This window comes from Nyctereutes procyonoides, unplaced genomic scaffold (genome assembly GCF_905146905.1).
Source record: "Nyctereutes procyonoides isolate TBG_1078 unplaced genomic scaffold, NYPRO_anot_genome, whole genome shotgun sequence".
Classification (NCBI taxonomy): Eukaryota; Metazoa; Chordata; class Mammalia; order Carnivora; family Canidae; genus Nyctereutes; species Nyctereutes procyonoides.
The window spans coordinates 45,299,594-45,443,772 of record NW_026575020.1 but is presented as its reverse complement, the minus strand read 5'-3'; the positions used below and the strand labels follow the sequence as shown (position 1 = coordinate 45,443,772).

At 44.9% G+C, this 144,179-nt stretch overlaps 1 protein-coding gene across 1 annotated transcript; it reads left to right on the top strand.

The window, feature by feature from the left end:
• Nucleotides 1-57,534: 57,534 nt before the first annotated feature.
• On the top strand, nucleotides 57,535-133,608 carry MARCHF10 (membrane associated ring-CH-type finger 10). Its single transcript, XM_055327514.1, is given in 10 exon segments — nucleotides 57,535-57,624; nucleotides 66,983-67,102; nucleotides 90,161-90,332; nucleotides 103,061-103,210; nucleotides 108,827-110,243; nucleotides 115,350-115,519; nucleotides 118,259-118,368; nucleotides 128,279-128,392; nucleotides 133,535-133,580; nucleotides 133,583-133,608. Coding segments are annotated over 10 exon segments (2,415 nt in total).
• The last annotated feature ends 10,571 nt before the right edge of the window (nucleotides 133,609-144,179 follow it).

The window sequence follows — 144,179 nt, the reverse complement described above, 5'->3', positions numbered from 1 at the left end:
GTTCTGGTGTCAGTTGGATGCTGGATAGGAATCCTGGCTTTGCTACTGAAAAACTTGTGATCTCAGGCAGGTTAATGTCCCTGAGTCTCAGAGATAAGGACACCTACCACATTAGGTTAATGTGCAGAGTAAATCACATGGTTTATATTTAGCTCCTACCACAGCAAGCGATAGATATTCAGTACACGCTATTTTGCCACAACATGTGTCCCTTAAACATGAATGACCTCACATACCATAGGTAAATAGGAAATTGGTATAACATGAAGTCATGTTGGTTCCTATATAACTTTTTCCTAACATCTTAACGTTTGAGGCAGCCAGAAGTCAGCCTTCTCACAGTAACTGGCCTCTTTAATAAGAAACTCAGCATTATAGAAGCCCTTTAAGAAAAGCTGAGAATACACAGAGCTGCCCTCTCTACCTGCAGAAAAAGACTGATTTTGTGACTTTAAGATCCCCATGTTATCCTCCTGGCACACTTTCTGAAGAAGTGAAGACACAAATGAAACTGTGAAGACATTTCCCTTAAATAAACACCACTCCTTAAATCCAATGTGATGCAACTGGTCCCCATGAGGAACTAACATCCTCCAGGACTTTTATTTCAGAAGTACCACCAGGAGCCCCCAGTTCAAGGCCAGGATACTATGTACAGATGTTTGTGCAAGTTGAGGTTTGGTGGAGCTCACATTTTGCTAGTTTTTTTGTTTTTTAAAGATTTGAGAAAGAGTACAAACTGGGGGAGCAGCAGAGCAGGAGAGGCAAGCTCCCGGAAGAGCAGGGAGCCCCAGGACCAGAGATCATGACCTGAGTTGAAGGCAGACACTTCACTGAGACACCCAGGTGCCCCCATTTTGTTAGTTTTGACAGTTTTTGATAGTGCTCTGGTTACAAAGTTGCATGGGCTTTGAGTGGTCTGCCCCAACCCAGGTTTGTCCCCATCAGCCCACACTGTAGACCACGGGAGCTTTTCAGGAACAAATAGATGATGTGAGAGCAGAGACATCTATATGCCTCTCCCTGCAGTATTTCTTGGACTGCACAGGTCTTTTTTACCTATAGGTAAAAACCATAGGTAAGTGCCTAAGTGTAATAGTGAAAACAAGGGCTCATATTTTACTCTGTGCTCTTTACAAATGAGTTAACTCACTTAATTCTCACAACAACCCTGTGACCTAAGGGCTCCCTAGGACCCATTCTCTAACTGCAGAAACTAAGTAACTTGCCCAGGTCACCTAGCTGGAAAGTGCTAGAGAGTGAAAGCCTGTGTTTTCTCTATGCATTTAAACACATCATATTGTTTTTATGTAGTCAGTTTTTTTAAAACATAAATGAGAATTATACTTACATTGTTCCTTTGATTTACAGGCATTGCCCTATTAGAAAGCTGAAGTAAAGGAAAGCTGTTGATAATTCACAGCTATTTACATTTCACAAGACTCGTGTTTCATTCCAAGAAATCAGGCTCATCAATTATTTGCTTTTGGTAACATGTTAATTATACAAATAATTAGCTGTGAGACTAGACATGAACATGAAAGTATAATGAATAGTTTTGCTAATTGCTCTTTTCTGTTATGGACAGTTCCTGATCTGAAGTATTAACAGCTCTCATGTTTGGCTTGCTAAATTCTCTTTTCACTTCATGGAAAAATCCAAATCAGGGATGACAATTAGATTTTCTCTGTCATGCCAGCCCTAACTCAGTGATTATGACTGTTGAAAGCACTGTGTTGAGAAGTATTCCGGGGGACTGTCTGGGCCCCAGGGGAAGTCACATGGTGATTGAGGAGTCTTTTCACCACAGGTGAGTGTGGGCTGGCTGCAGATAAGCCAGATTTTTTGCCATCTCTGGCCGAAGTGTTAAGAAAGTTATTTCAACCTTAGGGGTCATACTTTCTGCACCCCCTAAAAAAATCCTATTAATGTGCTGTATTCTGGGGTGGAGATTTGAACAAGAATCAGATATGGATTCTGTCTTCTAAAAAGAAAAGCATAAATGGCCCTACATAAACTTGAAAGTGCTAAGTGCTGTAAAAGTAATAGATAGTATGACATAAGGGATCAGGAGAGAGAACAGATTATTTATAGTAACGGGAAGGCTAGGGCAGAGATGGATCAAGTGTCCTTTCTGAGGTAGGCCTTAAAGAATATATAGAAATGGGGGGCAGGGGTGAAGTGAGGAAGGCTCAGGTTCCCCCCACCCCCCACCCCTACTTTTGGGCAGATGATGAATCACCAGCCATAATGAAGAAGGAAATGTGAAACAGTGGTGTATACAAGGGAAAAGTTCAATGTGGCTGGACTGTAGGAAAAAAAGGAAGGTCAAGTTGAGAAATAAGGGCAGGCCTAGGTTGTAAAGGGCCTGGGAACACCAGATTAGGAATGTTCAAGAACAATGTCTCTCAAGGTGTGTCCACAGGACATTCATACTTTTGACGTAACTAAAGGATCCTGCTGTGAATGATGCTGGAGCAACATTGAATTAAAAACAAATTTCTATGCAAGAGGTTTTAGAGCTTTTAACATGCTAATGTACACTATGAATTTCCAAAAGGAACTTCTACTTTGCAAAAATCCCAAATTTAGTGATAGTAGCTTGTCTTTCTTGGAGCACCTCATGAGATTAACATTCTGCAGAAGTTCTATGAAAGTAATGGCCATAGAGTGGTGTGATACGCAGAGTACACATTCAACGTTCCCTGCCAATTGACCAACTGACTGATCTTCTAGAAATCTATATTGTTGCAGGAATAGGGAGAAAATTTGCCCCCAAAGCAGCATCAACCCCCTCCCTCCCTGATTCCCCTGCTACTTTACAGTTAGAAGGTTCTGCCTTCAGCTGCTGACCCTTCGCCCCGCCCACTTTAGCCAGGCCCAGTTGCTCTCTTTCCTGGAGCTCTGTTCCTGCCTTGATAAAATTTTGCCTTGTTTCAGGGCTCTAATGGTGCCCTGTTCTGAATCTCCCATCTGTCATCCTGGATCCCAAACATGCTGCCTGCCCTTTCCTCAGCTGCCTGATGCCCCTTGACCCCTCGTCAGCTTGCCTGTATGCTTACTTTACTGCTGCCCTGACCTCTACATACTTTGAGTGCTTCTGGTCCTTCTGGTAAACCTTGAGATGCCCCAGCTCCAGCCACTCACTGTTCTGGGGTGCCTGTCTCCAGGTGCTCACAGTTCTGGGGTAACTGTGGCTCCAGCTCCTGTGGAGACAAGACACCTGTGTGCTACATTCTAGGGGGCTAGGCTCATACATGCCCAATAAATACCCTTCTGCCACTTTTCCCAGTTAAGGTGGCTTCCAGGTGAGATTCCCTAATTCTGCTTTGAAGGGATGAACAAGCAGCATCTAAATTTAACATCATTTAATTATCCCAGGTGGAGGGGAAAGAAGTCACAGCAGTGACAGGTTTAGAGCTACACTCCCAAGAAGCTACTGTTGATTGGACAAAATCAGGTGGGATCACAAAACAATCTAGAAGGGAGAGTGAAATCTCTTAAGTGTTTAGAGATTGCCGGGCTGTATCATTCAACAAGAAGCCAACGATGGTGAGATTAAATGAAGCTCGGTGAATGGCCAAAACTTTGCTGGGAATAAGAGCATGACAGGCAGGGCAAGTACAAACTGTAGAGGATGAAAGGCTACCACTATGAACCAACTGTTGTGACCTCAGAAAAGGCCTTGGGATTCATTGTAGGAGTGTGCAGCAAAGACTCTGGCCCCAAAGAGCCTACCAATTTTTGGAAACTATTAGGAAGAATAATCAACAAAAGTACAAAGAAGGTATTCCCTTACCTTTGTAAAGAATGTGCAGTTCTGGTTGATGCATTTCAAGAAAGAAAGAAATAATGGAGTTCACAAGCATTTTAAGTGATCAGGGGGCTGGAGGGGCTTCTGGAGCCTGACAGGGGATATGCTCCAGTCTAGAAAATTTAAAGGAATGAAGGTGAACATAAACCAAAACCCACCTATTAGAACTAGAAAGCATTCTCGGATCATCTCAAAGGAGTAAGAAAAGGTTACTAAATGTATGGAACTCATTACCCCCCAAGATGTAGCACAGGCTGAAAATAGAAACTGCTTCAAAGCTGCTTACATCACACTGTGGCTGCTGGAACTATCCCAGGTTACTGAGGGAAATCTGATTGTTATAAATAATAAGGAGGCCACTGTGTCTTCCTAAATACAGTCCTTATCCTCAGCCTCAGTGATTGGACCATACCTGCCAATCTTATTTTTAAAAGTATTATCCTCTTATCAGATGCCTACCCAATATTAGGCATCATGCTAGGCACTTGTATATACCTTATCTTTAATCCTTAGAATAATACTGCAAGAGATAATAATTATCCATTTCATAGATGAGAAGCCACTCAGATTAAGTAACTACTCAGGGTCACATACCTAGTACCTACTCAGGTTAAGTAACTACTCAATGTCACATGCCTAGTACCTAGGAGCTGGGACATGGAAGCCCAGGCTACTCTTAATGACAGTACTGCCTCTCCTCTCACACATGTATGTTTTCCTGTACTTGTGCTTGAATTTAGTCTAAGACTGCCACCCCAAATCCCAAAAGCAATGGTTTTTTGCTCTTTGCTAGAAAAAAATGACCTTTCATTATAGGGCTGGCACTTTTGTTCACATACGTCTACAGATCCAAGTACCCTGCTGGGGAAGAGGGACCAGTTAGGGTCCTAGAGCTGAGACAAAGGGAAGAGGAGAGCATAATAGGATTCTGACATGTAATTCTCATAACACCCATCTGAATCTCCATTCTGGAATGAAGGAGACTGGGTCTCAGACTATGTAACATGGCTAAGGGCCCATGGTGCATAGGCAGTAGATCCAGTAAGTGAAACTAAATCTGTCTAGTCCCAAAGTTGCCTCCCTGGAAGGAGAGATCATTCCATCTCAGCCCTCTTTCCTTATAACCTCAGAGCTTACCTCCATTACCACAAACCATGGAGGACTGTCTACACCTTTGCTAAGTCCACTGCTGGTAGGGGGTGGAGGAGTTCTGTGCTATACAGAAATTCAGGTTGGAATTGTTTCGAACAGATTGTGATCAGTCCCACCCTTTACCTTGTCAACATTTTTCCTAGTCAGCTATAGTGCTGGTTTTTAACAAGACAGATGGATATTCTGATTGCTCTAGCTCAGGGTTTTTCAACCTCAGCATATGGATATGTGAGCAGGATACTTCTTTTGTTGTTGGGGGCTGTCCTGTGCGTTGTAGGATGTTTAGCAACATCCCCGGTCTCTAGACTACCAGACTGCAGTATTATCCACTACATATCAGTAACACCCCCCTCCCTCACCAGTTGTGACAACCAAAAATGTCCACAGACCTTAACCAAATGGTGTCTGGGATCACCCCTTGTTGAAAACCACTACCAGAAGAAGGCAAAGGAGCTAGATATCCTTACCTTTCTACCAAAAACCCAACCCCAGTGTAAGCTGAGGTGAGGTCGTCCAATGACACCTGTGGATGGGGTTGGGCTTTTCTGGTTCAGAGGAGGGAACGCCGCACAGATTGCTGGCCCTGTACTTACTTGATGCCCCCACGAGACGTGAAAAATGTAGAGCTTTCACTGTGCAGATGGCTCGCGCTGCTTAATTACCAGCCGAAAGCATGCTAACATTTCCATCCCTCTCCCTGCCTGCAACAGCCCTCCAGGAGCAGTGGAGGCATTAACAACGGGGAGCGGCTGCCCTTTCCCGCATCCTTATCACACACTAATTATTTTATTCTAAAGACAAAGTAGAGAGAATGTAACATATGATTCTGATGACAAACAAACAAACAAAAAAAAAACCTGTCTGCTTTTCCTAGTGACTAGAGCATTGGAGCTGGTTGCTAAGCAACTGGGAAACTGCAGACTCCTGTACTGGCCATGCTGGTTTCGGAAATGAGCCATAAAAGGAATTCCCCAGTGAGAAAGGGATCCCATACCATTGCCTGGTTGCCATGGACACCATACATAAGTGATGGATCCTGGGTTACAGGCCCTGCTTCAGAAAAAATGCCCCTGCTTAAGGCTTGAATGGTATGAGAAAGGTATGGAAGCCTTCTTCCCCTGCGTTCTCCATGCAGGCACGTCCGAGGCCCTGCCTCTTCCCCACACATTCCCCTGAAAGAGAGGTCTGATTCTAAGTGGCTGAGACATTCCGTCCAATTTCAGCTCTGCTTTTATTTAATATGTTCCAGTCTTTGCTCGAGTTGGAAGGGAGTCTGCAATCTGGAAAGCAAATTTTTAAGCAAGAAAAGATGCCTCGGGTGGCAGACAGGCTGTCTGTCTGTCTATCATCCACCCCTGGTTGGGGGCCACACAGCGCCAAGATCAGGCACAAGGGCAACTCTCTATGTTCACACGTTCTATTGGAATTTTGCAAAACAAGAGAGATTAGCAGGGAAAAAGACAATAGCCGTGACTCCAAAATGAAATTGGCATGTCATGCAGAGCACGGCACACAATAGGCCACTGCAATTCTGTCAGAAATTAGAAACAGACTTCAGATAATAGGAGTGAAAAATGCGAGGCAAATATAAAGATGTGGAGCTTGAAATACAAAGAAGTGCAGGTTTAACTGGGCTTCCTACACTCAACCATAGAACATATAGGCCTGTTGTAACATCATGGGCCATATGACAAGAGACTTGGGACACTGAATACTAACCCCCAAGTCTCTTAGGAGATGGACCCAAAGAATAGCAGTGATTTGCTCAAGGTCATAGAAGACAAACATTGCTGAGGGGTGATCTACGAAGGACAACTCTGCATTTTTAATATTGCTGCATAATAAATTACCCTTTAGCAGCTTGAAACAGCAAATATTTATTGTCTTCCAGTTTCCGTGGGTTGGAATCCAGAACATCTTGGCTGGATGCCTCAGATTTCGGGGAACCTTCACAGAGTACATCAGGATGGCAGACAGGCTGCAGTTATCTTGAGGCTTAAGTGGCATGGATCACTCACACAGTTATTGGTAGACCTCACTGGTCTTCACTGGCTGGAGACCAGTTCCTTGGTATGTGTGACTCTCAGGGCAGTTTACAGCATGGCAGCCAGCTTCCTCTGAGCCAGAGAGTACCAAAGATGGAAGTAGGGGTCTTTTTTAACTTAAGCCTATCCCATCGTTTTTATCTTATTCATTAGAATCAAGTTACTAGATCCAACACATATGGAAAAGGAGGGGATCCCATGACAGCATGGATATAAGGAAGTAGGGACCATTGGTGGTCCTCTCTGAGGCTGCCTACCACAATAATCAAGTATGCTTCCTGGATCCAAACTGAATGGGAAAGACCAGGGGTTGGAGATCAGGCTCCTAATTAGGCCTGGAACACGGGAGAAGACAGAGGAGGGGTGTCCCGGAAGGGACAGCTAGGGGAAGCTGAAGGGAGTAGATAGGCAAATAAAATAGTAGCAGAGAAGGGCAAGAGAACCCGGTAGAATGGGAACAGAGAGGGGTGGGAGAAGCAAGCTGAAATGATGGACACAAATTATAAGAAAGTGGCATCGAGAATGAACTGGAAGAGTTAAGAAGGAATAAAGACCAGGGAAAGGGATGTAGAAAGAGAGGGAGGGAAAGAGAGCTAGGAAGCCAAGAGCTTAAGCAGATGGTGCCGGAGAGAAGGTGCGGGTGGGAGGGTGTACAGAAGAGGTGGAAAAATGCGGGAGGTATTATGGGGCTGGGGCAATGGTAGCAACTGGGCAAAATAACTTTAACAATAATCTTTATCGAGTGCTATTACCTCACTTAGTCTTCATGCCAGCCAACACTGTAAATGCATTTTTACAAATTTACAGCATTTCAGAAATGGGGAAATTGAATTTTAGGATCAAGTACCTGCCCAAGGTTGTACACTCAAGAAGTAGTGCAGGTGAGTGTTGACAGGGCATCTTCTTGCCAGTCATCTGGGTCAAGCACAGATTGGGAAGGCTGGATTCCTTGCCAGTAACAGTAGCCTCATCAAACATGAAGTACAAGGTGACTGCCTCATTTTATCATGTGGACCCACATATCAAAATAGAACTCTTCTGCTACACTGTATAGTTATTTCACTATACCTGCTTTACTAAGAGCCACGAAGACACCATGTCTCATTCTTCAAATCTCCCACCATGCCTTGTACTGTCTTGAGGAAAATTCAAGAAAATTTGTGGAACCAAACATTTCTTTCTCCTGAATCCAATGAGAAATTCTGTCTTATTAGCCTCACAGCGAAGAGGGAAAAGACTGGCCCTTCCCCCTTAGGGACACCTCTTCACTAGCTGTTTGATTTTGGACAAATTACTTAACCACACTGGAATGCAGCATCCTTATCAGTTAGGTTAGCTAAATGATTTGTAAAGTCTTTTCTAGCTCTGAAACCTCACAAATTACGTATCAGGGACTGGAATTAGTCGAAATGGTCAATGGATCTGATACAGATACTGGCTGCCACTTTGGGAGACTTGATAGTGAAGTGTTCTGAATTTCATTTGGCCAAGATGCCAGTCCATCAATATGTTTCTCAAGGGAAGCCCAGCTCCACTCATTTGTGGCATCTGTGTGCAATACAAACTCCATGAGCGCAATTCTATTTCTCACAAAGTTCTGTGATGCTATGGAAAGAACTTAGACTTATCAACTCTCAAAACAAGATACCAACTGGGGCACCTGCCAGAATGACATTAGGGATAAACAGAGCAGCAGGACCTGAGATTCCAGGGTCATCAAGAGAACGTCATCAGAGTTAGGATGCCTGGGTTTAATCATACTTTTCAGTCGTTGATATTTGGAGCTGGAACATGAATAAAGGACAGTGTCACATAGCTCTGTTTAGCCCCTGCCCACTTGGGCAAGTTATAGACAGTCTGCCCCCCATACCAGGTCCACAAGGTACCCAGGGATAGGTGAGCCCTTCTGAAAAACATCTAAGGAGTAAGCATATGCTACTCCTGGAAATCTAATGGTAGATCAAAGATCATCTTGAGAATAAAGGCTGCCTATATTTGCTTCTATATCTTTCACCCACTGAAAGTGATGGATGGGAACATTTTGAAAAGAGTTGACATTAATCTGTTGGTGGTGGCCGCTGGTTACATTTTCTGGTATGTCTGCACAGATATTTTAAGGGGTATATTTTACTTTCCTAATAATGAATCTCTAAAAACCTTTTAAGGGATCCCTGGGTGGCGCAGCGGTTTAGCGCCTGCTTTTGGCCCAGGGCGCGATCCTGGAGACCCGGGATCGAATCCCACATCGGGCTCCCGGTGCATGGAGCCTGCTTCTCCCTCTGCCTATGTCTCTGCCTCTCCCTTTCTCTCTCTCTGTGACTATCATAAATAAATATAAAAAAATAAAAAAAAAGATTTAAAAAATAAATAAATAAAAACCTTTTAAGAAAACACCTCTACACCCAACATGGGGCTTGAACTCAACAACTCCAAAATCAAGAGTCCCATGCTCTACCGACTAAACCAGCCGGCAGCCCCAAATTCTTTTTTGATTGGCAGATAACTCACGTAGAAGACACCAGGAGTGGGTAGTTAGTGGCTCTCAGGAGCTATGGAGAGCCCCATCTCCTCACACGTGCTCTGAGGAGCTAAGCGTAGCAGATGTGTTGGTGTCCTGCCCAGAGCTGGTTACATTTCAGCCATTTACATTTGGCTTGGCTTCCAGCTGCCAGCACTTACGATCCAAAAGCTTTCTTGGATGTGGTAGCCCCTGCCCACGTAGAAGGTAGAAGGGCTGGGAAATTAATGCCTCCTTCTCTGAATGCAGCCCTCACCTAATGACCATGAGAGCCCAGGTAGAAGCATCCTAGGCCCCCTCACCTCAGGTGGTACAAACTCGAGGTGTGCCTTCTACACTGCCTCCCAGAGGTTACCGGCACAACTGAGCATCTCTTGCCCACCCGTGCCCTTCATGTCCTATCCTAAATTGCCTTCCTCCCCTCCCCTGGATTACTTCCCAACCCGCTGCTGGTGTTTCTTGGCATTACCTCCCTAGTAAGCCATTTGCACAGAAACCCTTCTATCTCAAGGCCTGCTACTAGAGGAACCGCAACTTCTGCTAGGGCCATAGGAAGGAATGGAGAAAAAAATGATAGTATTTCAAAAGGAAGATGTCTGCAAGCATGTGCTCCCATGGTGCATTTAAGAGTTTCTTTATAGCTCATCACCTACCTTTACAGAAATGCTATGGTAAGAAGTGCTGCCAACTACAGACCAGTCAGAAATGGAGACAAGGCCTCTCTGAAATGGTCCTGGAGTTACTAGGAACATTGACTTGATTTGCAAAATTTGTTTGCTTATGCCTCTCCTCCAGAAAAATGCAGCATGCCTGTAGGGATAACCAAGTGCAGCACCCTTGAGACGCATGTCCGTGGAGTCACCCAGAAAAACAATGATGGGGGACAAGGGTCTTTTGAGAAGACACAGTGCTGGAGCTTGGCGGGGCTGCACTGGGTCATCCAGTTTGCCTCCAGCAGCATCTGGTCAGAGCAATGGGGGAGGGGAGAGCAGACACCACAACTCTGAAGGGCAACTGAATAGGAAGCAGCTTACGGCATGTGGGCTCAATTTCCCTCAAAAAGCTCATAATATAACTTGTCAAAAATGGCACTCTGAACCCAAATTATAAGATAATTGTATTCAGTCCCAAATTTAACACAATAAAGGTTATATGCTCTCATGCCCTAGCAACCATCTCATGGGGGGCGGGGGGAAAATACCACACAAAAACAAAATATAAACTTGCAAAGCTGTAATAAAACCAGCACACAACTATTCATTTCAAGTCTATTTTGAAAAGCCTTTGATAATACCAGTAATTCCCTTATAAAGCTTCTATTCTCTTCCCACAATTCCCTTCTGAAGATAGAAAAAGGTTTTGCTCTTCTACAGCCACTCTTTTTACAGAGATAAAGTCCACTTTATTTCCCAATTTTAAATGTTTGTCATTCTTAAAAAAAAAAAAATAGCCAAAATCCCTGACCACCTACATGCAGCTAAACGAACCATATACACAGGGCTTAGTGGCAATATCAACGGGAACCCTCCTTGTTTTGCCCAACAAGATTCATTTGATGGTCTTATCAAGGTGCTTAAATGTCGCCCAGGGGCCTTGTCCACGAGATACTAAAACATTTCAATGAAAAGAAAATTCAACGGTCTACACATCTCCAAATATTTTGAGCCTTCATAGCATCCAGGTTGGGTGGTATCCCTTTTATGCCCCAGATGACACTACAGAGGCTGAGCAGTCACACACCTCGGGGTGTGACTGGCAGGTCTACCTACGATAGAGGAAGGGGTTTGAAGCCCTGTTGGATTGAAGAACAGAAATCTACTTAGACAAGCTCACGTGAAAGAGGGCGATGGTTGTAAGCGCTCATGGACTCAAGGAAAGCTGAGTGATGAAACTTCAGGAAGAGTGGGAACAGGCAGTAGTTGTTGCAGGAGAGTAAGGTGGTAGACAAAGGGCAGGCAGATGCCCCTACAAGTGAGCGGGCATGCCGGCAATTAGTCTCTCAAAGGTAGGAAGGCAACAAGGGGAAGAAGGGGGGTCAAGCAGCCAAATACAGGAACTGAAGAGAAAAAGACTGCATAAACTGAGCAGTGAAGGAATGTCCTCAACAAATGTTTCAGCCAGCAGTCAGCCACCCACTGGCCCTGAAGATAGGCTATCCCCAATGGAGAACCAGCTTGCAGAATACATGAGGTTGCAAACACAAAGCCCTTCCAAGTAACCGAATTGGTCATTCTGATTTACATGGAATAGGGTCAAATTTATATTCTGATTTTATGGGCTATATTTAAAGAGTTAAAGTTACATTCATTGAAATGATATGCATGATCTTAATGAAGTCCATGTACTTTTTTAAAAAAATTTTTATTTAAGTCCTCTCTATACCCAACATAAGCTTTGAACTCATGACCCCTGAGATCAAGAGTCACATGCTCTTCCAACTGAACCAGCCAGGCATCCACCCCCATGTACTTTTTATACTTTAATGTTAAAGTTTTAATAACTTGGTTTACATATGTGATAGAAAGGATCCATACTTGTAGTTTGGGCTACTCTGATGTTTACTATAACTGACATGGACTTCACTCTGCTTCACAAGGTTTATTTCCACATATATAGTGGCCATTCTTTGTCCCAAAATATATGCCCTAAACTCCAATAAATCAGTGCTTAAATTTATTTTTTTTATATTACTACTTCTTCCCTTTATTATACAAAAGGTAGCATACCATGTATATTTTCAGTGCTTAAATTTCAAATCATTTTTTATTAGAATTGTTTCCTGGCTACCTACCTATGATGTTAAAGGCACCATGTTAAACATTTATATGGGTACAGAGACGATCACAGCATAGCCCTGTCTTTAGGGATCTTATAATTTGAAAGTGGAGAGGGCATGTGGAAGGAGAATTAGACACAATTAGAAGTATATACCAGTAATTATAAGGCAATAAAGATCGTTATTGGCTACATTGGAAGGCCTTCTTAAGCCTCCCCTTTCCCCCAGCTCTGTGACTAGAGCCTTTGACCACCCCCATCCCCCCCCTCAATCTCTAGTCTAAAACCTACCCCCCTCTTCATCCTCTCATTCTGTGCCCCGTCTTGGCAGATCTTCCATTGCACGTGGCCTCTCTGCAACCTCTACAGCGTTTGTTCATTCTACTATGTTGGGAGTTACGACTGGAGGCTAAGTGGGGCCTTTAAGATATCTTAAATTAACTGATATAGTGCAGATCTCTCAGGGAGATCCTGAACACTGAACATTTGTGTGAGCTGTGCAGTAACTGGATCCCTTTTGCTACTCACTTGCTGGGCTCTTGTTTCCGGCTTCATTCAGGACTTCACATTTCTGATTTCTCTCATAAGAGTTCTTCATGCTTTGATCAGACTGGAGTATATGTGTATGCACATCCGAGTGGAAAGGAGAACTCTGAAGGGTTCATTCTCTCTCTCTTACCTTTCTGTTCACACCAGCCTCTCAAAATCCAGGTGAGTGACTGCTCCATATCATGCGTGTGTTGACTCACATATTCATCAGCCCATCCTTGGAGAAAGCCTGAGTACCAAGGAAAAGTTTGGGTTACTGACTGTGAAGACACAGTGTCTTGCAAGGCCAACCACAAAGTGGTATCCTGGAAACCTCATCCCTGGAGGTTGAGTACAGGAGGTCCTGCCTTCATTCCCTCTGCCTTAATTCTAATGGTGGAAGGATCAGATGCCTAGGACTTTCTAGTCTGCTTGTTGCCACATCAGTGCTTGCCTATTACCCAAGGATCCTCACCAGATGCCTCTGGCCTGCAGCCTAAGCACCATGGAGGCAGTGGTAGACTCTTACTGCTGTGAAAGGGCAGCCTTCAGCATAGACCCTGGCCAAACGCAACTGATTCTTATCAGAGGCTGAAGGACAGGTTTTACCAGAGTTCCTATGCCTAAACTTGAAAAGCGAGTTCGCCTGCCCCTTTACTCCACACACTAGGGCTTCCTTTCTGTTCTTAAGAAAAAGTCAAATGCTCCACCTCCATAATGACTAGAGATTGCTGTGTGGTCTCGCCTCTACTGGCTTCTGGTCACTAGGGTTAGGCTGGCCAGTTGTACCAGTTTCCTGGGTTCAGTGCTAAAACCAGCAGAGTCCCAAGCAACCTGATAATAGGTGAATCAAGTTACCTAGAATCGATCCTCCCAGACCAGCTCTCCAGCATCCATGGGCCCTAGAGCTTTGCCAAAACCCATGGGCGACAAAGAGTTAGATCTGGAACTGCAGGCTGTAGCTGTCATTTGCCTTATTCAGAACCCTTGTGTGGACACAAGATAGGCTTCATCACCCTAGACTCCAATGGGGAAGGAGCAAGGAGGAACAGAGATTTTCACGATCACCACATACCTGGACTACATTCTAAGTCTTGTCAATGCAGGCTGTTGATAATTATTTGTAGTTTGAGAAACACGGGACTGTTAAAAAAGGGGCCAGGGACCTGCAACACCCAAACCTTTCTTCCTCCATCACCTATATTCCTCCCTGCGAGGTCACAAGGGAATTCAGACTCACTGAGGGCAAAGAGACACTTATTCTAGCTGGTGTTTTGTCAAACTCCAGTGAAAAGGATTCCTCTGGCTGAATCAGAACCAAAGCACAAAATCCAAATCTCAGCTCAAACCATTGAAATGTGAGGAAAAGCCAAGCCAGAAGAGTCACCGGTGAACAGAGCCAAAGAACAAGGTAGGGGTACAAAGCAAGAAAGTATTTGCTCCAATGGCTCAAGCCAGGCAGGTCTCCTAGCCAGTGTGTTAGGTGTATCATTTGGGCCTGACACTACTCCCTCACCCCGCCCCCCAATAATTCCTCTACCCTCTGGAAGCCCTGGCACCCAAAAAGAGGCAGTGGCTGGGTCTCCAGGCCATGCTTTATTTTTCAGGAATCCTTATAGGTACAGAGTCCCAACAGATGATGCTGTGCTCTGAACCTCTATTTTAAAAGCTCTCAATATCTGTGGCCCATTAAAATGCCCTAATTTGACCAACTCATTAAGCATGCCTCCTTTTGGGGGAGGTGAGTTTCCCCTGCCTTGAAAGCCACTCCACTGTGCAAGTATCTACAGGACTGGTGGTCAAGACACTTGGGCTTTAGTATTTTTCAAGATCTATGTGATTAGTTTGAGGTAAATTATTTCTCAGTTTCCTCACCTATAGATTGATGGACTAAACTTTTGGGATTAAGATTTCCTCCAGCTTTATGATTCATCTGTCTCTCATGCACGCATACACACACGCTTCTGCTTTATCTCTGGATATTAACTCAAATGCCATGCTGAGCCACCTTAGAGCCTGAGGCAACAGAAGAAAGAAAAATCATTAATATTAGTCTTCTCTTGATTTAAAATGTTGTTATCTTGTTCATCATGGATTTTTTTGCATTAATTTGGATTTTTAAAATATTAATCTTGATGGCTGAATTTTGGGAGTCCCCTTAAATTGTACACCCAAGGTACATGACTCACTTGCCTCTCACCCTGGTTCCAGCCCTGTCATTCTCTATATCTGGGTGAGCTGCTCGATGAGGAAAAAAAGAGACGACATGTGGCCCATTTTATAAAGCTCCCGCGAGACAGCCATAGGGTTATTATCAGTAACCCACCTATAATTTCTAGTTGTTTGTTGTTTTTGTTTCTTTCAGCCTAAAAATGTTTTGAGTGTAGGGACCCTCTGGTCTCATTTTGTTGTTGTTGTTTTTTAGCCCTCCCTCCACACACCAAATGCCAAGCACAGAGATAAACTCTGCATGACTTGGCAGGACACACACCAAATCCACATTTCATACCCACCTTTCTCTTGATCTTTCACAAGACAACTATTTGTCACTTAAAAAAATTACTAAGTCTAGACATAAAAACCCAAGCAGCTGGAAAACCAGAAAAGTACAATAGTCCTTCTAGCACGTGTTACCAGATAATGAAAAAGAAATGTGGGATTCATTCCTCGCTTTTTCCTTTCAGAGTCAAGAGGAGCAGAGGGAAGGAAGATTTAGACAAAAGGCCTCATGGGACCAAGAAGACCCAGACCTCAACCTGAGCAGCGTCACCATTCTTTGACCTAGGACACCAGAGGCTGCTACCTACCTACTAGCTTGTAGCTGCATCTGTAGGAAAACATCTTCATACCACATTTACCTGAGCTCAGGATGGAGAGCAGAGGACGCAGCTTTGAAATGTTATCTCTGCAAAGTCTGCATTCAAGGACATTTTGAAGGAATTTTATTTCTTTCCATTAGATGTATTAATAGACACATAGCTATAAAAATGTATTCGTGCTGAAATCCCGAAAGCCTTTATCAAGTAAACAAATGATCATGGAGCGACAGTGAGGAAGGCACAAGGCTGCATTCTCTTATTTGGCCACTCACTGGTTGCGTGCCCTGGAGCAAATCACCTACCCTCTCCCTGCTCTATGGTCTGTCTGTAAAAGGTCTCCACTAGAGGCTGCTAAAATCCCCTCTACCTCTGACCTGCTATAGGGGGCGCTATGAAAGGACTGGGCAAAGTTTGTGGAATTATTCCCTCCTGTCTCCCTGACCTATTAGCTTTATATATATATATATATATATATATATATATATATATATATATATATATATATAATGTCAAATTCTTAATTAGTAGGTTTCAAACATGAAGAATATAAAGTTTGCCTGTACATTTGGGAAGAATGAAGTTTTGTCTTTTAGAGCAGAGAGAGGGAGCTAGCTGAGGCTTCTAACTGAAGCAAGTCACACTCCCAGAAAAATGAAATGGAAGCCTGAATGATTGTGAAAATTGAGGACCCTGTAAGCAAGGAACAAGTACCCTGTTGGTATTTTTTTAGATGATTTTCATTCCATTTGCAACACCTTTGTGCTTCCTTTATGAATTTCTCCATCTCTTTCAACTCTACAGTGAGCTATTTTTAAGACTGTTTTCCTTTCATACAGGAATACTGTTCAGAGAAGCAACTTAATTGTCATCATACTTTTTCTTAGTCTTTCAAGACCTTTTGTTATGGTGAAATAATTTTAGGTACACCAAGCACAGATCCATTAAATACATTCTTTATTTCACTAATGAACTATTGTGGGTGGTAAAAATTAATTTCATTCCACCCATGATACTCACATATCTGTTCAATTTTTATAGTTGAGAAATGAAGGTTGCAAATAACTGCAGTCAGATGAGAATTCCTCTTAAAATGTTAAGTCTGTTGTTTCATTTATGCCAAGACATATCCAAAGAAAAATCTATAAAAATACTTCACAAAATGAAAATGGTTCAACAGGTCTAGTCTCAGGGTTGATGTTACAAATGTTTCTACAGACTGAATATGCTTAAGAACTGGAAGGGATTGTGTTGATGGATTGGAAGAGAATTCTCTGAGCAGATGTGTTTAAACTCATCTGGGTGGACATGTCGGCTATTGGCACACTTGCTTAGACATGGTACTGATGAGACTCAGGGCCTGGATTGAATGGCCATATGGCTCAGCCAATGTTGCTCAATTTAATAGGTCAGGCTGTAGCCCTAACACCTCTCCACCATTTTACATTTCACACACCTCCATGGGAGGTGACAAATGAGAAGGACAGAGGATGTGGATGAAGTCAGGTAAACCCTTCCCCACAGCATGGAAAGGAATGCCATGTACAGGTTGTACTGAGGGCCAGGGAAGCCACTTTAACACGCAAGGAACAACAGATTTTAACAATAACAGGCCAGACCCTATAACTCTGATTGGAAGGAATGAAGGAAAAAACAAACATCTCTAACACAATGATGAAAATAGTGATCCCAGCTGGGGTGCCTGGGTGGCTCAGTTGGTTAAGCATCCAGCTCTTAATCTCAGCTCAGACCATGATGTCAAGGTTGCAGGATTAGACCATCATTGGGCTCCTTGCTCAGCAGGGTTCTCTCCCTCTCTCTATATCCCTCCCCCCGACTCACTTTCTCAAATATTTTAAATAAATACAATAAATAAAAATAATGATCCCAGTTGGCAAGTGGAGAGGCATGGGAAGAGGGCTGTGCCTTCAGAGAAAAAGAGCAAAAGCCAGAGTTCTCTTTAGGGAGACCGGACAAGTGTCACAAAGCAAGAAAGGTCTGACTCCCGTACCCAAAGATAAATCTATCCAGAACTACCAAGGACCTTAACAAATGTAAAATTGGGATTGACTAGTAAGTGACCCACTTATTTACAACCAGCTCTTTCCAGAGCCAGCTCGGACTTCCTTAATGTCAGGGCCTTAGGATGAAGCAGCAACATACTGATTTTTCTTGAGTCAGATTTAATTCCAGTGTCTGGCTTAAATGTGTGCAGACTGCTTGCTCCAGAGGGCTCCACGGGCCTGGTACCTTAACCCCACTGCTTCACCTCTCATTCTTGACTCCTTGCTCATTTCTCCCCTTTCTTTCTAAACTCCAAACCATAGACTGATGAGAGGACACAATCAAAGAGAATAAAAAGAAGATAGTCTGAAAGAAAACAGATAAGAATCCCCAAATTCATCTGCTATGGCCCCCAAATAATGACTAAGGAAAGTCTGATGGAGTTCATACCCATGCGGAGATGAGGGCTTAACAACATAACCAGAAAGATTGGTGACAACTTTAAAGAAAAAAAGGACGAAAAAAAATGAAGATGCAGTTGTCCTATTTTTGAAGTCTATAAAAATAAATATTTCATTGTACTTCCATACACACACACAATACACACGACCTGATACTTAAAAAAAAAAAAAAATTAAATGGCAGTGAGCCAGGAAAGACTGCAGAGAGTAAGTTGAGCCCTGCCTCAAAGAAAAAAAAAGATTTTCCTCCTCAAGTGACAGCAAATTGGACAAATGCTATTTTTAGATGAAATATATCTAACTAGTGTCCAGATGTGAGTCTACCACATGAAGAGAAAAACAAATCTATCTAAAGCACTGAGTTGTACTTGAAAATTTTAAATTTCTGGTAATAAGGATTTCTAATGGAAAGACTTAGATACATGGTACTGACCGTGAGCCCCTGTAGCAGTTCACCTGGGAACATCTGCACACATGGCTCCAACATGTAGATGATCCCAAGGTTTACGCTCCTGATGTAATTGTTCCTAACTCTCTGGACTTGCAACTTGTCAGAAGTATTTCCACATGGCATAAAGGAGAGGAACCAGGCACATCAGGATTTCTGTGCTAAGCTGGTGGGGTCCTCTCATGGCTGTCACCTTGAGAGGTCATCTTCTTGTTCAAGTGATGCAGCTTCCATGCCAGACATTCTTGGAAGTCCTCCTCATTCACTCAACTTATTTATAAAGCACCTACAAGGGGCTCCTGGGTGGCTCAGTTGGTTAAGCATCTGCCTTCAGCTCAGGTCATGATCCCAGGGTCCTGGGATCGAGCCCTGTATTGGGCTCCAAGCTCCATGGGGAGCCTGCTTCTCCCTCTTCCCCAGCTTGTGCTCTCTCTCTTTGCCAAATCAGTAAAATCTTCAAAAAAGTAAATAAGAAAGCACCTACAGTTTTCCAAGCTGAGCATAGAGTGATGAGCAGAACAAACACAGCACCTGCCCTCACACTTACAGTGTATAGAATTTCTTTTGGAGCCCAGATTACAAATTGCAAAGGAAAATCAATTTTATTACTTTAGTGACACAAATAATGTGTTGGGTTTGATCACAGTCTTCGTTACGGTGCATGACCCTGAATAATGCCTGGCCATTTGAAAAAAGTCAATCCCTGAAGTAGAGTCACTAAAGATATTCAAAATAATGTGATACATGAAGAGATGTACAAATAAATTATTGGGCAAAGCCATCATTGCTAGAATAAAGGGTTGGCCTCTCCAAGTGACCCTGCAGTTTATGCTCCTACAAGGGGATGAGGACATCGACCTGGGGAGGCAGCAAAAGGGCAGGAAAAAGAGGCAGGGGAGAGGACGTGGCAGGAAAGTAGGCAGAGCAAGTCCAGGCAGGTGATAAAAATCCCTGGATAGAGGATGGAGTGGAGCATGAGGGAGAGAAGCATTACATAGGGCAGCTGCAGAGCTGAACCCTGATGGTTGGAGAACCTTGGTTAGGTATATAAGAGAATTCGGAAGCCTGGGTGGCTCAGTGGGTTGAGTCTACCTTTGGCTCAGATCATGATCCCAGGGTCCTGGGATTGAGCCCTTCATTGGGCTCCCTGCTCAGTGAGGAGTCTGCTTCTCCCTCTGCCCCTTTCCTCCCTCATGTTTGCTCGCTCTCTCCCAAAAATAAATAAAATATATGTAAGAGAATTCATCCAAAACTGGATGTAGAAGTATAGGAATTAGGCCATTTACCTGGGCAGCAAGCCCAGGGGAATAGAAAATATCCAGGTTCCCCAAGACAACCTGACTGCTACGAGCTGGACAGGTGATCTGGCCTCACCTAGGGCCAGACAAGAAAGTGGCCAGGCAACATGGCTTCACCATGCCCTGGAAGTGTGTCCAGCACTTCTATTGGTAGGGATCACCCATGACTACTTTAAAACCTTCCAGATCATCTGGTTGGCCCCTCCTTTGTCCCAAAATGACAACGAAGGAGCGTAAGGATAACTGTGTACTCATTTATAGGCAGTCAATAAAGGGTTAAGATGGAACAGGGACTCAGGACTTTGACATGAATTCCTAATGATTTCTTAAATATCTGGTAGCCATCAGAAGACACACGTATACAAAAGGATACTTTTTTTTTCCCATAATTGAGAAATCATATGCAGTGTTTTGCAGGGTCTGTGTTCTTCTTCCCCAGCATCACAGGTGGATTTGCATGTGGCTATCCTACTCTACAGCTCTCACACAAATAGCTCACTCTGGAGAGAAGTCCACCTGCAACCTGGAGCTGCTCGAAATGAAGAAATCAGGCCTGAAGCATCCATTTTGCTCACATCATACTCTACAACTCAACCGACCAGGAGAGCCCAGTTTGTGCCTCCTTTCCCTCCTCAAGGTAAAAGGAGAAAGAGGAGTGAAGTCAGAGACAGAAAAAAAATCACCTGAGGGGCACTTGGTGCCCCTTGGCTCAATCAGTTGAGCATCTGACTCGGTTTCAGCTCAGGTGGTGAGATCAAGCCCCACCTTGGGCTCTGTGCTCAGAAGGAGTCTGCTCAAGAGTCTTTCCTCCTCCCTCTGCCTTCTGCTTTGCCCCCTGCTCACATTCTCTCTAAAATAAATAAAATCAAGGGAGGGAGGAAGAAAGGAAGGATAGACGGATGGGCTACAGCAGTAGTTTGCTGGCGAGTTGGGGCAGGAGGTGGTTTTCTCCTGGGCAAATGCACATATCCATGTTCGCCCAATACTCTGCAAATCATTTCTTCTCTGTAACTGTGGAGTCCCTCTCCTACGGACCCAGGCTGAAAACCTCCATGGGAAGGCAGTAGCCCAGAGCAATGACCCTAGGTTTCCCAATCAGTTATATAGTGTTGGGTGTGGAAGCAAAACTCTGGATTCTTCTTTAATGCTGCTCTGATCATTTTTTGTACTCTCACACAGATGAGCCAATGAAGCACACCCAGAGTTTTGAGCATGGACTTTCAAGTATTTCACTCAGGATTCTTGTCTGATTTAATAGCCTTTATCAGAGACTCTCCAAACTAGATGTTTAAGTCTCTAATTGGAACAAACACTATAACAGTCAGTTTCAGGTGAAGTTTACCACTTGCCACATGTGTTTCAACAGTTGTCATATGTACTGGCTCCCCTTGGAAACACAAATAGTTGGAGTTTGTGCTGTAGACATCCAAAATTATTTGATTATTTCAACAGCAATGACTTCTTGGTGTCATCCTTAAACCTCTCCTACTCCTTTCAGTCTTGTTATTGATACGGAAACTTCTCATCAGCCTTTTCTTTAGAACTTTAAGACCAAGTAATCCACCAAGTCCATACCCCATCATGCTTGATCATCACCCAAAATGACCATTGTCTTTCTGGCCATTCATCCTCTCCTGCACCAAATGAAATAGTTTAACATGTGCACAGACATCCTTCTAAATTCCAGCCTCACATTTCCGGGGGGCTAGCTAAATCACTAGGATGCAGCTTAAACTCAGCAGGCCAAAACTGGGCTCTTCTTTCCTTCACATCTGCTCCTCTGTCAACCTGTGCTCACCACCAAACATAATGCTTAAGACAAAGATAATAGGATCTCTTCCTTCTTCTTGACTCTCAGAGCCAATAGGTGTTAAGGTCTTAATGATTCTGCCTCCCTCACAGTTAAGCACTTTAGTCCAGGCCTTCTTCATCTTCCTTCTGGGTTACTACAAAAATCGAACTGGCCTTCCTAATTCCACTTTCAACTCTCCCTTCAATCAGTTGCCAATGACCTTTCCAAATTACAAATCTGATTTTGTAACCATTTCTACTTAAAATTCTTCAGTAGATGCCACTTACCTTCAGAATGCAAACCAAACTCTTTAGCCTGGAATTCTGTGCTCTTCATAAGCTGTCTTTGGTGTGCCCTCTGCTCCCCCAAGCTGGCACCCAGAGCTCAGGCCCAGTAAACCACCTGCTATTCTTCTGAACAAGGCCTTCCCCTCTTGGCCACCCTCTTCCTTCTTCCCTTAATGCCCCCTCATTCTTCAAAAATATGTGGACTGTTTATGCTGGCACTATTTTGGCATTAGATACATATGTTATATGCTGAGTGAAGTAAGTCAATCGGAGAAAGACAAACAGTGTATGTTCTCATTCATTTAGGGAATATGAATAATAGTGAAAGGGAATATAAGGGAAGGGAGAAGAAATGTGTGGGAAATATCAGAAAGGGACACAGAACATAAAGACTCCTAACTCTGGGAAACGAACTAGGGGTGGTGGAGGGGGAGGAGGGCGGGGGGGTGGGGGTAAATGGGTGACGGGCACTGAGGGGGACACTTGACGGGATGAGCACTGGGTGTTATTCTGTATGTTGGTAAATTGAACACCAATAAAAATTAATTTATTAAAAAAAAGATTCTAACAATAAAAAAAAAAGATACATATGTTATAATTTCTAATCCTCGGGCAACCCGGGTGGCTCCACGGTTTAGCGCCGCCTTCAGCCCAGGGCCTGATTCTGGAGACTCCAGATCGAGTCCCACGTTGGGCTCCCTGCATGGAGCCTGCTTCTCCCTCTGCCTGTGTCTCTGCCTCTCTCTCTGTGTCTCTCAGGAATAAATAATTTTTTTTTTAAATTTCTAATTCTCCCAACAACCCTATAGGACTTGCAGACTTTCCTGAAGATCACACAGTGGATGAGTAGGTAAAAAGAGACTTCGATCCAAGCCTGCCTGATTTCCAGTGCCTACATTCTTTCCATGAAGTCAAGATGTCTCTCTTTAAAGCTATATTCAGATGTCTGCTCCGGTGGGGCCTCCCCTGAATTCTCATGTTGGTTGCTCTTGCATACCCTGCCCAGGCCTTTCCCCACTGGCCTCAGGTAATGTGAGGTGCAAGTGCTCATCAGTCCTGTGCTGTGAGCTTCTAGCAGGCAGACTTTGGGCCTTTTAATTATTAAAAAAAACAAAACCCCAAAACTGTTTACAGATGTTAGAATTTAAATATAAAACTGTGAGTAGACTCCACTCCAGCTCCTTAGAAGTAATCAAAGTTAACTTACTTCTTGTATAACCTTCCAGACTTTTAGGACTATAGAAATATATGTACATATACTCTTTCCTCCCACAGATGGGCTCATATTATGCACACTTACCTGTAATTTTTTTCCCTTAGATTACATCTTAGACATCTTTCTACACCACTTCATGTAGATATCTCTTTTTTTTTTGTAGAAATAAATCCATGATACTATTTTCACAATTTATATAAATAAATAAAACCTACAGTTCAAAGGTTAGAAAGTCAGAGGTAGGGGAAGAAAAGGCCCAGCTATATGCTGATTAGAAACACCTAAAACATGATGCTGAAAGATTAAAAGTCAAAAATTCATTGAATAAGAATACAGTCTCTGTGTGTGTATAAATAAACAAATGGAAGAGGGAAATTTCTGCCTTACAGAATAAAGCCAACTGATAAATATGGAAGGAATGATAGAAGTAGAAAATTGTCATTTAGCAACCATCATGGTAATAATAGACCCAAGCAAGAATCATTCATTTTTACTAGAACTAAAGGGAAAATTTTGAGGAGTAAGAGCATATTAACAATCATCTCAAAATCTATTTCCCCAAGAGAATGATCTTATAAGTTACAAAGGGAAAAGTAACTTTCCATCAAAAATACTTGACAGGCACCCCTTTAACCAAGTGAGTTAAATTAGCATCACAATGAAAGGGACCCATTGACATCATCTGATGTGAGGGACTAGGAGCACACACATTACTTCTGGAATATTTCTGTCAAAATGCATAACCTGAATATAATCATGAGGAAACATCAGACAAGCCCAAATCTCAAGACACATATTGCAAAATAACTGGACAGACCCTTCAAAAATGTCAAGTTCACAAAAGGCAATGAAAGCCATGAGGCTTTTCTAGTTAAAGGTAACTATAGAGATCTAACAACAGGATGCAACCTGTGATCTGGGACTTTCTTTCGTTATAAAACACATGACTGGAACAGATATCAATAACCTTTGAAAATTACAAAATCAGGATGCCTGAGTGGCTCAGCGGTTGAGCATCTGCCTTCAGCTCAGGGCGTGATCCAGTGGTCCAGGATCGAGTCCCGCATCAGGCTTCTTATGGGGAGCCTGCTTCTCCTTCTGCCTATGTCTCTGCCTCTCTCTGTCTCTCATGAATGAATAAATTAAAAGAACTTTAAAAACTACAAAAATCACTATCTTATAACCACTTCTCTTTAAAATACTTCAAAAGACACCTTTTACCTTCAAAATACCAACCAGGTGGGGATCCCTAGGTGGCTCAGCAGTTTAGTTCCTGCCTCCAGCCCGGGGCATTGTTCAGGAGTCCCGGGATCGAGTCCCACATCAGGCTCCCCGCATGGAGCCTGCTTCTCCCTCTGCCTGTGTCTCTGCCTCTGTGTGTGTCTCTCATGAATAAATAAATAAAATCTTTAAAAAAAAACAAAACAACCAGGGGCGCCTGGGTGGCTCAGTTGGTTAGGCATCTGACTCCTGGTTTTGGTTCAGATCATGATCTCATGTTGTGGAGTGGAGCCCGTGTTCGGCTCTGGGCTCAGTGGGGAGTCTGCTTGAGAGTCTGTCTCCCTCTCCCTTTGCCCTTGCCCTCCTTGTCAAAAATCAGTTGGGCACATTTGTGTGGGTCCATTTCTAGATTTTTTTTCTATTCCTTTGATGTGTCTAATGTGTATCTTTGCCAATACTATGCAATCTTACTACACCCTTATAGTAAGTCTTGAAATCAGGTAGACTGTTTACTCATTTTTCAAAATTGTTTTAGCTTTTTGATTTTCCACATGCATTTTAGAATAGCTTTGACTATATCTATTAAAAAATCTTGCTGGGATTTTAGTAAGAATTACATTAAACCTTTATATTCATTTGGGGAAAATAGACATTTTTACTATGCTGAGACTTCAATCCATGAACATCAACTATCTCTCCATTTATTTAGATCTTCTTTGATAGCTTTCATCATGCTGTATAGTTTACAACATACAAGTCCTATATTTGTTTTGTTAGATTTATACTAGGCTCTTAATAGTATTGTTTTTAGTATCCATGTGTTCATTGCTAGTATATAAGATCTACATGCAAAAATCTGTTATATCACACATCCTGTTGAACTCACTTATTTCACATGGCTTTTTGTTTCTTGGTTTTTCCTTTTGCAACTTGAGATTTTCTATGTGGACAATCTGTCATCTGCAAATAGAGATTTTTATTCTTTCCTTCCCAATTTCCATACCTTTTCTTTCCTTCCTGCACTGGCTAGACCTTCCACCCCTATGTTCATTAAGAATGGTAACAGTGGGGATCCCTGGGTGGCGCAGCGGTTTAGCGCCTGCCTTTGGCCCAGGGCGCGATCCTGGAGACCGGGGATCGAGTCCCACGTCGGGCTCCCGGTGCATGGAGCCTGCTTCTCCCTCTGCCTGTGTATCTGCCTCTCTCTCTCTCTCCCTGTGTGACTATCATAAATAAAAATTAAAAAAAAAAAAAAGAATGGTAACAGTGGACACCCATGGCTTGTTCCCTTTTTCAGTTTTATTTTTTAAGTAATCTCTAAGCCAAATAGGGTGCTTGAACTTATGATCCTGAGATCAAGAGTCACATGTTCCACCAACTGAGCCAGCCAGGTGCCCTGCCTTTTCCTAATCTTAAAGGGAAATTTCAGTCTTTTACCATTTAACTAGAGTATTACTGTTGTGGATTTTTTTGTGGGTGCTGAAAGGCACAGGATAGACATTCCCATTCCAAAAGGGAGAAAGAGGAAAGAAGGATGGGCTGACAGATCTCAAGCAAAACCCAAAGATACCAAAGCAAATTCCACTAGATCTAAGGCTTGAAAATGAATGATCCTCTTTGGTTTGATGCTCTGCCTTCTGAACCCACTGGGACAGCAGTCCCACCTGATGGAGCCAGGCAGGAATCATGCCCCCAAGGATTCAGGGGTCCAATCCCCCTAGCTGAATTTAGTCAGACCATGTGGCCTATTGAAACCCAGATGGTAGCCTGGATGGCTAAATTGCCTGGATGGCTAAATTGCCTTCAGGGTTCTTTTCCCCTCCATCCCCCCACCCCCTTTTTTTTAAAAAAGCACCTGTTTGCAGCTGAATAGCTCTCTGGTCCAGTCCTATAGGAACTAAGAAATCTGACAGCTTTCCTTCATTTCATCTCATTTTTAAATGTTCCCTTTGATTCACATTGGCAGTGTCATTGCTGACAATCCTATTTCTTTCCCTGCCTTCTGTTGAAATGGTGGATTCACACCCAAATCTCTTTATCAAATGGTTGTTCAGCCACATTCTTAGTGTTCTCTTTGGAATAACATTTCTCATGTTTTGCCATGTGGATAGGCTAAGAACTTTCCAAATCTTCAAGGTGTGGTTCCTTTTTGCTTAAGAATTCCTCCTTCGGGATCCCTGGGTGGCTTAACGGTTTGGCGCCTGCCTTTGGCCCAGGGCATGATCCTGGAGCCCCAGGATCGAGTCCCGCGTCGGGCTCCAGGCATGGAGCCTGCTTCTCCTTCCGCCTGTGTCTCTGCCTCTCTCTCTCTATGTCTATCATGAATAAATAAATAAAATCTTAAAAAAAAAAGAAAAAGAATTCCTCCTTCAGTTCATCTTTCCTCTTTCACATTTTACTTTGAGTATTCAGGAGGAACCAAGTTTCTCCATTGACACTTTTTGTACAAAATGTCCTCACAGCTAAGTATCTGTATCATTTACACATTCTGCCTTCCGCACGCATGACACTAGAACATAGTTCAGCCAAGTTCTCTGCTATGTTACAGCAAGGATCATCTTTCCTTCAGTGTCAAAATAGCTGCTCCTCATTTCTGAGATCTCACCAGAATCACTTACATCTTTATTTCTAGCATGCATCTCAAAACTCTTCCAGCTTCTACTCATTACCCAAAGTCACAACTTCCTACTTCTCAGTACCAAAATCTTAGTCTGCTTGGGCTGCTTTAACAAAATGCACAGCACAGATTGGGTGACTTAAGCAACATTTTTCTCACAGTTCTCAAGACTGAAAGTTCAAGGTCAATGTGCAACAGGGTCTATGCCTAGTGAGGGCTTTCTCTTTGGTTGCTGATGTCCACCTCTTGCTGTGTCCTCACAAGGCAGAGAGAGTCTCTCTCACATTTTTTGTTCTTATAAGCCACAACTCCCGTTATGAGAGCCTCACTTTCATGACCATATCTAACTCAAATTACCTCCCAAAGGCCTTATATTCAAAGATTATCACATTGGTGTTAGAGGTCCAGTATATGAATTTGAGGGGCACACAACTCAGTCCATAGCATTGTCTAGAAGTTTGGTCTTGCTGAGTGCACCTTTCCCAATCCTTTGGCTAGAGACAGTAGGCTTTTGTTAGGGTGTTTTTGTCTACTTCTGTTGGCATTTCAAGGTTGCTGGCTTCTTCAGCTTCAAGTATGGGATGTAAGAGGCAAAAAGAAAACTCAAGGAACTTGCTGCCTTATTGTTCCTCAAGTCCTAATGTCCTTAACCATTCTGCCTTTTCTCTACCTTTCCGAGTCTTCCTATGTTTTCTGTCATGTCTGGCACTCTCACTGTAAGTTACATGGCAAAAATGCTTGTGGCAAAGACACTAACTGTAAGGCAATTTTGTTGGAAAAGAAAAAAAAAGTTGATAGTTTGGTTTGGCAGTTCAGTTTCAGCAACTGCTGGAGAGTGTGCTTTCCTTTCTCCATTGATGCAGTACTCTCATCTTTCTATTATATAAATCTTAGCCCTTATAACAGTCTTACAGTGGGCACAGAGGTTTGAATCAACATTTGCCATAGAACTTTGAAATAGCTATCAACAGACATGTGAATATACACCAGGAACAAACAACCCTGTGGAAGGCTTTCAAAAATGCAACACAAAGCTCAGTTAAAAATGTGCATCCTAGTATTTGGAAATGGATGCCTCTCCTAAAAAAAGAAAACATGCAATGCCAAATGAGATAAATCAACAAGAGGGAAAAAAACAGTATTATACTGTTTTGTGGTTTGGGGTTTTTTTTTGAATGAAATACTTCTAAGACAGGAGTTTTGGTACAATCCACCAAATCAGTTATTTGCACAGTATTACCATGGATCTCTATACACTGTAAATGTATTCAAATATTCTGTATTTCACAATAAAGTCTTCTAATCTTGTTCTTCATTTCTCATGTTTAATTAGGTCCTTTTTTTTTTAATGGATGCCCTCTTATTTTTCATGATTTTATCTCTTATGGCAAAATTGCCTTATGGCAAATTAGTTAAGCAGTGAAAATTTTTGCAGTGAAACTACCTAGAACTTATTTCATACATAATGTCTACAATTTTTAGTTGTACTTAGTGTAAGGAATAGGAAAAGTTTACCCTCCTGCTACTTATTTTTTTTAAAGACTCTGTTGGAGGGCTAAGCCATAAATTACTGATGAACATTTAGATTGTTAATAGATATAATTTTTTTCCTACTAAAAACAATGCTGCAATAAACAAGAGAGTCAATTGTTTGGGTATTTGCTTGTTTTCCATTTCTGTATCACCAGGGCTCAGCAGTGCCAAGCTAATAAACGTTTACTGAATGAATAAATGCATCATGACTAACATGCTATTTCCTTCTTTACCTAGTGTGCACTTAATTGCTCCAAAGACTCTCACCACATCAAGAGCAGACTTAAAACCTCAACAGTAAGAACTGATATTGACTAAAAATTAGATTAATTGATATAGACCTGAGATATGCCTTCTCCATCAGTATTTGCATTTTATGGTGGGAAGAATTTAGCCTTCCAGGTATGGGTGCAAATAGGATTAGAAGAAATATCAAAATCCCAGGGTTAACTCAGATTATGGGTAGTTTAAAATTTCTTAGTGTCCTAAGTTTTTTACAAATATCCATGTTCTATCTGAAAAGAACAAAACAAAAATCATTCTAAGGGTAGACAAAGAGTTTTTAATACTCAGTGACCTAAAGCTGTGGTCATGGGGGTGGGGCAGAAAGGGGGAGTCTAGAGTCTCCATAAAAAAAATCATGCTGTCTGTCAATTAACTGGTATCCTCGCCCTGCATTAATTTGGAAATAAGTGAAAGCATAAGTGGGATGTGTCACTTCACAAAAACATTGTGACAGGCCTGCGGGTAAACTGCATAGAAGTTGCACAAAGCTGTACTCATCACTGGTCAGACGAGTAAGCTACATGGGTGGCAGGCTAATGATAACAGAAGCTGACATTTACTGAGCCCATACTTCACATAAGGTACTGTTCTGGATGCTTACCATGGAGCATTGTCCTCCTAATGCTTTTACAGATGAGAAGAGAGAGGCAGAACTGCCTCATGTGATTACCCTCAGTCACACAGTAGCAAGCAAAGGAGCCAGAACATAAAGCACAGGAAGTGTGCTCCAGAACCCAAACTTTTATTTATTTTTTTAAGATTTTATTTATTCATGTGAGATTGAGAGAGAGAGAGTCAGAGACACAGGCAGAGAGAGAAGCAGGCTCCATGCAGGGAGCCTGATGTGGGACTCGATCCTGGGACTCCAGGATCACACCCTGAGCCAAAGGCAGATGCTCAACCACTGAGCCACCCAGGTGTCCCCAGAACCCAAACTTTTAATTTTAAGGACGTCAAAAAGGCCTCCTCCTACTCTAAAAATCTTCCAGCTGTTTGATAGGTCATGCTTGTCAAAGCAGTCTTGAGGGGTTTCCGTATGGAGAGAAGATGCAACTAATCTTGCCCATGGGAATTCTGTGGGGGCAAGTACATCCCTGTGATATTTCCCTGGTGCCTTGCCACTGATTTTTCACTCCCCCTACCTCTGGGACACCCCATGATTTGCTCTCACTTTGAACTTTTTTAAGATTTTATTTTTTAAGTAATCTGTATACCCAACATGGGGCTTGAGCTCCCAAGCCCAAGATCATGAATCACATGCTCTACTAACTGAGCCAGCCAGGTGCCCCTCATCTTGAGCTTTTGACCATTACTAGACCTTTGCCTTTAGAATGGGTCCTGGCCACTTCACCAGTTGTGTGTCACACCTTTTATGGTCCTATCTTTCAATTCTGTTCTAGTTGCTTCTCATTTTCATTTATATTTTTAGTCCCTGTTCTAGGAACTGACAATACTAGAGATTTATCTGCTTTAGTCCCTGTCTAAACTTAGTATTCCTATTGAGGTACAGTAAGACTGATTAGTATTTTCTCCAGTAAATGCACATGAAGGCATACTTTCCTGGGCCAGAAAATAAGAATAGACTATGAAATTATTAAAAATGGAGGTGATGAGGGCAGCCCTGGTGGCTTAGCAGTTTAGCGCCACCTTCAGCCCAGGGTGTGATCTTGGAGACCGGGGATCAAGTCCCCCGTCAGGCTCCCTGGATGGAGCCTGCTTCTCCCTCTGCCTGTGTTTCTGCCTCTCTCTCTCTCTCTCTCTGTAGCTCTCATGAATAAATAATTAAAATCTTAAAAAAAAATGGAGGTGATGAGGCACCTGGGTGGCACAGTTGGCTAGGTATCTGACTCTTGGTTTTGGCTCAGGTCCTGATCTGAGGGTCATGAGATCAAGCCCCACATTAGGCTCCAAGCTCAGTGAAGTGTCTGCTTTGAGTTTGTCTCTCTCTCTCTCTCTTTCTCTCTCTCTCTCTCTCTTTCTCTCCCCCCCACTCTCTAATAATAAAACTTTTTTAAAAAAATGGAGGGGATGACTTTTGGTGATGATGGGTGACTTTTGGTTATGTGAGGGATATCCATGAGGTTCCAGACCCTTCACATATCATCTATAATCTTCACAGCTTTGGCTATGATATCAGTTCCCTTTTACAGATGGAGAACACAAGGCTTGGAGAAGTTATGTCAGATTACACAGCCAAGATTAAAATTCAAATCTGTCTGGTTTGCAAAGCTAGAGTTCTTTCCCAATTTCTATGCTGACTGGACATTGTTGGAGGAGTAAAAAAGTTGGGGGCTCCATATATTGTCTATATATACAAATATACTATAAGCCCATTACTGGGCATCACTACCAATTTTTGGCTATTAGGAGACATTGGTTCACAAACTTTAGTTGTTTTCGGTTTTTTGTTTGTTTTATACACACAGGTATGATGTATTTCTTAGAAAATATTGTGCCAAGAATCACTGGGGGGGGGGGGGGACGTCTACACAAAATTGGTTTTGACTCTGCCCAAGAACTAGAACAGTAACTTCAGTGCGTAATATTTCTTTGGTGCCTTCTAAATCCTTTTTGCAGAAAACTAAGTTAACATTTCACATTTGGAAAACTCCTAATTTCCAATTCCATTTGGTCTTTCTGAGGCTTGAACTAAATTGTAGGAGTTGTACTGGTTTGCTTTAGGGCAATGGTTCTCAAAGTGTGGTCTGTGGGCCCCAGGGATCTGAGGCCTTTCTGGGGGTGTCCACAATACTATCTTTACAATACTACTAAAATATTATTTGCCTTTTCTCTGTGTTGAAATTTGCACTGATATTACACAACAATGCTGGGCAAAACTGCTGCTGCTGTAGCATAAATCAGGGCAGTGGCAAGAAACCATACTAGTATGAAAGGCCCATTGATTTAAGAGAATGGAGAGACAGGCTACAGACTGGGAGAAAATATTTACATAACACATATCTGACAAAGGACTAGTATCTAAAATATACAAAGAACTTTAAAAACTCAACAATAATAAACAACACAATTTAAAAATGGGCAAAAGATCTCAATAGACACCTCACCAAAGAAGATACACAAAGAAGAAAATAAGCATTGGAAGGATCCCTGGCTGGCTCAGTCAGAAGAGCATGAGACTGTTGATCTCAGGGTCATGAGTTCAAAACCCCACGTTAGGTATAGAGATTACTTAAATAAAAGCTAAAAAAAAAAAAAAAAAGAACCACAGCATTGGAAAGATGCTCAACATCATAGGTCATTAGGGAACTGCAAATTACAAGAATCAGGTACTACTATATATTAAAATGGCTAATTTTTTTAAAAAACCTATTGTCAAATGCTGGTGAAGATGTACAACAGTAGGAATTCATTCATTACTGGTGGGACTGTAAAATGGTAAAGCCCCTTTGGAAGATAGTCTGGTAGTCTCTTACAAAGCTGAATATAGTCTTACTAGGGGATCCAGCAATCACACTCTTTGGTATTTATCCAAATGAGGTGAAAACGTATGTCCACACACAAACCTGCACACAAGTATTTATAGTGGCTTTATTCATAATTTCCAAAAACTGAAAGCAACCAAAATGTCCTCAAAAGGGAAGTAAATTGTTATATACTCAGTGGAATATTATTCAGCTATAAAGAGAAAAGAGCTATCAAGCCATGAAATGACATAAAGGAACATTAAAGGCATATTGCTTAAAGACTCCAGTCTGAAAAGGGTATATACTTGATGATTCTAACTATAGGATAGTCTGGAAAAGGCAAAACTATAGAAATAGTAAAAAGATCAATGGTTACCAGAGGTTCAGAGGAAATGGAGAAGGGGTGAATAGGTTGAGCACGATTTTTAGGGCAGTGAAACTCTTCTGGATGATACTGTAATGGTGGATGCAGGACATGCATTTGTCAAAATCCACAGAACTGTATATACATCATGAAGAGTGAATCCTATTTTATTTTTTTTTTTAAGATTTACTTATTCATGAGACACAGAGAGAAAGAGGCAGACACACAAGCAGAGGGAGAAGGAGGCTCTCATGGGGAGCTTGATGTGGGACTTGATCCCAGAACCCTGGGATCGCAACCTGAGCCAAAGACAGAGGCTCAACCACTGAGCCACACAACTGCCCTGGACCCTACTTTAAATGTCTGCTTTAGTTAATAAGATCTCCATATTGGCTCATGGGCTAACACAGGTTAGACGACACTAATGCAATATATTAATCGCAGAGGAAACTTTGGTGGGGGGTTGGGGTATAGATATAATATGGAAACCTGTACTATCTGCTCAATTTTCTATTAACCTAAAACCACCCTAAAAAATAAAGTCTGTTGGAGTGTGTGACTCTTGGCCTCAGAGTCATGGGTTCAAACCCCACGGTGGGTAGAGAGTTTAAAAATAAATAATAACATCTGGGACATCTGGGTGGCTCAGTGGTTGAGCATCTGCCTTCAGCTCAGGTCATGATCCTGGGGTCCTGGGATCGAGTCCCACCTCAGGCTCCCTGGAGGGAGCCTGCTTCTCCCTCTGCCTGTGTCTCTACCTCTCTGTATGTCTCTCATGAATAAACAAAATCGTAAAAAAAAATCTAATAAATAAACTCTGTCTAAAAAAAAAAGATCCACTGATAGGTTTTCAGATCCCTCATTGTAACTAACCTTTAGGAAACTACCACTTGTCAAATTTAGGTTTGCAATCCAAGAATAACATCCATAATTATTTGAAAAAGCTGTTAAAATTCTTCCTTTTCCAGCTACATTATCTGTGTGGGGCCAGATTTGCTTCATATACTTCCACTAAAGCAACAGATCATGACAGATTGACGGGAAAAGCAGATGAGAACCCACCTGTCCTCTGTTAAGTCACCCAATCTAAATCCCTTTCTCATATAACTTTTTTTTTTAAATAGTTGTTTTTCATTTGAAATGCTATTTATGTCAACATGTAATGGATTTTTAACATTATTTTTAAGTAAATGACGATTTTTTAAAGTGTCTCAGTTCTCATTTCGTATAGAGGAAATACAGATAAAATCCACATGCACAAAAGCTCTTTCGAGGGCATCAAGGGGTTCTGAAACCAAAATAAGTTTGAAAACCACTGCCCTGGGCCTAGGTGGTTTAGTTAAACTTTAATTTGTAGGCTATTTTCTGGCTCATTTGGCAAGTGATGTACTAATAGCAATTGCATCTAATAGTTAACACACAGAAGCTGCCAATATCCAGAAAATGGCCATCAGGCTGTCCGGGCGTATGCAGAAAGTATGTGTGCTAAGCGTATCTTTTTTCAAGCGTGAATCTGGAATATGTTCAATTTTCATTCTTCTGTTATCTTCCTTTAAAATGAAACATTTCAAAGAATATAATAAAACATGAAGGTAAATAAAAAAACAGTGCAAGTCAAATTTATGGTGTGGGAACATAAGGCTTGCTATTACAGCTTTTAATGGCAGCTAGTTTACAATAAACATCGGGCTTAGCCTGGTAGAAAACAGTCACAGACAGGAGGTAAATACTTGTCCATTTCCAAGCATCAGAAGCTCTGGAGTCCCTCCAGTTGAATAATGCAGATCTGCCAACTGTCACTCATTTGGACTAACGCTTTTTTGTTGTTGTTTTAATTAAATTGGAAAAAAAAAAAAGAGAGAGAACATAAGATAAACCTCCCTCTGAAAGTACTAAAATTCCATGGATGGATAAATCCATGACCCATCCTTTTACACGGTGTTTGTTAGCCTTGAGTAAATCACACAGACTCCCATCAACAGAGTCACACAGGGGAATGGACTATATACTGTGTTAGGAAGGGCCCATTGCCAGCAAATCTGAATATTACAGTGAGGTTTTATAAACAGTGAGAAAAAATAGCTAGATCCTCACACAGATAACAAGAATATAAATGGACCTTTTAATGAGCTTTGCATCATCACGTATGAAATAATAAATACACCCAAACAGAGATAAAAAGGGGAAAAGCAAAATTATGCAACATTTCTGTCGTTAAGATATGTGGGCAGCGTGGTTCAAAATAGAAACCAAGCAGCTTTCCAAAGACGTGAAGGTTTTAGATAAAGAAAATATAATCACTCTAATTCGTGTTTAATCCTGTTCCCTTCAGCTTTTGTCAGAAACTGTTACCCACCTCTGGTTATCTGAGGACAGTGGAACTGTTCACAGAAATATACCTGAAACAGATTCTTACAAGTCCATATTCTAAAGTTGTTACATTTAAAAAAAGAACTGCGACAAAATTCAACGTTAGGTGTAGGGAGAAGAACCAAGATAGAAACGACATATATTTTACGTTAATCTCTAATACACTTCATGAATAACTTACATTTATTTTTGCTGGATGAATACTTTGGATCAAAGGGTAATTTAGCATCAACTAAATTGTTAAAAGCCTTCACCTGTTATAAACACCTCAGAGTATTTGAAATCAAGGGCTTTCCATGTAAATGCTGGGTACTTATCCAGGGTGGTTTTTTTTTTTTCTTTCTTTCTTTTCTTGAAATGAAAAATGTGATTATGAGTAATCTTGATTTTTATTTGGATTATCATCTCATTGGCTAAGAGGTTTCCCTAGCACTACAATGGAACCTTCCATTTTGTTTTACAGTGAAGGAAAACATTTTCCTTCTACAGACGTGTACAGCAGAACCAGTCTACTCCATGGCAATGCTAGTAATTGCCTGACTCGTTCTATGTTCCAAAAGAATTTTAAAATAAATGATACTAGATCTTCGGAACTGTCATGATCTTTACTTTCAATTTCATTGTAAAGATTTATGACATGTCACAGGTGCCAAAACCAAAGGAAATAATGTGGTCAGTGAGAAAATGAATAAAATTTAAAAAGGAACCGAGGTACTATTTTTCCTTCTGATAATGATGCTCACATTCATCAGTTTCACAGGGTGTAGGGCAAATGTAAGCATGATGATATTAGACCAACATTTTGTAAATCAATACAACTCTGAGTATGAAGAAGTCTTAGATTCATCTAAAAGGTTCACTCAGAAGGCTTACAGGTGGAATAGAGCTTATGAAAGTGTGGTTCATTTGACCCTTAGAGTGCTTTTCTAAAAATGGAATTCATTGTTAACATCACAGGTTGGGATATCTCACAGAAACAAAGACATACCTGCATTTCTATCTCCTGGAACAAACGGAAGGTCTGGCAACAGAGTTCCTGTGTCGTTCTGTCAAGGCATCAGAGGGAGGCTAGGCAAGGGTGGCCACCCTACCAGAGCCTCCCTAGTCCATTGGACCCATGTGTATTTCCTGCTTGGTGCATGGATATATTTATGTGGAAGGTGGTTGTCAATCAGTTGCTCTGGCTTCAGCTGTGAGTAATGAAGGCAAGATCAAGTTCAGGTGTCTACTCCTTTGGGGTTCCTCCCTATCTCTTCCAACAAAACTCCATATTATCTGTACAGTTGCAGAACCCAAATGGACCATTTTAGGATGGTTTTCAGGGCCCTCATCCCAGATCAGAATCACCTTAGAGTTTTACCACTGAAATGGAGAGTTTTTGGGAAATAAGGGTTCAGAGTCTTTAATTGAAGGTTATGTCTAATCTAGGTTGAGCTGGGTAATGTATCTCAATTCAAGATGAGAATAATTCTGAAATCAAACAGAAAAAAAGACCCACGATGGAGGTATTACTGAAATGTCTCTTGGGGGGGCACCTGGCTGACTCAGTGGGTAGAGCATGACACTCTTGATCTTGGGGCTGTGAGTTTGAGCAAGGAGTATACTTTTAAAAAATGTCTCTCTGTGTATGAGATGAGGTAAAGAAGAATACCTGGATTCTGGGACCCACACTGTCTCTAACCAGCTGTGGGGCCTTTTTTTCTTTTTTTAAAGATTTATTTATTTATTTATTTATGATAGACAGAGAGAGAGGGAGAGAGACAGAGACACAGGAGGAGGGAGAAGCAGGCTCCATGCAGGGAACCCGACGCAGGACTCGATCCCGGGACTCCAGGATCGCACCCTGGGCCGAAGGCAGGCGCTAAACCGCTGAGCCACCCAGGGATCCCCCCAGCTGTGGGACCTTAAGTGACTCACTTAACTCAGCCTCTGTTTTTCACCTATAAAAGGAAGGGGATGGGGATCCCTGGGTGGCGCAGCGGTTTGGCGCCTGCCTTTGACCCAGGGCGCGATCCTGGAGACCCGGGATCGAATCCCACGTCGGGCTTCCAGTGCATGGAGCCTGCTTCTTCCTCTGCCTGTGTCTCTGCCTCTCTCTCTCTCTCTGTGACTATCATAAATAAATAAAAATTAAAAAAAAAAAAAAAAAAAAAGGAAGGGGATGTTTCTGCATTCAGAGCCCAGGCCATACGTTAGAATCACCTGGGTAACTTTTTAAAATACTGATGCCTAGGCCCTACCCAAGGTCAACTGAATCTGGTTCTCTGATATGGGGGCCCAGGAATCAGTATTTTCCTGAGGTTCTTCTCTATGATTCTGAGGCACAGAAAGGGAGACAATTCCACATGATTTCCAAGGAGAGACATGATCTGTTTGACATGATCTCCAAGGTTCCTTCCCATTCTCCAATTTCATGGTCTCAAGGCTTGATAGTGGTGCCAGGAAAATAGCTATTTGCTCTGTTAATTTCTCATTTATGTCAGATTGCCGGTCAAAACTATTCATTTCACACCAAAAAAAAAAAAAAAAGATGAAGAAGAAGATGTGGCCATAGCTTTTCATTTACATTAAACCATTAAATCCAAATTCAAACACCTACTCCCTTAAATTCACTCTCTACAACCACATTCAGGTATCACTGTCCAAGGCACGCTGATTTAAATATCTTTATCTGGAAAAGGTATCTATGCTGTTGCCATTTGAAAGATGGCATATTACCTTCCCAGTATATAATAAGGTAACCACTAACCACACATTGCACTGAACACCTGAAATGTCAGTAGTCCCCAATGAGATACACTGGAAGTGAAAAATATACACTCAGCTTTCCACAGTCAGTACAAAAAGAAGTAAAATATCTCATTAATAATTCTTACATCAATCACATGTTAAAATAATTTTTTAAGATTTATTTATTTATGATAGACATAGAGAGAGAGAGAGGCAGAGACACAGGCAGAGGGATAAGCAGGCTCCATGCCGGGAGCCCAAAGCGGAACTCGATCCCGGGACTCCAGGATTGTGCCCTCGGCCAAAGGTAGGCGCTAAACCGCTGAGCCACCCAGGGATCCCCAAAATAATAATGTTTTAATAGAATGTGTTTCACATAATATTAAAATTAATTTCGCCTGTTTTTTTTTTCTTTTCCAAGTATGATTACTAGAAATTTTCCATTACTTAGGTGGCTCCCGTTATATTTCTATTGGACAGTGCTAAGAGACATCCATTTTCTGAAACTTTAACTGAAGTTTATAGAGTTTTAAAAAAGACAGGCCCAGGGTCACCTGGGTGGCACTGTCAATTAAGCAAAGGACATTTGTCTTCAGCTCAGGTCATGATCTCAGGGTGGTGAGATTGAGTCCTGCCTTGGGCTCTGTGCGAGTCCGCTTGGGACTCTTTCTCCCTCCCCCCTGTACTGCTGCACACACACACACTTTCTCTCTGTGTCTCTAAAATAAAAAATAGGGGTCCTGGGTGGCTCAGTTGGTTAAGCATCTGCCTTCAACTCAGGTCATGATCCCAGGGTCCCAGGATGGAGCCCCACATGAGGCTCCCGGCTCAGCAGGGAATCTGCTTCTCTCTCCGGCCTTTTGCCCCTCCCCCTTGCTTATGCTCTCTGTCTCTCTCTCAAATAAATAAATAAAATCTTAAAAAAAGAAAAAAAGCTCCTCGGAATGAGCTCAGTTGGGGTTTGAAAAACATTTAATTACGAGTCTTTACCACACAGGTTCTTTACAAGGGGACTATTCTTAATAGAAATGACTGGAACTACCCAACCTCAGCTGGATGGCAATACACAAATCAAAGGCAGTACTTTACACCAACAGGACACTCTTGTGCACCCGAATCTGGCCCTTGGGAGAACCCTAGTGGAACACCGTGGGGAGAACGATGGGGTGGTCCCTGGTCTTTTCCCTTTCCTTCCAATTCACGTGAGAAATGTGACTTCAACATGGCTGCCTGTTCTCGAGGTTTCCCGCTCAGACCCACCCGCGCTCTGTGCATGAAACAGACACACGGTGAAGGGTGAACTCGGTGAACGAGAGCATTTAGGGGGGACAACATCTGAGCGTCCGCTCACCCGCCTTTCTTCTCCCTCGGCGGTGCCTCAAATGCTTCAGCCTGATGGTGTCCGCGGTCTCCTGGGATTTGGAGCCAAAAGGTCTCAGATTAGCGGCCCCGGCCGGGCCTTCTCGGCCGCTGCAATAGGGAGGGCGGGGAGGGGAACGGCGCAAGGCTGGGTGGGGAAACAGGGCCAGCTTGAAGCGCGGGAAGAGTAGGCCGCGGTGCGGAGTGTGGGGGCTCGGGGGCCAGCAGCACTCCAGCACGCTCCTCAGCTCCTCAGCTCCTCAGCTCCTCAGCTGCCGCTGCTTTGAGCCCAGGCCTCTGAGGCCCGGCGCGCCCGGGTCGCTGACGGCGTGCGTGCGTGTGAGGGCCGTTCAGGTCACCTGGGCTGCCTGTGTGCGGCGCCCTGAGCAGATCCGCAGGGGACGGCTGGGCGCCCCCTCCAGGCAGGGAGGGACAGCAAGGCGTGGGGGGCAGGAAGAGGGCAGCGCCCGGAAGGCTGGGAGTCCCCGGGGCGGCGGCGTCTGGCGCCAGGGAAAGGCCACCGCGGCCTGAGGGGACCTGGCGACTGCAGGGGAGGCGCCCGGACAGTGTGCTCGCGTCCCCCTGTCCCTCTCCCAGGCCCCCACCCACCGCTGCGGTAGCACTTACTCATGGTCTTGTTTGTTTTCCTTCCTCCCCCACAAGCACAAAGGCCCTGCTTACTCCTCCGTGAGGCCCCAGCACCTAGCACGACGCTTGGCGCTCAAGGGCTTCGCCAGCCTTTGCCGAGCGACTGCGGAGGGCGCCACCGGGAGCACCTGTCGTCCGCATCGAGCTCCGCCTGCGTTCTAGACCCTGGACCCAAGGTCCTGAAGCAAGGGTGACGGGGGTGGGGGGGGGACACGACAGGTCCGGGCGTGAGGAGACTGCCAGCCGTGGGCACACGCACCTGCTTACGGCTGCCAGTGCCGCTCTGCCCTTTCCCATGGACTGTGTTACTGTTCCTCCCACCCACCTCGGGGGGTTTCTATGAGAAAAACCATTCTGAGGACTGGTCTTGCTCTATTTTGTACCAAAATCCATAAAAAGCAGAGCATGTCCAAACCTTCCCCCCACAACAGTAGATTACTGTACTTTCTAACAGACTGAGCCACCGCCTTTGCCAGCGCTTAGGATATGCTGCAAATAAGTGGCCGCCACTCAGGAAGCTCAAGGTCCCAGCAACAGTTGTGTGGCCTTGGATAAGGAACACAGGGAGACTCTTTGTCTTCTGGTTTCTTCAGGGTATCAAAAGAGATAGTGGTATATTCAAGGGCTATGAAGAAAGCTTAACATTAGTCTGCATGGAGCTCTTTGAAATGCATGAAGGGCACTACAGTGGATCAATTCAACACTTGCCCTAGTGTTCCCAGAGAACCCTTGTCCGAACATTTATAAAATCTCTCCGCGGATGTGTGTACACACACACACACACGCACACACACACACACACACACGAATACATTTTAAATCGCCTAATTGCTTTTAAAAATGTTAAGTAATCACGCTGCAATGATTATAAGGCATCTGTACCATGTATCCAATGCGAGCCTGCCACGGTAAGAGCTATTTGAGAAACTAAATCACATCAATGAAAGAATAGCAATGAGTCAATTGATGGACTATTGCATTAGCAATGGCCTCTGACCCCGCATGATGCCAACTGAATGCTTTTTCCTCTTTGTAATTTAATCATTTTTCAGTTAAATTAATTTCTTAAAATCCACTCAGATAAGCCGCCTATGTTAAACACACACACACACACACACACACACACACACACCCCTCCAGGTGTAGGTGAAATGAAAGACAAATGACACTCGTGTTGGGACTTTTTACCTCCACTTTACTCTGGAAATGGGCAATATCCTGTTTCTTTTTTAAAAAAATATTTTATTTATTTATTCATTCATGAGAGAAAGAGAGGCAGAGATACAGGCAGAGGGAGAAGCAGTCTCCATGCAAGGAGCTCAACGCAGGACTTGATCCTGGGTCTCTAGGATCACACCCTGGGCTGAAGGCAGGTGCTAAACCGCTGAGCCACCCAGGCTGCCCCAACATCCTGTTTCTTTTTTCCATATCTGACCAGGATTTTCCATATAACTTCTTCCTGCTAAAGAGTGATGTTGTCAAGGGGCCACAAATACCCCAAGCAGAGACCCAGTCAACACCACAGAGACCATGTAAATGCAACCATGAGTGGCCCTAGAGTGTGTCTGCTGTACAGACTAACCGGCTGGTCTTTTATTTATTTTTTTAATACAAACTAACTGGCTCAGAAGGTGGCTTTGTACAGGTAGCAACTCTGAAGAGTGCTAACAAGCCCGCCCGCACATTTGTGCTCAGGCTTGCTGGAAGAGCGTCTTCCACACACATCCAGGAATTTGTTTGAGAACTGAGCGTGGTTAAGTCATGTTTTAAGAATGTTCTCTCATTATCCTGACTCAGAGGGCACAGTGAGCCACAGAAAGGAGGGTGCACAGTGATACCTTCTGTTTTGTCTGGTTTTCAGGAAATGCCTTCAGCTGTATTGATGGCTGTAGACTGATGTCACTGGGGTCTGTTCCTTCACATCTTTTTACAGGGCTAGAGCAAGAGCGTTTTTTCCTGATAACATTCATTAAACTTCATGACCTGGGAGTGAGGCCCATTGAGGGAGGGGAGCATGGATGGAGACAAGCCCCTCTAGGAGAAGTGAGTGGAACAGAGGAGGGCCTAGCATGGTGTGAGAGGAGAAAAACAAAACAGAAATGATGAGTCACAAAATTTGGGAAAATAGAAATCTAGGAGCTGTGGTTTGGCAAGTAGCTCCGACCCTTAATGGAAAAGGCAGAGAGAGAAGGAAAACAGAGGTGAAGAACATGGAGGAAAGGAGAGAAGAAGAGGCAGAGGGGAGCGAGAAAGGAGGAAGGCAGGGGAGTAAAAGCAGCAAGACTCAGTGTGTGACACAAAGGCATCAGTAAGGGACATTATGAGGAAATGCACTGTGATGAGAACCTAGAAGTGAAAAATCAGGAAAGGCCACCCAAAATGGCACCTCTGGTCATGTCAGGGTCCCGGAACTAGGAGAAATATCTATGGCAATTCATCTTCAATCTTGTGCCAATGGATAAATCTTGTGCCAATGGATAAACTTGTGCTCGAATGACATGTTCAAGTTTCTTCAAAGATTGGGATAGGGATCAGGAGGTCATCATTACCAATTCTGGTGAAGAATCTCTTCACAGGTCCCCACACAATATGTCACACACACGTACATGCACACTTAAAAATCACTCCAAAACCACTCCACTGAACATAAAATAAAAACTCAACCTCAACCCCTACAGCTTTACCAGCCTTCCCTCACAACAGCCTTGTGGCCATACCAGCTGCCTTGCAATTCCTTGAATCCCCTGAGCTCTCACCTCAAAATGTTCCCATTGTTGGGGTGTCTGCAGGGGGGAAAATTGGTTAAACCCTCAACTCTTGGTTTTGGCTCACAATCTCCAGGTAATGAGATAGAGCCCCATGTAAGGCTCCGGGCTCAGGAGAGAGTCTGCTTGAGAGTCTCTCTCCTCCTTCCTTTGCTCCTCCCCCTGCTATAAATAAATAAATAAATAAATAAATAAATAAATAAATAAATAAATAAAACTTACTTACTTACTTTCCCAATGCAGTTTCCTCTGCCTGTGCTCCTTCACCCTCAAAGAGCTGGCTCCTTTTCATCTCTACACCTCACCCAGGGAGGCCATCTTCAACCACTTTGTCTCAATAGGTTCCCATGCTCCCCCTCATCACCTTCAATATTCTCTCTCTACACACTATTAGTGCCCTGGCAGTATCATTTGTCAGGGTATATTTATTGATTTGTGTACCTGTAAATTGTCCTTGACACCTACCAGTCAAATATTCTTTTTTTTTTTAAGATTTTATTTATTTATTTGAGAGAGAAATAGCACGAGCAGGCATAAGCACAGTGCGGAGGGGCAGAGGGAGAGGGAGAAGCAGATTCCTCACTGAGCAGGGAACTGAAGTGGGACTCGACCCCAGGACCCTGAGATCATGACCTGAGTGGAAGGCAGACACTTAACCAACTGAGCCACCCAGGGTCCCCAAATATTTGTTGATTAAGTGAATGGAATGTTCCAGATTCACTGATATGGGATACCCAGATTTGGGGACTGGTAGCAGCCCCCAGGAACCCTTCTTTACTGAATGTCTCGTCCTCCTCCCTGCTGCCCCACACCTCATTCCCACCTTGGCCTTGAAGCTCTTCCTGGCCACCCTCTAGTTAAAGGGAAGGCAAGCAGCTGTCCTTGGGCGGGGCAGATGCAATCAAAAGCCTCAAAGAATTAAAGAAGGAAATTAGAGTTAGCAACTAATCTGATGCTCCTTCTGTATAATTAGAAAAGCAGAAAGAGCATCACAAAAGAAAGAGAGCACAGAGGTTAGAAATGTTCTTAGTCAGGGATGAATGTTCCTCTGTGTGGTCCGGTCCTCTGAGGGTCCTCTGGATCCCCGCTCCATCCCTGTGCATGCAGAGTGCATTCCTCAGAGCAAAAGCTCCCCGACAGCCACCGACAGGAACCGGGCAATGAGAAAGGAGCCCGCCTGCCTTCCAAACCAGCGCTGCCTCTGCTCCTCTATTAAGCTGCCTTTGGGGTGTCATTCTGCTTTTATCCAAACAAAATATCCTGGGGTAACATCCATTTCATGAATGTCCAGGAGTTCATGCTTAGCATTCATGCTCCTCTGCCTTCTTGATAAGAAGGAATTTCTTTCTTTCCTTTTTTCTTCTTTCTTTCTTTTTTTTTTTTTTTTTTTGGCCTGAGTATTTATCTGTCCAGAAACATGTTTAAAGATCACATGAGATCCCGATGCTGTCATAGCTTTCTGAGGCCTGGGTCTTGCTCAGAGCTTGGTGATCAGTCCACAAATTAAACTCTTGGCCAAACATGTATGGCTTGAGTTTATCCAAAGTCCAAACAAATCAGATACTCCTTCTGGACAGAAGTCAAATTCTTTCCTTTGGTAACAACTGCTCAGAAATTTAGAAAAGCAGTATGTTTTATATCCTCAGAGTTCTTATAATCACATCCAATCTTGTCTAAGATACATCAATTGCCATAATGAAGGGCTCTGAAAAGTCTGAGGCTTCCAAAATGAATAAAGAAATGAAAGCCTGTTTGAACTTTTGAGAAATATCTCAACATTGTAGGATCCAAAAACATTAATGAGTTTGCCCTCTCTTTGTAAAACAGCACAATAGGCCAGCTACAACTCCAAATGAGGAAAATTCTAAGGAATCCGCTAAAGGACATGCTTTTTAAAAATTAATTGTAGGGAGTTTGCCAATCTTTACTAGAGCCTACTTTGTTCCACAAGAGAATCAGATCTCAGCTGTTTGACCTATGAAAGCCCAACAGGCATTACTAAATTTCAGATAGTTCATGGATGGCTGCAAGCCCCAAATTGGATACACCCTCACCATTAGGAATGAGGTCATAAAATGTCAGTCTCTGAAATTCAGGACAAAAAATATCAATATAAAATTAACCACCATGATATCAGTAACATGAGATTAGCATTTTAAAGAAATAACAGGCCTTTGGAGCGGTTTTTGTCAATTTGTAGGGTGACGTGCCCTGCTGTGTTTCAGCAAGGAGAAATAAATCTACATAATGTAAATAATCATGAGAGCTACCATTTCACTGAGCAGCTATGATGGGGCAGACGAATGCCAGAAACTTTATTTCGTTAATCCTCACAACAAGCTGGCAAGGAGGCTCTGACTATTCCCATTTTAACTGTGAGGATTTTTCTTTTTTAAGGATTTATTTATTCATGAGAGACACACAGAGAGAGAGACAGAGATATAGCAGAGGGAAAAGGAGGATCCCTGAGGGGAGCCCGATGCAGGACTCGATCCCAGGACCGTGGGATCACGACCTGAGCCAAAGGCAGACGCTCAACCACTGAGCCACCCAGGTGCCCCAACTGTGAGGATTTTGAGGTGTGGGGGCCTGAGAGTTGTTCACTGTCGCACAGCAAGTGTCACTGCTGGGATTCTAACCCTGCTCTTCTCAACTCCAAACTATGAAGCTAATGGCATAAGTGGAACAGAAGCAGTCCCATGAAGTTAAGCAGAAAGTCAGTTAACTGAAACAAAGATGTAGTAAAATCTCTGAAGGCTTTGAGATGAATAATCCAAATCAGTTATCCAGACTGAAACAACTCTGGAGGGAAGGGATGTTCTTCCTTAAGGCCTCCTCGGCTTGCTAGAGAAATCCCTTAAGAATACTCAAGTCCCTTTGATCTAATTCAATATTCACCAAGCCTTCTGATCTTTAATTTGATCTCCTAGGGATGCCTTCTCCCCTGGTGGGGAAAGTACTTTATGCATGTGACCAGAGTTGGTCAGCCAGCACTTATATTCTCTGAGGTAAAATAATAACTTGGTCCAGTGAAGAGCATTTAGTCTCCATTGTGTGGAATTACTGGGAATCGGTTCCTAAAAAGATCAGCTCTGAATGAACTCAAATGGCATTTCTGATCATACAAAATCAAGGACCTAAATCTTGAATCTTGGATGACCTGCCCTAAAATGCCCAGAGGGCTCACCTTGAAAGAGCCTACCAAACTCTCTAGCCACCTTAATGAGATCTATACAGGCCACTTTTAATAAGTGACATTAACAGACTGTCACACTGCATGCTTTGGCCAAATATAGCTACAGCATGAATGCAGAGGGTCAAAAAGCCATGCATATTAAATAAGCCATTAGCCAGTTTTAAAAATTAAACAGGGCAGCCCGGGTGGCTCAGAGGTTTAGCGCCGCCTTCGGCCCAGGGCGTGACCCTGGAGACCCAGGATCCAGTCCCAAATCAGGCTCCCTGCAGGGAGCCTGCTTCTCCCTCTGCCTGTGTCTCTGCCTCTCTTTCTGTGTCTCTCATGAATAAATAAATTAAATAAATAAATAAACAAATAAATAAATAAATAAATAAAATTAAACAGATAATCCCCCCCACACACACACACATAAAGAGGTTCTGGAGGAGAACCTATGAAACTTTCGAGGACTATCATGCCCACAGTCCCTTCTCAAGAAAGCCACTTCTAGAGATTCCTTCTATAAACAAACTGCTATGCCTCATGCTCTGTGCATTGAATGAAAGCAACATCACCACATTGGCCTTAGCTGATGAGAACAGACACCCATTAGTCATGGCGAGGCCCAAGGTAAAACTGACCGTGTTGTATATAATAACAAGAGAGGCCACCAGGTTCTGAGGCCACTTGGCATACTGCTCTATGCCTTTCAGGAGAGCTCCCGATTAGACAGTAACAAAGTGACCTAGTTAGACTTCGCTATTAGGAAGAGGAAATATAAGGTGGACAAGGAGCTGGTGTTGTTCCAGATGAGGTGAATAGCTGAGCCAGGCCTCCATGAGGCTCCTGGATATCCCAGGCTTAGGGGGTAGTCCCTAGTCTTAGGAGGCTTAAAATGCATAACTACTCCCTCTGGACAGCTTCCTCTTTGCACTGAATTAAATGTTCCCTCAAAAAATGTTATTTTTGAAACTTAATACATGGAACACTTCTGACATTTTATACTTGAAGCTGCCCTTTGCAGAACTTGTAGGTTAAGCTAAAGAACTTCCCGACGCTTATTTGCAAACACCAAATATCTCAATCGTTAGAACCCACAATTTACTTGTCTAAGTTCTGTTTTCTTCACTTATTTATCATCTACCAAGGACATTTTGCAAAGATTTTTGCAAAGAGGACGCTCCTTTCCCCAGTCAAGAATTGTGTTGTTTTTCCCCCCTCACATTAATATTTCTCTTCCTTAGCACATTGCTTCTTAACGCTAGAACTAATCTTATTTTATCGACGTGCCAAACTTGTTTACTCATTAAACACCAGAGTTGGAGTCGCTAGGGAGCTGTTTACAGGCTAGCCCCTGGCACTGCCACCTTCTTTCAAGAGCACCAGGATTCTTTTCATAGAACTTAATTTTCAGAGACACTTTGAAAACATGGAAGAATTTAAAACTGAGATATAAAGTGACATCTCCAAACCTTGTTATTTAAAAATCTGAAAATGGTGGTGTGCCTGGCTGGCTCAGTCGGTAGAGCGTGAGACTCTTGATCTCGGGGGTTGTGAGTTTGAGCTCCACATTGGGTATAGAGATTACTTAAAAAATAAAGTTAAAAAATTAAATAAAGGGAAGCCCAGGTGGCTCAGCGATTTAGTGCCGACTTCAGCCCAGGGCCTGATCCTGGAGACCCAGGATTGAGTCCCAGGCTCCCTGCATGGAGCCTGCTTCTCCCTCTGCCTGTCTCTGCCTCTCTCTCTCTCTCATTCTGTGTCTCTCATGAATAAAAAAAATCTTTTAAAAAATTAAAAAGTAAAAATCTGAAAATATTCATGGTTTTCACTCAAGTGCATTAAATAAAATCTTAAAATGTGCCTCAGAAAATGAAGGTACCAATTATTGAGTGCTTACTGTATACCAAGTATGATGTTAAATCCTTCACCATCTCTTGTTTAATCTTCACAGTACTGCTTTGAGGTAGATTTTATTATTTTATACAGATGTTGAAGTGGAAGGAGAAAAATGAGGATCTAATATGTGCCACGGTGCTTTTCTTACTAGTAGGAAACATCAGGAGCTGAGAATGGAAAGCCCTGCTTTTGAGTCCCGGTCTGCTTCTTACCTTGTGTCCTTGGGCATGTCACTTGTCTTCAACTATCTCACCTCGGCTTCCACTTCCTCATCTGTTTGTTAGTGATTAATAATTCCTGATTATCATTAATCATTATGATTATTCTTACTTGAAGGGAGTCCTAACTTAACAGAACAAGCTCACCATCTATCATTTCACTATTATAGTTTTGATCAGTGTGTCTTAAAGATTGAAAGGCAAATTTGGGGAATGCCTGGGTGGCTCAGCGGTTGGGCGTCTGCCTTTGGCCCAGGGCGTGATCCCGGGGTTCTGGGATCGAGCCCCGCATCGGGCTCCCTGGGAGGAGCCTGCTTCTCCCTCTCCTGTGTCTCTGCCTTCTCTCTGTGTCTCTCATGAATAAATAAATTAAAATCATCATTTAAAAAAAATTGAAAGGCAAATTTGGGACAACATGGATGGATCTAGAGGGTATTATGCTAAATGAACTAAGTCAGACTGAGAAAGACAAATAGCATATTATGTCACTTATTGGTGAATTCCAAACAAACAAATGGCAGAATCAGACCTATAGAAAATAAACGGGTTGCGGGAGAAGAAGGGGGAGAGGGGCAAAATGGGTGCAGAGGAGTGGGAGATACAGGCTTTCAGTAAGGGAATGAATAGGACATGGAAATTAAAGGCACAGCATAAGGAATATAGTCAATGATACTGTAAGAGCATTGTATGGTGACAGATGGTAGCTATACTTGTGGTGAGCAGAGCATTATGTATAAACTTGTCGAATCACTATGTTGTACATCTGAAACTAACATAACATGGTGTCAACTATCCTTGAATTTTAAAAAATAATTTGAAAAAGATGGAAAGGTGAAAACCATGGGGAGAGGTCTTAGGTTACTACTTATCAGTTAATGGTTCAAGTATTAACTAATGCTTTAATAAGATTACTTGATAGCTAAGAATAAGAACAGAACATGGGTTTAGCTACCATGGATGGAAAGGTACTAGCGACTGCTGAAGGACCAAGGAAGGCTGGGTGACAAAGTGCCCAAAACAAAGGTTTTACCTCTTGCTTGGCTCAGGATATGCCTTAGAATTTGGTGTGAAGGCAGGGAGTAATGTTCAGAGTATAACATGCAGTCTGGTCTGGCTGAAGTGTGAATGAAGAAGTGCTGACAGAGGAAAACCAAGAAAGCGAGCCAGGGGGAGGGTACAGGGAAAGCCATAGTCAAGAGTTTGGATTTTATTCCACAGCGAGGAATCTTTGAGAGCTTCTTAACAGCGGACCACAACATGAGACCTCAGCTGCTTATAGAATAAGGGAAACGGTGTGGGTAGGGCAGAAGACAGGGGCTCCAGATGTGGTGGGGAGGTCCTTACAAAGATCCAGCCATGAGGTCCTGGAGCCCCAAACTAGGGTGGTGGCAATAAAAATAGAAGGAAGGGTGCAATACTGCAGGAAGTATGGATGCCAAGCGGATTGGGGGGATTGCTTAGAAGACACCCACACCACAGACACCTAGGGATGCTGGGCAGTGGTGAAACATCCAAGAATTTCTATTCTCCTTCCTCTCTATTCTCTACCCAATCAGAAATGCCGTAACTTGACATCAGTTGGCAAGTTATTGAGTGCCTACATGTGCAAAATGAATGGAAGAGTCATCTTGGCCTACGGAAAACCACAGACAGAAATAAACCTGGCAGAGAGAAGGTGAAGCTAGCACAGGTTCTGGTCCTTTCCAAATCTGTGGGCACTAGTCTAAACCTCTAAGAATGTCCTTCCTTGGGAAAGGCAGCCAAGATCACTGATAACCAGGAGATAACTGGAATCTGGTCTCAGTTCTGCAACTGACGGGGTGCCTCCCTCCATCATTTATTTCTTATTTCAGAGCAGGTATTTCCGAGATCCCCTGAACAGACTCCAGGGCTGCAATTTCTGCTATCTCTCCTCTACCCATCTATTGCCTTTAATACTACTTTATTCAATTAAAAACATCTCCCCCTCTCGTTTTCTAATCCCGTTCTTTATAAACCACAGCACTGATTTCAGAGCAGGGGCGATGGCCTCAATATCTGGGTCTGGGCCTGGCCATCAAGACAAAGCCAATCCGCGGCCTCCTTCAGCGTGTCTTCTCCGCCCGCCGCTATCACCGCTCGGCCTCCCCGACCGCATCCCGTTCCCACGGCAACCGCGGGGCGCCCGCGGCCGGGCTCAGGACCTCCGGGCCGCGGCCCCCGCCCCGCCCCCACGCGCGCGCCCGCGGCCCAGCTCCCGCGCGCGCCGGCCGAGGCCGCGTTGCCAAGGGAACGGGAGGACGCCAGGCAGCCGCCCCCACCGCCTCCGCCCCTAGAAAGCCCCGCCGCCGCCGCAGAAAGCTGCCTCCCGGGAGGAGGAGGAAGAGGGGCCGGTAGCGGGAGGGGAGACGAGACAGGAGGAGGAAGAGGAGCACAGGGACGGCCTCGCGCGATTGATGGGCGGCCCCTCCGCCCTGGAGCAGCCCGCCTGCCCCGCCCCTCGGCCCCTTCAGCCCTCGCAGGTGGGGGACTGACCCGCCAGGTAACCGCCTGCCCGCCCCAGCCGCGCGCGCCCCCTGCGGCTCCCCGCCCAGGCTGTCCGCCTCCCCTCCCCGGCCGTCCCCGTGTTTTCCTGCCTCAAAGGGACAGATGTGGGGGACCCGGGGAATCACTTGTTTGCACCCTGGCATAACGTCCCCGCAGGCTTCTCGGGTCTGCAAGTCCAGGGTAGGTCTACGGGAACCGCACCGCCCCTCCGGCTTCTGAGAGCGCAACTGTTGCTACGGTCATCGTTGGGAGCCTCGAATTGCTTGTCAAGCCTGTGACATCAACCCCACCCCCAAAAGTTTCCCAGTTACACGTGGAGTGTCTCTCTTCTAGGCTTGAAAGTCAGTGTGTGGCCGCCCATCTCTGTCACGGTTTCACAATAAAACGAAGAGTCACTGCCAGCTTTTCTTACAAGACCCTCACACCCGCACACCTTCATCTCTTAAACCAAATGGGCTGGGAGAGTCCGATTATCTCCACCACCACCCCCATCCATATTAATACCTCCTCTTTCCTTTAGGCCACAGCATTCTCTCTCAGTAGAGGGGTGTTAGGAATATTGGCCTCAAATCACTCATCTTTGTTGCTTATAATCAAGTCATTTTTATAAGATTTTAAAACTCTTAAGATTTTTTAAAGCTAAGATTTAAAGAAATCCTGTACCTTTGTCCTTACAAATTAATTGTGTAAAAGGAGAAATAAGTGCTGAGCTCCTTCTTCCAAGCACCCAGGTGTTGGGGGGGGGGGTTATAAACCTGATTGTCAGGTATTAATATAGCCATTTAGATTTTGGTCTAAAGGAACCTGCAGCCTACAGAGGGGCTTGAATTACATTTTTCTTTATTGCTGAACCAATAAAATATTCACTTTAATACTTCTAATATGAGGACATATTAGAAACTTCTAATAATAAAACAGTGAAATAGCTCGATGTTATTAAAAAGAGCTCCCTTTGATTCTTTTGGCAGATGTGGTCATAGAGCAGAAGGACAGGACAGTATATGTGACATTTTAGAGAACCGAAAGAAATATATTCCGCAATCAGATTCTGTTCTCCTTAGTCAGGGAAACTTGGTTTGAATTCATTGCAAACTTACACTAGAGAGGAATACATATGTCACAAAGTTCTTAGAATATTCCTCATTGAAATTTCACAGATATGTAGAATTTCGAGGCCAAGAAGAATCCCTCGCTCTTGCTTTCAGCAAAGCAGGACTCCCTTCTCCCTTACCCACATCCCTCCTACTCCCTCCTCTTCTTCTCCCTCTCCCAATTTAATATGGCTTCTTATGTTGATTTTTAAAGCCCAAATCTGGCCCAATATATTGTCACCAGAGACTTAAAACAGAAACGTGCATGACCATGAGTGGATTTTAAATTGAGAAGCAGTTCAAAGGTGAGAAACGGAAGAGAATATACAGAATGCTATTTTAGAAACATACGCCTTGCCCACATTTGATTATCACCCCCCTCCCCCACCTGCCTGTATTTGCTGAGGGAAAATTTTTGGGCTTCAAATGGCCATCTGGTTGAGTAGGCCCGCTAAACTGAGATCTGCAAATTAAGCATTATCTCATGAGAATTTATCTCCATACAGTTATTTCTGTTTCTGGTTCATCCTGGTCAGTTTTCAAACCTGTAGTAGAGAACGGGGTTCAAGTGGTACTTCAGAAAGCTAAAGAGTGTTTACCTAAACTGTGGTGATCTCCTAATAATCTCTTTCCCCGGTGCCTGGAGTATTTGTTTACTCTCACAGAGTATTGATGCATTTAAGTAAAGTACATGTGGCACCATGATGCTTCTAAATACACATTTTATAGTAAAGTACAGTAATAAGAGAGTTTATGGGAGGGTAAAGAGACTTTTGTAGGTAATTTGCAAGTCCTTTATTTGGTAGGTGATTGTGAAGTCAGAGGTAACCTAGTAAGTAGTTAAAGTTGTTATTTCCTACCCAGTTAGACAAAGTTTTTTCAAGCTTCTTGACTTATAAGTCTCTTTCAAATAACACAGCATTAAAGCCAGGATATATTAGCTAGTTTTCTATGCTAATTTTGTAACCAAAATGTATCATCCATGTGGACTCTGGAACGTGCCCCGTTAGTGACCATTAACACATTTCTGTTATGAAACCTTATGTTCTCTTCCTGATTAATATTCAGACAGGCTTCTCTCTCCAACAGTAGCAGCAGGGGCTCATCTTTCTGTTGTTTTAATTTTAACACCATTGTTTTCCTAAGAGTGGGAACATAACTTCATTCTATGCAGGTACAAATTCATATGAAAAGTTAAAAGTGATTATTTATTTATTAGAGAGAATGGGAGAGGAGCAGAGGGAGAGGAGAGAGAGAATTTCAAGCAGGATCCACACCCAGCACAGAGCCCTACACCGGGCTTAATCTCAAGACCCTGAGATCATGACCTGAGCTGAAATCAAGAGTTTGATGCTTAACTGACTGAGCCCCAAAAGTGATCTTCTAAAGTATAGTTCCCTAAATGACTATTAAAGATACTCAGAGGCAAAATTTAGGTTTTGTGTGTAGTCTGTGGAACTATCTGTTGGATTGTAGTTTTAGATTTGGACTCTCAAAGACCAACTCTCTATACTTCAGAGACAGTAACTCCAGAGGAAGCAGCACAAGTTTCTAAATGATATTGCTCAGGTCCTGGTGATAAATCTGGTGAGATTTCACAATGACCAGTCCAGACACTGAGTCACCATGAATCAGGGGCAATCTGATTTTGCAAATATCTATACGACTGAAAAAAATGGGGAGGGAGAGGAAAGCTTCAGAACACAAACACCTGAGGGTAGGGATGTTGTCTATCTTATCCTGCTGTTTCTCCAGAGTCTAGAGCAGCACCTGTCACATGGTAGCCGCTAAATAATGTGTATCAGAAAGAAGAACAAAGCTGGAGGCATCATGCTTCCTGATTTCAAAACAATATTACAAAGCTGTAGTAATAAAATCATATGACTTGGGGATAAAAGCAGACACAGATATCAATGGAACAGAATAGAGAGCCTTGGAAAATTCTTGCATATGTCAATTAATTTATGACAAAGGAGCCAAGAATTTACAACGGGGACATGATAGTCTCTTCAATAAATGGTGCAGGGAAAACTGGACAGGCACATGGAAAATAATGAAACTAGACCATATTACATTATAACCAAAAAATCAACTCAAAATGGAAAATGGATTAGAGACTTGAACATAAGACCTGAAACCATAATGCTCATAGGTGGTAAGTGCCTTGACCTTTGTCTTGGCCATGATTTTTTTGATTTGATATCCAAAGCATCAAAGACAACAAAAGCAGGGTGCCTGCCTGGCTCAGTTGGAAGAGCATGTAACTCTTGATCTCAGGATCATGAATATGAGCCCCATGTTGGGTGCAGAGATTATATAAATATATAAACTTAAAAAAAAAAAAAGGCAACAAAGAGCAAAAACCAACAAGTGGGACTACACCAAATCAAAAAGCTTCTGCACAGCGGTTGAGCCTCTGCCTTTGGCTCAGGGCATGATCCTGGAGTTCCGGGATTGAGTCCCATATTGGACTCCTTGCATGGAGACTACTTCTCCTGCCTCTGCCTCTCTCTCTGCTTCTCTCTGTGTCTCTCATGAATAAGTAAATGAAATCTTAAAAAAAAAAAAAAAAAAAGCTTCTGCACAGCAGAGGAAACCATCATCAAAATGTAAAGGCAATCTACTGAGAAAAAATGTTTGAAAATCATGTATGTGATAATAGGTTAATATCCAAAATATATTACAAATGCATACAACTCGATAGCAAAAAGCCCCCAAAATCCAATTTAAAAATGAGCAGAAGATTTGAATAGACTTCTTTTCCAAAAAAGACATACATATGGCTAACAGGTACATGAAAAGGTCCTCAACATCACTCATCATGAGGGAATGTGTATCACCCTTACTGACAATGAGATATCACCTCAACCCTTGTTAGAATGGCTTGTATCTAAAATGTAAGAATTAAGTGTTGGTCAGGATGTGGAGAAAAGGGAATCCCTGTGCACTGTTGATGGGAATGTAAATTGCTGCAGTCACTATGGAAAACAGTATGGAGGTTCCTCAAAAAATTAAAAATAGAACCACCCTATGATCCAGCAATTCCACTTCTGGGTATTTATCCAAAACACGAACTCATGGCAGCATTATTTATAATAATAGCTAAGACATGGAGGCAAATTCGATGTCTACTGATGAATGAAAATGTGAGATCTATATATGTATATTTATGTCAGAGAAAGAAATAATTTATGATCTCATACGTATGTGGATCTAAAAACAAAACAAAATACATAGATACAGAGAATATTCAGAGAACTGGCAGTTGCCAGAAGTGGGGGTGGAGGGTGGGAGGGACACCATGGGTGAAGGGAGTCAAAAAAGCATAAACTTCCAGCTATAAAATAAGTACTGAGGATGAAATGTACAGTATGGTGACTACAATTAATAATACTGCATATTTGAAGGCCGCCCGGCTGGCTCAGTCAGAAGAGCACTGAGTCTTGAACTTGAGCCAGGGAGGGGGTCATGAATTTGAGTCCCACGTTGGGTACAGAGATTAATAAATAAAATAAATAAACTTTTAAAAAACATACTGTATATTTGAAAGCTAAGAGAATAGATCTTAAAAGTTCTCATCACAAGAGGAAAAAAATTTAACTCCCTGTGGGTGATGGATGTTAATTAGACTTATTGTGATCATTTTGCAATACATACAAATATTGAATCATTATGTTGTACACATGAAGCGAACGTCATGTGATATGTCAATTAAAAAAAATACGTGTAGAAATCACTGAAAGTGCTTCGCTGGCCAAAAAAGCAGGCTGTGTAAGACCTCAGGTGACCCTACTGAGGAGGTCCAGCAGATGCCTCATGAACCGCACCGTTTAATAACTGTGTGACTTGAAATATTTTGGTCATAAATTTAGGCCACCCCAATCAGAGCCAAAGCTCTTGAAAGCATTGTCTCTACTTCTTACCTCTCATTTGCGCAATTCACTGCAATCTGTCTTCAGTGCTCTCACCAAGGTTATAAATAACCTGCTCCTTGCAGCACGTTCCTCCCGGCATCTATGAAACCGCACCCACCTGGTTTTCCTCCTGCCTCTCTGGCGGCTTTGCAGTTTCTCTTCCGCCCCACGTTCTTAGGTTGGAGTGTTCCTCAGCTTCCCACCCCGAGTTCTCCTCCTCTTTCCACTTGTCACTGAATGCTAGGGGTGCCCAAATCTTTACTTCTCTAGCCAGCTCCAGAGCCCCGTGTCTAACTGCTGGCTTGACACCCCCATTTGCTGCACCCTCACCACCTCAGACTCGGCTGGCTTTCTCACAGAGAGAAATGTCTCCAGAATTGTCTAAGGGTTACGTTGGTGGAGACCAGGCACCAGAGCCCAGTGAGCTGCTCCAGTCAGGAACCTGGCCGGCTTCCCCCACATTCCTTCTCCTGTGCTGTCCATAGTCATCAAGCCCTGATGGTCTTCTCCCCTGAGTAGCCCTCAAATCCATCGTGGTGAGAGTGTGGGAGGCCCTGGTGTGTGTGAGACTCTCTGGGTTCCAATCCCAGCTCTTCCATTTACCAGCTCTGTAACCTTAAGCAAGTTACTCCTGGTGCCCCAGTCTCCTTATTAGCACAATGGAAATAAGAGTGCTTGCCTCAAGCATGCGCCTGAAGATCGAATGAGTTAATGTGTGTAAATGTTGAGAAGAGTGCCCAGCACTTCAGGAGGCTCAGTAAATAGTAGCTCTGAGATCCCCCTCCTCCCCCTCTTTTTCTCCTCCCCCCACCCCCTCCACTGTTGCTACCCAGAGTTGTCACTGTCTTATCTGGATTATGGTAATATATTCCCAATGTCTTTCTACTCTCATTTTTATTCTATCCCCACATTCATTCTCTACACTAGAGCTGGAGGGGCCCTTGAAAATGCAACTCTAGGGGCACCTGGCTGGCTCAATGGGGAGAGCAGCGTGTGACTCTTGACCTTGGGGTTGTGAGCTGGAGCCCCATGTTGGGTGTGGAGATTACTCACAAATAAAATCTTTTAAAAAATAAAATGAAATGCAAATCTAAGCATTTGCTCCCCGGGTTGGAACCTTCCGGTAGCAGTTATATGGTCTTCCAATCATAAGCTTCCAGGCTCCAAGTGAACTGGCCCCTGTCTACCCGACAGCCTTCTCTTGCTGTTTTACCCTCTCTCTGTCAACTGTGCTGGCTGTCCTGGTCCTCAGCCACACCTGCCCCTTGTTGCCCCGAAGCTCCTGCACCTGCTGTCCTTTCTGAGACACTCTCCATCCCACTTCTTGCCTGGCTCCTTAGCAAGCCCAGTGTCGTTTCCTAAGGAAAACCTTGTCCCCTAGACTGTGTCATGCCCTCCCATAATAACCATGTCTCAAAGAAGCCCATGTTTCCACTCCATAGCACTTATCACAATTAGGATTCTCTTGTCCATGCTCAAAGAGTTGGGATTTGAACCCAGAGAGTCTCACACCAGGGCCCACACTCTCACCACGATGAATTAGAGGGCTACTCAAGGGGAGAAGATCATCAGGGCTGGGGATTCTGAGGATGGTGCGGGAGAGGTGAATGTGGGGGAAGCCAGCCAGGTTCTGGGGCTTGATCAGCTCGCTGGGCGGTGTGAACATTCCCCTCAGACAATTCTGGTGGAGTTTGAGGGGCTGAGGTGCAGGGATGTCCACTGTCAGCCTTCCCCACCCCACCCCCTGCTGTAAGCAACACAAAAGCAGGGGTGCATTCCTCCTGCCAACTTCTACATCCCAGCACCCAGCAGAGCACCTCAGTTGGAATGGAGACCCAACGACTGCTGAATAAGTGGATTTAAGTGACCAGGGGCTAATAGTCATTGCTAATCTAGCTCGGTTCTTGGGTTTTCCTTTTTGCCAAGTCACAGAACTGCTTCTGCATCAAGCATCTGTCAATCTAACCCCCTATGAATAACCAGGACGGGGTCCCTGGAGCCAGCTGACAAGTGCAGCTGCATTATTTATGCCCAGAACAGGAGGGCTGTGAGGGCATCCACACCTGTACAAAGGGTCTTTGCTTTCTGAAAGGGGCATCCGTGCCTTTCAAACAATGGAAAGTAGATTAATAAGAGAATAAAAGCAATTCTACTAAGACGAATCCAAATACGCAGGGCAACAAAGGATTATGTCACAGCACATTCATTATCTTTTATATGCAGGTTGGGGATTAAGAATCATGTTGCATGAAGCAAAGGAGAGGCAGAAGTTCGTGAGTAAGGTTCAGTATCTGCGGGACATGCAGCATAAGGCGGACTCTGAATATCAGGTAACTGCAAAAAACTGGAATTGTCTTCCACCTCCGCTTACAGTATTATGAGAGAATTCAGGATACAGTATCAGCAAAGGATAAGCAGTAATCACTTTCTAAAATCCAAAACCCATCACTTCCTAGATGTGTTACCATGGAAAGCCACTTTACCTCTCTGGGCTTCCTCATCTTTACAATAGGGTTAATAACAGTACCTGTCTTGGGGCGCTTGGGCGGCTCAGTCAGTTAAGCATCCGACTCTTGATATCAGCTCAGGTCATAATCTCAGGGTTGTGAGATCGAGCCCTGCATCAGGGCTCTGTGCTGGGCATGGAGTCTACCTAGGATTCTCTCTCTCCCTATCCCTTTGCCCTTCCCACCCTCTCTTAAAAAAAAATAATTAATAATAATAATAATAGTACCCACTTCATAATATTGTCACAAAAAATAACTTAAAAATTACTTAAAAAGTAGTAAGCACAGAGCTTGGCATACAAATCTTGTCAATGAATGACATTAAGGCTTAAAAATTTGATAAACCAGCTATCCAGAAAAAAAAACATTAAAGAGTTAATGGGGTCAACCTAGTATTTATAAAATAATATGCCTTTCCACTGCCACCTCACCAGAAGAAAGGTGGTTAACACATTCTCCAATAAGCTAACTATTCGTCACCTTAGTTACAGTGTTTACGTGCAAAAACAAAACAGACAAGGAGCCTGAGGAGTCATGATGTAATTACCCAGAGCTGGCATAGGACAACCTTGCCAGACTGGGCGTGAGATTCTGGGAGCAGTCAGAAAGTGTCGCTCAGTCTGCGGGCCAGAGGTCGACCCTTGCCAATCAAGGAGGCATGTCCTCAGCTTCAGCTGCAGATTGAAAAGTATTCCTTCCCCAAGGAAAATACAGAACTGTCATCAGATTTTTCTCCTTCTTAGCAATTTCAAATATAACCAAACCTCCTGGGTCACCAAGGAAACCAGACCTATCTCAGTAACCTGATTTCACCTGTATAACACAGCTTAGCTTTGGAGCTGGAAACAGAGTCAGCAATTTCCTCCCACAACTTGCCAACCCACATACAAGACTGTTAAATTGAGGGAATTTCTGTAAAATGAATAAGAGCGTAAACATCTGAACTGGTCACATTGGGAATCCATCTGCTTTTCACCAAGATGCCTCTGCCACCTGACGCTCCTTTGGAAATACTTGTTTGAAATTGTCTCCAGAACAGACACATAAGAAAATCAATCTTATTATTTGATGGTCTCTGCTGAAGAAAATCACACAACTGTGTGGCCTGAAGTTACAGGCTTTATTTTTCTAATTCCACTGGACATTCAACACTGTCCTTATTAATAAGGATACTTTCAACACTATCCTTATAAATAACAATACTTATCACGTGCCTACAATGTCCTAAATGAAGTCCCTTTTCTCCCAGAGTTCTTTTTCTGGGATTGAGAAACAAAACACACAAGTAAATAAATATGTAACATAGTTTCAATTACTGATAAATACAAGGAGGCAAATAAACAGAGGTAATGGGCAAGGGATGATGCTCCTTTACACAGGCAGGGAAGCCTCTTTGGGGAAGTAACATTTGGTTGGGGAGGTAAAAGATAGGAAAGAGCTGGCCAGAACATCCTGAGCAGAAGGAAAGCAAGTGCAAAGGCCCTGAGGCAAGAACTAACTTGGAGCCCTAGAAAAAAACAAAAGAAGGCCAGAGGGGCTGAAACACACAGATCAAGGGAGAATGTGGTGTATGATAAGGTAGGGGAGGTAAATGTGTGGAATCTCTCAGGACAAAGCTTAGTGTTTGGAGTTTATTATTATCTCAGGGAGAATAATGGATAATTTGAAGCAGGGAGTGGCATGATGTGATTTACAGCCTTTAAAGATCCCTCTTGCTGCCTATGGGGAAAAGACCAAAAGGGGCTAGAGAGGCAGCAGAAAAGCTTAGTAAGGAAACTCTGATGGAAATTTAGGAGAGAAATATGGTGGCTTGGACCCAGGCGGTAGGAGTGGAGGGTGGTGAGTAGTGGCCCAACCCAGGAAACAGAAGTAGAACTGACATCATGCTGAATTATGGAGAGGCGGAGTGAGGGAGAGAAAGGAGCGAAGGTTGACTCACATGAACGTGTTTACTTGTCCATCAACTCCCTCTGTTACCATCAGTTTTAAAGTTTCCTACTTTTTTCAGACCTGTAGTCCCCATACTCTCAACAAAGAACTTCCCTTCCTGTTTTACACACACAGGAAACAAAGTAAAGGACCCAAGGCCATCAGGTGGGAAGCCTCACCACCCCTCCCCCATCCCAGGCTACACACCCATCCCTCCCTCAGGTCCTCAGGGTGAAGCCACTATCTCCTGGCCAGCGCTTGGCCTGAGCTCTGGGCCCACACCCCGCTGTACCCAGCCCCTCTCCATCCAGGGACTTTTTGTCTGTATCTTTGACATTTCCTTCCTTCTAATTGGCTCAGCCTGCAAACATGCTCAAGTCCCGCCTATACTGAGAACAAAAGAACAAAGCTGCAGGACACGCGGTCCTTCTCTACCCACAGCCCTGGCACTGTCCCCAAGATGTCCCCAAACTGCTACATTTCTATCTCCACTCCTCCTCCCCCCCTTCATTCCTAACCCAATGCAGCCTGTCACCTCCCCTCCCCTGAAGCTGTTCTCACTAAGGTCAGAGGCCAAATTCAAGGGACAACTTTTAAGTCTGTCTTCCGAAGCTTCATTTACATTTGACACTATTACTCCTTCCTTCTCAAAATACTACTTCTTTGGCTTTCTGACTTCACACTTTGCTGATTTTCCTTGTTTGTCTCCCATTCTTCTCCATGCCCTACAAATGTTAACCCGCCCCCCCCATTCCTACCCCGCCACCGGTTTTCATCAGCCCAGTTTCCCTCTAACTCACAAGGGTCTCTGTGACCCATCTCCTCCCACCTGTGGTCCTGAGTGTCCCCAGAGTGTCTCAATCACGTGCACACCTGCTTGTTGGACATTTCCAACTGGATGTCACAGAGGCACCTCAGCAGGTCCACCCTCTGCTGCCCTCCTCTGTATGTAAGCCTTCCCCAACTCCTTTCTCTCCCTCACCATCCACATCCCACCTGTGACCAAATCCTGCCACCATTACCTAAAAGTCCATGAACTTGTGCCTGCCTTTTCATCCCACTGCCACCACTCTCGTTTCCATCTCCACAGTTTCGCCCCAAGATTATTACCATGTCCCTATTATCAGTCCCTTTGCCTCCAACCTTGGCATCTTTCAGATTGCTTTTTTTGAAATCTATCTAAAATGTGAATTTGATGATGCAGTTGGAATGTATGACACCCTTGAGTTGTTTCCCTTCACTTAAAGGCAGGTCCAAGACCTGAGAACCACAGCCAGACCAGCCTAAATCTTCACCACTTCTCTGACCATCTCTTTCCCCTTCTTTACTCTCTTGACAAGGGAGGTAAAGACCAGTTTTCATTGAGAACTAAATGGAACCTCTGTGCTCCCACCACACCCTTCTTTTAAAAACAACTTTATTGGGATCCCTGGGTGGCGCAGCGGTTTAGCACCTGCCTTTGGCCCAGGGCGTGATCCTGGGGATCCGGGATCGAATCCCACGTCGGGCTTCCGGTGCATGGAGCCTGCTTCTCCCTCTGCCTGTGTCTCTGCCTCTCTCTCTCTGTGTGTGTGACTATCATAAATAAATAAATTTAAAAATTAAAAAAAAAACAACTTTATTGAGGTATAGTTCATATATCATAAAATTCACCTGTTTTAAGTGTAGAATTTAATGACTTACAGTAAATTTACCAAATTTGCAGCCATCCCCATCATCCAGCTTTAGAAGATTTCCATCAGTCCATTACCAAAGCGCCCTTTCATTCCCTCTTTCACATTGCTTAGGAAATTGTATTGAAATTGTCTTCTGGGTGACTTCCTCTCAATCTGGACCACAGCTTCTTACTCTTCTATGTTGAACCAAATGCCTGTCATTGATGTGAGCCCGCATTACCTAACCTGACCACCAACTCTGTTTATCAGTCTTAGATTCAGCTGACTTGTAACTATTTCTCAAGGTCAAGTCCACCCTCATTGAGCATTTCCAAAACCACTCACCACAAAGTCTGCAAAAAATAAATATGGCTGTCTTTAATATGTTCTGAGTATTGTTGAATTAAATATATAGCAACCCACAGAAATGACTTTGAAGGGAACAGTGGTGAGCTATTTGTATGATTTAGTCTCTCCCTTGTCTTGTTCCAGAAAGGATTTAAAGTAGGGGTTTAAGAATCAATTGCATGACCTTAATAACCCCTCAATAATTTGGTCCATATATGACCTGTGTGTGTCTAGATAATTTACTAAGGTAGACTTTGTATCAGGTCGATACTGAAACCCTGGGTCAAGGAATCCCAGCCTTCACACAGTGCAGCAACCTTCCTGGATACTAGGGATTCCCCATTTCAGGGTGTACAAATAATGTAAGACCTAATAACTAGATATGACTCCTAAATCATATATATTTGCCATAGATTCCTTCCTGTGCTTTACTAGCCTTTAATGAACTGGCTCAAATTGAAGCCCTTACAAACCTCCTGTGTACACTATTCCTGTTACATCCCAAAATACGCTACGGGTTGGTGCATACCAAATTAGCAGTGCCTTTACAGGTCTGTGTGCTGGCAAGAGGAGAGGTGGCTTAAACCCACCCTGAGTTATTTTGATGCTGCTCCTTTCAGTGGTTGGGTGGGACCCTTTTGAAAAAACAAGAGGAAATAAACATCTATTTGGCATATTACATGCTATTTCAGAATCTGGTAGCTAGTACATAATTACATGCCATCTCAGGATTTGGCTCTATTTCTTCAAGGGTGTTCATGCTGTGAAGATTTTTTTTTTCCTTCCTTGTTTTGGTCAAACGTGTTTATGTAACTTGAGGCAGAATTTAGCCATTAATGTCTACTGAAAGCTGGAGAGAAAGCTTACACTTGGCATTTCAGAATGATATTCTGTAATCTATCAAATGTGTTCGGATGGGTTTCATTTCCTGTCATTTACTCATCTCGATCTTTCAAGTACCGAGCAAACAACTGAACGTGACGCTATAAACTTGTTCAAAGACATGATAGGAGACTATGCCCAGTGGCGGGGGATGGCAGATTGAGGGAGTAGAGAAAATTCAGCTTCCCCTGCCACAGGAGCCAGAGGGGAGGGTTCTCTGCCCTGCTCACCTCTGACGTATGTGCTTCTGTAAATAGAACAGGAAAAGAAACTCATTTGAGGAGAATATCATATCAAATGGTTTTTACGCCTCTGATTTCTTACCTCCTCCAAACTTATGAACTTGAAGAATGCCACCAATGATCATCCAATCCCCAGACTCGGGGTTATGCACGTTTGAATTTAAGAACAGCAGCAAAGTACCAACCGAAGCAGTGGCAACTCACACTTCTCTCGATGCTTGGGGACTTGGAGCAACAATAACCTCAGCAGAGGCCACCGCACTGGAGAGGTAGAGATGGTCATGGCCATGGGACTGTAAGGCTGGAAAGCATTCCTGTGGCCCTTGGCTTCCTAAGGCACCAGGAGGCTGGAGGAGGACAAGAAGGCGGGACTGGTAGTTGAATACACAGAAGAAATTGAGCCCCCCCTCCCACAATCATCCCCCTCCGCTTCCCCCCACCCCCGCTACCTCCCCCCCCTCAGAAAGCTGTAACACTGAAGAAAAAGTGGTAGTTTTCGAGGCACCCCAACTGACCCTGAGCAGGATCTCCTCAGTTGTCTGGTGGGGTGGAGGGAAACTGCAGGCCTAGGAAACAAACCTCTGCCTCCAGGGCACAAAAACCAGGGATGAAACCTCAGGCCTGGACAGAAAGAGTCTTTCTTCTTCCCTGATCAGAGTCACATGATTTGGCAAAGGCTGGCTTTAGAAAGAGACGTAGACCAAGCAATGGGATCAGAAACAACAATTAAAGCCTAATAATGATAATGATGGTGATGACGCTGATGACGGTGGTGATGAGTGCCTTTCCCTGAACCTGGCCAGGAGCCGGTCACCCTGCTGAGCGTCCTGCCAACAGGGCCTCCAGACTCTGGCTGGCTGGTGGCACAGGGCATCTCCCTCTTAGAGATGAGGGAAGCAAGAACCAATGGAGTTAGTTAGCCTGCCTGCCCAAGGTCACGTTGCGAGAAAGTGGCAGAGCTGGGGTTTGTCATGTTTACCCGTACTGAGTTACAGTGAGTCACAAGACCCACGTTATCCCCCACAGGCATATATGCACATTCTGTGTTCTGCCCCCACTCCAGTAGCTTGTGCTCTGGGGAGGCAGCCTAACTGGGCCATCCAGAGGGTTGGGCTGGGGCGGGGGCCCTAGGGGCTGGTGGCAGAGGAGGAGTGAAGGAGAAAGCCCACCCCCACCCAGCTCAAGGAGGAAATAAGGAGTTACCTGAAGCCTTCGATTTTAAGACTGTCCTCAGCCAGTTCTCTCACATGAAGAGAAACTTATTTATAGCAATTTAGCTCCAGACGTGTGGAACTGAAAGGGGAATATTTTTAAAGTTCCAGAGGAAGGGGAGCCCTGGGAAATCATGAGTTACAAATCAGTTCCTCCTCCTCACCCTATGGATTTCACACTCTGCTCTGTCACTCCAGGACCCCCAAAGTAGAACCGACACCAGCATCAAAAATGGAAAAAAAAAAATCATTCACGTTTACAAACCACCAGAAAACTAGCCCCTAGGGCAGTTACTTACGGTTAGGTTCTTGCTATTTCTGGGACTGGAAGTCTGGACTTGCTTCTGTCCCTGTGTTCCTTCAACTCGGCAAAGCTATAACTTCAAGAGGACTAATGTTTGATTTACACAGAGAGGTTGTTTGGCTGTATTAAGATAAAAATTACCTACCCTGACACTCGTTTGTTCTCCGGCTCCTCTATGAGAAGAGGCATAAGGAACCAGAGGAGAAAAATTTTTTTCGACATTGCAAACCATTCTACTCCTCCTCCCCTTTTGGTAAAGAAATATTTAAGTTGCATGCATTCTTGGAGAGAATTTTCAAAAAACACTCAACCCACAAGAATTCTGTTCATCCCACAAAATCTGCCTTGGTCTTGCGTGCATTTGCTAACACTGTCCTCCACTTTTAGCCTATCAGCATTTGCTTCTTTGCCTTTAATCCCAGTCGGTTAGGATAACACAGACATCTGCCGCTTCAGGAAGCAGCACTCCGAGCCAGAGCTCCTCCCAAACGGGCTCTGATCTGAAGTCATTGGAAAAGAAGAGGCCCATCTTTACTTGAATGTCATTCAACTCTCTGCTAACTCTCTTCGGTTTACCTTGGTTTATTACTCCGTGTTTGTTTAACTTACTTATCACAGTTACTGTCCAGTATTTTGGGGGGGTTTCTTGCTCAAATTATTTATTAAAACAAACACTGCCGGGGCACCTGGGTAGCTCAGTCGGTTGAGTGTCCAACTCTTGATTTCAGCTCAGGTCATGATCTCAGTGTCTTGGAATCGAGCCCCCTGTTTGCTCCGTGCTCAATGAGGAGTCAGCTTGGGATTCTCTCCCTCTACCCCTTACCACACTCTCTAAATTAATTAATTTGAAAAAAAAAAAAGCCACTGCCCAGGATTTATTAAAATGGCTTGCTATCTATATTAGCATAGTTTTTGAAAATAAGATTAACAGGGGGTGCCTGGGTGACTCAGTCATTAAGCGTCTACCCTTGCCCAGGTCATTGATCCTGGAATCCTGGGATCAAGCCCCACATCAGGATCCCAGTTTACCTGGGAGCCTGCTTCTCCCTCTCCCTCTGCAGCTCCCCTTGCTTGTGTGCGCTCTCTGTCAAATAAGTAAATAAAATCTTTTTAAAAAGAAAATAAGATTAACAGTGAGACAGGAAAATAAGGGAGGGGGGCAACCATTTTGGAGTGCTCTCCCTTTCCAAAGCAGGCGGAGTGGAATGGTACACTTTTTTCTCCAAGATTCCACTTGCCGCAGGTACCACCTGGCCACAAAGCATGAGCCCTGAGGCCAGTGCCTCACCAGCAATTCACTTGTGAAGCACAGTGTAACCAAACCGCTGTTCCCAATTCCAAGTGGTTAATGTTTTGTTAATATCAGGTCATTTCTATTTTTAACCATGTAGCATAATATTAGGTTTTCCCAGAGGCGTGAAATTCTGGCAAGTCCTTCCACATCAAGGAAGGAGATGCATCTTCTAACAAAGGGGGAAAATGCGGAAGGAATCTTTCCTTTCTCAACCCAGCCAGGAAGGGGAGATGTCAGGCCCTGTTTAGAAACAGTATTGTTGGTCTTTACACTGCGTTTCTTTATCATGACAGCGAATAATTTGGCTCTAGCAGCACAAAGGTGAATTCGGGCACTGAATCTATAGAAATTCTCCAAGAAGTTTTACTATTTTAAACTATTTAAAATACCAGTTGACACCAATAGCACATGATGTCCTTGGGGTGGTTTTTTTTTTGGTCCTGATTCTGGAAGAGAAAAATATTGGTGATAGATTTTCTCTTAATTTTGTTTTTTTTAAAAATGGAAATTTTTTTTGTCAGTTATTTTAATTTTTTTATTTTGCATTTGGGGACTGATATTTCCCTCTGAAACAATAATGCAATTCAGCTAGCATTAAATGCTAGATGCTGGGGGATTCAAAAGATAAGAGGTGGTCCTTACCCTGAGGGTTCTCACTGATCAGCAGGAGACACAGGCTCAAAACAACTAAATATAACAGTAAAAAATTTTTTTTGCATAATTCAAGCTGTGTATGTATAAAGGAGCAATTAATTTGGCCTGGGGAAGAGGAGCTAGGCAAGGAAAGACTCCACGTGAGCTGGATCTGAGTTGATTTGCAGGATTTGCCATCCTGTGAACATCCCATGAAAGGCATTCCAAGTGGAAGGAAGCGCACATGCTAAAGCTCTTGTGTGCATGGAGGAAATGTCTTACCCTGTAACCAGGTGTGATCCAAGAAGCCCGTGTAGAGCGGCAGTAGGATGAGGGGAGCTCTGAAGTGCATTAATACAGAAGAGGAAGTTAATATCCTGTATCGTCAGGTACTTCCTGTCCCAAGAAGGCAATTGTTGGGGAAATACTTGTCAAAACACCTCTTGGTTTGTTATTTTAATTTATTAAAGCACTGACTACTATTTTTGACCTAGCATTTTGGGCATAGGGAAGAGAGAATGATGCCAGGCTGGGCGTCTTCACACTTAGTAAAGGTGTCAGTGAGCCCTTGGAGATGGACCTTATGCATTTCATGTTCCTCATGATAGGAATTAAGCAAAAATTATCAAAGACTAAAGTTACTGTAGACCTAAGCCAAAGAAACATTTGTTTTTATTTTGCAGGCTTGTCTGAGACGACAAGAATACAGAAAAGACCCAAATGAGAAGAAACGAGATCAATTTTGGGGACAAGAGACAAATTTGGAGAGACCCCGGTTTTCAAGTGGGTCATCTTCCAAACAGGTACTTAGAACTCTGGGAGATATCCTGCTGCTGCTGCTGGCGTATGTGTGGTTGAATTGTGAAAAAGCCAACTCAAAAAGGTGTTGGAGAATCCTAAAGGTCAGGGCAGGGAGATGCAGGGGCAAGAGCTCCCATCCTGACTACTGTCTGAGTCGCTCCTCTGCTGTGTGACTGTCCCCTTTCACCCAGTTGGGCCCAGGAATCTTCTTTCCTCATGGGCCTAATGGAGATTGTCTCCAAGGCACCATCTAAATTAAAAATGCTACAGCTCTCTGATTTCAACAGTTGAGACACCGGGCCTTCTAAAGCACAGCATAATCTCTCTATACACCTGCATCTATACCTATCTGATCTGTCCATATAACCATAAGATAGATACAGATACAAAGGGAACCCCTGAGTGGCTCAGCGGTTTAGCGCCTGCCTTTGGCCCAGGGCATCATCCTGGAGTCCCAGGAAGGAGCCCCACATTGGGTTCCCCGTATGGAGCCTGCTTCTCCCTCTGCCTGTGTCTCTGCCTCTCTCTCTGTGTCTCTCATGAATAAATAAAATCTTAAAAAAAAAAGATACAGATATAAAGATATATATGTGGGGCAGCCCGGGTGGCTCAGTGGTTTAGCACTGCCTTCAGCCCAGGGTGTGATCCTGTAGACCCGGGATCGAGTCCCACATCGGGCTCCCTGCATGGAGCCTGCTTTTCCCTCCCCTCCCTACTCGTGCTCTTTCTCAGTATCCCTGTTGTTATCTGTCACTCTCTCTCAAATAAATAAAATTTAAAAAAAATAAAATCATTAAAAAATAAAGTAAAATGTAATAACTACATCCTCTAGTAACTAGAAATTGTTCAAATATTTCTGTCTGGATAATAATAAAAATAATAAGATCAACATGATAGTGATATGATAATAGTTGTAGGTAACATAATCTGAGTGCTTACAATGTTCCAGCACTGTGCTAATAAGTGTTTTATCCATACTAGCTTATTTAATTCTCATAAATCTCTATGTATTTACCTCATTTTACAAATGAGAAACTGAGCCTTAGAAAAGATAAGAAATTTGATCCAAGACTTCACAGCCAGTGCGTGGTAGACTCGGGGTTCCTTTCCAGGCAGTCTAACTGAGGGAGGGTGCTCCAAACCACTGAACTCTATGATCATATTTCATGTTTAAGATCTTATCTGAGTAAGAATTTTACTTATCCTATGTAAGCACTAAGTACCACAAGCTGCATTCAACACCGTTTGTTAGCATGGTGAATTGATTTAAGATGAGTAATATGCCTTTTATGAATTCTTATTTAATATTTTATGCCTGCAATATACTCTAGAGGATGGACTCTTTCTGTCAGCAGCATGGATCCCTAAGATAGATCCTGGATACTTGATATCCATCAAGTTCTCATTGGGATTTCTCCTTTAATCTGGGATGTTCACACCATGGTTATTTAATGTTCAAAGGATACCTTAAAAACATCAATGATTGATGTTTATGGATGCGGATGTATCCCTGGGTGAGATCTATACTCCCTATTAAGGAACATAAAATCACAGGATAAAATATTCCACCTCAAGTCTGAAGAGAAAAGACTATCTTACAAAACTGGCACCATCGAAAAGAACACATCGCCTGGATTGTTTCCTGCTGGTCAAAGACAAAATACAATGCCTGCTGCTGATTAAACTTAGGGAGTGAGATTAATCCGAAAATCAACACATTTTAGCATGAAGATAAATTCTCACTTTTTTTTGCACATAGGAACAAAACCCAAGGACAGCTAAAAAAAAAAAAAATATTACGTACGTCAAACAGTAGCATGCAGCAATCTCTCTAGACTGGTAAATAAATGGGCAGCTGGGTTCTTCTGTTTTCACACAAAGACTCACGTGCCTAGCCATGGCCATTTTGCACAGCAGTCCTTACACATTTGGGATATTCTAAGACTTGAAATTTCATGCTCCTCTCCACAAACTTTGTTTGGGGGGACAGGCTGTTGACAGATTTCTGTAGTGTTCTTTATGCTATAAAAATTATTCATTCTTTAAATCATCATTGCAAAACACTTGGACCACATCTAAAAAAGGATACGGTTGCATAGATAAAAGTGATGATGAAATAAGGACAAAAATATGTGGTCGGAGGCATAAAACTGGCAATTTCTAAAGTATAAGAACAGGATTTTTCATGTTTGCACTCTGTCACCGTACCTCAGTCTGCCAGAGAACCCAAAACAACACCACTTACATAATCTCAAATTTTTCCTGGGTAATGCTATCCCAAGGGTCTGGGCCTTGGTTATACAAGTGCCTTCAAGGTCACATCTTCTCTATCAAGACGAGTGACAAAAATCAGAATTTTCCACAGTGAAATTCACCTCTGTTTTGCTGTCTGTATCACAGATATTCCTTGGGGTGTACCGGAGGATTCGTCTCTGGATACAAGAGCACGGGAAGGGCAAGGGAACAAAAATGTTACCAAATGCATCACTCATCAGCCATCTGACTTGTGTGCTTATAATGCTGATCCCCAACCCCTCCCACCCCCCCCCCCCACACACAGTCTCAGCCCTTCAACTTTTGCTGGGTACAAATGAAGCCAGAGATCTTTATGAGATAAACTAGATCCAGAACTCTTCAGCCCCCAGGATCATGGGTTGGTTTGGAGTGTTCTCCTCCCAGGCTTGGATCCCCACCCAAATTTCTTTGAAAATCTGGTTGGTCTTAAACATTCATAGTCTGGGCCTGCCCTGCTATATTTTGAATCCTGAGGAAATACAGAATTTATCAATCCTCTTTTCATAGGATCCTCAGTGCCAGGGAGGTCCTGGAGCCAGGACTTTCTCCTAGAGGAAGCTATAAGAATGCTGCCACCTCCCAAAGGAGAATCCAGGCCAGATCAGTCCCAATTTCCAGAGCTCAGTGTGTTGGATATGACATCAGGCACTACCCTTGCAAAAGATCATTCATGGATCAGTAAGAAAAGAGCAGGAGAAAGATACAGTTCAATGAGTAGGTGTAAATCTAAAAAAAAGCCAAAGCCCTCCACAGGTAAACCTTCCCCTAAGTAATTAATTCCCTTCTAGAGACTCCTATGGCTGAAAACTCCAAGGAACGTGTTGCCTCTGATTTGTAAAGGAGAGTTCATTCTGACTGGTGGGTAGTACAGGAGCGGATGGCTTACTCCACGGGAAGTCTTCTACCACAGTCACAACATGAATGTGCCACCACCAAATTTTGATGCTCACATTGCAATTTCTGCCACTTGTTCCTCTCTTGACCCTGTCTCAGATGATCACAATTCTGATGAACCTGGAATTAGTGAGACATTTACCATCAAGTAATGGGTCCAGTATCAAGCTATCATTTCCAGACAACTGCCTAGAGGAGGGCAGATCCCCAAATGCACAGTAAATGCAGTGGCCACTCTATTGTGCACAATGACCTCACCACCACCAGTGGCTTTCACAGCACCTCAAGCAGAGGTTGTATTACATCTAAATCCAAGATAAAGCAATAACCATCAAGCTCGTGTTCTTTAAAGCAGTACCTCCTAAATACATTTAAGTTAGTGGTGTGGCATAGCAGAAAGAACATTTATCATCAAGGGCCATCTTTCTCCCTTATTACAGTGTGAATTCAGACAAACCACTTCTCAGCACTTCAATTTCCCATCAAGGAGATACTTATTATTAATGCTTATCTTGTGGGATCAATGCAAGAACATGTGAGACTCTTAACGTTTGTACTAACATTAGGTTACATTATAAGCTGCCTTGGTATCTATTTTTATAAACGGTGCTCTAATAGGTACCAGTGGCCGAGCAGGTTCTGGGGCTTCCAGAATACCTTCCTTTGCCTCAGCCCAATCCCAGGCCACATTTCTAAATGCTAATGTAATTTTAAGAGGCAACTTAGGTTTAGACCCTTTTCAAAGTTATATACAACCTTGTTAGCTGTTTAATCAGAGTAGAATAAATAAAAGAGTAGAATAAGTAAATACCACCTAATCAACTAGGAATTGGATGATTAGTAGATGAAAAAGCAAAGCAGTCTCTCGATATGAGCAGGCAACAGCATCCCTGGGACAGCCGCTGGCCTAGAGGAGCCTGCTATAATTGACAGGGTATTTTGCTTTCCCAAGCCTTCACAGAGAAGAAACAGGAGCTCTGATTTTTCCCAAAGAAAATGATGAAAATGATTAGCCCAGGACTTGTGGGTGGATATGGAGGTATGGCAACCTTCCATGAAGAGGGGCGTCATGAGCTTTTCTCATCTTTCACCCTTGCTGGAAGGGACGCTGTTCCAAATATACAAACCTCAAGAACTTAGAACATGTTGTCATGGCATTTGCTTCTTCATGGGCAAAGAAGGTGGAGACCAACCAGTTAAGAGACCAACTCTTAACTCACAGTACCGTTCACTCTGCTAATTAGGAACAGGATTATTGGCCTCTACCATCAGCAATGGGCAAATATTTAGATTCCAGGTCACAAGGACCCAACATTACATTGGAAGGAGGCAGTAAACCTGATACCAGCAATAGCTGGTTTGTCCCCAGGCCTGGCTCAGTGGGATGTTGACCGGTGAGGTCACCTGAACCTTCCGGAAGGCATGGTAGCCTTAAGTGTGGAGGTGATTACCCAACATAAGCATCTTAATTGTTTTGTTCATGATGATCCAACACTAACTTTGGAGGTTGAAATAAAAAACAAAGCCTCTTTAAGTCACTTGCAGTGGCTTAAAAAGTCAGAATGTCCATCCATACATAAGGGCAGCAAACATCTAGAACTGTGCTGTCCCGTATGGTGGCCACTAGCCATGTGTGACTACTTAAACTTTAAATTAATTAAAAGAAAATTAAAAAAAAAATTAAATTAAGTTATTTAGTCTCACTAGCCACATTTCACATGCTCAGTAGCCACATGTGTTCGTGGCTACCATACCGGACCACACAGATGTAGGACATTTCTACCACTGCAGAAACATCTATGGGACAGGGCTGCTCCAGACTGTGGTCAAGTTCAAAAAACAAAACAAAAGCCCATGGGTGAGGAAGGGGCTTTGTTTCCCAGAAACTGACCCTGCAAAATCCACAACTCAGTGCTTTGCATACAGTAGCTCCTTGCAAATGTTCACTCTCTGATGATGGTGCAGGAGTCCAAAAGGCTGGCTTGATTTGCATTTTGTGTTTTTGGCGACCTGGGTATATTTGCATGCCTCCTTTCATTACCTAGGTATTCAGCCTATCTCAGGCAGGCCTGTGAAACCTTCTGCTTCTCCCCTTTCAAACGGCTCTTAGGGAGTTATTCTCCCATTAATCTGTCAATGTCAACCTACCAACACCCTTACTGGTGTCATGAAAGCAGCCAGAGTTTAGCACATGGCATAAGCGTTCCATGACTCACACTTTTAATTTTCCCTAACTTCTGCTTGTCCGTTGTCAGATTCCTTGGGGGTCGGGCCTCCCTTCTTTCTGGCTCCAGGCCCATGTGCGGATGAAGCAGGTCACACACGCACACACTGGTTCTAACTGCCAAAAGGCCCCACCCTGGGAGGCTGTGAGTCATCGTTAGCACCTGGTGTGGTGTTTGTCATAGCCGCCCTCTTGACTGTAGCTCAGATTCTGCACCCTCAAGGTGCACCTGAGTAATAACATAGCTCTGCACACGACATCTCAAGCTCCAAATGTACGTCATGGAGAGGGAATGTGCAGCCCACGGTCTGACAAGTGTAGATCTGTGGGAATTCTCATTTGAGTTCGTTTTCCATTTTAGCTGTTGATCTCTTCACCGTGGCGTGTACCACAAGCACCTCAGACTCAAGATGCTGACTGCATTATCTGTTTCCCTCAAAATGGTTCCTCTTCCTGAATTTATTTCTGCCCAAGTCAGAATTCTAGAAATTCTCTTGGATTCCTTCTCCTACTCCTTCTCACACGTTGCAGCAATGAGACACCAAAGCCAAACTGTCTTATCTCCTTTGTTGTGAATCCGACCATTAGCACACTCCTCTGCAGGGCCATCTTTTCGGCCTGGAAATTGTAGGACTCATTTCCTTGGACTTTTTTTTTTTTTTTTTTAAGATTTTATTTTATTTATTCATGAGAGAGAGAGAGAGAGAGAGGGGCAGAGACACAGGCAGAGGGAGAAGCAGGCTCCATGGAGAAGGGACTTCTCCTTTCTCCTGGAGCAGGTAGCCCGATGTGGGACTCAATCCAGGGTCTCCAGGATCAGGCCCTGGGCTGAAGGAGGCACTAAACCGCTGAGGCACTAAACTTGGGCTGCCCTCCTCAGACATTTTCTCTTCACCTCACCTCTTCCAGCCAGTCTTCCAGACTGCAGTAGGAGTGACTCCTCTACAAGCAAATTGGATCATGTCACTCCCCTATTAAAAATTATTGGGCAGAGCAGTACAGGTGGCTCAGCGGTTTACCCCGCCTTTAGCCCAGGGCCAGATCCTGGAGTCCTGGGATGGAGTCCCACCTCGAGCTCCCTGCATGGAGCCTGCTTCTCCCTCTGCCTGTGTCTCTGCCTCTCTCTCCCTCTCTGTGTGTCTGTCATGAATAAATAAATAAAAATCTTTAATAAAAAATAAATAAAAATAAAAATTCTCGGGCAGCCTGGGTGGCTCAGCGGTTTAGCGCCACCTTCAGCCCAGGGTGTGATCCTGGAGTCCTGGGATCGAGTCCCATGTCAGGTTCCCTGCATGGAGCCTGCTTCTCCCTCTGCCTGTGTCTCTGCTTCTCTATTTCATGAATAAATAAAATATTTAAAAATAAATAAAATAGAATAAAAATTATTTACTGGGAGATGCCTGGGTGGCTCAGTGGTTGAGCATCTGCCTTTGGCTCAGGGCATGATCCCGGGGTCCCTGAGGAGAGCCAGCTTCTCTCTCTGCCTTTGTCTCTGCCTCTCTTTCTGTGTCTCTCATGAATGAATAAATAAAATCTTTAAAAAAATTCTTTAGTGGATCCCCATTGTCTTTGGGATTAAGCGCAAACACCTTAGCAAGGTACTTAAATCCCTTGATGGCCTGACCCTCAACTCTGAGGGCACCTCTTCTGTGAAGTTTCTAGAGCTTCTCCTGGGGATCAGGGGACTTTGCTGTTGTTCCTCCTCTGGATTCCCATAACACTCTCTGGGTTCAAGTCCACCTTGGGATACATCTTCTCATCTCCCTCCCCCCCTTAGGCTGGAAGCTACTCAAGTGCAAGTGCTGTTTATTGTCATATTTCCAGAGACCACCATATAATAGGAGCTCAATGAATGGATGACAGCTGACAGCTACAAGAGTGTTTTAGGAATGCACACACGTTGAAGTCATAGTTATATAGTCGTAAGAGCCAAAATAGGAAACTTCCCCATGAATGAAAGAAAACAGGAGATGCTGTCACTTGGACTGGAGCGCTCCCTGACCTTGCTTGCAATTCCTGAGAGGCAAGTAGTTTAGTGAGGCTACCAAGGTGCCATGGCCAGTTTGGGCTTGAAGATGAGTCAGTTACAATCAACCACTTGGAAATCTCCACACTGGTGGTGACCAGAGAGTGACCAGAAGAGAGCATTCTTTCCCACGCATACCCCTCTGCACATGGACAGATGGCTTCTTCAGAGCCCCGAGTAAGTTCCTTTTGTCACAGATAGGCAAGAACACGAGGACATAAGAAAGTCTGGGTTCAAGCTCTCTGTGGACAAAAGAAACTCAGAATGTCCTATGTTCCACCACCTAACTCACCAGACTACATGGGATATTTCCTTTATGATTAGATTATACATTAATTGGAACACCTGGCATGCATGCCCGCCTGTGGGCAAGCCAGGGTGCTGGAGACTTCAACAGCATTAAAGGAGCACACAAATTGCTAACTGTATGCTAGGCAGAGCCAGCAGTGCTTCATTTCTCCTTCGTTTCTGTGCTTTGTCTGAGTTCCACTAGGTAATTTAAAAATAGGCCATGGCAGTAAAATGGGGCAACTGTCAGTTCAAATTGCAGTTGCTTCCAGAATGTTGTCCTGCCTTTTTTAACAGATAAGCAAGACAGCCTAAAGTCAATCCTTCCACTAGGGTGATTCTATCCTGTGGCCGGGTGATCCAAACACCAATTGTTATCCCAGCTCAGTGAAATTGTCGATGCTGAGAATCGGTGGCCTCTGACCCAGAGAGTTCCTTGTGTTAATTGGACTCAGCAGCTCAGAAATTGCATGAGAAAATTATAATAGTTTTTTCCCATTTTATGTAATGCTGTGTATTTCAGTTTACTGTATTTTATTAAAACTCCCTACTTTTAAAAAATTGCCCTAATTTTTAAAACCAAAAAACTTGTTAAAAGCCAATTAAAATTCCAGCTATCAAAATTTTAAATATTTTCAGTTGCAAGATATTATTTGGGTGCATACCCGCATTAAACATGATTTACAACATACAGCATTTCATCCTAAAGTCTTTGGTATTGCTTTTATATTGCTTTATTCATTAAGGAATTATGAACCGCTTGTGTCCAAGACATGCTAGTAGGTGCTATGGGGATAGGGTACTAAATAAACCATGCCCCTGACCTTGGGTAGTTCACAGGGTTGGTGAAATAAGATGTTGCAGAAATGCCCACAGTTCAAGATAGTATCTGATGAGTGTAAGAAAAAGCAAAAAGAACTCTGGAAAGGCTGATAGAGGATGTAGTTGTTCCCCCTGGATCTTAAGGCATGACAGGATCTGGGGAGCTGAGGCAGGGCAGCTTTACAGGTGGCAGGAATAGTCAAAGTCAGAGATATGGGCACTCTTGGGCCAGGGTGAGCTGTCCAGTCTTCCTGCGGCTAAGGGCATGTACATCAAATCTCTTTTCAGAGCTCCCTTCCCGGGAGGGGGGGAGGGGGGCACCAGTCATATCCCTCCTGCACCCTTTCCTTAGGATCAGGAGATAGGAGGGTGCCCTTCTCGCTCCTAGTTCTGCTCCCAGACCACTGCTTCCCAGGTTCTGATGGAAACACAGGTGCACTAAGGCTTGGCTGTTTTATTTTGCTATCCACTCTCCCACCCCTCATCATCCCTGCTACCTCCTATCTCTTCCACGTTGAAGGCTCTAGCAGTGGCTGACTCTCTGTTTACTCATCTTCTCATCTGCCGAAATCCTGGATGACTTCAGCACCCTCCTGGATCATCAGGCCACACCCTGGCTTCTCAGTTCTGGATGCATCTTAAGTGTCCCCTCCATTCTACTCTGCTACCACCTCCCCACCCCCCCTACACATCCTGGACTGCATGTGACATCAACCAGAAGGCCTCTATCTCCAATTTCCACTGATCACACCAGACTTCCAGCTTCCTGCTCATCCATTTTTACAATGACATCTCTTCTACCTCTTGGGAATCTCTGATCCATTGGCCCTTTGCTCTCTCGTGGGCCCTGACTGACTCTCTCTTCCTAAGCAGCCTAGATTCTGTGCTTAATCTTCTTAATGAGGGGCACCTGGGTGGTTGAGTGTCCAACTCTTGATCTCAGCTCAGGTCTTGAGCTCAGGGATGTGAGTTTAGCCCTGCTTTGGGCTCACGCTGGGGATTGAGACTACTTGGGAAAAAAAAATCCTCTTACTAATTCCTATGCCCTTTGTCTTTTTTTCTCATCTCTCTGGCAAAACCCCAGCCATTTGTGGTCCCTGGGTCTCAATCCAGGACCCTGGCAGCTGCTGGAGAAAAAAATCACTCAAATGTGAGATGTGATGCCCACTGAAAGGTCATGGCCACCAACCTCCTAGAACCCCTCAGTGCTGCCCAGTTTAACTGTCCAACTCTCTCTCCCACTTCAAATCTTCTTCCCTTTGTCCAGTCTTCCGTCCCTCCACTCTTCCACCCCACACCTCAGGGGTCCTCAGACAGCTTCCTCAGCTCACTGCGGCCTTGCCCACCCACTCCCTTCTTTGTGCGCCGCCCTCCCCTCACTCCCACCGGTTCCAAGCCTCTCCACCTCCCCTCAAGATCCATTGGGACCCTTATCCATCCAGCTTTCCCTGCCTGCATCTCCAGCTGCCCAACAGCCTTCCCATCAGCATCTAATCATGGTCCAAGGTCTCCTACCAAAAGAAAAAAAAAGAACAGTTCTTCCTTGATCCCACATCCCCTCCACTGGTTTCTTCTCCGTCACAGCCAAAGTTCTCATAAGAATTATTTACACTGACTGACTCCATTTCCCCACCTCCCACTCACTCCTCAACCCACACCAATCTGGCTTCCATGCTCGTCATTCCACTGAAATGGCACTTTGTCAAATAACTTCCATGTCTCTGAATGTGCCAGGTCTTTCACTCCTCACCATGCTTGCCCTCTCCACAGCTTTGACTGGCTTCCTTCCTCAGTCCCTCTGGAAACACTGCATTCCCTGAGCTCCTGCAAAGCCACCTTCTCCTCCAGGTTCCTCCCTTGTCTCTGGAGGTGGCTTCTCCTCTTCCTTTACCCAGGCTCTGAGTCCCAATATTCCTCAAGGCTTGGTTCTCTTCTCATTCCATACCTCGGGGTTTATCCTATTTTTGGATCACAGACCTCTGGGACAGTATGGTGAACTCCTAGATCCTCTTCTCAGAACATTCACAAATGCATAATATAATAATACATAGGGCTTCAAAGGAAACCACTTTTATCAAAATAGTCACCAAAATATTTTTAGAAATCTATGATTCAGTAAATTATGTGCTTCTTTATTAACACATTAAATAACAAGTGATGGGCGTGAAGGGGATTTTGAGACATCTGTAACAACTTTAATGAAATGTGAAAATATCTGTGATTGCTATTGGTGACAAAGTCATAGGTACTGCCAATAACTACTGTCGTTCATTGCCTGCATTCAGAAGGGAGAGCCATGCTTAGATTTCAGTTGGAGGCTAGTAGAAATAAACATATAATTTTCCCATCCAAGTTCATGACCTACCCCAAGAAGTCTGCTCTCTAAATTCTCCTTAGGTCACCTCTTCAAGACTTTAACTGCCAAAGTCAAGATGTTAATTGCCAATGACTCCCAGATCTCCATATCCAAATCAGAACTCATTTGTAATCTCCAGGTCTGAATATTCAACTGTTTACTCATTACATCTACTTGGAAGTTTCCACAAGCCCAATGCTACAGTCCCCAACCTGGCCCGTCACACATCCTTTTGTGTGTGGCATCAACAGAATCTGCCCTTTCTCTCTTCCTTACTCTCATATACCATTCAATCAACAAGTCCTTCCCATTTTACTTCTCCAATAACTTTTTAATATGTGTGTGCTTCTCTTCTGTTGCCTAGTTAGGTTACTACAGAGACCTGCCCAGTCTTTACTTCTACTTCTTCTACTCCTCCCTCTAAATTCCACTTTCCCTTCCACAGGTGGAGTGACAGTGACCACTGAAACTCAGACATCCCTAGCCCCCTTTAACCCTTTCTGTGACCTTCAGAATGGGAACCAAAATCCATGATGGAGCCAATAAGGCCCTGCAGGATCTGGCCCTCTGTACTGCCCTAGGTCTGTCCTCATTGGATTTGGGTCCTTCTATGTGCCAGGCCACTTCCAGCAAAGGAATCTTTGTACATGCTATTCTCTCTTCTCACAACACACACCCTGCCTTCCCACTATGCCTCAGACATCAGCTCAGATTACTTTCTCAGGTTTTTCCAAACTGCCCCCTCCTCCAACTAGATTCCATATGCTTTAATTTAGGACTTGTAATTTTACATTTTTAAAATAATTATTTGATTAAATAATGCACCTTCCTACCAGGACTATAAGTTCTGTAAGGTCCAAGTCTTTGTTTTACTCATCATTCCCATATCCCAACATATGTGGCTATACTGCCTTTTCCATGGAGGGTCACCTGTTATTATAAATTTATGTTCATCCTAAAGCACCAAGTATGAGACATATCTTTTAAAATTTATCTCACATTGACTCTCCTTTATTGATCCTTGATCTTTCATTGTTACTAGATGATATCATGAAGGAAATATTTTAAATCTAATGAAATGTTTATTATGAGCCATAAAAAATAAAAAAATAAAAAAAACTGGCAGTGTTCCCACCAAGTACCTAGTTTATCCTGGCAGCCTGGCAACATCTATATATCTACATTACTGCTCCATTTCCTCCCAATATTTTACTCTGAGAGCTTCAAAATATATAGAAAACATGGCAGAATTGTGTTGTGAATATCCATATATCCACCACCTAGAGTCTACAATTGTTGACATTTTGCTATCGAATATCAATCTGCCCATCTATCCATCCACTGCTCCACCTTGTGTTTTGGTGCATTTCAAAGCCAGTTGCAGACATCAGTACTCTGCCCGCACACACACACACCCAAAAAAACACTTCAGCATGTACATCATTAACATTGTTAGTTATGAATATTTATGGCTTTTGTGGTTTGACTGTTCATGTTTTTTCTAGTTTTTTAGAGGCAGAAATTACCTGCAGTGATTATACAAATTTTAATAGTAATAGTTTTTTAATTATTTTAATAGTAATAGTTAATGAGCTTTGACAAATGCATGTAACTGTGCATGTAACCCAAACCCCCATCAAGGTTTCTTCACCCCATGAAGACTCATGCCCCTTTCACTGATTCCTGTGCCCGTCCCTTTCAGAGTTAGCTGCCATTCTGAGTGTTTTCCCCATAAATTAATTTTGCCTTTTCTTGTTCCATTTAAAAAAAAAAAAGATTTCCTGAGCAGCCCGGGTGGCTCAACAGTTTAGCGTACCCTTCAGCCCAGGGCCTGATCCTGGAGACCCAGGATCAAGTCCCACATCGGGCTCCCTGCATGGAGCCTGCTTCTTCCTCTGCCTCTCTGCCTCTCTCTCTGTCTCTCATGAATAAATAAATAAGATCTTTAAAGTATATATATACCTAAGTTACTGGATGGATCTGTCATAATTCTTTCTGCTGGCCATATACTTTGCTTCCAGCTTTTTGCTATAATAGTGCTATGATGAATATTCTTATAGATTTATGCATATCTTTAATTATCTCAAGTTTCCTGAAGTGGGAATTTATATTAGTAGATTAAAAGCATTACAAAGATTTAAAATATTTTGTTCCCAAATTGTCTTCCGGGAATATTGGTATCAATTTACATTTCTAGAGGTGTATAAGAATGCTAGTTTCTACATAACTTTTCCAACTCTTTTTTTTTAAAATTTTGTCACTTGGAAAAATTACAATTAAAATCAGGTCTGCCCTGAGGAGTATATTCTAAAGACCGGAGAACTACCAAGAAAGAATGAACTTTATATAATGGGTTTATTCCTAGAGTAATATTTATATTGTAATTCTGACATTATTTCATGTTTATTACAGAATAAAACACAAAAATATTAATTAAGGAATAAAGATGTTAAATGTAAAATACAAATATAATTTTTTTCAAGGAAGGGAAGGTCCATATAGTGTTACATTTTAATTAGGGGCAGCCTGGGTGGCTCAGCGGTTTAGTGCCACCTTTGGCCCAGGGCCTGATCCTGGAGACCCAGATCGAGTCCCATGTCGGGCTCCCTGCGTGGGGCCTGCTTCTCCCTCTGCCTGTGTCTCTCCCCCCGCCCCCCGTGTCTCTCATGAATAAATAAATAAAATCTTTAAAAAAAAGAAATATCACTGTGAACTCATGATTTTTTTAAAATACATATTTCTAATTAATTCTATTGAAAGGATTTAGGAACAATGTCATGACACTAGCAATGCACACACCTCACATGCAGATATTAATTCCTAAGTACCATTTTAACTAACTAAAAGGAACAAAGCTTCTTGGATTCCAGGTCTAAAATAGGTAAAATACAAGGGTTTTTTTTTTTGCATTTTTGAAGCTATGATTTTTTTTATTGTACCAGAAAGCAAAGAAATGCTCAAAGACTAAAGTCAAAAGTCAACTTCACCTACTCACCATTTTTGGGGCAATTGGAGAATCAAAGAATGTGATGAGGTAACTGAGTAAAATATATCCTTGAGACCACAATGATAACAAATAAATTATGTTCATAAATAAAAAAGAGAAGGGGGAGTTCTCCTTTAGAGAAGAATGCCAGCTATTAATTGTAGAAAAAATGACAGAATTAGAAAAATCATAGTCTTGCTACTCCTGAATAATTATCAAATCAGGAAAAGGACATCAAAAGACGCTAAAAGCACTGGATAAAATGTTGCTTATGTAGGCTATTCAATGTCAAAGAATCATCCGTAGATTACCTAATTACATTGGGGGAGGATGTAACTTTAAAGAAATGTGGTAGTGGGATGCCTGGGTGGCTCAGCGGTTGAGTGTCTGCTTTTGGCTCAGGGAGTGATCCTGGAATCCAGGATCAAGTCCTGCATCAGGCTCCCTACAGGGAACCTGCTTCTCCCTCTGCCTGTGTCTCTGCCCTCCCCCCATGAATAAATAAATATTAAAAAAGAAAGAAAGAAAGAAAGAAATCTGGTACTCACCACCTTTCCCTAGAAATTGAATAGCATTACCAAATAGCATTGTAAGGTGCTGATGGTGTGATGTTATGAAGAAGGACACAACACGTATAGAATATGCATACCAAAAATGGTTAACCTTAATTTTATTATGAGGAAACAATCAAATTTGGAACTTAAGACCTATGAGGCTGGGACTCTTCAAAACAGTAAAAGACATGAAAAAGCAAAAAGGCAGAAAACCAAAGACGAAAGGGACATAAAAATTGCATGCAATGCATGTACCGGGATTGGCTCATAGATCAAAACAAAGTGCTAAAAAGACATTTTTGGGCAATTTAAATATGCTCTACATATTAGACAATGTCACGGAAACTATTACATTTTCTTAGGTAAGATAAATGGTATAGTCGCTTTTTAGGAGAATGCCTATTTTGATAGAAGATGCATGTTTAAGTACTTAGGGGTGAAGCATCAAGTCTAGTAACTTTGAAAAGCATACACACACACACACACACACACACACACACACAGAACGTGCACCTGAGAGCACACACATGCAAATTGACAAGTTAAAGAGTAATGGGTGTAATCTGTACTATTCTTTCAACTGATGTGTAGATCTGACGTGTTTCAAAGTAAGATTGACACATTATAAATAGGGATCTTTTGATGCAATGTATCATTAAGTGAAACAGTATATATGGTACAATTCTATTTCTGAATTATATTCATAGATATGCATAAATATGATTTAGAGTAATATCAGCTGATGTTAACAACGGGACCAAAACCGTGATGACTCCGTCAAGTCGTTTAATTCTTGTACCTGTAACAGTTCAGGCTGGATGAACCAGATCAGCAGGCAGCTCTCCTCCACTGGGACTTTCAGACTTGGGTTCAGTTGTCTTCAACGTACAACTTTCAAAGTTGTTACCTTTCAAGTTGAAGTGCTGAGCCAGGCACTGAGGCAGAATGCACACATCACTCCCACTCCCGCTGGCTGATTTTCCTCCTGAGTTCCCATCTAGTGGTAGGGGAGATGGAAACCTTCAAGGTGGGCGGCCATATCCAGCTTCAACTCACTGCTTTAGAAGGGATTTCGGTGGAAAGCTAGTAGCCTCCATCACAGATTCCCTTTAAAAGGGAATCTTAAAGTATACAGACCAAGCAGTTTGCAATTTTTATTTCAAGGTTCGTGGAGTTTTGAATGTTTTAAATTTTTTCTTAGGCTTGTCTCTATTTTTCCATTATGAACATGCATGTTCTTTGTAATGAAGAATTACACTTTATAAAAATAAGCCACTGAAACTCCAAAAAAGATTATTTCACTGGCAAATCTGCAGGATGCTTTATTTCCCACTCTGAAACAAACATACATGCTAATCTTAAATACCATGTAAGCAGTTTTCTACTCAGACCCCAGTCTCTGCCACACTGACTCTCAATCATTTGCTTGAATCTCAGAGCCCCTTCCCTACCATATGACCCAACCTTGCTATCCAGCTTTTTTTCTCCTCCCTCCTCCTACACACTTTGCTTTGGCCCCTTGCCCTGCTGTCTGAGAATCATGTCCTACCTGCTACTCCATCCATACATACCCTGGCTCCTGTGCTGCCTCTAGCCTAAGCGGTTACTACTCATCCTTCAGGTTCCAGAATCCACCACCTCCTCATGAGCCCTGCCTTGACTTCACATCTTTTTCTGTGGAATTCAGAACTGGTGCCACCCGTTTATCGCTTAAATGTTGTTTTACGTTTTGCTAGTATGATATAATCTTATCTCTCCCATTGCAAGCTTTGTGTCTTTAGATGCCTTCATGGGCCTAGCATGGGGTTGAAGACATAGTGGTTTGCAAATGATACTTCTCAATTAATTCTCACATTTTATGACACCTTATTTTGAGTAGGAGGTATTTTTGTAGGTAGGGGATCTCCATTTGATGGCCAAATCTTTCATATTCCTCAGATGCTCCTCTCAACTAAAAGAGGAATATGAATTCAAATAAAGAATGGAGGAGAAATATATTGTAGCCACATTATACCTGAGCAATACCCAACTGAGAGCAGTCTCAATGTGCTACTAAACACTACACTGTAGTATTCAAATTTTTAAAATTCAACATTTTCTGGCCACATATCACTTCCTTACCCACTGCTCACCACACAGAACTCTATCCCAAAGAATACCATACACACTGTTTCCAAAAGCATGAAAATGTGTTGCCACATGTGTGTAAACTGACAGTGATTTCTACAACACACAAGGGATCAATTTGCATTATAATACCTACAAGTGTCAAGAAATCTGTCATGTTTGCTATTTTAGTAGCTTGCAGCTCTGAGTTTCACCCAGAGGCCATTCCATAGTGAGATGGAAAGTACAAGCCAATTCTACATTCTCACATGCCCCTTCTTCAGGGAGCAGACCCAATGGTCATCAGATATTAATTTTTTTAAAAGATTTTTAAAATTTATTTATTCATGAGAGACACAGAGAGAGAGAGAGAGGTGCAGAGACACAGGCAGAGGGAGAAGCAGGCTCCACACAGGGAGCCCGACATGGTACCTGATCCCAGGTCCCCAAGATCATGCCCTGGGCTGAAGTCAACACTAAACCGCCGAGCCACTCAGGCTGTCCCATCAGACATTAATTTAATCAAGGCCACTACTGCTTTCAGATCAGTGTCTTAGGCTGAGTCATTCCAACTTGCTAGCATGAGAATCACAGACAGTGGCAGGTGGTAGTGGTGGTGGGGCTCTTTATCAAAGTCAATGGTACAGACAGATGTGGGTGATGTTTATACACATGGCAGACCACCTGACTCCAAAAAGCATCTTATGGCAAAATGGAGAGCAAGGGTTTATTGCTAATCCTGCTCTTGCCCAGCCCCATCCGGCAGCCATATCTTCAGGTAGGAGATACAAATGGGGTTAAGCAGCAATCTCAATCTGGCAGGCGATACCGGAGTCAAAAACAAAACAAAACAAAACAACAACCAAAACCCAAAAAAAGGTTACTGATCCCTGTTCTTTACTGTTGTTGAAGTTTATAATTCCAATAATCTCAAAACTGTCCTAAACATGGGCAGGACTTTATGGTTCTTGAATACACAAAGGGGCCCATACTAGCCAAAATGCTATTTATAGAAGTTACCCTCAAATTCTCTAAGACTGTTTTTGTGTTTGACGCACAATGTGAATGTGGACTTTGGAGGTTTGAAGGTACACATTTGCACCCATAGTCCCTTGGTCACCCCATGTTGTTACTGTTTGAATGTCGAGAATTACCATCTTGATCGTTGTTTTTCATACTCTCATGAAAACACATTCATTTCAAATGTCATAAACACGTGGTCTTTCTCTGGCACCAGCTGACACTACACTTTGCCTCTTCCCTCTTATTTCCAGCAGGTTGTATCGTGGTCTACACTGTGTCATAAGATCTTCTTAGCCCAGCTTTCCACCACATGACGTGGCAAAATGGGTTTAGTCTCTCCATCTATCAAAATTCAGTAGCACACGCTAGTGGAGGGAGGGGAGTGGTATACCATACCAGTTGAGAACCTGTTCCTTGGGTCTCAGAAATGAGCCATGAGGCAAGAGCTGGAGAAAAGTTGGTTTTGTCTGTCTCTTACTGCTTTAGTCTCCTTGCTCTTCTACTCATCTTTGTTCACTGTCATCGTGCCATTCCAGACTCAACATTGTTAGGTCCCAGGTAAAAAAAAAAAAAAAACAAAACAAAAACTCATCATTTTCATATCCCTGAGGAAATGCATTCCATTTCCATCCCTTGGGTCACCATCTTCAAGGCCTAACTAGAACCATTATAGTGTGACTGAGCTGTTACTCCAGTGCCACTGCATTCCCTGACAGAAGTTCCTTCTCTTCCTTGTTTGACTCTTTCTCTGAACTTCTGAGAGAGCCCAGACCTGGGATATATATATATATATATATATATATATATATATATAGAGAGAGAGAGAGAGAGAGAGAAAGAGAGAGAGAGGAGAGAGAGAGAGAGAGACTATATTGTATCTATAATGCCAGAAGAGCAAGTAGGGGATTTTTGGAAAATGTTAAGTACAAAAATAACACTCTAGAAAATGTTAATTTTGATAATAACTTGTTTTAGTTCACATGGCTTTATTAGGACTTTCTCAGCAAATTACGAATAGAGAACTTAGAATCCTCACATGTATCATGTAACTTGATTTTTTTTTCAAGTTTTGCCTAGTTTTTTTTTTTTTTTTTAATGCTTTAGACTTTCATTTTGAAAGACAGAGCTGGTTTTCTTCCCTCAAAGGAATAGCAATGTGCTGTTGCCTCCACCTCCATGTGACATTTCAACTTAGGAACATATGGGGGAAGAAATGAAAATTGTAATTACTGTTCAAAATTACAAGAGGAAAAGACAGTTTTAAAAATCAACTTCAAATCAAAATAATTTAATTACTGTTTGATAATCTCTAAACATTGCTAAATATTTTGTTAGAGCTTTACTGCTCAAAAAAGAAATCGTACCATATTTTCTTAAGACTAGATAAATTCCAACTACTTACAAGATGATCATAAATTATATAGTTTTTGAAAGAAACCAAGATTCCAATGTAGGAACTGATCCACCTTTCTATTCACATTTTTTCAGATGAGGTGAAAATCCAATAAAAGTTTTCATTGGGAATTTTGGTTTTTGCTTTCAACAATAGGTAGTTAATATTCAGTAGTTAGCTAGTTAATTTAATGGCTGAACATGAATGAACAACTAATTGAAAGGCTAATGCTTGTATGGCACTGCATGCCTGGCATTGTTCTAAGTGCTACCAACACATCTTAACTCATTTAATCCTCACAGAACCACCAAAAGGTAGACCACTATTGCTCATTGATGAAAAAACCTGAGATGCAGAGAGATGAACTAAAACTTACCCTAAAATAGGGATCCCTGGGTGGTGCAGCGGTTTGGCGCCTGCCTTTGGCCCAGGGCGCGATCCTGGAGACCCGGGATCGAATCCCACATCAGGCTCCCGGTGCATGGAGCCTGCTTCTCCCTCTGCCTGTGTCCCTGCCTCTCTCTCTCTCTCTCTGTGACTATCATAAATAAAAAAAATAAAAAAAAAATATTAAAAAAAAATAAAACTTACCCTAAAATATCAGAGAGGGTGACAAACCATGAGAGACTCCTAACTCTGGGAAATGAACAAGGAGTAGTGGAAGGGGAGGTGGGCAGGGCAACGGGGTGACTGGGTGATGGGCACTGAGGGGGGGCACTTGACGGGATGAGCACTGGGTGTTATACTATATGTTGGCAAATCAAACTCCAATAAAAAATATATTAAATAAATAAATAAATAAAACTAACCCTATGTCACACAACAACTCTGAAAGGGCCAGGATTCCCTCCTAGGAAGTCTTAAATAGGGACGCCTGGGTGGCTTAGTGGTTGAGCACCTGCCTTTGGCCCAGGGCGTGATCCTGGAGTACTGGGATCAAGTCCCACATCGGGCTCCCAGCATGGAGCCTGCTTCTCTCTCTGCCTGTGTCTCTGCCTCTTGCTGTGTGTGTCTCTCATGAATATATAAACTCTTTAAAAAAAAAAAAAAAAAGGAAGTTTTAAATACTACACTTTAGTGCCAGAATGAGTTACTCTGACTTGTCCCATCAAGGATCATCCTCCCTGCATAGTATGATAGGTTTTGATAAGAGAAGATAGATAAGAATGACAGAGAACATAAGAGGGCATGAATAAAGGCACAAAAAGTTGAAATGATTTGCTTACAATGACTCAATGAAACAAGCACATTCATAAGTATTACAGTTCCTGCTATTGTGACTTTAGTTTCCTGCTAACACAAAACCCTCTTTCAGCTACAATTTCTGGACTCTTTGGAAGGATTACCAACCAGAAATAAGTTTGATGGAACCAGTAACCAGAAAAGGATGTACTCGGAATGCAGGTGCACAATTCCATATGTAATAGGCACTGTCTAGAAGGCCAAACTTTCTTTCACCTTTCATGTTATTAAAGGCTTGAAGTATAATGAGTGGGTGAAGGAAGGATAAATATGGCTTAACACCCACCCAATAAAAAAAATCTTGTCACCAACTCACTCCTCCCAGTTCACCACTGCTTGGGCAAGCAAAAAATCCAGCCCTGGCTGAGGGTAACAGACCCACCAGTAATGGTGAACACTATTATTGTTCCTGACACTGTCGCTGCAGATATTGGTAGTCTTAGCCCAGAACAGCTTTCTTGCCTTTGCATTGGTTAGAAATAAAGGGGTGAATAACAGGCTGTATGAGCCTGTATGAGCAGGCTTCTCTACACACTAATGTCAGGTATTTGTGCTGGGCAGTGTGTGGAGGAAATTCCATCACATGTTCACTGATGCTCTTCTTGATTGTGACAGTCTTAGGCATCATAATTAAAATTTGCCCACATTACCTTCTCTGAAAACAGCCTGTCTCTTGCTCAGAAATGACTTAATACTTCATCTTTGACATGTCACAATCATTTTCAAGGATTTCTATTAAATTCCAGAATCAAAAAGGAAAATGGAGAACCAATTCATTAAGTCCTTTCTTTTTCCCTCTTTATCTGATTTGTTTTCTAAAATGACGGAGAGAAACAATAATTATTTGTTTGAAGACTGTATCCAGACTCTAAATTACAAAACATGACTTATAATCTTAAAGGATAATGATCTGTCCACCTGCAAATTTATACAGACTTCTTTGGAGAAGACTGACAAGTAGGGTACTTTTTACAATTCAGTTTGTCTTAATGTTGCACCCAATAATTCAAAGCTACTCAGAGTATTTTCCCCGAGTCAGGAGCCTTGAAATGAAAATGCCACAACTGTCAGCAAGAACGATGAGCGAGATCAATACAAATTGCCACAGTTGGAAGGGGAGGAGGGGCATTAATGTAGCACTTTGTCTCCAAAAGACTGCATCTTCAGAGGACTTTCTAATACTGGACTAATGTGCCTGAAGAAGAACTGAGTGATCCTTCCCCTGGGAGGGAGGGGTGGGAACCTTGGGGTTTTGTTCCAGGGTGTATCACAAATCATACCACCAGGAACTGTAAGGCAGGAGGGCACCGTGGGTGGCTCAGTTGGTTGAGTGTCTGGCTCCTGGTTTCAGCTCAGGTTACCACCTGTGTCTTGGGATCAAACCCAGCCCGGGTCTCAGTGAGAAGTCTGCTTGAGGATTCTTTCGTTCCTCCTCTGCCCCTATCCCTTAAAATATAAAAATCTTCTAAAAAAAAAAAAAAACTAAAAAAAAAATCATAATGTAGCACTTAACTCCCTCCTCATGATCAGGTTTTCCATAGCCATTTACACTGCTTTTATTATTTCTCTGGTGGCTGTAGTTGTGGCAAAGTATAAAACTACTGAATGCCGGGATCTCTGGGTGGTGCAGTGGTTTAGTGCCTGCCTTTGGCCTAGGGCGCGATCCTGGAGACCCGGGATCGAATCCCACATCGGGCTCCTGGTGCATGGAGCCTGCTTCTCCCTCTGCCTGTGTCTCTGCCTCTCTCTCTCTCTGTGTGTGACTATCATAAATAAATTTTTAAAAATTTTTAAAAATAAAAATAAATAAAACTACTGAATGCCTGGATAATTTCTGTTGTGTTGGAAAAGCTGTGCTGAGATACTCTGACACTGCAGGAATCATGATTTGGCTGTGTATAGATTTATACTGACTTCCTTATAGAAGACTGACAAGTAGGAGACTTTTAAAAAGATTGGTCTGTCATAGGTTGCACCCAGTAATTCAGAATATTAAACTGAGGTTCAATCTTTTCAGCCCCAATACACTATCTAAATTTCCTTTTCAGGGATGCCTGGGTGGCTCAGTGGTTGGGCAGCTGCCTTCAGCTTGGGTTGTAATCCCGGGATCCAGGGTCAAGTCCCACATCAGCCTCCTGCGAAGAGCCTGCTCCCTCTGCCTGTGTCTTTGCTTCTCTCTGTGTGTGTGTGTCTCTCATGAATAAATAAATCTTTTAAAAAAATTTCCTTTTCATTGTCCGGTATATGATTACCATAAGGAATATTTTTCCTCACCCAACCAGCAGTTCAAATAAAATCAGGGACACCTGGATGGCTCAGCGGTTGAGCATCTGCCTTCAGCTCAGGTCCTGATCCTGGGATCCGGGATCAAGTCCCACATCGAGCTCCTTGTGGGGAGCCTGCTTCTTCCTCTGCATATGTCTCTGTCTCTCTCTCTCTTATGAATAAATAAAATCTTTAAAACAAACAAAACAAAAATAACAAAAACAAGAAGTTTAAGGGCATTGATTGCTTCTTCTGCTTTCTTATGTAGCCTTTAACATGAGCTGTTTGGGTTTACATAAGGGTCAGAAATGCATTCTTGCCATAATGTTCTACATGATAGACTCACAGAAGTGCCTTCTTTTTATGGTGTTCTACAAAACAGACTCATTAACTTTGCTATTATTTCTAACTGGTACTTCTAAATTGATACAGTCCATCAAAATCTCACTGGTAAAAAGGCATATTAAGCATGACAGGATGCTCCAGTGTTAGCGCTAAAGGAGGCCATGCATTCAGCTCTTCTCTCCTCTGCATAGCAAAGATGACCCACTTGGCCACTGATACTGACACCTTTCATTTCTGGTAGAGTTCTGCTGAGGAGGATCCTCTAGCCGAACCAAGACCATCTACCAAGAGTTCTGCGGTTCAGTGTGATTCCAGACTTCCAGCAATTGACCAAACATCAGTCAAACAGAAACATAAAAGTACCATGACTCCAAGGAAACTGGAGAAAGCAGGCCCCAGCAAACCCTCTTCAGGTGAGTGGCTGACTTGACTTACTGAAATTCACAAAATCTAAAATCCCAGTATTATAGGTAATGACAACGTCAGTCAGATTGGTGGTATTGGTTATTCCTAATGTCCTCCAAATGGTAAATTCAGGTTTTGGAGGGTCCAGTGATCTTATGCAAATGGTAAAATTCATTTCAGGGTAGAACAGCAGGTCAAGGAGGTGTGAATTATGTACAGTAAGTGTTCCCACTGCCCACATTTTCTGCCCAATCATTGGTTTTTGTGTGGCACCTGCCTGGAATTGGCACTTTTTTCATCTTCTTCACCCTCTGGTAGGGAGGGGTGAGGGGTGGATAAAGGCATTTGGCCCCAGGTATCAAATTTTATGACTCAAGCAAGAGCATGAAGAGCTGCTTTCAAAAGCATCTGAATGCCATAATTTGTAGCCAAGAAAGAGTAATAAAGTCCTCTGGTTCTGAGGTTGTCCTCTCTGGGAGAAAAAGGGCTTGATAAATCCTCCCTTTTGTGCAATTTGGTAAATAACTCACTCTTTAGCAGCCTTTGAAGCGGAGATCAGTCCTCCGCTTGAGGCAGAAGTGATTTAATAGTATCCAGAAAGAGGATAAATTCAAGTGAAAGCGTGGAGTCCCTCGGGCTCATCCCCATCAAAGCCAACATATGGAGGACAAACTTGATTCCTCCAGGAATGGACTTCGAAGTTAGGGTAACTAGGCAGAAAGGTCTGCTTTCTGCTTGCAGTAGAATGGAAATGATCCAAATTAACTGCTGAAGAATTTGTAAATAGTGTGCAATTCATTTAAATACAAATCACAACTACTTTCTAATCCTAAATAGCTCTTGTCATGCAACCACCCGTCCAGTTAAGTCTTAATGCATTTTTAGAAAATGGCAGCTTTCCCTCAGATTAACCACCCACATTTTGTTGCTTTAATGAAGTTAAAAAAAAAAACAAATTGGCTTCTGAAATGATGTCCTTCCAAGCAAAGCCTGAATTCTATTTCCTTATTTAATCAAGGGAAAGTATCATCAATAGTTAACAATTTCTCATTTTGAAGACTTAGTAGGAAGTATGTTTTTAATTCAGCTGTTTAAGAATGGAATAGAGCAGATAAGATCATTCCCCAAATATTTCAAAATACGTGTTGTAATTTATTGAATTGGGGATGTTTTTAATAGGAAAAAAATGAATTTAAGCTTAAATAATGCAATTCCATTCACTCGATATAATTCCTAGCCTTCTTACTAAAACTGGGTAGCTATTCAAATGGGCTGCTTTGTCATCTGTGGAGAATAATCATTAAAATGTACAGTTTAGGTCCACTAGATGATTTTGGTCTGTGCGATTAATACAGATGCTTTTCTGACTGAGCAAACTCCATATGGAATTTACAACACTGACAAAAGGAAGAATTAACTCACTTTACATTCTATAAAACATCACGTTTGAAGAATTACTAGCCTGGAAAACACCAAGGTTTAGGCAAGAGAGCCAAGTTGGCAGAAATATATCTATTTCATCAAATGAGGGATGTTACTTATAGTAAAAGCTTTTAAAAAGCACCCGCTTTATCATCCTATTATGACCCTAGACCATGTCCAAGATCCATGCAGGCGGGAGCTGAACTGGGCTCTGGCTGTCCAGCGAGGACAGCAGTCCTGATGATTGATGCCAGTTGCTACGGAAGCCGAAGCAGTTGTGCAGCAAACTGCGTTCATCAAGTTGGCTAAAAGCAAAGCGTTGGTGTGTTAAGATCCACTCGTTTTACATGTGTAGATGCACCCTCAGAGTTCCTTAATTAGCACAGTGAAATGAGAGCCCAGAGACATGGTGAGAATTTAAGCCGAGTCTTTTCAGGAAAAGTCTAGTTGAGTGGCACTAGCAACTCAGAAGAATCAAACAAATACCCTGCTGTTGGAGAAAAAGAGGACTTGGGGCCTAAATTATCTGTACATGTTGATCCAATTCACTGGGTAAATTCAGAGTTTCCTGCTTTTCTTCACCTCTGTAGAGAAATATTTTCCTAAAGCTTTTTGAGAGTGATCCAAAGTTGGCAATGAATCGCCAAAACTTCTTCCCATTTCAGAACTGGGATTCTATGCAGAAACGAAGCATCAAACCCAGTGAAATCCCTTTGCAACATCTGTGTAATAGGCTAAACTTCCCCAACGAGCTATGCTAGACTTTTCCTGAATACAATAATATAGCTAGGAAATGCAGCCTAGGGATCCCTGGGTGGCGCAGCGGTTTGGCGCCTGCCTTTGGCCCAGGGCGCGATCCTGGAGACCCAGGATCGAATCCCACATCGGACTCCCGGTGCATGGAGCCTGCTTCTCCCTCTGCCTATGTCTCTGCCTCTCTCTCTCTCTCTCTCTGTGACTATCATAAAAATAAAAAAAAAAAAAAATTAAAAAAAAAATAAAAAAAAAAAAATGCAGCCTGCCTTACGTGCAGATCTATGTAATGATAACCCATTCCATACAGGAGTTTTTCCTTATATCCATGTGAACTACCATCTAGAGCCCCTAAGAAGCCTATTTACAACATAGGAACCAGTGGTACCCTCTACAAATAGATCTATAACTGTCAGATTTTCATTGGTCTTCACACTGTATTAGAAGGAATTCACACATTTTAAATTAAGTTCATATATTCCATGAAATTGTTGCTAAGTGAGTTGGCTTGTGATTCTCCATGCTATCTCCCTCCGTGGGGTGTCAGGCAAGTGCTTTGGAGTCAAAATGCGTAGATTAGCATCTGGCCCTGTGTCTTATTTACTGTGTGGCCTTTGGACAAGTGACTTCTCTGTGCTCAGCTTCCTCATCTGTAAAGTGGAGTGGGGAGGGGGGCATCAAAATGGATCCTACCTGCTGGGATTGCTGTAAAGATCCAATGATAAAATGTATGCTCAGCCATTAGAATGGTGCCCCATACCATAAGCACTTGGTAAATTACAGCATTAGGATCTCTAGGACGTGAGAACTGTATTTAAGAGAATGAACTAGAAAACCTTGTTTTCTTTGCCTTAATGTGGTCCTCCTCCCCACAATCCTTTTTTTCCTCTTTACCAAAATCAGAGTTATACTTTAAAAATCCTGATATAAATGCAGGTACAGATGCTTTTACTACACCCTGAATTTCCAAAGAAAAACACAAAAGGGAAAAAAATGAATAATCAGAAAGCATTCACCAAGCCAGAGATTTGCTTTATCTCCAAAAAGACATGGAAAATTCAGGCAGTGAGTCAAGACCCAGCTGCGTCTGATGTGCAATGGATTCAGAAATCCCATTTCATGATCAAGGTGAACACTGATACAGGGTGGGATAGAAGTCTAGCAGAGTTACATATTCTTACTTCAGAATTTGGTATGGATTTGTGAAAAGCAGAGCAGTCTGCAGGCCCAGCAAATGCTGGGGGAAAGAGAAACACAGACAGCAACTGTGGCCTCCAACTCCTGGACTCCTGTCTACAACCAAGACCCCGCCCAGCCCTCACCTGAGTTGTAAAGAAGCTACCTCTCCTTTCCAGGACACGTAGAGGCATCCAAAGGCCATTGTGCTGTGGGGTTCTGGCGCGTGAGTCCCGCAGTGCCTGCCTCAATGCCAGGCACACACGAAATGAGTGTGCCCTCTCCTGTCACCTAGAGCTTGGGCACTGTCTTCAAGTTAGGTGCCAGGAAAATGGATCTGGATGGAGTCCTGGAGCCTGCTTCCAAAACCTTGCCCTTTAAACAAAGCCAAGCGTTCTGAAATTATCCTCACTTATTACTGAGTTCAGGGTTAGTCATTACCAGATTCACATTTGTGGGAGTAGCAAAACCTATTCAGCTTAATAATGGCTTATCGTGAAGACGTATTCTTGTAAAGCTAAGAAAGAACAGTGAATTCATATTTAAAAAGATAAACATCTAACATTAACTGTGGTCTCTTTTGAGTTGGGAAATATTTGAAGGGCAGCTTGGAAGAGAAATTTGAGGCAAATCCCAAATCTTCATAACTTATCTTGCAAATAAATCCTGAAGATTTTCTCAAAAGACCAAGATTAATGAATTTCCAGGCAGTTGTTGGTGTCCAACAACTTTCCAGGCCATCTTCCCAAGATAGAAAACAACCAACCTAAGTGAATGCTCCTGCTTTTATATACAGAATCAATTCATAATTGTTTATGGTAATGCTTCCAAGACAGTAGGGCTTACGGATGTCACAGAGTCCAGATTTTGAAGTCCTGGCACAGAATCCTGGTCTACCACTTTATAGTCCTATAAATGTGAGCTGGCAAATTCTCTAAACTCTGTTTCCTCATCAGTAAAATCAAGTTATTACCTACCTCACCAGGTAAACAGGAGGATTAACATCTTAAAGAAGAGTTCAGGCCTTAGGTAAAGGTCAGTCCCCAATCCTCCCTTTACTTTTGAAGCCTACTCCCACCACCAACTGCTCCTCCAGGGTTGGCATCTTTTTATAAGCTGCTCAACCAAAATCATCTTAATTTGAGAGGTAAGAGAGCTTATAACTTTATTATTAAAAATTTCAGGGGTGCCTGGCTGGCTCAGTCAGAAGAGCAAGCAACTCTTGATCTTGGGGTTGAGTGTTCAAGCCCCACATTAGGTGTAGAGATTACATAAGTAAATAAACTTAAACATTTAACTATTTGTTTCGCAATGAGGTCATCCACTTACCTGGTACCTCTGAGATGTTAGCAAATCCATCCAATCGGCCCTGCTATCCCAAGGAGGAAGATACCAAGATACATTAATTTCCTCATCCATCACCCATTCATTCTGCACTTTAGCATTTTGCTTAATGCATAATTACCTGCCAGGCACTGCATGGGTGCTGGGCACACAGAAATAATAAAACAAACAGAACCTGCCCTACAGGGGCTCACAGCTTAGTGGAAGGGCAGGATACCATCATGTCCCTACACAGGAAAGTTCTACGAGCTTGTGGGCAGGGACAAGTGGGGTTAAAATTCCTAAATGACAGGAAATGTAGCCAGGTGGGGAAGGCAAGAACGAGGTGCCCCATAGGAGGTATGGAGTATGCAAAGGCATGGAGGAGAAAGACAAGAGGCAGAAAGACAGACACAGTCAAGGAACAACAAGTAGTCTAGGGCTTTGGGCCTGAAGCATCCCTAGACTAGAGCAGAGGCATCCCCTGAGAGCTGATTAGAAATGCAGAACCTCAGGTCCCATTTCAGACTTACTGAACCAGAATTTGCCTTTAATAAGCTCTCTGGGATATCTGTATGCACATTTGAGTTTGAGAAGCTCTGCTTTAGGATCAGCCTACGAATTAGGAAGTGTAGAGTATAAAGCTAACATCCTACAGGTAGGCAAGGACCCCAAGGGCCTTGCATGTCAAGCAGAAGGCACTGGAGCAGCAGCCAGGGAGGGGATCTAAGTGGGAAGCGATGCCATCCAACTGGCATTTTTAAAAGCGGACTATAGCATGGAGAGGGGCTGATGGAGAATGAAGGAAGTCTGATCTGTCTGTCAGACTGAGACACCAGGCAAAGTGTAGGTGTGGTACAACCAGAGAGAAACGAGGGCTGGACCTAGAGTAAAAGCAGAGAGGATGGGGAAAGAGCTAGGCTTGAAGGATGTTCAAGGAAGAACATGGTAGAAGAACTGGTAGAACTTGGTGATTTTTGGGTGTGAGGATAAGGAAAAAGGAAGAACCAAAGTTGGAACACCTGGGTTGCTCAGCAGCTGAGCATCTGCTTTTGGCTCAGGCCATGATCCCAGGGTCCAAGGATCAGGTTCTGCATTGGGCTCCCGGCTAGGAGCCCACTTCTCCCTCTGCTTATGTCTCTGCCTCTTTGTCTCTCATGAATAAATAAAATCTTAAAAGGAAGAACCAAAGAGAAGCTGGAGTTCTGACCCAGAAAACTAGGCCAGTGGAGGTTGCCTTTGCCAAGGCTGAGAAAGCAAGAAGAGAGTTGGGCCCATCCTGTTGGTGTTGTCTGGAGGGGCAGGCAATCTGGCCAGAAGGAAATGCCAGCAAGCACCTGAGGATGCAGGTCTGTGGCTCAGCAGAGAGATCCTAGCCACCAGCAGGAATCCAAAGGCCTGGAGTACAAGGGGGCTGAAGAGTGTCTTCCCTGTGAGAGTACATGGAGCAAGCAGAAATAATGTGAGGACAGGACAGAAGGAGAAGACAACCAGAGAAAGGATGTGAGAAGTAGGAGCCACTCCAGGAGCCTACGGAGGCATTTGGAAGTGAAGGAGCAGATACAAGTAAATAAGGACTGAGACACTACCCTCCATTATACTGTTAGTAATTGTTTCCATCTGGATGGTTCGAATGATGGCATTTTAGAACTGGAACCGATTTCAGTTGCAGTCTTTCCCAAATGTCTATGATAAGAATCACCAGGAAGGTACTTGATTAAAACACACATTCCTGGGTCCCATTCCTGACCCAGAGCATCAGATTCTCCAATAAAGCCGCCTACAAAACCACATCTTTAATAAGCACTACAAGTGATTGTCATCAGAGATTTGGACATCTGTCTGAGAGCCTTCCTTCTAGAACTTTAAAGTTGAGAGATACTTGGGGACCCTGATAAGCTGTAGGTTCTGATTCAGTAGATTGGGGTGGGCCAAGATTCTGTGTGTCTAAGAAGTTCCCAGGAGGACATCCAGGCTGGTGGTCAAAGGACTGCCCTTGAAGGAGCAAGGCTAGGGAAAACACCTGTCTCATTTTGCAGATGAGGAAACAGGTTTCGAGAAGGTAAGCAGTTGATCCAAGGTGACCCACCTGGTTAGCGGCAGCACTGAGAGATTTGTCACGCATGAGGGGGTCTCTCTGGATCGTGACTCCATCAGGTGCCCATACTCTGCCTACAGCAAGGTTGGCAGATTAAGTGTGAGGTTAGCAAGCAAATCATTAACTTCACTTGGACGCCTCCCTCGTCCACCTGCTTCTTTCCCCCTTGGTCCCTCTCTTCCTTTCCACGATCCCACCAGGATCTCTCTGCTTCTTTCTCTTTTTCCCAAGCCTCCTCTCTGCAGCAGAAAAGCCAGAGTAGGGCATGACCGCCACCTCCTCCTGCAGGCAGCTGGAGGACTGGTGGGGGAGAGCCTTACCTAGGTGAGGCCCTGCCAGCCACCGTATGTTGCAGCCGCCACAGCTAATTAGACTGGCTGTGGGTGGCTGTGGAAGAGAAGCAGGAACCCAGAGCTTCTACGCCGGAACTTAGTGGGGGAAGAACCTTCTTGTGTCTGGCAGGGAGACCAGAGACTCCAGGCTGGAAAAGGGTGTGATGATGAGGCCATGTCCCTCAGTTAACTCCTAAGTGACTCTGAGATCCAAGCCTGCCTGCCCCTATGGCACCTGGGCATGTGACCCCCGAAGAACACTTTTTGAGTTCTGATCCATTCACGGGCTTTTTTTTTTTTTTTTAAGATTGTCCTTTCCCACCGTGAGTGCTGCCTCCTGACTGCTCTTTTTCTTTTGTGCAGGTGACAGCAGCGAGCACCCTCTGTTCTGTGTTGAATATTCCCCTTACTGCTCCGTCTTTTCTTTCTCCCCCGTCCCGCAGCCCAATACCAATTACTGCTGCCTCCTCCTGCCACTCGTGCCACCTGCCTCCCCGCGGGCCCCGGCCCCCGGCCCACAGCTGCCCCCGGTGCCCTTCCCCTCCTTCATGAGCCCCTCCTCCGAGTCCCCGGGGCCCGTGCCCGAGTCCCCGGCCACCCTGTGCTACTTCCCCGTCTCCTGCCCCGCCCCGGCGGAGACCCCTGTGCTGTGCCTGCCCGGCCCCAGGAGGCCCAGTAAAATTTACCTGGTGTGGTAAGTCGCCCTCGGCCGGGCACACAGCACAGCGGAGGAGTCGGGGCGAGGGGGGACTTCAGGCTTCCAGAAGGCAGTGGACTGGACGGGAGGGGGAACGGGGGGAGGCCCGAGGGCGAGGTCACCACCAACCCCGGGCGGTGAGGGGTGCAGGAAGGCCACAGATCCGCCACCCCGCCTCTCAAGCTCCTCGCATCGCCGAGGAGCAAGCGACCAATAAAATCCCGTCATCTCGCGAGACTCCTTGGATTTCTTCACGCGTGCGCGTGTCGTCCGGCCGCCGGTGGCCACGTGACCGGGCGGGAGGGCGCAGGTGCTCCCGAGGCTCGCACGCACGGCAGCTGGACGGCCCTTGGGAACCGCGCTTGCAGGGGACAGGTTAGAGGACTCCGTCACTGCGTACGTTCCCTTCCCTGGCTACTTCTTAGGCACCCCATTTCCCCAAATAAAAAAAAAAATTAAAAAAAAAAAGAAAGAAAAGAAAAAAATCCCACCTTCTGGGCTCCAAAATAAAACATATTTACGGTACGTAATTAAGTTTTAATTAAGATCTCCTCTGGGTATGTGAGCCGGCACACAACTTCCAGCTCACCCAAAGAGGCGGGAAGACGCGACCTGTTGTTTGTGACTGTACAGAAAGCTGCCTGTACACCCAGGCAGCCCCGGCTCTTGCGATTAAGCTGTCATTCTTCCCACGATCTCAAAGGAGCAATACATTTTTAAAGGCATCTTCGGATAATCTAGGCACCTCCTAGTCGAGAAGGGAGGGAGGGGGTCAAGGGTTAGGAATTGTCATTTTCACTGTTTCTTTTCGACTTTGTCTATCAAGAACTATGTCTGTGTATATGGCAAGTGATGTCAAAACCTGAAGGATGATCAGGCACACGGAACTAACAGGCCCTGTTAGGTGGACGTGGTTCTCAGTCATCAGGGCCTTGTATGAATATGAGATGCCGGGGATGCCTGGGTGGCCCAGCGGTTTGGCACCTGCCTTTGGCCCGGGCGTGATCTTGGAGTCCCCGGATGGAGTCCCGCATCGGGCTCCCTGCATGGAGCCTGCTTCTCCCTCTGCCTGTGTCTCTCATGAATAAAATAAAAATCTTAAAAAAAAACAACACAAAAAAAACACAATATGAGATGCCTACTCCCCCCCCCCTTCCTGGTCAAATTAACAACTATTCAGGGATCCCTGGGTGGCGCAGCAGTTTAGCGCCTGCCTTTGGCCCAGGGCACGATCCTGGAGACCCGGGATCGAATCCCACGTCGGGCTCCCGGTGCATGGAGCCTGCTTCTCTCTCTGCCTGTGTCTCTGCCTCTCTCTCTCTCTCTCTCTGTGTGACTATCATAAATAAATAAAAATTAAAAAAAGAGGGATCCCTGGGTGGCGCAGCGGTTTGGCGCCTGCCTTTGGCCCAGGGCGCGATCCTGGAGACCCGGGATCCAATCCCACGTCGGGCTCCCGGTGCATGGAGCCTGCTTCTCTCTCTGCCTGTGTCTCTGCCTCTCTCTCTCTGTGTGACTATCATAAATAAATAAATAAAATTTAAAAAAAGAAAAAAAGAACTATCCAGTCAACAATTAGAATGTCCCAGCATCATCAAGAGACCTAGGGCAAACACCTTTTATCTAAATAGCCATTTGGTTTCTTTGCTACAGGAGGCATCATCTTGCTCAGATGCTAGAAGAAGGTGCAAAGCAAACCAAAGTCTCTCCCAAATTCACCGACAGACTTCAGGGTGCTGAGATGCCGTGATGAGACTCCTGAGCACAAATCTCTCACTTGTCTCAAAGGCCAAGGGTCTGTCCTACTCTCTGAAGACGAAGTTCTACTTCCTCTTCCAGTGTAAATATAACTTGGGTCTTTCTGCACGTTAATACATGTCCCATGCCACAGGGAGGACCATCCTGGAAAGGCCCCAGAGGTCTGAAGTATGGTTCGATTTGGGTACAGATAAAGTAATTAGGAACCGGAATCAGGGTACGTACAAGTTCTGCAGTCTAGCACCTCATTTGTGACTTCAGTTGCAGGTGGTGAAAAAAGAATATGTTTAAGAATTTGCTAAAAAAAAAAAAAAAGAATTTGCTTTCCATAGAATCCAAAGGTTATCACAAGAGAGAAGTCAACGGTACAGCCAAATTGGATTACAATCTTTAAGGTCATGACCAAAATGTCTTACTCATCTCTATGAACCCTCAAATTATTACATAGCAAAGCCACACAGGTATTTGTTGAACAGATTATAATAGAAAGGGAGTTGCTATTTACCTTTTGGATTTTTATAGAGGATTGAGGGAGGGAGTCAGAACTGCACAGAAATGAAGGCAGCTGAATAGATTATTCTCAACCAACGAAACCTGCATAGCAAGTTTCTGGTCCTGAGAGTTCTCTCTTGAGAGTGACTTCAGATTCCCAGTTAGTAGTAGTAGTAGTAGTAGTAGTAGTAGTAGTAGTAGTAGTAGTAAACTGTTTATGGTAGAAGCTGAAGCTACCATTTAGAGCAAGTTAAAAGCACCAGACACTAAGTGAGGCCATTTATGCATATTATTGCTAAACCTGGCAATAATTCAGCAAGGTAGGAATATTCCCACTTCACAGCTGCAGATACTGAGGTTACTGCCCAAGTCAGCTCCTGCCCACCCTATCATCTTCACTGCCAGACCTAGTAAAACAATCTCTAGGTTTTCAGCTTTATGACTTTGGTTTACTGAAAACTCAGAGACGCTATGGTAATTTTCAGAAATCGTTTAAAAGATCTGGTGCTGCTAAAAAAAAAAAAAAAGATCTGGTGCTTTGAAGCAACTATCTTTTTGAACAAGAAGACAAAATAATCTGTTAAGTCATCTTGAATGTTCAGTACAAGAAAAAGTTTGTTCTACTTTTGGAGTCCCCTCTAGTAGCTGAATGCATCTTCTGGAGCCCTTCAAATCACACAAAACAATTACTATTTGTCCTATAGGAAACAAGGCAACACAAGGCTGGCTAAGATGGGGTCCTCATCCTTAAGGAGCTTACTGTCCAGTAGGAGAGAAAAGATGCATACCTCAGGCAATGTTAGAATATGTAAATACTAAAGGTCCTAGGAATCCTCAAAGTACTGACCAAAGCAGAGTCAAGGGACATGAAACTGGAAACAGACCTAAGAGGACCTGCTGGCTGGCACAGGCTAGGGAAGAAAGATCCTTGGGGGGAGGATCACACCCCTGGACTGTGGGAGGATGTGGAGGGGGCTAGGGCTGTGGGCAGTGTGAGGTTCTGCTGCCCAGGATGTGAGGGAACTGTGAATATTCTGAAGGGATCCCTGCTAGGAATCAAAGTGCAATCTTTGTTACCAGGACCTTTGCGCCTGAGCCCCAAGCCTGCCCCTTCCCTGGTAGTGCTCCTGTTGCTTCCTCAGTAAAAATCCTGTGGCGTCCTGCCCCATCATCGGATGAGAGGCAGGAGGCAGTTGTTGACTGCTGGGAGCTCAGAGGGATGAGGTCCTAGTGACCAGGGAGAAACCTCTGGATTGCAGGAAAGCATCTCTTAGTGCTGAGAAAGTGCCTCCTTCACCTCCTCCGTGCTGGGTCCTGTGCTGTAAAGCCCCCCTCACTCTCCTTGAGGTTGGGGGAAACTGTGTCTCATCACCACCCTACACCCTCTGAAGAATATATTCTCATTTTCTAGAGAACTCCCCTCCTTTCTGGTCAGGATCATAACTTCTCTGGACTCTACCACCTCCCCTATGTGAGCCCCCAACACCAACAGCCCCCTTTTTCTATCCCATCCCCAGGGGAACATGGCCCCCTCTGCCTTGGGGCACAGAACCCAGTACCTTCCCCTCCTGGGGCCCATCAGGAGAAGCAGGTAGTACCTAATCATTGTATTAAACTTGGCTTCATGAACCGCCATGGAGAATTCTCACTCATTTCCTGAATCTGGATGAAAACTACTCATGCAACCACAACATACACTCTGGAACATAAATCCAGTTGTCTTCACGGGCCAAGAACGGCTGCTGTCTTGCACACAACTCAAGGACTTTCTCAGTTTTACCCATGTTGCCTGCTGGCTATGGCTATTTGTGAAATTTCTGAATAGTCCAAGAGGGGATGAACCTGGCAAATTCTCTTGGAAAGATTGAGTTCAGATATTCACAATCTAACTGCCTTATAAACCAAAGAACTTGCAGAGGGGCATGGAAAATACTGGAACTCTTGCCCCAAACTCCACGTGTACCATCGCTTCAGACACACTCAGAAGAAATGTGAGATGATCCAAACCAATTAGTGACCTAATTCAAAATGTGGATTTAAAAAAAAAACAAAAAGCAAAATGTGGATTTTTTAAAAATTTTGGGAACTCAATCCACATTGGCATCTTTCTATGAATTTATCATCCTAGCGCAGTGGTGGGTAGCACATAGCCAAGAAAACAGGTATACCTGATGGCCCAAATGCCTGGAACCTTTCTGGAAGGCCCTTTGAGCTGCTAATAAACCACCTGAGGATATGGAAGTACAAAATAGGCTGTGATTCAACCTTGGAAGAGCAGTTGGGGAGAGGACCTTGGACAGAAAGCTCTTGACAGTATTACCAACATGCCTCTCCCCACAGCTATGAAGGAGAAGCTAGATACTTCTAGCAAAAGGACACACCCCTTAGAGACTGCACTGCAGGTGTCACAGGTGCTCATTAACAGTGATTACAACCTTGCGAGGTAGGCATTACTATTTTCAACTAACAGGTAGAGAAACTGAGGCTTCAAGAGGTGAAGTGATCTGTCCAAACTCATCCAGCTCCAAGGTCCTCAGAACCAGGTTTCAAATCCAACTCTTTTCTGACCACCTGGGCCCAATCTACTGCCTTGACCACTGCTGGGCCCCTTGAGCATTCTTTATGCGGAAGCTGTTTCCCTATAAAAAAAATTAATTATTGAAAAGATTTTGCACCTTTCAGCAGCCCAGGAACCACAGATTTTATCAAGGAAGAGGAGGCCAAAGCTGGGGACACTGATCGTCAGCCCAGAAACACAGAGCCTGAGGGTGCTGGGGGCCAGGAGCAGACTGAAATCCCAGCTGCCAGCCAAGGTGCCGGCCCTCAGGGGACCAGGTAAGGACTCCTGGCTCATGCATCTTGGTCCTCAGAATGACTTGTGCTGTTACCTGGTGACTTCTCTATGATTTTTAGAATGTATGTGCTTTTTATGTGGAGGAGAGTGTACCTTAAAATGAAATGCTTGAAAGGTTTTAAGAGCAAACTATTGAATCTAGTTCCTTCGCCAAGAGAGGCTGGCAGGAAAGGGTAGGGCAGGCAGGGAGTCTGTTTTTATTTTTTCTCTCCTTTATTCCACTAAGCATGATTGTGTATGGTTTTGAGTGGAGGCCAGCAATTTGGCTTCTGGAGAGAGCATCTGGGTGGTGGGTTGCAGATGGCAGGGGGTGCGGGTCAGGGTGGGGAATGAGGGGTAGAGAAAGCAATGTGCAATTCTGGGACTATCTCACCTGGCCCAGGAGGGGTGGATGGGTGCCTGTGGGTGGCAGACTCCTCTCGTCCCACAGGGATCTTCTCATCTCCAACCCGGGATGTCAAGATCTCAATGTGTAAGAAATAACATCAAAATAAATATATGCTTTATTTCCAAACACTGGTTTGGTGGGTACCTCCTCTTTTAGTCCTGAGCATCCCAAGGCCCAAGACATGCCACTCCACTGACCCATGTTACCCTCCTCTATGGTGGCAGAAGAAATAGGACCCAAGGAGCCTCCATGGGACTCAAAGTAACACTTGACAGCCAACTTTGCCATGGACCTAGTCTTCCCCTTGGAGAAACCATCAATAATCCCACTTCCTCACCACCCAATGAACACAATAGGCTTTATGTTAACGTGTGAAATATGCTTTAGTGGACACTTGTAAGAACGTGATAGTGGTGTGGATGGAATTATGGAATTATGGGCAACAAGAGCATATGTGAATCTGTAGCAACCAGATGTCACAGGCTCCTAGTGATCTAACACTTCCTGTTAAGAAGGGCAGATCTCCCTTCTAATTCTTCCCGGATCTTCTTCCTCCCAGCCTTGGAGGCTAGGCTGGTCAAGTAGACACTCTGAGTTATAGTTCCCTTGTCTAAAAATCAAGATAATGAAATCTACACTGCCTTGCTATAATAACTAAAGGAAATAATACATTGACCAGCAGCTAGCTCTAGTGGGCAAAAACTACTATTATTTTCTCTCCTGTCATCTCCCCAGTGGCCCTAGTATACCCCTGAATATTATTTGAAAGGTGAGGTTCCGCATGCATGAAATGTTCCCAAACCCATGAGGCTCCTACAATCCTCTGCCTGTACCCAAAAGACATCTTCTGTTATCCTGAGATTCCCTGAGAATTTGTCCCAATTTTCTGGTATATATGGTTTTATATAAGGGTAAGGGCTCCTTGTCTTTCCCCAATTTTTTCCTCACTAGTCTCTACTTCTTTCTCTCTCATTCTAAAGTGGTTTGCATAAATTAGAGTAGGAGCCAGATGTTTGAATTATATCAGGGAGAGATTTGAAGCAAATGTGACAGAGGTAATATATAGAAAGCTCTTACAAATCAATAAGAAAAATACAAATACCTAATAGAAAAATGGGAAGAGATGTAGCAGACAATTTCACAGAAGAAATGCAGGTAGCTAATAAACATTTGAAAAAAAAAAGTTGAATCTCACTAAGTAATAAATGTAAATTTTCATGAGATCAATTTGGCCCTCCAAATTGGCTGAGGTTTTTAAAACAATATTCAATACTGGTAGTGAAATGAATAGCATTTCCTGGGCACTGTTGTGTCAGGTGTTATGCCAAGCACTTGGCATGAGTGGCTGGTAACACAGCTACGAGAGATGCTTTCAAATCCTACCTGTAGGGTAATGTGGTACAAACTGGCATTTGGCAACATGTGTGAAAAGTCTTCAGAAGGGTCATTTCTTTTGATGTAGCAATTCCATGCCTGTGAATCTATTCTAATAAGACATATAGTCAAAGATGTGTGAACAAGGACATTCATCACGGTGTAATTTGCACAGCAAAAACCGTGAAACAACTTATATACCCAAGAATAGAAGAGTTACATTATGACACATTTATATAATGTATCTTAACCTGTTCTTAATATCATGTTCTTTTTTTTTAAGAATTTTATTTATTTGACAGAAGGAGAGAGAGAGAGAGAGAGAGAGAGAGAGAGAGAGAGAAGAAGCAGAGGGAGTGTCAGGTAGAGGGAGAGGGAGAAGCAGGCTTCCTGCTGAGCAGGGAGCCCAACATGGGGCTCAATCACAGGACCCGGGATCATGACCTGAGCTGAGGGCAGATGATTAACCGACTGAGCCACTCAGATGCCCCCTTTTAAAAGCATGCCCCTCATGCTTTTAAAGAATAATTGAATTTATGGCAGGAGATAATGCTCACAATAAAAAGCTGAGGGAAACAAAGCAGGACATAAAGTTGTATATACCCCAATATTCCAATATTTTAAAAAGTATTTCTAGGTAAAAGAGCTCAGACTTATAAATTCAGACGCCTTCAGGGAACAGGCAGGGATGGCAGGAGAAACAGATAATCAAGGCTATGGGGATGGAGGTAAACCAGAACATACAGGCTCTACCTAAAGGTGGTTAACTCAGTGTTCAAAGACTGAGTCAAAGCACTACTGTAGGATGAGAATAGCCCAGAGGTCTTGAGTTGGCAGCCAACCCCTGAATTCCAGAACAGGAGCAATGGCCATCTAGGTTTAGGATTATGGGATTTTTTTTTTCTTCTTCTTCATCTTCTGAAAGTTCCAAATTTCCCCCAAAATGAATAGTGACTACTTGTATAAACAGAGGAGAAAGTTAAAAGTATATATGGCTGTTGGAATGTAGGAAAGTACAGGTTAGTACTGGTTGGTCAAGCACATGAAGAAGTCTAGACCAAAGACATAGCCTGAGGGCAGACAGATGCTTTTTCTGGTTTGTCTTGTTGTATCTAGAACCCTCAGCCGCACCTAGTTGAACCCCTGGAGGCCTTCCCTTCTGAGCCGAAGTCCACACGGGGCCCCAGAGGCATTCAGCAGAATCTGTAAGGCCTGGTCTATGAATAGCACATCCTGGCATATCACATGGGATGTTTATTCCCAACCCCAGAGCTATGAAATCTGCTCCCTATCTGATAAACGTAAGAAATCGGGTTAAAATAGCATAAATATAGAATGGCGCAGTCTGCCACCTTTAGGGGGAAACATACCAGGGAAGGCTGATTGAACCTTTAAAGAGAAAGGCAGCAGTGGTGACAAAGAAGGGTGAAGATGCATTCCCTGGGGTGTTTTGGGATCCACAGGAGCTGCCCTGCAGCATTCAGAAGCCAGTGCAGCTGGGTGACAGCTCCATGGCTTCCTTGAAATAAGCTTGTGGTTCCTGTTGAGTGTCTAGTTCCATTTTTTAGAAGCTGCCCTAGCTGCTTATTTTGCTTAGGTGTCTCCTGAAGCCCAAACTAAATTGGCTCAGGGCAGAGAGACAGCTGTGTGTTCAGGGACAGACCAGAAGTTCCAGCACCTGTTAGCTAATCTCCAAGGCCCTTTATCAAATTCAAATTGAAAAGTAATCCATCAGAGCCTACATTTCCAAATCTTCTATATCACCTCCCACCACCCCAAAAAAATTATCAAGAGAATTCAATTCAGTTGGTCAGATAGAAGCATTTGTCCCTCAAAATGCGATCTGAGTGGACATACCAGCTCCTCTCCTATACATACACAGCCAGATGCTCAGAGCCTCCTGAAATTGCTGATACATCTCTTACTGGAGTTTATAAAACCCACGAGGGGCCTGATAGGAGAGCTTAACTGATTTCTGGAAGAGCTGATGAGTAAAAATTCACACTGCGTTGCTGAGTGTCCCATGCAGTTAACAATAAAAGAGGCTTACGGAGTATTAGGACATTAGGAACGGGTGCTCCCCGGGAGGCCCTCAATTAAAGTGAGTCAGTATTGACTTGGCCCTTGACTGGGCCAGATGCTCCGAGGATTTGCAAATCAAATCCTTGCCTGAGCTAGTACCACACAGGCCTTCTCCGAACCCACAGAGTTCTGTCCCTTGTTGAGGTGGATGGCTTTAGAAGCTGAATGATAAGGACAGCAGCGCCTCCTTAGATCCTGCAGGCCAGCATGAGGGGAGCAGGACGTGAAGGCTGATGCCTGGAGGGAACAAAGGAAGTGGAATCAGAAAAGAACTTTCAGTGTCCTATCCGCATCGAGAGGGTAAAAACCCTGAACGGTGCACACAACCTCACAGTGAATTAAACGGATTTTCACATTTTCACATGACAATTGCAAGTCCAGCCAGTTTCTCTATGGGAATGCGGGGCTGGGATTAAGAACACAAGCCAGAGTGTCAGGCAGGCTTGAATTCGAATGACGACACCATCACTTAGTAGAAATATGATGATGGGTAAGTTATGTGACCTCCCTAAGCCTTGGTGTCCTCAATCATAGTGTGGTGTGATTATTTCATAGGGTTGTGAGGCCCAAATGTGTGTATGTAATACAGTTAGAATGGTGCCTGGACTATTAGGAGGTAGTACTTATTCACTAGTTTTATAATTTATATTTTATATTTTTTTATTTTTTATTATTTTTTATTTTATAATTGTTTTAAATATTTTATTTGAGAGAGAAAGACAGAGATAGTGACAGAGATAGCAAGAGCCAGGAGGAGAGGGAGAAGCAGGCTCCTCACTGAGCAGGGAGCCTGACACAGGGCTCACTTCCAGAACTCTGGGATCATGACCTGAAGTGAAGGCAGATGCTTAACCAACTGAGCCACCCAGGTGCCCCTATAATCATTATTTTATAAGGCAAGTTTTGACCAAGTGATTTCACCCCTACAAAGCTGTGTGTGAAGCAAGAGCATCATAAACATACGTTGAATGAATCCAGATGAGAAGGCACTGGTGGTTTTTGTAGAATGTGTTCCTGGTTTTCCTTCTCTATAAATACTAGAATGAAAACCATGATTTGAGAGATTGACCCATTATCAGCCCTGGCTGACTTGGACTAGACAGCCCTCCCAAAGCTTCTCCAGAAAAGACCTCTTTTTTAAAAATTTTTTTAAAATTTATTTATTTATGATAGTCACACACAGAGAGAGAGAGAGAGGCAGAGACACAGGCAGAGGGAGAAGCAGGCTCCATGCACCGGGAGCCCGATATGGGACCCGATCCCGCGTCTCCAGGATCGCGCCCCGAGCCAAAGGCAGGCGCCAAACCGCTGCGCCACCCAGGGATCCCAGAAAAGACCTCTTTTTAAACATGAGAGACAGAGAGAGAGAGAGAGGCAGAGACATAGGCAGAGGGAGAAGCAAGCTCCCTGCAAGGAGCCCAATGTGGGACTCGATCCCGGATCCTGGGATCATACCCTGAGCTGAAGGCAGATGCTCAACTACTGAGCCACTCAGGTGTCCCTCCAGAAAAGACCTCTAATCTCAGGGTCACCCTGTCTCCCCAGAACCAGCCTGAGCTCCGTAAATATACAAAAGGAGAATCCAAGAAGCAAGTCCTCTTTTTGTACCTCCAGCCATTTTAACCATGCATATTTTCTTCTCTAGGCTTCCTGGTTGCCTTGAGGGACTCTCACCCTTGGTGTTAGAGGTCTTTCATCCATGAACACCTATAAGAGAATGATAAACTTGTGTGGTTTTTTTTTTTCCATGTAGATCCAATAATTCAACAAGAGGGCCCAATGTGGGCAAGTGACACTAAGCTGAAGAGGCCAACTCGAGAGAGAAGAAATGTAGTCTCATCCTCCCAGCTAATGACCATGACTGAGAATACCTCTGAACGAGCCAAAAAAGGAGACTCAAGTGCCCTTTCCCAGAATGAGCCACATCCAGCCCTACCTCAGGTCTTCCAAGGAACAAACAGCCCTCAGGTGTTGAGTGAGTCCTTGAGACCACCACTCCTAACCACCACCATGGGAGGACCAAGAAGGGCACCATTTAGGTTCCAAGATGAAGATTTTTATTCCATTTTATCATTAGACCCTGGAGGAGAAAGTGATAACACTGAAGAGGAGACCCTCATAGCCGAAGAACTTTTGTTGGTTGGTATGCGCCCACCTCGTTCTCCTCCCAATCATAAGAGAAGTCGATTTCTTGGGACATTGGCCACACAGGACAAAAATAAAAATTTTGAAGAAAATCCTGAAAATTGCAGAGCTAATTCTGTAAGAAGAAATGAGTCCAGTCATGGCTCATTAAGAATAACCAATGCAACGGAGCTAGTGACAGAGCCACCTCCTCTTGGGCCAAGGGTGTTTCAAGACCCTGAGCCACCTAATGGGGGGTCTCCTAGAGAGAATGACAATGGTAATGGTGAACACAAGAACAGCACCTTTCCTTCATGGGACACCAAATCCGAAGCTAGTCTAGATGGTGACCTCAATGCTGAAAATGTACTTAGAGATTGTACTTCAGTGGAAGATAGGCCTGGTACTCACGATTATGAAAGAGATTGGCATGCCTATTTAAACAGTTCTAGTAATTCTCTTGACTATTTTCTTTCTGGCAGACCAACAGCTCCAAGATCACCAGTGAATTCATCTTATAACATTCCTGGCTCATTAATGCATTCTGCTATGAGAGAGGATATTCCAGTAGGCTTGTCAATGTCGTCAACGTTTATTCACAGTGCAGACTCAGAGGGAAACTCAAGATTTAATGTTCGTCGACCACTGTCCCCCATTAGAAATAGGAATCCATTTGCCAGTGCTGAAAACCAAAGTTATTTTCCAGTAAACAGTGTACATGAATTTGATGTCAGGGGAGCAGATGTTACTTTAACAAGCCCATCACAGGGGGCTCCATTATATGCAGAAGACCTCTTACTAAATTCTCAAAGCAGTTTGTCCTTTGTGGAAACTTCCAGCTCCTCTCCATCAAGAATGAATTTACAAGGCCATTTGCATGTGCCTGGGTCTCTGCAAGAAAACATACCTTTTACTTTCTTTGCAGTCTCTGATTTCCCAAATCAAAGTGATAATGGAAACAGAATGGCAGTCTCTGCTTTCAAGGATGAAAAGGAAGCCATTAAGATAAAGGCAGACCCTGAGAAACTCAAGAAATTACAAGAAAGGTAAGGGATTTTCATAATTAGATATATATACTTTTTTTTATTCCATGTTTCCCAGGTAGAAATAAGCAGTGCCTTCATTAGAGCATCATGGGAACTTTAAATCATAGATAGGCCCTTCTCTGGCATTTTAATGATTGCTTATATGGAGGAAATTGTCTATTTTGTTGCTCATAAAATATTTGTGTATGAGGAAAACTTTGATGTTCTGGTTCAATCTCTTCAAGATTCCCAAAGTGTTTTTTCCTTGAGTACCATAACTTTAAGGAAGGAAAGTTTGCTAGACATAAGGGGTTTTTGACTGCTACAAAGGGCTAGCTAGCTCTTCTCACCAACAATTAGGAACCAGGATTTTTTACAAAAAGGCTGCTATCTCCCCAGAGAGTGAACCACTCCACACTTGAAATTCACTAGCTCTCTCTCTTGGGACTTTGTGCAAATCCAACCAACAGTTCTAGAATTTGAATCTTTCCAACCAAAAGACCAGTCCCAACCAGTTACCGTGGTTACCTGAGTTCTCTGCAGGGCCACTGTGCTGGGGTAACTACTGCTTCCATTTTCTGTCTTCTTTCTCTTGCATGGGAGAGAAATAAGATCTTTTTTGTGGATCGCCTGTTTCTTTGATCTTCACTGTCTTGTAAGGTGATTTGGAGATGTTTCACAACTACGAAATTTGATACCGTGTAAAGCCATCATTAGACACCAAGTCAAGGATTTGACCCTTTCCTTTATGATGGGTGTTACCACTCCCTAGTGTTGGCTTACGGATCTAGAAATGGATTCTTTGAATGCAAGCCTTCCTTCTGTATGTTAGTACTGCTCATTTGGGCCATTAATTGTCCAGTTGATATTCATTCACAAGTGGAAAAATTCCATGGCAATGAATGAGAATGCAGGAGGCTAAGACAGGACACAGGATGCACCCCCGACTACTCCTCTAGATCTATTATCCAACTGCAAGAATGAGTAACTTTCCTGTTGGCAGGACCTTTTCTTTTCCATATTATGCAAGTTACCAGCACACTGACTCATGGTGAAGGACCAAAAGGCCTCACACACACCCATCTATACCTACCCAGAAATATAGCTTGAGACCCCCTGGTCAGGAGTCTAGACTTCCACCATCCCAAAGTGATGCCTTTGGGCTAAAAATGATTTCTTTTAAAAATTCATCCACTTCTCAGTGTGGCAATGCATTAAATAGCTATGAGTTGTGTACTTTCTTTATCAGACACCCTTTTTCTCTATATATAATAAACCTTATGCTTTTATTATCTCAAAAATGTTCACTTTAGGAAATATGGAAAATATAAACTTAAAGGAAAAATCACCTGTAATCCTATAATCCAGAGATAAGCACTACAAAAAATTTCATTTCCTGCCTTTATCTTTGCATATAAATGCAATTTTTAGTAAACATTGGCTCATATTTTATAATATGCCTCATTTTAATATTTCAAGCCCATTTCTCAAAGCCACACTTTGAGAAAAAATTTCCTTTGGTTAGTTACTTTAATGCATACAAATAATTAGAGCACTCTAAATAAAACAAAACCCAAATATCCCTGTGCCTACCTTCCAGCTAACAGAACTTTACTGGAGCTCTTGAGCCCCTCACCCACCCTATTTCATTTTCCTCCCTCATCTACACCCTCCTAACCCCTTCTGCCCCTAGGAAACCATTCTTGCATTGCAAGTGTCATTCTTATGCTTTTAACTTTTTATTTTATTTTTATTTTAAATTTTTATTTATTCATTCATGAGAGACACAGGGAGAAAGAGAGAGAGAGAGAGAGAGAGAGAGAGAGAGAGAGGCAGAAGCAGGCACCATGCAGGAAGCCTGACGTGGGACTCGATCCTGGGACTCCAGGATCACACCCTGGGCTGAAGGTGGCGCTAAACCACTGAGCCACCCAGGGATCCCCTGCTTTTAACTTTTTAAAATTTATTTATTTAGGGATCCCTGGGTGGCGCAGCAGTTTGGCGCCAGCTTTTGGCCCAGGGCGCGATCCTGGAAACCTGGGATCGAATCCCACATCGGGCTCCCGGTGCATGGAGCATGCTTCTCCCTCTGCCTATGTCTCTGCCCCTCTCTCTCTGTGACTATCATAAATAAATAAAAAAATAAAAATAAAATAAATAAAAAAATAAATAAAATTTATTTATTTATTTTAAGTAATCTCTACACCCAATGTGGGGCTCTAACTCACAACCCCAAGATCAAGAGTCACTCCTCCAACTGTGCCAGCCAGGTGCCCCTCCTTTTATTTTAATTTTGTTGTTGTTGGAAGTGTTTTGCTTTCTGGCTTCCCCGTAGGGATATATATTTATATATATTCCTAACAATATGTTGTGCATACTTTTTAATTCTGTAGAAATGTTACCCCTATTTCTGAACTCTGTAGAAATGGAATATCTATTCTTCCACAATTTGCTTTTCCCCCTAGCATCACTAGCAAGAGGCATCCTTGTTGATATTTTGGCTTTATTTTGTTCACTTTCCCGACTACAGAGTATTCCATTATATGAATATACCACAATTTGGCATTTTCCTGTTGATGGGCATTGGGGTTCTCTGCTGTTTTCTGCAAACAGTGCCGCATAAACATTCTTGCAAATGCCTCCTGGTGCACATGGGAAGAGTTCTCTGGGATATTTATCTTGGGGTGGGATTGCTGAGCTAAAGGGTAGCACACCTTCCACCATGCTAAATAATGAGTGTACTGTCTCACTAGTAATATATACTGTTGTGCATCCTTGCCAGCACTTACATTGATTGGCTTTTCAAAATTTTGCCTCTCTAATGAGAAAAAAATGATATTGTGGCCTTAATTTACATTTAATTTCATTGACTGTTAATGAGTTTAGGCATTTTATGTGCTCTTTTAAATGTCAAATGACCATTTGTGTTTCCTCTTTTGTAAAATACTCATTTATATCTTTTGTCCATTTTTCCTTTAGAATATTTCTCTCTTGTTTTAGGAGTCCCTTATACATTCCAGTCACTGATCTAATCCTTTAACAGTTATGTGTTGGAAATATCTTTTTGCAATTTGTAGTTTGTCTTTTCTCTTTCTTGATATCTTTTAATGAAAATTCTTAAAAAAATAAATAAAAATAAATTCTTAATTTTAATGAAGTCAAATGAATTCATCTTATGGATTGTGATTTGTATCTTCTTGTCTCGATGAAGAAATCCTTTCCAACTTAGGGTCATTATGATAGTCCTCCTATACTTTGTAAAATCTCCATAGTGTTACTTCGCACACTTAAGAGTATGAAATGAGTTTTGGACTTGAATGTGAAGTGAGGTTATGCATGATGAATGTGAAACTGTCCCAGGATCTTTCCCCGCTAAACTGAAAAGTCATGTCTGGGGACACCTGGGTAGCTCAGCAGTTGAGCATCTGCCTTTCGCTCAGGGTGTGATCCTGGGGTCCTGGGATCAAGTCCTACACTGGGCTCCTTGCATGGAGCCTGCTTCTCCCTCTGCCTGTGTCTCTGCCTCTCTCTCTGTGTCTCTCATGAATAAATAAATAAAATCTTAAAAAAAAAAAAAAGAGTCATGTCTGTCATATAACTATAAATGACCATGTTTGTTTCAGAGCTCTCTATTCTGGCCTGTTCTTTTTTGTTCTTTTCTAATCCAATACCACATCATCTTACTGTCTGTGACTTTTGTATATTTCGGTAGCCAGTGGCACAAAGCCTCCCTCCCCATTTTGTTCCTAAAGAGTCCTTGACTATAGGGGCGCCTGGGTGGCTCAGTTGATTAACCTGCTGCCTTCAGGTCAGGTCATGATCTTGGGATCAAGCCACACATTGGGCTCCCTGCTCAGTGGGAAGTCTGCTTCTCCCTCTCCTTCTGTCCCTCCCCCTGCTCAAGCTCTCTCACTGTCTCAAATAAATAAATAAAATCTTAATAAATAAATAAATATTTTAAAAAGAGTCCTTGACTATATATGTTTCAGAATCAGCTTATTGGGACTTTCACTGAAACTGTGTTGAATCTACAGATGATTCTGGGGGAAAACTGACATCTTGGAAATACTGAGTCTTTGAAAAATGTATCTCTTCTTTTGTTTGTGCCCATAATGGAAAACTATAATTCTGTTCCTCTTCATTGACTTCCCTTTCCTGGGGAGAAAGGTCTTTGAAAAAATGGAGCACATACTTCTATTCCAGAGCAATGCCCATTTCTTCCCCTTCTTTGATTTTAGTCTCTAGTCAGTTTCCTTTCCTTGACCAGACAGTCCTCAGTCCATGAGGATTCTAAAGAATAAGTCTTAGGCTTCTTAAGAGACTCCTTACATGTCCATCAACAGGCTAGTCTTCACTCATTATTTATTAAACACAAACATATTTGCTTACATTTTCATAATTCCATCTGCATCAGATTCCAGCAGCTTACCTTCTGGAATGTTGGCATAATTTTTTGGCCAAGTGTTATGCTATCGGTGAGTTCATGGCTAGGTTCATTGGTTCATCCCCATCCCAACCAACCTCCATTGAGTGATATTTTTGTGCAAATGCTTCCCCAGGCACTAGATGCTCTTTACAATCTGCAGAACAGTTGCACTGCCATCATGGCATCTGGCCCACAGCTCAGTCAGGTAGGTGGCAGAGGTATCATCATCACATGGCTTTACACATGAGGAAAACCCAAGAAGTTTAAGTAACTTGTCTAGAGTCATCAAGCTCACAAGTCTCAGAGGCAGACCTCAAACACAGGCCCTCTGCCCGTAGACCCTGTGCACTTACCAACACGGTGTACTACCAACTCCTACACAATGGCTGCGCCTGGGAGAGGGGGTCCCAGTTTTTCCTCTGGTTTTCCTCTGCAGCCCCATCCTTGGCCTCTGGTTTTCCGGTGGCAGTGGCCATTCTCATGGGCAGCTCGCATGAGTCAGTCACTGCTGAGGAGCCTGATAACAGGATCCCATGCACCTGGAAGAACTTTCAGGAGGGTTGGAGGGAGCAGTGGGTGATCCTGGGGAGCCCTGGCAGGGCCTCCCCCTTTAATGCCCTGGGAAATGGTATGTGTAGCTGTAGTTTGCAGAACCTGCAACCGTGCAGACCCTTGGTCATCAGGGCTTGTTTTCCATTTAGTCTCCTGCAGGAGGACTCAGAGGAAGAGGATGGAGACTTGTGTCGCATCTGTCAGATAGCCGGGGGTTCCCCAACTAACCCCCTCCTGGAGCCCTGTGGCTGTGTGGGCAGCCTACGGTTCGTTCATCAGGAGTGCCTGAAAAAGTGGCTGAAAGTGAAAATAACATCAGGTAGGCAGGGAAGGAAGCATGGGAATGTGCCTCGACTTATAATCAATGAGACGCCTGGTGTAGGATGCAGAGCCTTGATGACATCTCCCTCTGCCCCGTGAGCCATGGCTGGGAGAACTATGCCCCTGAACTCAGGGGCTCCTGCTCACAGCCCCAGTGGAAAGCAGAAGGATGAAATGCTGCCTTTAAATTATGGGAGGGAGAGGAATTTGCTTTCCAAGTCTGAGAGAAGAATCCTGGAATATACTTGTGGATCCTCCCCCACCGGCACCTGAGCAGAGAGGCTAAGATGCCTTCCCAGGAGGAAGGAAACTAAAATAGGTCAATGGTCGAACCTCAGCAAGTGCACAGCAAGCCATGCCAATAATGGACACCTGGCAAAAACTGGTCAGCTTCCTTTTATTTATGGGGGAAGAAGGATGTCATCTAAGAAACTATGCAAAGCTGCATTTTTTGCAAGAGGAGCAGGAAGAGAGCCCTGATCTAATTTTCTAGAACCGTCTTAGATTAGGAGATTTCCATGGGCTGGCTTTGTCAGCCCTGTCTTTTGCAGATCTTGTAACTGGATATACAGCCCTTTCTCAGCTCCCTGGGGAGGTTATAACCTAAATACTGCCACATGGGTAGTAGGTCAGCTGGCATTTTTTTGGCAGAGAATCGGGGGGGTTCTTTAAAACTTGGTTTTGGGAAGAAAGGCAACTTGAAAAACAAAACAGGAAACAGCAATGCAAGAACTCAATGACAAATAGCCACTGTGTCTTTCAGACACATCTGAAAACCTTTTACCCCATAGCCCAGATCCTTTTTCTCTCCTCTTCCACATTCTCCTCCTTGATTATCACTCTTCCAGGCAGCCCAGGGAGACTTAAGAGCTTCATCCCAACCCCACAGCATATGGCTGTGCCCCCTGGAAAGAGAGAGAGAGAGAGAGAGAGGAATGAATAGTGGGATGATCAGACCAACTGTGTCCTCCCTGGTCCCTTTTCCCCCCATGAGCATCTTCCCGGGCAGGAGAAACCTACACCCCCTACCAAGCTGCTGAAACACATCTCCATGTAGTGTGCTGGGTTCTCAATCCTGCAGACAGGGTAGAAACAAGGGGATCTCGGCTACTAATGATCCTGCCATGCAATGCTTTATTTAAAAAAAAAAAAAGATTTTATTTATTTATTCATGAGAGACAGAGAGAGAGGCGGAGGGAGAAGCAGGCTCCATGCAGGGAGCCTGACCTGGGACTCAATCCCGGGTCTCCAGGATCACACCCTGGGCTGAAGGTGGCATTAAACCACTGAACCACCTGGGCTGCCCTACCGTGCAGTGTTTTAACTTACTACAAATTCGGGCCAATTAAACATTTAACGCAGGAAAAAAATCGCTCGTGAAATGTGTAATGGAAGCCCTGCTAAATGCTTGTAAACGCCAATGTCAGTAGGGGTGTGCTGAGTGGGATCAGATCGGAAGACACAAGGGACACTCAGAATCCTAAAGTATTATAGAATGGCTCTAAAAAAAAGAAAAAACAAGCAAACAACACGCAGACATGAGATTACCGTTTATCCTTGTCTCTTGAAGTTCTCTATTATTTACTCTTTCTTTATGTCCCCCAGTGAAGCAAAGTAGAAAGTAGAATTGAAGTCTAAAGCTGCACAAGCCCTATCTTTACCAAATAAATGTGTTAGCTAATCAGTCCTGTTTCTCTAACGCATAAACTAAAGTGGCACATCCTTAGCAAAAGTGCAGCTCCTAGGCGAGGGGAAAAGACACAGAACACAACGTTTGCTTCAACACAGCACAGTTCCTGCATCTTCCAGTTTTGCTTTGAGGACTAGGATAAGTAGAGGAAAAGTGCTGATCTAGAATGCATGTTTAAAAAAAAAGAAAAGGGGATCCCTGGGTGGCACAGCGGTTTAACGCCTGCCTTTGGCCCAGGGCGTGATCCTGGAGACCCAAGATCAAATCCCATGCCAGGGCTCCTGGTGCATGGAGCCTGCTTCTCCCTCTGCCTATGTCTCTGCCTCTCTTTCTCTCTGTATGTGTGTCTATCATAAATAAATAAAAATTAAAAAAAAGAAAAGAAAAAAAGCCCACTGTAACAAAGGAAATTTCTTTTCCCAGATGAGGCTGAGCTCCTTCTCAGGTGCTGGCCGCAGATACTGCTGGGTTAGTTCCCACACATGGCCCCTGGCTCCCTTGCTCTCTTAGGTGGGAAGTCACCTGGGTGAGAGTAAAGGCAGATTTTTAAACCACAGCTGAGAATAGCTTCTGCCATCAATTTGGTCCTCGTATATTTATTTGCTTGGACCTGTGTTAGATCTGTCCAAAAAAAAAAAAAAAAGAGCAATAACAGAGGACAATATTCACTCTTTTTGGCAACCACCTGTGTTACAGACTCAGCCTCCATGTAGCGATTCCAATTTTATGAACCAGTATGTTTATATTTAAACAGAAAGCAAGACCTGTTATTTAAAAGTCCTGGGAATTTCGCTTATATGAAGCTTGCAAAATAATGAAAATGATTATGAAGGAAATTTTCCAGATCTCAAAATTTTCCTTTGTTGCAGTGGGCTTTTTTTCTTCTTTTCTACAGAAGATGGCTGACTTAAAAAAAAAAAAAAAGTCGCTAAAACTCAGAATTCATAATACACATGAGTTCATTCCCAAAATGTCAACACCAAGAGACCAGAGTGTCAACACGTAAAGACCCAGGGTTATATGTAACAAAGAATTCTTTAATTTAAGGAGCAGATCTAGGTGCTGTGAAAACTTGTGAGATGTGTAAGCAAGGCCTGCTGGTTGACCTGGATGATTTTAACGTGACGGACTTCTATCAGAAGCACCAGCAATCCCGGGTAAGAGAGGCTCACACCACTGTCTCCGAAGGCAAAGTCCATTAGCGGCACAAGGCTGGAAGCAAGGCTTTCCCTGATAAGACTATAGAAGGCCTGTGCACGGGATGAGTCTAGGAGTGTCCCCTAAGGTCACTTCTCCAAGAAGGTGTGCTATTACGTCAGCCCACAGTGCGGGGAGGGGTAGGGGCGTTCAAAGGTCTTACCCCCAGGGTTGAGGTCCCACTATTGTTAGGGATAAAAGTAGGAAGCCACAATAACTGACTGGACACAGAAACAGGAATAGTCTGGCAAGCTCCACACCCAGATTCGCGGAATATAAAATAGCAAAAGGGGGAAAAAATCAGGGTCTTGAAGGAAATGGTCCACAATTTACATATCAAGTAACTCTAGGTTAATAAGAAATTGCTTTACTCAAGGTTAATAAAAAGGTCGTTAGCACCTAGTGTGTGCTTTTTAATACCCGGTGAATTAATTCTCCTGGGGTATTTAGATTGCAATTCTTTTTTTTTTTTTTTAGAGATGTTATTTATTTATTAAATATTTATTTATTTACTTATGATAGACATAGAGAGAGAGAGGCAGGGACACAGGAGGAGGGAGAAGCAGGCTCCACGCCAGGAGCCCGATGTGGGACTCAATCTCGGGACTCCAGGATCACACCCTGGGCCAAAGGCAGGCGCCAAACTGCTAAGCCACCCAGAGATCCCCTAGAGATGTTATTTATTTATGAGAGAGCGAGAGTATGTGTGCTCCCTTAAGCAGTGGGAGGAGCAGAGAGCCCCACTCGGGGCTCGATCCCAGGACCCTGGGATCACCACCTGAGCCAAAGGCAGATGCTTAACCAACTGAGCTACCCAGGTACCCCTGTTTTGCAATTCTAATGCCGTGAAAAAGTTAACCATAGGTGGGCAGGTGATTCAGGCTCAGAATAATAGTTAATTGTTATCAGGCAAACAATCCTTTATTTAGAACTACAATGCCTAGGGAATCCCTGGGTGGCGCAACAGTTTGGCGCCTGCCTTTGGCCCAGGGCGCGATCCTGGAGACCCGGGATCGAATCCCACGTCGGGCTCCCGGTGCATGGAGCCTGCTTCTCCCTCTGCCTGTGTCTCTGCCTCTCTCTCTCTCTCTGTGTGACTATCATAAATTAAAAAAAAAAAAAAAAACCTACAATGCCTAATATGGAAGCCATAAGTCCCATATGGCTAAAGAACAAGTGGCTACTTCCACTCAAGATGTATTGGGTGTCTGGGTGGCTCTGTCAATTAAGCATTTAACTCTTCACCTCAGCTCAAGTCTTGATCTCAGAATCATTGAGTTCAGCCCCATGTTGGGCTCCATGCTGGGTGTGGAGCCTATTATATGTATATAAGTAGGCAAATAAATAAGTACATAAATAATCATTCTTCAGAGGAGTCACTTTGGCTTTCAGATCTTTAGCTTGTGTCCAGACCTAAAGCACAGCTGAGTCAAAATGCCACATATGGGTCTGGGCAATTGTCTAGTTACCTTTTGAAAATCCTAAGGTTGTGGGCACCTGGGTGGGTCAGTGGTTGAGTGTCTGCCTTCAGCTCAGATCATGATCCCTGAGTCCTGGGATAGAGTCCTGCATTGGGCTCCCTTGCAGGGAGCCTGCTTCTCTCTCTGCTTATGTCTCTGCCTTTCTCTCATGAATAAATACATAAAATCTTTTTTAAAAAAGATAAAATCCTAAGGCTGCTAGACCAAAGAATAAACTATTGATGAGAATGAAAGACTTGACCAGCACAACCAAGGAATATGATACAATGGGGGATAATGCCACACCAGCATTGAAGAGGTTGGGCATTAGGAAGTGGAAAGGAAGGGAGGGGGAAAGGAAAGGAAGAAAGAATTTCCTGAGAAATAAATGTACTTCAAGTCCATCCGTTTTGAGGCCCGAGGGTTTTGAATCACTTGGTCACAACCCCAGGCACTGAGAGGAGAAACAGAAGTGCTTCTGGAGTCACGCTACTGAGAGGAACCGGGCCCCATGGGCGCCTGCGGTCAGGGTACCAGCTAGGGTGCAAACAGCTTCCATGTGGTCATCTCAAAGATTATTTCAGGAAATAGAGCCCCTAGGACTGACCGGGAAGGACACGTCCAGACATGGCCAGGTTCTGTGGCATCCTACCAGAATGGTCTGCAGACATCACCAACACGGGACAGCCCAGGGCAATGCCTTACCTAGTAAAGACACCTGTTGGTTCCAAGCATCTCTGCATTGTTCGCCCTCTGTGAAGATGCTGCCACAGGGCCCTGTTGGGTTTACCCATGGTATTTGTAGAATTGACTCACTACTGGCACATTTTTCCAGCTATACTACAATGTTTGCACTCAAGTAGCCAGAGGCAGCGTGCCCCATGGAACAGCACACCCATTTTGCTAAAGTGTGCATCTGAATCTCGTTCCCTTCCCCAAAGTTGCTGTGTGAAACTACACAAACTCTCTGGCTCTCCTTTCTCTCGCCTGTGGGAAGTAGGAGATCATTGTTCCCCGGCAGCATGAGATGGGGAAAAACTTGAGTATATCCTCTAATCCGATGCCTGTGGAGATAAAGGTGCTCAGGGAATGAGAACCGCCATGTGACAGACCCAGGGATGCCCAATCTCTCTGGACTCAAAAAAGGCAGATAAGTGCACCAGGACCAGGCTAGAGCCCATTAGTGAAAAAAGCCAACCGGTCCACGCAGGGGTAAGACTCATAACCTCGGCTTCACAGCTTCCTCCAGCTGAGAGAAGCGGCCACTAGCACATCCTAACAGGAACCGTGAGAGGAACCATGTTGGCCAGGATCTAGGCAGAGGAGATGGTGGCTCCCTCAGCAGGGGTGAGTGAGGAGAGCTGAACAAAGGCCCCAAGTGGGCGGGAAAAGAAATCAACAAGGTGGGACAAAGCCTCTTGGGACTGGCACCGTGACCATTCTGAGGCCTGAAGTGACAGGGGCTGGGGCAATCACCGGGAAGGGGAGGCCTATAGTTACAGGAGAGTCATTGACAGCCTGTGACCTTCGGTAGAGCCTTGCCACTGCCCCGCGGAGAGAGAACAAGTTGGGCAACCACCCCACCCTCTCTCTCCTTCCACCCTCTGGTCTCCTGCCAGGGCCTCCCATTGCCCAAACCCAGTGAGAAGCCAGAGAACGAGGGGGCTGGTTAACGCAGTCCATTGAGATCAGCCTCCAGGCCACAGCGCAGGGTGGAAGGGGGCTCTGGAGGGAACGTGGAAGACATCCAGCACATAATCACTCTCCATGGAGGCAGAAAGGAGTTTACACTAGTTTCTATAAGAACCTGACAGGCCATCAAAGCCTTTGGAAAATGCCCTTCATTATAATCACAGGTAGAAGCTAGATTGACAGACCCACCCTGGTGAGAGAACAACAGTCCCAAGAACCAACAAGCGACATTTACCCGCTGATGGGAAACAGTGGAGGGCTCACCCTTTTACAAGGTTCTGACTACTCCCATGGCCCGCTGTGAATTTACCACGGTCTGTTTGCTAACAGTGAGTTTAAACCTGAGACAGTAGGGAAGCAAGACTTGGACAAGTTCAGAAACTCTCCATGAAGCAAGGCAGAAGTAACTATAGTTGGTGTATTTGTTTTAAAGATTTTACTTATTTATTCATGAGAGACAGAGAGAGGCAGAGATACAGGCAGAGGGAGAAGCAGGCTCCATGTGGAGAGCCTGATGTGGAACTTGATCCCAGGACCCTGGGACCACAGCCGGAGTCAAAGGCAGAAGCTCAACCACCGAGCCACGCAGGCACTCCATAACTGTTGTTAACACAAAGACATGGAGGATGGGGATCCCTGGGTGGCCCAGCGGTTTGGCGTCTGCCTTTGGCCCAGGGCGCGATCCTGGAGACCCGGGATCGAATCCCACGTCGGGCTCCCAGTGCATGGAGCCTGCTTCTCCCTCTGCCTGTGTCTCTGCCTCTCTCTCTCTGTGACTATCATAAATAAATAAAAAATTAAAAAAAAAATTAAAAAAAAAAAAAAGAAAAAAAAAAAAAAAAGACATGGAGGATGGAATCAATGGCTCATCCCCAGCCAGGGAGGTCCTTTGGATTGGCCTTGGAACTGATCTGTCTACCTGGGCTTCTGAGGCCTGGGCCCTTCCCGACTCCCAAACCTTAGTCCTCTGGGCCACCTTAGCCAACGCTCCGTGCTGTTCACTCCTGTTAAACAGGTTCTCTTGTTGAGAAGCTGGGTAGCTGGTGCCAAAAAAAGACATATTCAAAGAAAGAGACAAAACCAAAAAAAGTCTAGAACTGACTTCCACTCAGTCCAGGTCTCACTTAACCTCAATTAACTTGCTAACTCACTCACTCACTCACTCACTCACTCACTCACTCACTTATTCTCTTATGCATTTTTCTCACTTAGGTTGGTTGGTTCGTTTTTGCTTTTCCTTGATTATAAAAATCACAAACACATAAAAACCTGCTATAATTAAAATTAACATTTAGCTGTCTTTTTTTTTTTTTTTTTTTGCTATTAAAGTACTCATGCCCCGGTACTGGGCCTCAGAGATTGACTTAATTGATCTGGGATGGGGCCAGGTATCAAAATACACATAAGAGTTTAACTTTTATTTTTTAAAAGATTTTATTTATTTATTAATGAGAGACACACACACACACAGAGAGATGCAGACAGGCAGAGGGAGAAGCAGGCTCCATGCAGGGAGCCCGACACGGGATTCGATCCTGGGTCTCCAGGATCATGCCCTGGACTGAAGGCAGCGCTAAACCGCTGAGCCACCTGAGCTGCCCAAGAGTTTAACTTTAAAAACACATATTGAGTGCCTATTGTATATCAGATACTATGCTGGAGATACCTAGGTGCCCAAGACCAATGCAGTCACTTCCTTCTCATGGGAAGAACATGGTGAGGGTACCCCCAGTACCCCCAAAGGATGAGAATGAGGGATGTGCCGTCACAAAGAGATCTGACCAACTCTCAGGACCAGAGAAGCTTCCCTGAGGAAGAGACATTTAAGACCAGGAAGGAAAAAGAGGAGGGAGCCCTCTATCCATGTGCCCTGGAGGGCAAAATCTGAGACATTAGGAACAGACACCTGACTCAAAATCCGATCCAGACTGCAGTCATGCCCATTGGATGTTGAATCAGCATGGTCAATGGCTTCGAGGGTGTGGAGGGGCTCAGACCAGAGTGTTTCCCTGGTTTGGCTCAATGTATCGGAGTCGGGGAAGAGTGAATGCTGACCATAGGCCCTAACATTGAAATCTGATTATCCCCCATCTCTCAGACACTGGGTGGTTTCTGTAGGCCCCACAGGGCCAAGGCTTATTAGTAGACTTCCAGCTGCTATATTAGGACCTCTTACAGGCAGTGTGCAGAGTGGCCCCATGAGGTAGAAACAGCTGGGGGGCCCCAAGCACTATGAGGCTCAGCACTTTGGGGCTGCTGGCACCTGGTGGTCCAATCCTAGGCTTGTCAGGGCTTGTGGCAGCTCAACCCTCCCTCCTTCCTGACTCAAAGATGCCCAAAAATTAAGCCCACCAGGCATCCATACCCACTGTGAGTGCTGCAGGAAGGATGAGTCCTAGGTGCATGCTCCTTAACTGGGAAGTAGGCCTCATCCTTGATTCTGGTCAGGGCACTCAGTTTTGAGTGGCAAGGAAGAGCTCAAAGTAATATTCCAAGTTCCAAAATGGGCCAGGAGAAAGCAGGCTGAGGAACAGTGGAGATCACAGATTGTACACTTAAATGCCTTCGAGGCCAGGCAGGTTGCAAATGGTCGGAATCCTACGAGAGTCATTACAACATAGTGGTGGCAATGCAGGCAAAACGGAGAGTACTTTCCGCAGCTGAAGAAGTTCATGTTCATCCTTCCTTCCTTCCTTCTTTCCATCCTTCCTTCCTTCCAACCAGAGCGCATCCTCAGGCCAGATTCAGCTGATTGACTACTAATTGCTGATGCTTGGTTTAGGGCAGTGGTTCTCAACGATGGGTGCCCCCAGATGAGTAGCATCAGCATCACTTGGAGACTTGTTAGAAACACACATTCTCTGGCCCCACCCCAGACCCACTGGATCAGAATCTGGGGGAGGGGGAGAGGTGGTGCCCAGGAGCTATGTTTTAAAAGTCCCTTTCTGTAATTCTGATGCACATTCAAATGGGAGTCACTAGCGTCAAAGTCATGACTGAATGGGCCACTATCTGGGCCAAAATTACACATTTTTTGTCATTCTGTCATCTGTACATACATTTGTTGAGCACATACTGTATACCAGGTGCTGAGCCAGCCACGAGGAGCACAGGAGCAAACGAGACACATGTGGTCCTTGCCCTGCATCCTATCTTTCATTCTTGCCTCTTCTTGGCTATTTTTGTTTTGCAAAATACCACACCCCCACATATTAGCTCATTTTGCTCTAACACCTTGGGGAAACAGGCCTGATAAAGGTTACTGCCCCCTTTTTATAAATGGAGTCACTTTGACCATGTACAGTTAAAACTCTGCCTGAAGTCTTAGTGCTCGATGGCCCCCAGGCTGCCCATTCCAGGGGCCCAGGCCCACTGCGTGACGAAGATGTGCTTCTGCCAGCTTTGCCCTGCAGCAGAGGAGGGTCTCAGCGGGCCTCTGGCTGTCATTGCTCTGAGGCACAGGCCTGGCTTTACTCCATCTCAGCCACGGACAGATGTCCTTGGACACATGCAGCCACCTAATCACCCTCACACCCGGGAGCATCTCTTGAACACATTTGAAGACTTGATAGAACATTCAGCCAGGCTGTCTGCTTCCTTTGAGTGGATTCTATTGAGAATTTCCGTAGGTAGCAAATCTCTTGGCCAAAATGAATATTAACGAAATGAAGTGGGGCGGGGGGCAAGAGATCAGAAAGAAAAACATCTGGCAGGCAGCCTGCGTGCTCCAGGGCTCCTGTCCATGGCTTCACAAGCCCCCTCCCTCACAAGCCTCCCCGCCCTTCCCACCCCCCACTTACACTGCATCATGGGTGCCAATGCCCCCCATGGCAGATCAGGGAAGGAGGGTCAAGGACACTCCAAAACCTAGCTCATTTTGCCCTTGCCGAACAAATGCTCTGGAAGTCTCTAACAAGTCCCTCCCACTTGTGGCTCAGAGCATGAGCCGACTCTGAGTTCACTAGCAAACGCATTCTCTGATTGGGCAGCCCAGCCCCTCTATGCAGCATCACAAGCTCTGCAAAAGGGCACACATCAAGGAGCCTGGCCGCTGAGATTTATGGCGCCGCGTGACAGGTTCCCTCCCACAGACCAGAGAAGAGACACAATCTGCTAGAAGTGACTTTTCAAATTATCTGCAGAAAACATTAGTGGATATTTTCCCATCTGCATGCCTCCGGGCTTTATTGAGTCATAAAAAGTAAATGATTTCCCTGAATGCTTTGACAAACCCAATAGTTCCAAGCCATTTTCTAGCTGATTGATTTGCCATCATGCATCAGAGTGTCTCTGAGCATCAAGGCTTACTGGCGAAGAGAGTGCTGGACGGAACACCAGTGGCGGCTTGCAAGAGGCCACCGCCAGCGCCAGCGAGAAAAGCCAATGAAGGACAAGCCTCAGTGTGTGGGGAGAAGCTGAAGGGTAGGTTAGGAAGGCTTCCGAGACAGGTTGCCAAGGAGGCACAGACTCAGGGGGAAGGTGGGAGGAGGCGATTAGAAAAAAAGTGAAAACAAGCTACTTCCTCTCTGCCTGCTCTAGACCAAGGTTAGAAGAGCACAGAAAACATGGCCAAAGTCTAAAAATAGGATGGGCCTCCTATTGCTAAGGACAGTTGACTAGAGCCTTAGGAGGGCAGAGAGGCATTGAGCCATGACCTTGGGGCCAGTGGGCGAGATCCAGAGTTGGACCCAACTCAGAAGGAAGAACGCATCAATTCTTGCTCAATTTGGGCACCTTGGGACACCTGGGTGTCTCAGTGGTTGAACGTCTGCCTTTGGCTCACGGCGTGATCCCGGGTCCTGGAATCGAGTCCTCCATCAGACTCCCCGCAGGGAGCCTGCTTCTCCCTCTACCTATGTCTCTGCCTCTCTCTGTCTCTTGTGAATGAATGAGTGAGTGAGTAAATAAATAAATAAATAAATAAATAAATATCTTTAAAAAAAAATCAGTGCACCTTTCCTGGCAGCCATTTCATCCTGGAAGAGGTGTGTCCTGCACTAGCTTCCTGAGCTGCCCTGGATGGAATGGGAAGGAAGGGAAAAGCACTGAGGCGGCCCCTGGGTCAGGTCTGAGCTTCAGTCATCCTGGGGAAACAGTCGCACTTCTGACCTCTCCCCAGGGTGATGCAGAGTCTCCCAGAGGCTTCCCAAGCCCCATCCTTTACCCATGGGCATTCGATAGGAAGACGGGTGGGGAAACAAAGCAGCCGATGGGGAGGAGTTATTGCTAATGGCTCCTAATTTATTGAAGGTCTAGGAAGGGTCCCCAGGGTGAGGCCTTGGAGAACGACTGCTGCCAAGGAGCTAAGGACACAGGAGCTGTCAGCAGCCAGACAGCCAGGTCCTCCCTGGGTACCTCCTTATGTTGCAAGCACCAGTGAGAAAAATAAAACACAACCCACCCACCGAGAAAAAGCAAAAATATTAACAGGGGCAAGATGCGGTATACAAAAGCAAGAGTTAGCAATCAGGGAGTGAAGAAGTGATTAGAACAAATGGGGTTCATCGGGGAGGCTTCTGCAAAGAGGTGACATTGTGACAGCTGGAAAAGAAGCTGTGAACACACAGCCTGTGGATGGTGAGGGGGTGGGGGGCATTCAAAACAGAAGCACGAAACAAGCTAACTGACCAAATGAGAAAGAGATGAGCCAAGGCCCTGAGGTTCACAGTCCATCTAGGACTCCACCAGGCACACGCTCACTGTCCGGGAGTTAAATAATAGACCAGCCAGGGTTGGGGGGCCCCTGGTGAGACCATCATTAAGCCCAATTACAGATAGAGAAACATACAGACCTAAAGCCTGGGGCCTCTTCTCTGGACAGACGAGGGATCTAGGAAAATAATATGCCCTGTGGTGTCTGTGTTCCAAATTCTCCCACAGAAAAGTTTGCCTTCCTAAGACACACATCTCATTATGTTTACTCCTCTGCTCAGAGGCCACTGGCTACACACACACACACACACACACACACACACACAGCATGACATCCAGACTCCTGGCCTGACAGGTCCCACCTTCCCATCTCCCCAGCTCATGCCAAAAATATTTTTTAAATCCAAAGCAAACACCTTCCCCATATACTCTAGCCACGCTAGTGAGTAGGGAATGTTGCCCACACATGCTCTGCTCCCTCCTCCCCTGTGCCTTTCTGGCATTCCGTGCCTCAGTTTGGAAGGCCCTCACCAACCTTCAGAGCCAACCAAAGGCCCTCCCATCCTTTAAGGATCATCCAAGAGGCCTTCCCTGTGTCAGTAAACCTCTCTTCCCCTGTGCGTCTCCACTGTAGCATGTGACACCTCCAGCTGGGACTAGATGGGCTCCCAGCAGGTTGCGGGGACCTTTTGCCTCAGGTTCCCCACAACACCCAGCTCAAGGCTTTGACATGTAACTGCCCAATAAATGTTCACAGCATGGGACTGAGCCTGGAGCATGGAGCCTTTCCAGGGCATCCTCCAGTAGGTAGTAAAGAATTCCAGAATGACAGCCTAGCTTCTACCCTGAATCCCCTCTTGCTCCATCCTCTGATCCCCAAGGACAGGCTGTTGTCCCTGTTGTCTTGCCACCTGGTACCCTTGCCACCCTGCACCCTGTGATATTTTTGTTGTTGTTTATTTATTGTTGTTGTTGATTCTTTATCCTTTTTTTCCTCCCTCCACCCCATGATTTAGATCACGAATATTTTATAAATAAACTTAAAAGTCTCTTTTCCATATTTAAGGCACAAAATGAGCTGATGAATTCAGGTTTGTACCTGGTACTGCTGCTTCACCTCTACGAGCAGAGGTTTGCAGAACTCATGAGACTCAATTACAATGGAGTTGCAAGAGAGAGGGTGAGTCTGGCTCTGATGCGGCCCATCAGGCAGCAGCACCCCTCCCCCTGCCCTGACCTTGCAGAGTTGTTTATTAAGTGTGCAATCTGTTGAGGTCTTCATGGTCACTTGCTAGGATATGGCACTGTCATCATCAGGACTATGATATAGTGTATACACTGGGTAAGTGTGCTCACAGTAGCCTTCTGGCTGAAAAAGTGATAATCACACAATAGCTTACTATTAAACATGAGTAGTAATTAAGTGGCCATTAATGGTCATAAAAGCAAGGGAGTCTCTAGGGATATTTGCCCCCCAAAACAAAAGTCAGCAAAGCTGCTGGGACTGTGCATACATGGATGGGCATGCCTACTGCCCAAGCATGGAGGGTCCCCGAAAAACAGGGGCCTCCCTTTGAGGAGAACTGTTTGTTTTGCTTTGCTTCCCAGAGTTTGTGATTTCAGCATCTGTGTGGTGAATGCCAAGAAACAAAGGTGCTGATGGGGGTTCCCTTTGTCATTAGGGAAGTGACAATATGTTTACCAGGGATCATCATCTGTGGCTGCCTTTCCTTTGACAAAGAGAACCAGGAGCCTTCCAGGAGGTCAGGTAGTTTGGGGAGAGAAGCCTGGCTCTTCCACTAACCGGATCCCGGCCCCAGCAAAGTCCACCACAATGTACATTCGGCCACTGTCGAGTCAGAACGCAGAGCCCCAAGGGACTTGCCTCTTGGCAAAATGCCTGTCTGCAGCCAGGCCAGGAAAGGGCACTCACTGGTAGGACAAGGGTACCCTCCCCCCTTACCTTATCTTAACACCATGCCAGGGACTGATGCTTCTAGTGTTTAACACCCCTTCAGCCTTGAAACTCAACCCCTGCCCACATCAGGAGGTCAGGACTGGCAAGCAAGCCAGTGTGGCAGCGGGCAAGCCGCAAGGCAGTTCTAGTGACTCTGCCTCCCAATCCCAGGTACCTCTCTTTCTCTTGACTTTCTCTTCTCTGCCTCCTGCTTCCCGTCTTTCTTCATGTCTCTCTCTTCTTCCTCCGGTGGATAGGAGGCACCTGCCAGCACCGGTCGCTGCCCAGAGGCTGGAGCCCAGTGATTTCACAGTTTCCTGACATTGTCGCAAACCTTGCAATGATAGCAAGCTGCTGGCATCCATTTAGAGCCATCCCTATGGAAAATGCTGGGTTCAAAAGTCCTAAGAATTCGATATTTGTCCCTACTTTTAATTTTTTTCTGGCATAAATTCTCCACTTAGACCCCAAGCTCTCAATTAAGAGAACAGGCTGGGTCTTGGCCAAGGTATCTCCGCAGGAATCTCACCCTCTTTTTGACCCAGGCCTGTCCTTCCTTTAACTCTTCCATAGTTTTAATGGTGACATAAATTCCTCAGAGAAATACATAAAAAAAAAAAAGGGAAAAATGTACAGGAAGCAGGAAATGATCCTTTGTTAACATTTCCATAACCTTATTTTCATGATTCCCCATCTTTTTTAATGAACTTTTTATTGCACATTGAACTTCAAAGCGCCCAGGGTTTGATACAGGTTACAGATGGCCATGACGTCAACAAGCTAATGTAAGCAACGCTGGCCTCTGGGACTGCAGAGCAAGCAACATGCAGCACAAGCCAATGGGTGGAAACCAAGGCCCTAAAGCACTAGGTATAAAGAAGTTTCTGGTAAAACTATCCCAGAGAAGGAGTAAGTGACACCGGGAACACTCTGGGCACCAAGTCGGGAGGAAGCAGGAAAGACTGGGCAACACTCTTAAAGTTTACCTTTAATTTGAGAAACCCTGAAATAGACCTCACGCACTAAACCCACCAAGCGATAACCAGTACAAATAGCCAGTGAAGATGGACCCAAATGGAAGCAGGGAAACAAATGGCTTTTGTCAAATTCATGCTCTTCTAGATTTGAGTCTCAGTATCTTCTTGTAGAAAACACTTAGAATCTGAGGATAACAGCAAAAAAAGAGGCACTGTGTTGGGAAAACAAACAACAAACGCTTCTCTCTCCCTATCAGAACTGGAGAACCCATTCACATTGGGCTCCTTGGTTGTGTCTCATTAGGACACTTGGTGATGAATGTTTGCCCATGATGGCAATCATTCATTCACTCATTCATTCATGCCCTGGCCTGTATCAGGTGCTGAGATGGGGATCCGGGAAAGTGGCTACAAGACACGATGCCATGCTGTCCCATTCTTTGAGAAGCCTCTGAACAAGTTGGAAGAGAAGACTCACATATTTATAAAGACAAGAAGTAACTGGAAAGTAGCACTTGGATCAAGAGAACCAGTGGACCCAGTGAATTCCCAGAGGCTATGAACTGACAACACAAGATCTTCCCTGGCTGGGACTTCCTGGCATGTCCAGTGATCCCATAAACAAACAGTTTGTCTCCTTAGCGAGGTTGTGAGCTACCTGAAGGCAAAGCTGGGCCTTCTACACCTGTGCCATGATGCTGGGCATACAGTGAATCATACTCGTTGACCATGTCCCAGGCAATGTGAATGCCAGGAGCATGGAGTGATTACAAAAATGCGAAATAACTGGGAAATGAAGACATGGTCTGCTAAGGGTTGGGGACAGAGGGGGTCACAGGCAACTTGGACTTGGAACTCTTATCTCTCTTTGTACCCCACCACCCTCCAGGGCCTAGAAAATACCTGGCACATAGTGCTCATTAACCTTTGATGCCTAAATCAACGAACTATTAAACCAAAACCTGCTTCTCCAGGAAGTGAGTCTTGAGTTATGTTTTGGAGAAAGTGATAGTCCAAATTTGTGGAGAGAACAGTATTCTAGGTAAAGGAACACTCTCAGGTTCATGGTATAGATATATTTATTCAAAGATTTTCTGCGTGCCTAATATGTGCCAGGTTCTAAACTAGATTCTGAGACTACAAAGATGATTAAGATACTCCTTACCTACAAGGGACTCTGAGTCTAAAGAGAGACAAACATGTAACCAAGAGTATCAAAAAATGTGCCTTGTGTTATGACAGAAGATGGAGCCAGATGGGGAAGAGCACAGAGCAGTGAGGTCACCCCTTCCTTCCACTCCTTCAGGACAGACTGTCCAGGCAGGGTCTTCAGAGACCCAAACTAACATTTCAGAGGCCTTGCTTTTAATCTGGTTGGGTTGTACTCTTTGCCATCAGCCTTCTCAAGGCTTGGAGCGCCTGGTAGCAAGGCTGCTTCCACTCCTGCTCTGGTCACCTGATCCGCTGAGGAGGTGATAGTTTGAACCAAATCTTGGAGTTTAGCAAGCAGACAAGGGGTGGTGGTGAGGGAAAGGGCGTTCCATGCAGAAGGAGAGGCAAAGGCTTAGAGGAGTGAGGACCTGCCTATTGAGAGAGTCAAGGAGTTGAGTGTGGCTGGAGCCGGTGGGAAGGGAGTGTGGAGGTGGAGGCAGGAAGCAGGATATGGAGCGTTTGTGTGCAGCTCTGGGAGGCCACTGAAGGTTTCCGGCCTGAGATGGGCAGGCCAGGAGATTTGCATTTTTGAGTGAAAACTGGAGCAGCTACACGGAGAATGGGCTGGAGGGAGAAGAAAGCAGCCAGCTGCTGCTGCAATGGGGCAGGTGAAGGAGACCCCTGTGGGGGCCCTGGAGATGGAAAGGGACACAGGGCGGTCCTGTGAGGTGAAGCTAAACAGACTTGCCTTCCCTCACCTCTCCCCCTTTCAGTCCCCAAGTGGGATGCTCCACTATTCAGGGTCTGCACCCCCAAAGTCCCGTCTTGGGCTTCCTCTTAGTGATAGGTTTTGTCTATACCTGCTCCCTGTTTCCCCAATGAATGGTACTGTACCCTGAATTCCTCTCCCTGCCTGCCCTATGCCCCTTAAATGCCTACTTCAATAAACTAGGTAAAACAGGAGAAAGGACCTCTGTCCATGGGCTGAAAGGCAAAGGACAGAGGGACCCCAGGCCTTACTGGGATCAGGACGGTGATCTGGAGCCAGCGCAGCCTGGGTCTTCTGCCCCAGGGATGCTGCATTAACATTTCACCTGCAGGGAGACTTCCACCTGTAGAAAACTCATAGTGGGGGAGGGGCAGGGGAGCAGAAGCTGGCCTTGGAGGCAGGCAGGGTCTCCAAGGAGCTCTGACACTCCACTGGCCTCCTTGTGCGTGAGACCACAGGGACTTTCTCCAGGTCTTCCCATTCACACTGTTTCTACAAACCCCCAAACTCTTGCCTCCAAGAACCAAATCTACCCACAATATCTGAGGCCCAGGCTTGGCCCTCATCTGGGAAAACTTCCCTACTCACCCAGATGGCATTTCCTGGAGGACTGAGAGCTGCCTGGCACATGGATGTGGTCATCTGGCCGGAGTCTAGAGGTGGGCTGAGGCGGGATGAGGCCGGCTGGGCAGCTGGGAGGGAAGGCGTTAGCACCGTCCTGATGTAGAACTTACCAGGTAACCGGGATGGCTCCTTAGAAGAAAATCCATCCTTCTCCAGCCCTCAGCCTGGCCTGCGGGTGACAGGGACCCAGGAGTCACAGCTGCCTCCACACTGGCCAGGAGTTGCCCCAGTAACAGTGTCTGGCACCCCTTGTTTTGTCCTCCCGCCTGTCACAAAGCCTCTCTTCTCCTGGGGGAAGAGCACCAGCCCTTCTGCAGGGGAGCCCACAGCCTTGCAGCCTGGCACAATGGGCTCCCACGGAGTGCACAGTGTTTCTCATTGTGGCATAAAATGCCATAAAGTCAGAACAAAGAGGGAGCCCAGAGCCTTGATGGGCCTGCTGCTTCCTGCCGGGCAGAGAATACAACTGATTGTTTAAAAGCCAGTGGTGAGGCAAGTGGCCAATTAGCACGGCCTTCACCCCCACAGCCTGTAAATGTGATTCGGACCCTCAGAATGGGATTCTGCTGTTCAGATCAATTGCCGAAAGGAAGCAGGTCTGCTCACACTGCCGAATTTAGAAGCCCTGAACCATGGGCGAAGGTGACCTGGGTTACCTCTGCGCTGTCTTTAGGACGAGGGTGAGCCCTGCAGGTGCCAAGTATCAACACTGCCCTTTGGCACCTCTGCCCCTCTAAGGGGAGGGAATGGGTTCCCAGAACGTTCCCGAGACCAGAGAATTATACATCTGTTCACAACTCCTTTGGGGAAACCATTCATTTTTCATTGTCTTCTTTCTCATAGTTGTCAAGAAATTACCCACAACCGAGACGGGAAGAAAATGAAAGTAGGTCTGGGGGTCAGTCCTGCCATTTTGAGGGTGTTTGCTAATTTACTCTTTCTCTGTCCCTGTGTGGAACCTCGTGTGGTGGAAGGAAGTAATGACCACTACCCAGAGGCAAAAATAGTCCCACAAAGCTCGGGAAGCTCTAGCTGCAGCACTCAGGAAGACGAGGCCCAAGCCCGCTGGATGCAGAGCAGATAAGAATTTTAATTCATCTTGAAAGCAAGGTCAAGGGCCAGTGAAAGGGAAGATGGTATTGTCAGGCAGTCACAGGATGACTCGTGGCAGGTTTTTTGTTTTTTGTTTTTTTTCCTTTTCCTTGGCTGGGATTTTCCAGCATCCAGTGCTCAGGGAGCCTCTTAGGTGATCTTCTAAGCCCTGGAAGGGTGCTGTGTAGCCACTACAGGGAGGGGCCACATTCATCCACCAGCTAGAGGTTGCGGTGGATCCTTCTTACCATGCGTGGGGGAGGGGGGTCAGGTAGGCCTGCTGGACCCAGAGGTTGAACAAGGAAAACAGGTCTCCTGAGAAAGGTACACCCGGCTCCAGGAGGCAGGACAGCTGTCTTCCATCAGGCTCGTTATCCCATAGAGAGCACCCAACTAAGAAAATGTGCTTGATTAAAGCAGGAGGGCTTGCAGCCAGACTGGAAAGAACTTACCCATCAGCAGGTAGAACAAACATCACAGTGGGCTGAGGCGGGTGTGACAATTCCATCTCCAGAAGTTCTTCAGGGGAGACATTTTACAACTGCCTGCCCTAAGGCAGGTGTAAGGTTTGGGAGAGGGATTCCCGCCCTGGCTCTGCCGTCAGAATCCACCTGGGGAATTTACCAAAAATGCAGGTTCCCGGGGTCCCTCCCGGAGATTCAGATGCAGACCCTGGGGTGGGCCCCTGGCGCGCCGGGCGCAGCGGGTCACGGTGGGGCGGTGGGGAGCCCCCAGCAGGCCCGCCCGGAGGAGAAGCTGGACCCGCTCCGAGCGCCCCAGGGTGGGGCCCAGATTTCGACCCTCGAGAACCCGATTTAGGATTCAGGGCACGCAGTGCTGAGAGCCCGGGCCGCCCGTTTCCAGAGACGCGGGGAGGAGGGGACGCCTGTCTCGGTTCACAAAGGGAGCCCGACCACGGTGTCCACCCACGCCCCGCGCCCCCGCCAGCCCCCGGGACCACTCGGGCCCCCCCTCCGGCGGCCGGGAAGGGAGCGGGCGGGAGGCAGCAGGGAGCTCCGGCAAAGACCTTTGTGTCTCGGGGAGAGCGCCTCTGCGCCGCGCTCGCGGGTCCCGGGGGCGGCCTGCGGCGGGAGCCCGGGCTCCGCAGGGGCGCGGCCCCGGGGAGGGGCGGGGGCCCGCGGCTCCGGGCAGGGTCTCGCCCCCCCCCCCCCCCCCCGCCCCGGAGGCGCCCGCGGCTCTTCCCGGTCCCGGGAAACCTGCCGCGGCCCGCGCGCCCCGCGCTCCGGCTGGCCGGGGGCGACCCCTAGTGCCCGGCGCCGGCCGCCGTCGCCCTGCTGGGCGGGGGACGCAGCCCTTCCCCGGAGGGTCTGGGGCCTCCGAGCCCCGGCTCAGGGAAGCCGGCCCCCTCTGGAGGGCAGAAGAGCATCCCGGGGGCGCCGCTTAAACCGAGTCCCCACGGAGGAGCCCCGCGGGCCCTCCCTGCACGCGCCTGGCGCTGCGCTGCTGCCCCCCTGCGTTGCTCAGAGGCACACGGTCCCACCGACCGCCACTTGCCGTCCTCTTCAGGACGGGGACTAGCTGTAGGAGCCGCCCCAATGCGGGGGCAGCCAGGTCTCCCACGGACGCCCCCCCCCCCGCCCCGGGACACTGGTGGAGGAGAGCCCGGCGCAGAGGGCCTGTCCTGGCACACTGGTCGTGCAGCCCTCGCCTGGCTGCCGCCAGGGCCGAGATCAAGACAAGCCAGGGCAGCCAGAGGCAGAGGCGCCTGCCTCCCTCCCCGCTTAGCCCCTGGCCACACTCTTCTCTGGTCCCCAGCAGCCTGGCGTGCCTCACCTGGTTGGCAGCGCTTTGGCAAGATGGGCTGTTGTCAGAGCTGAGTCACAGCTGTGACCTGCTGCCCTAGCTCAGTTCAGGTCTAAAGAGAGGAAAAAGACAAAACACCTGGGCCTACCAGGGGGCACGAGGAGACGCCAGCCTCTTCATGGCTCCGTGGTGCCCTTGCCAGGCTTCTCACTGGGGCCCCCTCCCCTGCATCTGGAACACACAAATGCCACAGGTGGCGCCAGGTAAAAGCAGCTGGGGAGAGTTCCTGGGTGGGTGTGCCCAGGTCTGACAACTTGCCACATGGCTCTGTGACCCAACCCTCCTAACGGCTGCGTCCCAGCTGGCACAAATGACTGTCACCACAGTCCAAAGCCTGGGAGGGGAACAGTGCCTCCCGCAGCCATTCATCAGGTGTGGACAGGAGCAGGCTTGAGGGTCCTCGCGCTAAAGGCAGGGTCAGACCACCTCACCCCCATACACACAAGTCAAGACAACTAGTTTTGGGGAACAGAACAGGATAGGCAAGGGGCAGCTCGTGGGGCTGGGGCTTCCTTGTAGCAGAGGTAGAGGCTGAGAGGGTCCTCATAGGAATGGGGGGATGTCCATTGCTCCTGCTCCTTATCTTTCAATGGTTTTCAGATAGTCAGGGAGCACTCATGCAAGCCAATGGGAAAAGTATATTGAGAACAAGAGTTTCCCCCAAGAATAAAGACTGCCCCCCCATGCCCCACTCCTCCACTCGGATCCCACTGTCATCTTCCTGCCTCTTTGCCCCCCTTGCTCCCATCACGTGACCCTCTACCTCCAGTCATTTGATCTCTGAAAGATTTCTTGAAGACCTAGGTCAACCCTCCCCCCACTGCCCTGCCAAATTAAGGAAGGGAGAGTGTATAGAGGGGGGCAGTACCCTGAGGGGCTCCTCCAGGGATTCAGCCTGCAGACATTTGCTGCCCCAGGTCAGGGGAGGAGTGGACCTGGGTGCTTTTGTTGAGGGGCTCACAGCCCCTGTGCCCTGGCCATTTGAGGATTCCAGAGACAGCTGACCTCTGTTGCTGACACTGTTGCCCAGGACTGGGGGGGGGGGGGGCAGGAAGGACAGCCCAGCCACACACCCTCACTGGCAGAGCTCAAGGTTCACCTTGGCTCCCCGGCCTGAGACACCTTCTTGCTTTCCAGATGCTGAGCTGGGGGACGGACGTGAAAGCAGCAGCCACGCTGTCTAGCACAGGGGCTGGCCCCGGAGCCCTGCGGAGACATCTCCCCTTGGAGGCTTTTTCTGTGTTCCCATGCGCCTCCCTCCCCTCTCCTCTTTACTGAAACTGAAGCGTTGACAGTTACCGTTTTCACCTCGCGCCCCTCTCCTCTCAGGGTCTGGCCTGAGCAACAGGACAGCAGCAACCACGCGGTCCCTGAAAGCCTGCAGCCTGGGCTGGATGAGTCCCCGCCCGCTGCCCTGCAGCTGCCTTTTGGCCCAGGGGACCCCAGGTGACCCGGCAGCCTGGAGGCCCTCCACGGAGGGCACCTGTTCAGGCCTCACTCCACCCCGAGTGGACTCGAGCTGTATCTGCAGTAAAACGACTTTATGCACCAGCTTCCTTCTGTGCTCTTTTCCATCTCCCTGAACAAAGAAAGGCTCAGGGCCTCAAACTCAGGGGAGAAGGAAGGGGATTTCAGCCCACACCCTGCCTCCACTTCTCCTCTCTCCCCGCCATCACTACGCTGAGGGGTCACACATCCTGGGCCCCGGGGATTGTGACAGGCTGTGTGGCCAGCTGCCCCTGTACGTACCCACTTCGAGTGGGCGTGGTATGTGGACGCCACACTACTCTCCTCTTTATACCTTAGGGCCCAAAGATCAGATCAAGGCATGAGGTTAAAAAAAAAAGAAGAAGAAAAAAAAAAAGCCTGGGTGGCTCAGTCTGTGAAGCATCCAACTCTTGATCTCAGCTCAAGTGTTGATCTCAGGGTGGGGAGTTCAAGCCCTGAGTTGGACATTAAAAAAAAAAAAAAAAAAGTCAGAGAAGGTTAGTGAGAAAACTGTGTGTATATAAGAGAGAGAGACAAAGATGGTCAAAAAATATAGAGGGGAGCACTGATACATGCAAAAACATTATGCTAAGTGAAGGAAGCCAGACTCAAAGACAACACAGCGTATAAATCAATTTACAAGCAATTTCTAGAAAAGGCAAAACTCTAGGGACAGATCAGTGGTTGCAGGGTTGGGACTAGGAGCAGAGACTGTCTGCAGATGGGCTCAGGAGATCTGGTGATGTGGCTGCTCTACAGCTGCTGTCCCCTGGTGGGACAAACTTAAAAAGCTCACTGAACTGAGCACTCGCAATGGGTGAGCTCTATGATACACCTCAATAAATTTTCTTTTAAAATGGAGGGAGGCGGGATGCCCAGGTGGCTTAGCAGTTTAGTGCCTGCCTTCAGCCCAGAGCATGATCCTGGAGTCCCAGGATCAAGTCCCACATCAGGCTCCCTGCATGGAGCCTGCTTCTCCTTCTGCCTGTGTCTCTGCCTCTCTCTCTCTCTTTCTCTCTCTCTCTCATGAATAAATAAAAATCTTTCAAAAAGTAAAAATGGAGAGAAGGACAGAGAATGAGAGAGAGAAGAGACAGAAAGGGATAATGAGGAAAAATAAGTGCTTCTCCCTCCCTCTTTTAAGACCAGGAGTGGCCACAGCAGATTTTGCAGCCAAGAGGACTTCGCCCAAGATGAACAGTGGTGCCAGCACGGTTTTAGGAAGTCTGGAATTAATTGAATTCCCTCAAAATCTTATCCATCCATGACATGCTCCACAGTTAAAGTGACTCTATTCCTGCAAACTGGTAGATGTAGCCAGGCAGCCTAGATCCCAGATCCAAGAGCCAAGCAAAGGGACACCCTCAAATGTTAACAGAACCTACAAGGGCCATTCCAGTTGAAAATATCTCCCTGATTTAAAAAAAAACAAAAAAAAAAAACAAAAACAAAAAAAACCTAAAATCTCAGATTCTTCCATTCACAAACACAGCCCCCAGCCCTAATCATTCTATGAGAAACTGGGTCTTCATTTTCCAACTGGACTCTCAGGGCTGGCTGAAGATTAAAGATTTGTCCAGGAGCCAATATTGAGAAATGTCTGAGAAGGAACAATGCATATTTAAAAGCAAGCTTTATAGAGAGCTTGATGGAATCTGAGGTGACTGGATACACATCTGACAGGCCAAGTCTGCCCTAACATGTGACAGGGTTTGAGGCAGCGACCCCAAGACTGGCACACGTTCACGTCAGCGAACACTGGGATTTTGAAGACGATTTCAAGGGTTTACCCAGGAAGCCAGGAGTGCCTCCTCTGAGGCCTGGGGTGGAACTGATATCTACCCACACTGTTAATTCCACATCTCAGTGGCCCAGGGGTCTGCTGATGGGGCTTCTTATGGCCTGAGGTACCCAAAGAATCCAGTCTCATTTATTAAAAAGACTCTGGTGAAAAGGACTACCTTGCCCCCTTTCTAACTGAGTAAATATTGCCACAATCTATTAGAGATAGAGATAGAGTGGATAAAACACGAGGTTTTTTTTTTTTTTTTTTTTAGCCTTTGGTTTCATCCGGACAATCAAACATTTAGCAACCATCAATCACATGCCAGATGGTGAGGACATGAAAAATGCATGATGCCCACCCCCTAGGAGCATAGTCTTATTGGGGCAACAGGTCATATATAGAAAAAGTCAAATCAAGGTAATATGAACCTACAGATGTCACTTCTAGAGCACTTTCTAGAAGCTGGGCCTGGGGACCCCCAAGGAGCCCATGAGGCACTTACTATTAACTCCATGTTACATGAGAGGAAACCTGTATTAGGGTTCCTCAGAGAAACAGAACCAGAGGGATATATTTATAAATATGTAGAAAGCGATGTATTTATGAAGGATTGGCTCACATAGTTATGGAGGCTGACAAGTCCCACCATCTGCCATCTGCAAGCTGAAGTCCCAGGGAAGCCAGTGATGTAGTTCCAGTTCAAACGTGAAGACCTGAGAAGCAGGGGTGCCAACACTCTGGGTCCCCGTCCAAGTCTGAGGGCCCAAGATCAGGAGAGCTGATTCTCCAGGGCAGGAGAAGAAGGCTGTCCCAGCTCAAGGAGAGAAAAAAATTCACCCCTCCTCTGTCATTTTGTTGTACTCGGGGCCCTCAACAGATTGGGGAATGCCCACCCACACTGGGGAGGGAGATATTCTTTACTCAGTCTACCCCTTCAAATGCTAATCTCTTCTGGAAACACCCTCACAGAACACCCAGAAATAATGCTTCTCCAGCTCTCTGGGCATCCAAATTGACACATAAAATTAACCATCACAAACCTTAACCTCAGGGAAGTGATCTGTCCAAGTTTTTAAGGTGAAGTCAGCCCGTCAGCCAAGGCCATGCTCCTGGCCTGCCTGAGAGAGAGGGTAACATCCTTAACCAATTCTAGAACTTGGGAATCAGTGGTCATCAGAATCAAGGGGTACTGGGAAGGTTTGTGTAGAAAAGATCCTTGAACGATGGTGGACCTCAGGCGAGCAGAGAGGTGGTGGGAGGAAGGGCAAACAGGGGTATATGGTGTGGTGGGAGCAGCTTGCTAGAAGGGGTTCACTGGGCAAGGGAGCCAGGGTGCCGGGGGAGGGAGGACCCAGGGGGCCAAGACAGGGAGCTGAGAGTCCACACGTGGGCAGCAGGGAGCTTCCATAGCCACAACCTAGGCTGGCGAGATGAGGAGAGTGAGACCTAGAGGAGAGGGCGGTAGGAAGGAGGAGAGAGCACCCTGTCGCTATATCACCTTGGGTGAGTTGACTGTCACTGAGGAGGCGGATGTGAGCTCTAAAACATCCGTAACCTTGTGAAGGTCTGATAGGTCAACCGAGCCCCCACCTCATTTCTATGCATTCTATGCAAGAAATAAGTGCATCATATCCCACTGCCCTACCCCAGCCAAGGCTGCCCAGTCTCTGTCCTCCCCTGTCTTGGAAGGGAAGCCATGAAGGAACAAAAGAAAAGTGGTCGTTCTTAGCCCTGAAACTCAAAATGGGCTTCTGAAACTCTCAGCAGAAATAATAGGTTGAGGCAAAATTCTTGAGTCTCAGAGCCTGAGTGCAAGATCCCAGGGGCTCTCCGTGCTCGTTGCTGACAATTTCTCCAGACTGGGGGTAGGGGAAGCAGAGAGGTGGCATGGCAAGCCCTTCCCCTCTTGCGCCTCCATTCCTCATCTGTAAAGGACAACAGTACTTGCTTTATGGTTTGTTGAAAGGATAACATGGATTAATTCATGGCAAGCAGAACAGGGCTGTGTGCGCACGCGCGCGCGTACACACACACGCAAATATATATATTGGGTGCCTGGGTGGCTCAGCTGGCTAAGCATCCAGCTCTTCGTTTCTGCTCATGTCATGATCTCAGGGTTGTAAGATCGAGCCTGGGCTCGGCACTGGGCATGGAGTTTGCTTAAGATTCTCTCTCCCTCTCCCTTTGTCCCTTCACCCCTCCCTCTCTAAGAAAGAAAAGAAAGAGAGAGAGAAAGGGCTTTACCTAGTAAATAATAAATATTTTCTTATCATTATCACGGAGGAATGGCATATCTGAAGCAGCATCCTGAGTCCCCGGCAGCCCCAGTATGGGGAAAACCACCATCCAAAAGTTTCCCACATCTCAGAGAGACACAAAAGGGCAAAAGAAGGACATCTCTGCATCCGCCAGCAGGGACCCGCAGGGACCAAGGACCAGGTCCAGGAACACTCCACAGGACCACAGAACTCAGAGGCGCCAGCGAAGAAAGGGGAAAACACTGGACCAGAAAGCCTTAGAGGAGCTGGATTTCCTGGAAGCAGCAAAAACCAAACTCCTGCCATCTGCTGATATCAAAAGATAGTCAATTTTTTGGATTGAGCACCAGCGACGAATCCATTTCAAGGGAGGGGGCGATGCCTACTTGCTGCTTAGCCTGCGCTGGCAGCCCGCCTGCCTTTCGGACAAGGAAGGACAGACGTCTACAGCTGCAGTGGTGCCGACTCTGGTGGGAGTCAGGACTGAAGTCAGCCTTCTCCTGAGGCCTCTTGGCAGCCTTGGCCCGAGATAAAGGCCGAACAGTCTGGACACGTTCATCTCATTGCCCCCCTCCCCCCACCGGAGGCCCCCCTCTCTATTTCCTCTCCTTTCCCTCTTTCCTCCTCCCACCCTCCTTTCCTGATCCGCCCTCAAGATGCAATTCTCTTCCTTGTGCCTGCAACACACTCAAGCCCAGTGCTCCAGGCAGCTTGGCAGGGCTCAGACGGCCCCGTTCCAGGAAAGCCATGTGGTGTGACTGGCTGGCTCCTCACCCCTGCGGCCTCACAGTGCTGCCCACTGGGCCAGGCCGGCTCCGCCAGGACACCTGGGAGGAGGCCATCCCTGCCCTGACGAGGAGAGGTCGTGAGCAGCCTGACACTGTTCTCTGGAGAGTGGCCCCATCCTCCCATTCATTCATGGATTCAGTGAGCTGTCGCTGAACATCCAGGTGGCCAGAGCTGAGCCAGCTTAGCCCTGCAGGTGACGGTTGGCCTTGGTGTCTGGCATACAGTGCCCTTTGTCGGGCCCACCAGGCTCTGTCTCAGGGCATCCCACCCCCAGCAGAGGTGGAATGCAGAGGAGCGCTGAATGTTTATTGACTTGAAATGAGTAGACAGGGGCACCTGGGTGGCTCAGTAGTTGAGCATCTGCCTTTGGCTCAGGTCATGATCCTGGGGTCCTGGGATCGAGTCCCACATCGGGCTCCCCATGGGGAGCCTGCTTCTCCCTCTGCCTGGGAAGCAGGCCTCTGTCTTTGTGTCTCTCATGAATAAGTAAATAAAATCTTTTAAAAAATGAAATGAGCAGAAAGACCGGAGGTTCTGGTATCTGTGTAGTCCCCTTAGAACCAGCACTATTCTGGAGCCACAGGCAAATGGCACCCCCCTACCCCCAGAGTCTTCCTCCTGCCCTGACAGAGCTACCAGAGCACCCCCCTACCCTCCTCCAGGAAGCCCCCACATGGAAAGGCTGAGAAGAGGTCTACAGGGAGCCCCCAGGTGCCTGTGAAGCTGTCTGAAATGCTTTTGGGTGGGGAGCAGGGCTCTGGTGAGGACTACAGGCACCTGAGGGAGAGAGGAGCCAGGATAGGTATTTCTGGAATGATTTAAACCCCTGGACCCTCACCATCACTCCCCCGGCCCCACCAGGCAGCACTGGGCATTGTGTCCTTGGTCCCTGGGCTGCTCCTCCCACCCCCAGGGATCCGGTGACCTTGCCTTCACCCCTCAGCTTTTCTTCCTCCTCGGGCAAGGGTCAGCAGAGAGCTGGGCTTCCCAGAGAGCATCTGCCTGGGATGGCTCCCTGCAGCCTGGTCAAGCAGTCTTTTGAGCAGCAGATAATGGCAGGGCACTTAACTCACAAAGGGAGCAAATCACTTCAGGGTGAAGTGGATTAATCATTAAGGAACCTCCCTGGGATTGGGGCACCCTCCCCAAAGTGACCAGATTGGTCCACCCCGATCCTGCCGATCCTGGATCCTGCCGTCAGGAGAGTGCTGCTGGAGCTGCAGGGAGGAGACAGCTGGAGGAGGGCCTCCAGCTTGGCCTCAGGGCTGCAGAGAAGCAGCTCATGAGCCCGGCTGGGGGCTCCCTGGCTCAAAAGATGTTTACCCTGCTGTTCAGGCTGAAAGCTCTGTATCTTTTAGGGTTAGGCCTTGAACCATGCATGTGGTGGTATTACCTATTCAGAAAAATAGAAACTTGTTTTAAAAAATCACGAATGAGGGAGGCCTAGGGGCAGCCCCGGTGGCACAGCCACCTGCAGCCTAGGGCGTGATCCTGGAGACCTTGGATCGACTCCCACATCAGGCTCTCTGCATGGAGCCTGCTTCTCCCTCTGCCTGTCTCTGCCTCTCTCTCTGTGTGTGTGTCTCTATGAGTAAATAAATAAATAATGTAAAAAAAAAAAAAAGAGAGAGAGAGAGAGAGAGAGAGGGAGGCCTGGGTGGCTCAGCAGTTGAGCCTCTGCCTTCAGCTCAGGGTGTGATCCTGAAGACCTGGGATCCAGTCCCACATTGGGGTCCCTGCAGGGAGCCTGCTTCTCTCTCTGCTTGTATCTCTGCCTCTCTCGCCGTCTCTCATGAATAAATAAATAACATCTTTAAATAAATAATAAAAAATAATGAACGAAGTAAAGCTGGTGTGCGACACACGCACAGGTCCAGAATGTGACCACCGCCGAGGTCCTGAACCACACCACCAACCTCAAGGGACAGCTGGCTTAGCCCTTCCCTCGGACTTCCTACTAGAAACAGGCCCCGGGCAATCAGGCTCATCCGTGCTCCCCTTCCAGGCCCTCCAGCCAGCCTGGCCTCCTTGCGGGGCCTCTGGGACACCCCGAGGAACACCACGGCTGGTGTCTGCATTGCTCACTCCCTCACCTCCTTCAGGTTCATCCTACTTCCTCTGACGAGACCCTCCCCACCACTGGGTCCAAACTAACACCCCTCCCCACGGCCTGGTGCCCGCACCCAGCACGAATGGCAACGTTGGCACCCATCACTTACTAGCAGAGTCCTCTCTGTTGGCTGCTGCGTCT